This window comes from Pithys albifrons, chromosome 3 (assembly GCF_047495875.1).
Source record: "Pithys albifrons albifrons isolate INPA30051 chromosome 3, PitAlb_v1, whole genome shotgun sequence".
NCBI lineage: Eukaryota > Metazoa > Chordata > Aves > Passeriformes > Thamnophilidae > Pithys > Pithys albifrons.
The window spans coordinates 54070676-54214854 of NC_092460.1; the positions used below are offsets into that span (position 1 = coordinate 54070676).

At 39.2% G+C, this 144179-nt stretch overlaps 4 protein-coding genes and 5 non-coding genes across 15 annotated transcripts; 3 read left to right on the forward strand and 6 right to left on the reverse strand.

The window, feature by feature from the left end:
* Positions 1 to 3063: 3063 nt before the first annotated feature.
* On the reverse strand, positions 3064 to 36681 carry APAF1 (apoptotic peptidase activating factor 1). 3 transcript variants are annotated; one of them, XM_071552027.1, is made up of 28 exons: positions 36433 to 36679; positions 35970 to 36084; positions 35061 to 35207; positions 34596 to 34785; positions 33620 to 33817; positions 32421 to 32604; positions 29603 to 29715; positions 28967 to 29098; positions 28333 to 28571; positions 27631 to 27798; positions 26670 to 26801; positions 24197 to 24310; positions 23443 to 23621; positions 22167 to 22293; positions 20068 to 20193; positions 19417 to 19473; positions 16750 to 16875; positions 15533 to 15694; positions 15134 to 15262; positions 14294 to 14419; positions 13230 to 13349; positions 11468 to 11593; positions 10992 to 11117; positions 9487 to 9606; positions 9033 to 9158; positions 8126 to 8251; positions 7552 to 7698; positions 3064 to 4683 (listed from the first exon to the last, which is right to left on the reverse strand). In XM_071552027.1, the coding sequence occupies exons 3-28, from the start codon at positions 35196 to 35198 to the stop codon at positions 4540 to 4542; spliced, it is 3675 nt and encodes a 1224-aa protein (XP_071408128.1). In that variant the 5' UTR covers positions 35199 to 35207; positions 35970 to 36084; positions 36433 to 36679; the 3' UTR covers positions 3064 to 4539. The 3 variants fall into 3 exon arrangements, with proteins under 3 accessions (XP_071408128.1, XP_071408127.1, XP_071408129.1); XM_071552026.1 differs by having other exon boundaries at positions 19342 to 19473; XM_071552028.1 differs by lacking the exons at positions 3064 to 4683; positions 7552 to 7698; positions 8126 to 8251; ... (10 more) ...; positions 20068 to 20193; positions 22167 to 22293 and having other exon boundaries at positions 24182 to 24310; positions 36433 to 36681.
* IKBIP (IKBKB interacting protein) lies at positions 36531 to 45050 on the forward strand. 2 transcript variants are annotated; one of them, XM_071552029.1, is made up of 4 exons: positions 36531 to 36803; positions 38159 to 38387; positions 39634 to 39751; positions 40650 to 43030. In XM_071552029.1, exons 2-4 carry the CDS (start codon positions 38194 to 38196, stop codon positions 41466 to 41468), a joined length of 1131 nt encoding a protein of 376 aa, XP_071408130.1. In that variant the 5' UTR covers positions 36531 to 36803; positions 38159 to 38193; the 3' UTR covers positions 41469 to 43030. The 2 variants fall into 2 exon arrangements, with proteins under 2 accessions (XP_071408130.1, XP_071408131.1); XM_071552030.1 differs by lacking the exon at positions 40650 to 43030 and adding an exon at positions 43955 to 45050 and having other exon boundaries at positions 36538 to 36803.
* A 5406-nt stretch (positions 45051 to 50456) lies between these two features.
* On the reverse strand, positions 50457 to 60177 carry SLC25A3 (solute carrier family 25 member 3). Its single transcript, XM_071552031.1, has 8 exons — positions 60068 to 60177; positions 59725 to 59881; positions 55432 to 55553; positions 53052 to 53231; positions 52759 to 52940; positions 51836 to 52008; positions 50900 to 51010; positions 50457 to 50789 (listed from the first exon to the last, which is right to left on the reverse strand). The coding sequence occupies exons 2-8, from the start codon at positions 59873 to 59875 to the stop codon at positions 50629 to 50631; spliced, it is 1080 nt and encodes a 359-aa protein (XP_071408132.1). The 5' UTR covers positions 59876 to 59881; positions 60068 to 60177; the 3' UTR covers positions 50457 to 50628.
* On the reverse strand, positions 52365 to 52604 carry LOC139670775 (small nucleolar RNA SNORA53). The gene has a single exon (XR_011697550.1). It is a non-coding gene; the product is annotated as a small nucleolar RNA SNORA53 (small nucleolar RNA).
* Positions 60178 to 65107: 4930 nt separating the features above from the next.
* On the reverse strand, positions 65108 to 87000 carry TMPO (thymopoietin). Of its 4 annotated transcripts, XM_071552032.1 has the most exons (11): positions 86606 to 87000; positions 77792 to 77918; positions 76096 to 76251; positions 74556 to 74656; positions 70124 to 70243; positions 69929 to 70024; positions 69283 to 69393; positions 68355 to 68444; positions 68204 to 68272; positions 67949 to 68043; positions 65108 to 66932 (listed from the first exon to the last, which is right to left on the reverse strand). In XM_071552032.1, the coding sequence occupies exons 1-11, from the start codon at positions 86846 to 86848 to the stop codon at positions 66641 to 66643; spliced, it is 1500 nt and encodes a 499-aa protein (XP_071408133.1). In that variant the 5' UTR covers positions 86849 to 87000; the 3' UTR covers positions 65108 to 66640. The 4 variants fall into 4 exon arrangements, with proteins under 4 accessions (XP_071408133.1, XP_071408135.1, XP_071408134.1 ...); XM_071552034.1 differs by lacking the exons at positions 69929 to 70024; positions 70124 to 70243; XM_071552033.1 differs by lacking the exons at positions 68204 to 68272; positions 68355 to 68444.
* LOC139670772 (U6 spliceosomal RNA) lies at positions 85158 to 85264 on the forward strand. Its single transcript, XR_011697547.1, has one exon. It is a non-coding gene; the product is annotated as a U6 spliceosomal RNA (small nuclear RNA).
* A 6563-nt stretch (positions 87001 to 93563) lies between the features above and the next one.
* On the reverse strand, positions 93564 to 93635 carry TRNAW-CCA (transfer RNA tryptophan (anticodon CCA)). The gene has a single exon. It is a non-coding gene; the product is annotated as a tRNA-Trp (tRNA).
* Positions 93636 to 94066: 431 nt separating this feature from the next.
* Positions 94067 to 94138, forward strand: TRNAD-GUC (transfer RNA aspartic acid (anticodon GUC)). Its single transcript has one exon. It is a non-coding gene; the product is annotated as a tRNA-Asp (tRNA).
* Positions 94139 to 94234: 96 nt separating this feature from the next.
* TRNAD-GUC (transfer RNA aspartic acid (anticodon GUC)) lies at positions 94235 to 94306 on the reverse strand. The gene has a single exon. It is a non-coding gene; the product is annotated as a tRNA-Asp (tRNA).
* Between the last annotated feature and the right edge of the window lie 49873 nt (positions 94307 to 144179).

The following is a 144179-nucleotide window of genomic DNA, read 5'->3' on the forward strand; positions in this document are numbered from 1 at the left end:
CACTACAGCTTTGGAAGTGCTGAAAAACACGGGTCAATCTACTGCAGAGTTCTAGCCACAAACAAGCCTAGTCTCAGCTTAACAACTTACTGTATATTGGCAGAGCCAGTGATTGTGTCCCATTTTGAGCTGGAAGAATAAAGTGAAATCCAGCACAAAAAACTCCAAGCCATATTGTAAGTGTACAGAGTATTCAGCACACTCCCTGTTCTCCAAGCATTAAAGGTCATTTGGCTTCTGCTTTTTTTGAAATTACAACAGATATAAGGCATCCCAAATCCTCAGAGCTCTTGGGCATCATCATCACCATCTGTGAGCTCAAAAAGCTGTGTCTCCATAGTAGACAGAAGAAGGAGGAAAGCACCACATGCACAAATACACCTGTCCTAGTTCAGCGGATGGGACCAGTTTATCACTGTGTGGGGGGTGACCAAAGCTATGTATCCTACACCCTCTATTCATTTCCCAAGAACTGTTAACAATGGACCATTGGCAGCAGCTGCCCAAGGCACACCCAACTCCTCAGGGTGTGAGCTGGGTGTGAAAAACACCTGTGAGATAAGAGCTGTGATAACTCCCCTCCAGGAAGCCATTAGCACCTCCACACCCAGCCTGAGGGGGGGTGTCTGCCAATGGGCCAGCAACAATTCCAAAATACCCCATGACTCACAGAGTCAGATCACCCATTGTGTAACTCCCCTCCCTGGGGGAGGTACTGGGTGCTCCCACCTGGACCTGAGAGTACATAATCTTGGAGCTGGCAGACTTCAAGGAACCACTCCTTGGATCCAGAGGAGGAGCAGAATCTTGATAGGAGACCACCACTCTTCACCAAACTGCAACCATCAGCTGCACCAACAGGTTTTTCACTTCCTTTTACTTTGGACTTTGGGGGAACCATGTGGGGTTCAGCACAGGGGCTAACAAGCCCCTTTGAGTTTGTGACCCAGGGTGCTGGGTTGTACTTCTGGGTTTTGTGGGTTAAAACCAATTTCTCTTTGTGCCACTGGATTTATTGTAGTATTGTTATTAAATTGTAACTCTGACTTATAATCTCTTTTGTGTTGGATTCATTTCTCCTGCCGGTTTACCTTTAAACAAACACAACACCTGAGTGTGCCTCACGGCTGCCTTTTCTACTCCTTGGCATTGCCATGGCATCTGTACTTGCTATGAAGGAGAAAGGGCAACCAACCAGTTCAGTAAGGGATTTATGTTCTACCAGCAACTGCAAGAGCACACCTGAATTCTCTGTGACCTGCTGGTATTCTGGATTTACTGGCTTCCTGATCATGGGTGCAATTGGTCTCCCTCCAAATTCTCTTCCGGGAGGGCAGAAGAAACCACCTGAATCAGAGAGCTTTCTCAGCCTGGCTTTCCCATGAAACCTGCAAAGGCATCAGCTTCTGTAAAGGCCCTCTGGAGAGCAGTGATAAGGACATAGACACTGTCTTATGTAGATACAATGTGGGGAACCAGGTCCCACCCAGAGACTTCACTAAATTTAAAAATGGTAAGAAAAAAAACCAAAACAAGCCAGGAATTTGCACAGTATTTGATAACAGGGAGTTTAACTGCATAATTTTCTAAAGAAAGCAAAATAATTTTGGGTTGGGGGATGCTTCTCTACGGGCAATAGGTTACCAGTTCCAGCTCTAACCCCACACTCCAGCACTACAAGAGATCTAGAAGCCTTTACATGGAAAAAACTCAGACAGGAAGTGCACAGTTTTATATCAAACAACTGCGTAAGGTAAGAGAGGGGGAAGAAGAACACTGTAGCTAAAGGATTGGTAGCTTTAAGGCAATACAAAGTATCCTCTTAAGCAACTGTATCACACATGGTTACTATCCCCAAGGAAAGAGAAAGAAAACATTTGTGAAGGAGCTGTAGGTCTCATTGCTGAAGTCAAGAGACTCAAAACTTGCCACAGAAACTGATGGGTATGGTTAATAGGAAATGTACTTAAAACTTGTTTACATAAAAGCATACTAAAATTTCAGTTTAAGAACAAGATAAAACTGGTAATGCTCATTAGTTAAATTTGAATAAAAACTGATTCAGTTTGATCTGACATTACAAGAGATAATAGAAACACTAATGTTCAATCTACATAAAAAATGCTTCTAGTAAAATTTTCTTTTGTTTCCTTTAAAATACATCTAACATCAAAGACAGCAGCTAACTCTGATGATACAAGAAGACTCATTTTTCATTACAGTAAACTGTCTTCTTCAATATTTTAAATTAAAGATGTTGCTGTCCTGGTCCCTACTTTAATAATTTTTCACTTGATTTTTTTCATCCTCTCCTGCAAATCAGATCTCTTCTTTGGCTCTTCAGATTTTTTATCACTATTTCTCTTCTTCCACCTCAGTTATGAATACAGCCAACTCCATACATTTACATATGTGAATGTAACCATCCCAATTCCATTCACATTACCTTCTATGAAACACAGCTTCCTCAGTTCCAGCAGTAAGTCCAATGCTGCTGCACTGTCATTCTTCCAGAACAATCTAAGAATGCAGTACTCATCTCACATTTCTTTGAGGTTTTGTGCTACTTGCTTCCTACTCACTTCAACATTGCAATTGTCTATGAACTCTGCTTATGCATCATTTCCTTTCTACATTAAACCATGGTCAGTTTTTCCCTATCATCAGCGTTTAATTAGTCTTCTCTCAGAAGACAGCTTTCTGCCCTGGTTGCTCATGCTGACAGGGTCTTGCACAGTAAGGACAGCACAGATCCACATCTTGCATTGAGGGATGTTTGCTGCCGCTTGGGTCTTTAGCTACTGGGTGAGGTACTGATGAGCTTTGTCAAAATTAGATAGTAAAACCAACTCTGGCCTGAACAATGTGGGACATGGTCCAGGACTTCAGTTTCCCTCTGTTCACTTTTTCCTCCACACTCATATTTAATATTGTTGCTCACCTGTTGAAGTATTTTTATGTAGTCTGTAAAGCATCATTATGCTTAGATTGAAAATAAAACCACAATAAAAAAGGCAGCACTCCCCCTCCCCCTTACTATGTAAAAAAACACCCACTCAAGAATTCAAATTCATTTAAAACTTTGGCCAATATTGCCTGGATTATCTTTATTGAGTACTGTACACACTGAGAAAACAAAACACCATGCTCTTTTCTATTGAATTTCTTCTCTTTACCTTTCTGCCAGCAGTACTTTGATTATACTGACCCGTATTCAATAGCACCTCAGAAACAGCAGAATTTCAAGTTAAAAAAGAGGAAAAACTGGTGATTGTCAAAAACAGAGAAATACGAATAATGTATATTAAATCTTCTGAAATGCACACAAAAAAATTAGAATTTCATTATTCAGTATCAGTTGAAACACTTGCTACTGTACTTCTTACAATCAAGCTGTTAGACAGTGTTCTACTGTCAGCTATAAAAATATGAAAATCATATTAATGCTTGTGCAGTTGCTCATAGCAGTTGAAAGGCAATTGAATAGAAAAAGGCTTACCAAGTACCTAAGAAAAAGTTGTTACCTAATTATTCACAAAACTTTTGTCAACTATAATTAGTACAAAACATTGATATTTCTATCCTATATTGAATCTATAAATACACTGTAAATTTTTTTTTTAAAAAGTCACATATTACCAGGCAAGAAATCAACTGGGCACAGACTCCCATGTAAACAAAGCTGACAACAGGAAAGTGTCTCCATAGTATAAACTGAATTCCAAAAAAATGCCCAAACTATTAAATTCAAATCTTCTTATATTTCTCAATACAAAGCTTTAGAGCCATTTCCATTCTCAGTTTAGCTGGTTAGCTGTACTCATCCTTTGACTGGAAATGTGGCACTATCTCTTCTGCTTCAGTTGCAATATCCTTTCAGATTTTGCCTTGTGAAAACAAGACTCAGGACGTTCCCCTTAACAGGAAGAGCTGATATGTCTTACAATGCACTTTATCTCCACAGATTCCAAGCGTGAAGGTTCTTACTGCAAGTGGGAAGCACTGCTGCTGTAAATTGAACAGCTACTTGATTTGGTTTGAATGTCAAGCACCAAGATGGCCAGTTTCATTTTTCAAATGAAGAATGCCCCCGCTTCTTTCCATTCTGTACTAAATGAAAATCCTTGCATTGCAGTAAAAAAAGATTTTGTGCATCTTATACAGATGTGTTGATGGCTAAAAAGCATTTAGCCATCAGCCTTAGCATAAAATATAATTTCCAAGTATTATACTCTTATTATTTCTTCACTGCTATTAATTTCAACTAATTTGAATAAATCTTAATATAATTTCCTTAAAAAATTGGAAGCAACATACTTAAGATGCAAATCAAGATTTAAGGATTATAATAATGCTTATTAAAACAAGATTAAATGCAAATTCATTTGAAAAAACATTAATGTACATAAATACACAGGAAAACATCATGAATACAACATTGCAATATAATTCACAGCTTAATGAGTGTCAGACAAACGTTTAGGAGAATTTTGCTTCCAGCTTAAAAGATAGTTATCTTTGCAGTGTTCAGCACATTGATCAGAACTTCTGTAATACATAAAGAATACCAAGATTATCAACAGTCACATACACTTTGAAATTAGGGGACACATGTATTGACTTGAGGTTTGTTCCATTTGTGTAGAAGGTTTGTAAGGATTCTCCAGTAGTAACATTCCACCACTATAAAAGATAATAACAACATACTTTCAGTTAGGTGAAGGAAGCTTAGAATAAAATCTACAAAAGTTATAGCATTGCAAGCCCAGTTGACTCCTTTCATCAAAGAGGTAGAATTAAAAATAAAAATATAAGCAATCTTAAGTAGAATAAGTTTTGGACAAATTACTAGAGGTATAAGACTTTCAGATGAAAAGAAACTTTAAAAAGACTGAAGCTGTTTAAGTTTGAGAAAACACACAATATAAAAAATTCAAGTACTGCCTCTTACCCAGTCACAAAATGTAGTCAACAGACAAACTGTAAAATGTCCAAACTTTTAAAAATTATGTATTTTTATATAACCAAATGAATACATGAAACACATTGCCAGGCAACTGAAACTACAGCTGCATTAAAAAACTTAGCTAGGCTCACAAGAGGATCAATCATATACACATTTGAAACCATTTACCATCTTGTTAGCAGGACCAGCTTCTTTTTCACTGAGATTTTAATTAATATTGTTTAGAATATGAAGTAATCAGTAATAGCAAACAAACTGAGAAACCTTCAACCATCAGTTTACTGTAGTCTGAAATTTACCATATCTCAGAAAAACTACAGACCAATGGAAAGTTGACCCAAATGCAATCTAGCACAAAGGTGTTACTTGACTGTGCCAATAAGAAGTCCACCCTCTATTCTTGAAGCTTTTGAGTGCAGCAGCAAAATACCATAACAGATTACTTTCAGCTTTGATCATCTACAAAAGCAGATGGTAACTTTTTAGGTTACTCATCTCATGAAATATGTAACATTATAGCTGTGTGCATAATACAGATTTGCAACTACACAGCTATAATGTTCTGATTAACAACACTGTTCCTAAAGTGTCTGTTATTTGAAGACCCCCCAAAAAAGAAAAAACACCCAAACCAAATCCAAAAATGGATCTTAATTAGCTCTTGAACCTTTGGTAGTGAATAAATGATCAGGTGCTCTAGTTCAACAGTACATAGCTGGATACACCTCATCTGACTCTTTTAATGGTATTATCCATGTAACTACAGTCCATTTCAGTCTGGTTTTTAGGGGTCCAAACTTCTTAAATGTTTTAGACTGTCACTGACTAGCCTCTCCCTGCAAAATCACTGTCTATGTTTTCAGGCAAATCAACACATCCATCTGTAGATCTTGAAAGAGAAGTAGAAATACAATACTTCGGGAAGGCATGGTGATTGAATATGACTGGGAAAAGACAAATGCCATACCCACTTTCACAAAGACCAAAGATGGTGCTGGGAACTACAGGTCAGTAGTCTTCACTCTGGTATCTGGGATTATCATGGCACAAGTTTTCTGGAAACCATTTCAAGTCATGTGAAGAACATGGATGTCATTGTGAACAACTAGCACAAATGTACCAAAAGTAAATCCTGCTGAACCACACAACTGACTTCTGCTGACCATATTGGTGGGTCTTCAAACAGCATGGACAGAGAAGTGGATGTGAAGAACCTTGACTTTAGCTAAGCCTACACAGCACAATCTCCCATAGTGTCTTTATAGTCAACAAACTAAGATACAAACTATGGTTTGTAGGTAACAAACTGCCAGGTTCAAAAGGTAGTAGCCAGCAGTTGGGTCACTGCGTGTTGAGCCCCACCTGAGTATAAGAAAAGCACTGACAAACTGGAGCAAGTCCAGCACATGGTCATTGAGACAGCTGGACACCTAGAACAGACGCCACAGAAGACAGATAGAGCACTGACTTTATTTAGGTGGCTAACTGCTGTCTTCAGTGACTGAAAGGAGGGTTAGAGACAACAGAGTCAGACTCTGCTTTCAGGGCCCAGAGTGACCCTGTTGGATTAGGGGACAATATTTGATGGGGCAAGGCCCTAAACAACTTCACGTAACTCTGCAAACTACTTCTAATAAGGGGCTGGACTAGATGAGTTCCAGAAGTCCCTAACATCCTAAACCATTCTACACTCCAAGAAGCATCACATCATCATACTGTGTAATCACAAGAAAAAACATGGAGGAAGCTATCAACAGAAAGTATGTTTTGTTCTGTAATACGAAATGAACATCAGAAGATGTTTTCAAAGCTAAGGCAGACAATTCAACTGTCTTGTTAAATGGTTACTGACTAACTTCAAAGAATCAGTCCGATAGCATGTCCTACAGCTAGACACTGACCAACAAGCAACTAAACTCCATCACTCTGGGATGAGAACTTCACCATCTGCCACTTCACACATACAGTTTCTAATAACTGGTATTGGCTATTGCATGAGGGGGAAAAGAACATCACAAAACCTCACAAGAAATTCACAATTACAAAGAACTCATTCACAGACTGAAAGACAGGCCACCTCTTCCCCTCCCAAAAAACATATCCCTGGTAGATGCCCGAACCCATGACAGACTAATTAAATATGATTTCTTCAGTTTCAACATGCCCTCTCCTTATGACAAAATTTAAACTTCAGTATCTAAAAAAAATTAAAATCCTGATATAGAGCATTTTTCTGCTCATCATAAACACAATTACTGTCAAGATTGAGTGGATATTAATGCAGACAGAAATGACTGCGATCTTTAATATTACAGATGTTAAGGAAGGGCACTGCTAATGGAAATCTGAAATTAATAAAAATTGACTTTATGGAGTTTGAAAACAAACTTCAAGCCTGAATTCTTAAGAGATCTTTTCCGGGAACTTGCAGATATGAGAAGAAAACAGTGAAATTGAAGCAGCTCTGTGTTAAGTACAAAGTTTCAGATTTATTTGTTTGCCTTTGTCTTCATTTTCCTTTACAATTATCAGTGTGTTGGAATTCCATTTGGTATGTTAGGATATTTTATTATTTCCAGGCTTACCTTAAGATAGCCTCCAGATGACACAAGCATTTTACTGTTGGGAGAAAACGAGAGGTCTGTTACCCAACCCCCATGTGTTGGTTCTCCTTCATCTACAGTAACTGGGGAGCAGAAGTGAAGTAATGCACCAGTTAGAATGTCCCAAATCTGAAAGAGAGGAAAGATCATGCATATAAATAAACTTGATGAGGGAAAAAAACCCTCAAATAAGGATACCTGAAATGTATTTTTCTATAGTAAACTCTTCTAAATATACATACTACTTGAAGTGACAAAATAATTTTAAAAAATCTCCTCTTAGAACCGTATCATATGGAGGATTTAATCACATATGCAAGCCACAGTAGAATTATTAGTAAATCATGTGAACCAGATCCTTATCATTGATGGAAGATAAATCTATTGATATGGTTACAAACAACAGCCTCATGTGGCAAATTACTATTTTCAACCCTTCTCTATTCACCACAATACTAACAAATTAGACATGCAGAACACAAACTATAAGAACTCTTCTGTCTCTGAGCTGAATATCAATTGAATTATAAAATAAACATGAAGATCAGAGCAGTACCCTTATTTCTCCTTTGTCATCTCCAGTGGCCAATAATTTGTTGTTAGGAGAGAAAGTACAGCACCGCACACAGGCTTCATGACCTTTCAGCTCGTGAAGAACAGATGAACTTTCAAAGCTCCAGATCTAAACAGAAAACATTAGAGAGGAGTAAAAAAGACAAGTTCAAAACCAATTATGACTTCTTTCTAAAAAGCACTGGCATTCAAATGTACATAAGACTTTTCAGACATATGTGTACATGTGTGTGCATTTATGTAAATGCACTATACTGTAGTGTGGTTTTCTTTTCATTGTCTGAATCACACAAGAATGTGCTTGCTCCAAATTACTAAACTGACTCTGAGCATGCGTATCTTTCCTTGGAATATGCTGCATAATGAAACTGATTCATTCAGGAGAAAGTTTAAAGCTGTTCACAGAAACAGGATTTATCAATCAATTTAAAGATTTATTTTAAAAATGGAATGGAATGCTTTAAAAATATAATGGGGCAGTCCCAATACACTACTTGGTGTACCTGGCTTCTGAACAGGAATACCAGAACCTACGGACAGCACTTTCCTGGAGGTTTCAGAAATTTTTCTTAACTTTCTTAACAAATTAAGAACGTCAGGCTATCAACAAATCAATACAAAGAAATAAACAAGGTGTTCTGCAAAAAATTGTGCATTAAACACACTCTTATCTGTACAGAGACCACCAGGACAGTCTCAAGTTATACCCAAGATCAACTGTGAATGACTGTAACAGCTTTAGAAACATATTGATGGATACAGGAAATTTAATACTAGAAATACAACAGGATAACTTGAATAATCACTAGTTACCTCACAGTAAAAAAATATAGATGACATTTCAGGACAAATGAGGTATAATTTTTATCTTTGTACAGAAGGTAACCAACCTTTGCAGTTTTGTCAGCAGAAGCAGATGAAAATTTACTACCATCAGGTGAAACAGCACAGGAAAGCACAGCACCTCCATGACAAGCAAAATCTTTTTCTAGGTTTCCAGTAGTGATATTCCAAACCTAATCAAATACACAGCAAAAACAGGTTAGTTTTGTAACACGGTAAAAAGGTTAAAATACTTGCATTGTACACAACAACATATAAGAGATAAAATTCAGCTAGTTAGTTCTAATATGGCCAACATTTTATTATACTTACTGGTATTGTTAAATTACAGTGTAAATCTTACTAAAAAGAAGATTCAAAACTTTGTCTAAAAAGTCAGCTTACACTTTATGATCAAACCAATAAAATATGTGTCCACACAAAGCGCAGGAAATACCAAATGTTACAAGAGAAAGCAAAATGTATTTGATGTGATTTGTCAATTCACAGCCCTTTACTTACCTTAACAGTTCCATCAAATGACCAAGAGAGAAGTTTTGAATTTTCCAGAAGTCTAAAATCCTTGATTGCTTCTGTGTGCCCTCTTAGAAACACACATTTGCTGAACTGCCAATTCCATACCTAATTATAAAAATTAAATACTTTTTTTAAAAATACAAAGTTCTTATGGTGGTGGCAATTAATTAAAATGTAAGATATTGAAGAGATACATAGTAAAGATGCTGAAGATTGAGGGTGCCATAGAATTTAATAGTTAACCTATAGTCCCCTATAATACACATATTATCTGATTTTCAAAGTGAATTTGATACTTAAAATTCACTGGTTAATTTAAAAAGAAAAGGCAAACCAATAACTTGAAAGCACCTGAGAAGCTTAGGGTTTTAAACCTTTAATTATTGCAACAAACGGACTTATTTCATCTGGCAGATCTGATATTCTACATACTTTAGTTAACTTTCTTTTATAGGTTTAATGAGCATTTTTAATGAAATGTCATTTTGCTTTGCATTTTTACAGCAAAATGACACTTCTATTTTTAATTCAACTATTCACATAAAAATGAATAAGTGCTATTTTGTTTCACAGATGCTATTAAGCATCAAATTATTTTAAATGACAATGATTTAATAGTTTTCAAATCGGTAGGTTTCCTGCTGCAAAGAGCAAACAGAAAGCAGTGGTGTTCAGGTGACAGTCCTGAAGGTTTAACTGAGGCGCTGCCCACAAGAGGGAGCTGAGGACACAGCAGGAAAGCTTCCCACGTTAAACCTGAGAGACGGGGATCCTACAGCTGATGACCAGTACTCAGGAGTGTTGAGCTTTTACTTCAGACTCAGGGTTGGTTGTGTGGGCTGAATGCCCATCAGTAGTTTCTGTGCTCCAGTTTAGGAATCCTGTGAGCATGCTGCAGCTGCTCTGAAGTGCAAACTAAAGCACAGTAAGCACAAAACGACAAGGTCGTTCCCTTCAAAAGTGCATCCCTGAGGTGAGCTAAATTGCTAACATAGGCACACCAGAACGCATCTGCGGAGCCAATCCATCTTGTTGAGAGGCAGAGGTTACTAATTTGAGGCTACATTAGTGCAGTCGTTCTATTTCTAGCTCGTATCTGTATTCAGCACAGAACTGGACTAGGTGAGCACACAAGAGACAGCCTTTTTACCTCATTGCCTAAGACAGTATAAGCAAGCCCACTGACAGACCTACGACACACAGCCAGCTCTGGGTCACACGCCAAACCCTCACTTCAGAACTGCTGAGTTGTCTTGTTTGACAATTAATATTCCTTTTACTCTTCTCAAAGCAGTTGGTGCCTTTCTATCATCCATAGAAGCAAAAACAGAAAATCATGTAAGGTACAAATAAAGGTTACAGTTTTTGCAGTCCTTTATCCCAATATGGAAAAATACATGATTTAATTTACTGCGTTTACATTATGTGTAGTACAAAAGTTCTTGGCTTTAAGTAAGTTACAACATGATCTTTACAAATATCTTTCAAACCTGTAGAACTGAATCATGAGCACTTGAAATGAGAGTCTGATAATCAGATGTGAATTGACAATGCTGCACGGATGTCCTGTAGGCCTCCAAGGACTTCAGAACTTTCCCATCTGATAACTGTAGTACCTTTAAAATGAAGAATGCAGTAACTGTATTTATTTTACATTCTTGAGGAAAACAAGAACATGCAAATTCTTTTTTAAATAACATGAGATTGTTGATTTGCAGTCGCTGGACTGGAAAAAACAAAATTTTCTATTAGCTTAGTCTCGGTAAAATGAAATTCAGAGCTAGATTGTTAGCACTAACTTTCAGTTATTTTCATTTAGACATCACTCACAAATGTAAAGACATTGAATTACTATGTTGAAGAATATTATTGTACAAAGTCATTCAAATGACATTTATCTAAAAAGAAAAAGCATAAAGAAGAGTGTCTTCCTACTATCCCAAAAATAAAATTTAGGATTTAATACCTTTATTGTTCCGTTCTCCTGTCCAAAAGCTGCAAATTTAAGATCTTCACTTAAGCAACAGCAGGAAATGGAGGATTCTTGGGCTGCTGTCTGAATAATAACATTGTCTGTATTTCCATTGATAAGCTGTAAGATAGGAAGTTATTACAATATTTTAAAATTTAGACTTAAATAAACTACAATATGGACCTAAGAATGCCAAAGGAAACACTGGACAAAGTTACAAATTTAAAATTTTAAGAATTCTTTACTTTGATAAACACTTGACTTGAAGGTTAGTGTAAATATGTTCTCTGAAGGACAAGTTTGCAGAAGGAAACTCAGCTCAGTATTAGGCGGCTTTTTAAAGTTTGTCTGACTACAGGTAACAGTAATTCAAAATGCTACTCCCAGATTTCAAAATCCATACAGCAAGCTTCACTCTCAAATTTACCTTGCCAGTCAGATTAAACAGCCCATGCCAAATGGAGCATAAAACACTTTAAGTGCACCCTGTAAGCATGACTTTGAACTTACTAGCACACACAATACACCAAATCTCCACTCAGTATTGCCCTCAAATTAATTCCCCAGAGGAAAAAAAGAATCTCTAGAATACAGTAATTTAAAAACAGAGTTTAAGCTTAAAAAGATACCAGTGCGAAGTGTTTAAAAATTATCATATTGCACATCAAAGGGTGAGTAGGACACCAGTTCTGAGAGACTATAAATTACAAAAGTTAAAACCTGGTTGCAAGAAAACCTTTGAGAGATGTGACAGCAGGTACTGTTAATCACAGTACACATGCAATTTATCTTTTCAGTGAGGTTTTTTTTTCTGATGTAAGGGTGAAAAATCTGTTGTCTTCCTACACTGCAGTTTTCTCTCATGACTGCATGTCTACAGGTTATCAGAATACTGCATTTAGGGCAGAGAATCTAACCACCATCTTTCTCTAGGAAATGGCTTAAGTAAAGTTACAACAGAAATACACTAATCTTAAATATATAGATAAGGTCTACTAATTTAAATGAGAAGCAGACTACACCATTACTATTTACATTTACAGTTTCTAAAGATGTTACAATTCAGGAAGATTAAAAATTATCAAGTGTCGTAAACTGCTTCTGCACATAAACAGGTCCAACTCCACTTGCTGGGGTTTCTCCCAGCTCTTCACCAAGCAGATGAAAAATCCTATTAACTGACTTTATTTGATATATTAGAGATTCATGATTTAAAAAAAGGGTGATATGCATGCATTTGCTATCATATTTTGGATGTCAGTGTACTTAGCACTGGGTGTGGAGGGTCACAGTCCTAAGAATGTACCCACTGTTACTATTTTATTCAGCACAAGTCTGAGGCTGGAGACATGGCCCCAATTTAAGACCCTTCTTCAGCTATTACACAGAAGTTCTGATGTGTTACATACCTGTGCTGTGTAACACCTGGTCTACAGGTGCTGCATGTGTCTCATATTGCTGTGCACATTAAGCCACCCAGAGGGCCCACAGCCCCCCAGTCCTGAAGGGAGGTGAGTTTTGTTTCTCTGTATCTGGTTTCAGCTTTAACATTAGTGTAGAAATTTCCTCTCAAACTCCATTTTTCACTTACTAAGCTAGGCAGAGTTTCTAGATATTAAATATACATTGAATCATCTGCTACAGATTTGACTGTTGAAATACATAAACAAGCAGTACTTTCAGTGCTTCCTTAGTTTCCCAGTGAGATTTGCAGGTAACATTCAAACGTACTACCATATTGAGAAATACAGCTTACCTGTAAATGCTTCTGATTGTAAATTGCTAAAATCATCACTTCATCATTGTGAAATACAACATCTACTTCACTTTTCAGCACAGCATCAGAAGACTTGCACACCTTCTTTGTTTCCCAGATCTGTTGTAGGACACAGCATTTCATTAGTTTTATTCAAGAACAATATATAAAAGTCATGCTGAGTAAGAGCACCTGTAAACCAAAGGCTTTTAAACTTGCAAGTAATACCGATTTTTTTAAAACAGTGAAAATTACGCTTGTGCTATTTTTGATACTACAGGAGGTTGTGCAATTACGATAATGAATGCAACACATGAAATAGGACTAATTTTTCCAGACTAACTATGAAACTCCCCTGTGTTTAGAATCATAGTTAATAAAGTCCAAAGTTTCCTAATCCAAAGAGCAGCATTAAAACTCAATTACAAAAAAATACCATGAACAGATTTCTATACTTTATTGCTTTCAATATTTCAAGAATGTATATATTAATTTGTAAGAAAAAGAAAGTTTACCTTGGTAAACTATAGTTCTACTTTCACAGTTTTTAATGAGACATAACATTTACTGAAATCCATCCTAAATATCCTAGATATGCAAATATATCTAACAATTAAATTGATATCAAGTGTACTAGGATCCACCAAAAACTTCACAATTCCTGATTCAGATAAAATGTAAAACAAAATAAAATATAAATACTCCTGAAGAGCCACTGGACTTTAAAAAATCATATAGACATAGAGGAAATTTAGACAACAGTAAATAAAGTGAAAAAGTCAGTTCATTTTACTGTGTATGTCCATTATTTTATAACAAATATTTACATTTCTATTGGCTAGAAATATACATAATATGTACGTTTATATACATATGGAGTATGTACATATACACATACACAAAACACATAAGTATATTTTTATTTCTTTTATAAGATATATAATTTTAGAATAAAAATACCTTTAGTGAATAATTATATTGTTATATATTAAATAGTGTGTGTATATATATAATAGAACATATATAAAAATTCACGTATTTCAAAAAGAAAGAAGTCATCTTACGCGTATTGTCTGGTCATCAGATGATGTCAGAAATAAAGATCCATCCGGTGAAAATGTCACACAGTGAACCCAGCTCATGTGACCCCTGCAATATGCCACTTTTGACAGAGATTTAATATTCCATAACTACAACAGAAATATGGAAGAAGAACACAAATGGACTTAGATTGCATTTATACAGAAAACAGTGCAAGTACACCTAAATACTATGTTTTCTAGTATTTTCTAATTCTCATTCTGAAATTAGATGTCAGGGAAACTGAATCAGCAGCCCCTTTGACTGCTATAATTTTAAAGACAAGGGGGGGAAGCAAAACAAAAGAAAAATATCACTTACAGTATAAAAAAATACAAGTTCAACTTGACCATGTAGATTGCAAAACGAAAAAAAACCCAAACCAGTTTCAAACCTGACATTTGTACAAGACTTACTCTAGCCATGCTAGTCTCAAAATTAGTGTAGATGCTTCCTTCCTTTTCATTGCGTTTCCAGTCAGAACCAGCATACAAAAGGAGAGAGGGTTGAGTTTGGTTTGGTTTGAGTCAAACAATACTGCTGAGAGTGACACAGTAACTTTAGATAAATTTAGTAGACTAGTCTTTTTATATAAATATGAGTTCTGCTGTCCAGAAGGAACATGTAACTTTAAGACATTATTCCCCAGCTGATATTTCACATTTCAGAAGTGAATGAAAATTAAAGAGTGGAGCACATCAAAAGCCTGATAAAATAGCTACATTTGTTTTATCTCTGCATGCAAGAAACTATTAAGACAAATATAACATTTTAAAGTTCCAAGAAGGCTTTGCTGGTATACTGCAGCAAAAACAATTGCTTACCTCCACAGAACAGTGAGACAAAGCAACGGCTACTAACTCATCACCAGGACAAAAGTCACAGTATTGGATCGTACTGTGATGACTTACGATGACTTGTGTTAACAAATCACATGTTTCAGTATCAAAAAGCTGTGAACACATAATTAAAATAGTTAGCACCCAGTTTGAATGACTTCACTATTAATGAACAGCTTATATGCTCTACAGTGTACATTCTTGAATTTAGGAGGTTTTTCTCTCACACAAGTTTGTTGATCGCATATTTTTACTTACACACAGTTCATATCATGCACCTTCTATCTGAAAGTCCTTAGTGGCTTGGAATTTTATCTGTAGCTAATTTCTATCTATGCTATAATACACTATCTCAAAAAAAAAATACTGAAGTGCGGTACTTACCAAAAGCTTATTTTTGGCTACTACCAAAATCGCATCACCATTTCTGGACCAAGAGCAACATTTTACTAAAACCTCCACATCATCTGGTTGCTCATCTGCATTTTTGAAGAAATCTTTTACCTCAATACTTTTCAGTTCATTTCCTGAGCAAGCTGTCCAAAGCTGCAATAATCGAGAAATACATGAAACATTTCCACTGATGTAGGTACAGAATACAACAGGGGAGAGCTAATTCACAATCACTTCTAGGAAAAGAGAGGGGCAGGGAACAAAATACAAGAAAAGCCCCTTGTTGCTCTCCTCAGTCAACAGATAGCATTAGAATACTGACAAGTCCAAACAGTTTAGACAAAAAAGAAAAAAAAGAAAAAAGAAACCACAAAGAAATGAGGATTACAATGTAGCACAATCCTCTCCTTGGGTTTTTCCCTCATATCATTTCAGGTACAATTCTGTCTCAACCTGTACTTAGTAAAAGAATAAAACCAAAAACAATACCTGCTCTGCAACTCTATAAACAGTTCATTCACCATGAAGAATCTGGTATATATCTAGCTTTGCCTTGATTTCATTGAAGGACCTGCCAATCTAGTGATTATTTCTGACCCCTTCAACACACTTTTACTTCTTAACAACAGCCACACACAGCAACCCTCCTTTCCAGATTTAGCAACTAGATAGAAATGTAACAGAGTTTGAAGAATGGCAATTCTGAAATAGCATAGTTATGTTGCAATCAAAGGCAATAAAAATAATACTTAAATTATCAGAAAAACACATAAGCCCCTCAGTTTTCTCTACTAATGCATATATGAAAACAGCACATAGAATTTGTTTTTAATTTTTATGTCTCCTGATGGTAATTTTCAGAGATGACAGAAGTTTCAATTAACCTAAAAAGTTAGTACTATTTCTGTTTAAACAATTTTCTCTCCCTGCCTCAAGTTTGCTTAACAAAGTGAAATGGGGGAAAAAAATATCCAAAATAAGGCTAAATAGTATTTATTTGCAAGTACAGGCAGCGAACTTTCTTTTCCTGGTAGTACTGGACAACCATTTCAAAATCTTGCATTACAAATGGGACCAACTTTGTCAGAATTTAATTCATTAAAGCTTATCATGCCAACACAAAGTTTTCTTATACATAGTTTGCACTTTATACAAAAAACCTCATCCATCATAAAAACAAACAGTTGCTTTAAAAATACACTGTGTACCTTTAGTGTTCCATCTGTTGAGCAGCTGGCAACATATTCATCATTTGGAGAAAATCTACAGTGATTGACTGAATTTTTATGACCGATCATCGTATTTCTACAATAATTTTCATCCAAATCCCAAAGCTGCAAGAGAAATAAACATATAAATATCCTCATATCCATGAATTATTTAAAGACAGATTGCTCATGCTATTCTCAAAATTATATCCTGGCAACCAAAACATTATGTTTCTTTTTTTTTTTTCTAAGTTTTACCTATACGCTCATGGATTGGATGCTATGCCCCAGGTTACCCGACAACTTACCTCCATCTGGCAACATGCATGCAAACTATTAACATCAACATTACATAGATTTAGTCAATATTTCTGTACGGTGCAGACAAGGCCCTTGACCAACACAAAGTCCACAGAATAGCAGAATCACAGAATACATGGAAGGGACACACAAGGATCATCGAGTCCAACCATCGCACAGTCTAGCCCTGCAAAGGACCCTCCCTGAAAGTCACACCATTTGCTTGAGAGCAATGTTCAAACACTTGAACTCTGTCAGGCTTGGTGCTGTGATCACTTCCCTGGGGCGCCTGTTCTAGTGTCCAATCACCCTCTGGGTGAAGCACCTTTTTCTAATACCCAATCTAACCCTCCCCTGACACAATTTTAGGCAGCTCCCTCAGGTCATGTCACTGAGGAAAAAGTTTTGTCTTGCCTCTTTTCTTTCCAGCTTTGAAGTTCAGAATTATGTAGCTTACACATATGAACAAAAATGAAACCTCTTGAGTTAGTCTTGAACAGTCTGAATATCATCCTTGATGCATCCGTACTAACAAAGTTAAATGAACATTTCATGTGGGATTTTCATTTAGGCCTTCTCCTCCCCACCTCTCTTACATACACTGATTTCCAAGTCTATAGCCCACATGTCCTTTCTCCTATTTATAACAAAAAAAATTATGCAACCAAGCATTAGAGAGAGCTCAAAACAAGAAGAGTCACTTGTAGTGTTTCTCTAAAAATCATTGTGCATACTTCAATTCTGTTACTCATTACTTATGAAAGTGTCAAACACTATCTAAAATCTTAACACTGACTGTATAAAAATGGTCATTCTAAACTAGTCCTTTCTAAATCTACCTGCTACAAGGTGGCAGACTCAGACAATAAATACATCTCCTGAGACATTGAGGAGATCAGCACAAAAGCCTCTTCATTCCACCTTGACATCAAATCATAACTATTTGAAAAGTCTTGTAAAAACTCTTCAGATGAGACTTCATGTTGTTACAGTAAAATCAAAAGTGAGCAATTCAGATCTATAGAAAGCCCTGTGAGACTGAGCTATCAGCCAGAAGCAGCAAAGAGCTCAGCTGCTGCTGGCTGCTAGGGAGGAGGTTACTCCCCAAGAATTCACATAGTAGGAATTCACAGGACTCTGCAGGGGCACGAAAACAGCCAGGATGAAATAATATAAACATGGGACTTGAGAGAGATAGGCTTTAACCAACTGAAGTATCTGGCATGGTGGTGTGTTAACTCTTTTAGCCAATAAGCTGTAGTCCTAACCCTATATAAACTGTGTGCTTTGTGTAATAAAATGTCTTCACTATAAACTTCATAAGCTTGTTGGTGAAGTCTAGTTCCTCCGCCATTTATAAATTGTTTACTTTAACTTCACAACTGCACATTACAGCTGGAAGTGACAGTTGTGCCCCTCAACAATCTCACTCCTTGCCATCTACTCCCAGCAATTCTCTTGCACTGGGACAGGGTAATAATGCCACTACAGGGAATCAAACGGGCAGAAAACCAACCCCAGCAAATGGTTTTGCAGAACTGGCTCCTTGAATCATACCACTGCAGAATAAGGTAAGTGCCTCAAAGGCAAGATATACAGCCAGGGCTTCTTTGGTGCCAGTTAATGAAATTATTTGCTTATGTGTACTGTGAAATTACACTCCTTGCCAGTGTCTAGGTCTTACTTGATTCTTCTGGTTTCCCCTTTGCCTCACATGCAGATCTAAGTTGTCCAGCTTCTGCTCTATGTATACATACTGCCTCCCCACCTGGTTACTGAAAGCTAGTTAACCTGACACAACTCTGTACTGATTATTATTTTGCTGGCTTCCACGTTCATTTCTTTACTATGCCAAATCAATTTAGTCAAAAAATGCACCTGCTACACTCACATAATGCTTTCTTTTCCCCCCTCTAATCTTCCAGCATCCAGTTTTTTACATTATTCATGTTTTCAAACTTAAATTTCTGACTTCATTTTTTCCCATGCTGTTTTTAATCAGGTATTTCACTCCCATTCCCATCCTACCCTCTATGTCTTGCCAAAGCCCTCACCTTCATATCCTACCAACAGAGGGCTTGCCCATTCTCCTTTGCTGAGTATAAACACTCCTATTCTGCCTTGTTGAAATCAGACTACAGAGCTGTAGCCAATATTCTTAATCTGTTGCCATCTCTCTTCTACCAGGCTCATTTATAACTCCATTAATTTACAGTGTTTAGACATATTTATACATTATAATTATCCTTTATAACAAGCAGCATGAGAACAATCTCAACTTTTTCCACTTACTTTGATGAAAGTGTCATGTGAGCAAGTCACTAGAAGATACTGACCACTTCTGTTATTGAACTGGCAGCAACTGACCTGCTCTGAATGTTCTTCGTATACACGCCTACACTGGCCCGTTCTTGAATTCCAGATCTAGATAGAATTGCAGGAGGAAAAAGACTTTTGAACATATTTAGAGTAATTAATTTTTAAAAATCTGGAAACTATGCTGAAATACAGATAAAGTCTTAACACTTCAAAAATATTTTGAAGATAAAGGGAAAGAATACATATTTTCAAAAAGAAACAAGAAGTTATGAGGGGAAAGGTTATAATTCAGATTAGAGTCTGGTAAATGCTGGAATTTCACTAAGATTTGGCTACAATAATGAGAGATTAAAAATCCCCAATATCTCACAAGTAACAAAAAAAATTAAAAAATGAATGATGGATAGATTCACCTCATGTTACGAATAGGGTTGGACTCAAACACGTTCTAGTTAAAAAGAATTATCTGATAATACCAGTAAAAAAGTGGACCTTGATGTTAACCTATGATGTTAACATTAAGCATCTTCTATGTTACATAACAAGTGGGGCTTTTCTATTTGTCAAGTACTGAATTATCCATGTAAGAATTAAGACAGTTTAAAACAACTTTAGTCTTAAGAATCTGCTCTGCCTGAATTGGTTAAATAGAATTAGAATTATTTGAAAAAAAGAATTGCCGCCTTCTCATTTCCTTACCTTCACTTTTTTATCACTTGAACAAGTTGCTACAAATTCTCCATCTGCAGAGAAAGTGCAACAAAGTATTTCATCATCGTGAGCATTTATCTCCAAGAGTCTCTCTCCACTTTCTGCTTTAAACACCTAAAACAAGAAACAGTAAAACCTTGTAACTTGCATACAATTTTAAAACAGAAATATAAGTTTGTTTTATATCAAACAGTTCTCTTTATGTAAACTCTTCAAAAAACTGGTTTACTTTTGAAAGAATTCAAAATTTCAGGAACAATAACATAATTATAAAAATAATAGCGCAGCAACTTTGCAAGGATGATAGAAATGGTTAGGGAGAGAAATAGTGAAAACTGATACTAAAAAATATTTCTGTTCTACCCTCACTCTTTAAGCACGTCCTTTCACTGTATTTTTTAATAGTAACTGCCGAACACTATCTATAAACAAAATCAAAATTATTCTTAAAGCGAAAAATTCCTGGTTTGTATCTATGGGATGCCCTTCTGTGGAAAGCACGAACTTCATCAGCAATTGACAATTCAAGGAACAAAACCCAAAAATAAATAGGGAAAAACTGTACAGGATGACGCAAGTTTCTGTCTTGAGCTAAACAGAGACAATGAAAGGACAGTTGAGGAAAAGTGTCACACATGAATCAATTTCCCCAAATTCTGGGATTTAACTTCATGTGTGGTGAGAGAGTGGATAAATCAGGTCTCCCTTTCCATCCTAGGTTACACATTCCTAATTATTAAAAAAAAGAAATCACAAGGTGTTCTTTACAGCACTGTTCAGGATACTACAATTGTGAAATCCCTGTTCTTTCCTTTACTTTTTTATTGAACAGGTATATCAATGACAATGAAATGGTTGGTATTTGTTCAAATAAGAACATAAATACTGAAGTAATAGGAAATGTACATTCACATTAAGTTCTGCAGAATATCTGATCTTAATCTAGCAATTTTTTTTAAGTAGCTTTGAAAACTGAAAAGCTTAGGCCACAATTAGACAAAACACGAGTAAGTTCAAAGTTAAAACATGAAAAAAGTATTATTGCTAATTTTCCTATTCTTCAACAAAAGCTTAGTTTAAGTGCAATCACAATCCACAGATTTTTTGGGGTACAAAATTAAGCAATCTGCACTTTCAGTAATGAGGCCATTAAGAACAGAAGCCCAGCACAGTAACTTCAGCACAGCATGAGTACATTCACCAAGCATCCCCTTAAGTGGATGCTATGATCATAACACTATAGAAGCCAGCAAATAAAATAAACAAAAAACTCCAGTAATAACACATTAAATAGCCAAACAAACAGCAGCTAAGCACTAGTGATATTACTGCTTTAGTACTCAGCTTCTCAAGCATCCAAAACAATACCAAAGGTTTGCAGAGAAGTTAATCTTTTCCCTTACCTTTGGCTGTCTGGAATACAGATACTTTACCAAGGTTACTGGCTGGCTGATTGTTAGTTTCTTGAGAGCTGGCTGATTCCCCTCCAGGCAGACTGCTGGCAAATTTGTATTAGTCACTTCCTCTCTGTCTCCTCTAATCTGCGTTCTAAGCACGTTGGGCCCATTTCCAATCTAAAACTGTCCTCTGCTTCAGGATTTTCGCCACATATACGTTTTTTTTTACTTAAGACATTTTACTAATAAACACCAAAATGACATAATGTTCATTATCATCTCACATAAAGAGTACAGCTGTAACTAAAACATCTTACTGCTTCTCAGTACTGTAGAAGGTCTACTATGACTGAAAATAACATTTTTTGCAAGCAAATATTAAGTAAGATGGAGTGTATTACTTAGGATGTGAGGTTTACCGTATAATTAAAAGACATCTCATGTTCACACTTTATAGAATAAACCCTAAAATCACACTGTTTAGCTTTTGAACTAGAAGATAATGCTTACTATTCCAAACATGCAACTCGATTTTTATGTAATAATATATCCTTTTAAACTGTTTGTCTCCAATTACGGTCTAGATCCAAATATATCCGCATAGCATCAAAAGAAAAGTGATAGAACTGTTAAGAAATGTTATCAAAATGGTACACAGCATCTCTTTTTACTCATGCATAGGTATCTTACCTGTAGTGTTTTGTCTGCTCCACATGATGCTATTCTTTGTCTGTCCTTAGAAAAGCAGGCATGGTAAACTGCATCTCTATGTGGACGAACAACCAGACGGTAGAGGTTTTTCAAGGATGTTTTATTTCTATAAGGTAAGAGAATTGATTTAGATGAGCAGGATTTCTAGTGCCCTTGAATTATTCAGAATCCTATCTAAAAAGATTGACAATTTTCCACACATCTTGAGCAGGTAAACTTTATGACGAACAAACACACAACCCACTGTATATTATCTCTCAGCCTTCATGCTGAAGTAATAAGAGAAACACAAATTCCAGCACTCACTCAGAGGTTTTTATCTTAATCATCCTGCTTAGCCAGGTCTTAATACAAAAAGCTGTCACTGTAATAAGACAACTTTTGGTGATGAACAACCAAAACATCTATCTCTGTTCTGTTATTTCTGTCATGTTCTTCAGCGTGTCTCCCACATGCAAGGTGAAAACCTTGAACTAAGTGGGGATTGACTCTTCTGAACTGTGCAACTTCCAAGTAGTTTTTTTAGAATACTGCTAGCTGGGCTAAATGAAATAACCAAACATTCAAAGAGGAGACTAATCTGCCTGGCTATTATTATAATTGCATGACACAGAGTCATTCTGGTTTGTAACCACCAAGTACTACAAATATCAGAAGAGAAACATCAAACAGAAGAATCTAAGAGAGTTACATGGTCAGATGACTATGGAACAATGCTGGGAAAATGTTTAGATATGTAAACTTTTTCCTGACACAACTTCCAAAAACACAGTGACAGCAAAGAATTATTTAAATAGGAAAAATTTCAAGATTGTGTAGAGATTCCATCTCACTACTTTCAAAACCTTTGCAAGTTAGCACAAATGCTCTCCTTTCTAAAGCAGCACATTTTACTATAAAATCTAAAAACATACTGTAACATACCCAATACTTGCACTACAACTCTAAATTTAAAAACAACTATTCCAAGAATTTTTAAAGTATCATATTTTCATCTTAGTATAGTTATCTAAAATAAACAATTGAATCCAGAAGTAAATATATTAATCTACTTTTTTCTAAGTAATTATTAACAATTGGTGGCCTTACATATCCAGCATTTTTGAAAATTATCTCACTTCCTTTCCCCAGAAAAAAACCACAGTAGTTCTTACAAAGGTCCTGTTATTAGCCATACATTGCATTTAGTTGGACATTAAATGATTTCCTTGGATCAAGGGATCAGCATATCAGCAAATGGACTGCATCTACTTACATCCACTCCAAATAAAATCCTCCTGTTTCTCTTTGAGCATGTAGCTTGGCTTGTTGATACACCTCTGACATCTCTGGTTGGCAAAGGCCCAGCTGTATAATGTCAGGAAAGGGCTGACGCCCAAGAAGGTGCCCATTTAAAGAAAGAAATTCCTGGAAGTTCTCACGTACTGTGCTGTCCTAAATACAGAGCAGATAATATATGATAACAGATTTATTTTAGTATTTATTTCCTAAGTGCCCTTTGCTTTTTTTAAATTTCTACACAGCTAATACTCTTACAGAAGCACTTGGCAATATTTTTATTTAGTTCTATTAGCAGTACATACAAGAGACTGAAAGATTTCATTATCCTCCTCAGAAAAGCATAATTTCCTTATTTTTCAAATAAAGGATATTTGCAAGAGTGATTTATTCAATAAGCAGTCAGTGAGAAATATCAGAAGGACTATTCGAAGTGCCTAACATAACTCTACACCTCCTCAAAAGCAGAGTACCTTATGTATCCCCCATTAGGTATTCATCACTTTGATTACTGAGTTCCATGGCCAATCACTTACTCACTGAAGCTAAAACTGAAAACTAAGTTTCCTTCATTTTTTTCTTCTCCAAGTTAAAGTTTAATTATTGGTTTTACATTTCAGTGTTTTAAGCTTTCTATATACTTGCCACATATACATATATCCAACAAAATGCAATGAAAAATAGAAAAATGTATTTGGAACAGACTGATCATTTACCTTTTCGTATCATACCTTTTGATCCAGGATTGAACTATATTCTACATATTCATGAATCAGATGAGCAGGCCCTACCAATTCAGTTTTAGCTTTAATCCAGTCTAAAGAAAACATAAGATCCTGGAGCTCCTACAAGAAATACAAATTTAAGTTCAGAGCATAAGTTTCACAACAGAATCTACTTAGGGAAAAAAGAAAAGCATAGGAAATACATTAGGTATTAAATACACTTTGGTATAATTGTTTCTAATTGAAAACCTAAGCAAATTCCCGGATCTTATTTGATCAGGTAAGAAAATTCTGAGTTACAGAAGGCTATTTTAATGTTGTTATTTTAATGCAAAGGACTGCTCTTTGATACAGCTAGTCAGAGAAGGGATGGAGGTACAAAGCAATTCTTGACTTATAGTACATAAGACCTGGTTTAAGATACAACTCTGAAATAGCTTTGACTAGTCCAGTCTACCAAAGATCACTGCTAGCAGTGATTGCTCATCTTCCTAAGAGAAGCTGAATTTGAATAAAAACAAAAAAAATTTGTTATAGCTGCATTTCACTTAAAAATGAGAAGACTACTTCAAAAGGTGATCTGAAACTGCAAATACAACTATTAGAATAGAATAGAATATTTCAGCTGGTAGAGACTTATCATGACCATCCAGTCCAACTGCCTGACCAATTCAGGGCTGACTAAATCTACAGCATGTTACTAGGGGCATTGTCCAAGTGACTCTTAAACCCTGACACGCTTGGGGCATTGACCATCTCTCTAGGAAGTCTGTTCCAGTGTTTGACCACCCTCTTGGTAAAGAAATGCTTCCTGATGTCCAGTCTAAACGTCACCTGGTACAGCTTTGCCTCATTCCCTCAGTTCCAATCACTGGATACCAGGGAGTAAGAGCTCAGCATCTCCCTCCTCACTTCCTCTGCTCAGGAAGCTGTAGAGAGAAGCAAGGTCACCCCTCAGACTGGGACCTCCCATGACTCCTAAATGACAGTAGATGATCAGGAGGAGTACCCTGACAGAATCCTTTTGTTCCTTCAGTGTTCTGGATTGTATCATATCAGGCACTACAGACCTGTGAACATTCAGCTGACACAGCAGGTCACAATTTCAGAGTCCACAGATGAAAACTCACTGTTCCCAGGCTCATGTTCCTCCAACTCAGGGAGCTGGGCAGCCCAAGATCTGTCAGCATTATTAAAGACTGAGGCAGAAAAAAGCACTGAATGCTTACACTTCTTTACCCCTATTAGTTAGACAACCATCTTCAATAAGTATTGGTCTAACGTTTCCTTTAGACCTTCTCTTGCTACTAATGCACTTTAAAAAGCCTTTCTTGTTAAAAAACCTACTTGCTGGGGTCAGAAAAATTGCCTAGAGACAACACTGCACAGGCTCAAAGTACACTCCAAAGTCAGTAGATAACACCAGGATTAAAAAATTATTGTGGTTAAACAAAGGAAAATAATATCTCCCAGCTTTATTAGCCTCCCAACAAACAGCAATCATGCCGATATAATCAGAAATAAGTGACATATAGAATGTACACTCTAGGAAGCATGCAGTCACAATGAGACAGGCCAAAAACCTCTGAGAAGATAATTCTACAAAATGTAGAAAGGCTGCTAACAAAAACACTTTTACAACACATTGAAGTTGCAGAAACTAAGAGAATTAAATAAAGATTTGTAGCACATGCTACTTATAAAGGTTTTTATAAGATATAAATCCACAAAGTGTACTGTATGAGGTAGATGAAGCATCTCAAAAGAAGTTTAACTGAAAAGGTTTGAGTACATGTGAAATAAAGCAATTAGCAACCAGTATCAAATGCTACTAAATCCATTTAAACTCAAATTCAACTGAAACTACTGAATTATTAATCTTTCTGCATGATTTTCATCTTATTCCAGCTGAATATCTGAAGTACAGTAGGTGGCAAAAAAGACAAAACATTATAAAGGTGTCAAGGCAATTCTGGAAACAACAGATTTGCCCATCTACCTCTTGAATGCATTTTTTAGCTATTGAAATCAGATAATGAATTTTTACATGCAAATCTGTATAAGAGAAAAAAATAACATGACTTCTGAAATAAAAACATAACTAATAACATTCTCTGACAAAAATCAATTTATGTGTATTGTCATACCATAAAGTGAGCCTGGGTTTTCAAAAAGGTTTAGAGAAGATTTCTTATCAAAGCTTCTTAAAAAAGGAAAATAAAAACACAAGCTATTAGGATATAAAGGAATAAATTTTCTCACAAACTGGTTGAAAGACAAGACACAAATGGTAGAAATAAAATAGCTTTTACAACAGACAGTGATTATCAGTGGACCTCCTAAAGACCCTACGATGACTGTTTACCCAGCTGCACAAATGCCCAAGGGAAGAGAGGTTCAAGTGGAAAAAGGCCTGAAGGAAAAAGCGAAGAGATAAGAGTGGGACAAAAAGGAAAAGAGGACATTTGTTAGAACCCACCTTCTGCATGTTGGCACCAGCCATGTGATACGCCAGAAAGTTATACCAGTACATGCAGTCCTCTTGAGATGGAACAGGCGTATTAAGTTTGTAGTATTTTTTGTACTGATTTACTATGTTTTTATGTAGTTCCTGCAAAGTGAAAGAAAACATACTTTCAGTGAAATCTATACCAAGGTATGGGTAGGTTTCAGGATTGAGGAATTATAAGTATTATTAAGATTGTATTTTAAATAGTATTGAGAAGTAATATTATTTTTCAATCTTAAGGGACAACAAGTGAAATAAAAAAAGTTTACCTTTCCAAACTGTACACCTAACCCAATTACTGCTTAAGACCTCCAAAAACATTCTCTGGATATTAAAAGGCATAAAAAACAGTTGTTTAACCTTCCGTCTCAGCCTGAGAAGAGCTACTAAATCTCTCTTCACATTAAATGTGGGTAGGCAACAAAAAAGGACTCTTACATATATCAATCCAAAGCAAGTCTAAAAACTTGCCTTTTCTTCATATCTACTCTTCCTGCCTAGTCCTTCAGGATTGAAATTTATTGGGCCCATCTTACAGGTCTTCTCCCTGCAAGTACTGCCTTAAACTGAAAAACGAGTAAAAAGCACTTCTCTGCATTAAGGAAGAAACCTGCTATTCTGGTAGGGTCTTGATGCCTTTCGATTCAACAGTGGAATATTACATCTCCTGCTGGAAACATTTGATAGAGAAATAATGGATAAAGAGTCTTCTCTAAGCTTAGTGTCTTAGGTCCAAATGGAACCATCATGAAATCATTCCACAGTTTCAAGTTGAAAGTAAGTATTTTTAATTCCTCAGCATTAAGTTAAACTGCATTGTGGACTATTCCATGGAACTACTCAGGATACTCTTTTAACAACACAACATTTTCTGAAGAATGTCCAGCTTTGGAGAATAAAGTTAAAAGTAAGCAGGTTAGTCAATACGTACCGGAAGCTGGTTGCGATTCTTCTCTGTGAGAAAGTCAAGCTGAAGATCATGTAAATAATAATGGAATGACTTCCCATTGCGATCACAGAACAACAGTGATTTGTTAACAAATTCTTGTAGTATGTCTTCAACTTCTTCAGTTTCCATATCCCAAAGAATACAAAGAACCTAAAAAATATTAGCACATTAACAGAGAAACGCTAATCCCAACCCTAACTCATAATACGACTTATATGACTATCATAAAAGGCTACTAATTAACTGACAACAAAATGCATACTAACAAATATAGCCGTGTTACAAATTGTAATCCCTCCAATAAATTACCAATTCTTTCATACATCCGGTCTGTTGCCTATTTTTGCTGATTTATGGTGATCATATCTTTTCCTTAAAAGAGACATAAATTTCACATAACAGTTTTTAAGCCTTCAGTAAATTCAATTACACTCTAATTAAAGAGCTATATATGGAATGCACAGTAAACTTACACATTATGAATACATTTATTCAGATATGATTTTTTTTAGTTTCACTATTAACAGTACAAGTCATAATACAATAATGACCAAATCTACCCAATCTAGCAATTACTACTAAGTTACACACAGCACAAGTTATATACGACAATTATAAATTTTATGAATTCTTTAAAGTTGCTTTTTTGTAACTCACTAAAAATTACTAGCTTCCTGCTATTACCTTAGTAGGTACTTTAACATCTTTAGGGAGGATAGAGAGGTCTTTGTAGTAGTCTTTGTAATTGTCATTCAGTTGCTCAACACTTATGGACATGGCTTCATCAAGAGCTTCATAATCATAAGATGAAGATTTTCTTATTCTTTTAAACTGTTTATTCTGTAGCTGTCTGAGATAGTATTCCCAACGACTAGGGAAGTCTCGTAATAATGCACCTATCAAGGATATCACAAGAGGAGAACCTGAAGGAAAAGATTAAATTAATTTTAGAGGTTTTCAAGGAACATAATCCAATAGTTAATAGTCAAGTCATTGAGTAAGTCAAGTAATTTTCCCAATATATTGATTAAATTCTTAAGGTGTGGAGGACAGACAAACAATAATCCATGCAGACATCTGCAAACTCAACAAATTTATGTGCAATTGCAGCACAGGAAGGAAATATACTGAAGAAAACTATTTGAAAATTCACATGGGTCACTTCTGTATAGCTTAAAAAAACCCAAAACACATTTGACTTGCCTTTTACTTAAGGTATACAATATTAATAGATGTTCCCTCCTCTGTTTGTAAGTCTAAATCCAGAAGAAAAAATATATTCAGTGGTAAATGATATGTTGCAGAGTGACCAGCATACCTTTGCATTCTCTTACAAGGGAGTTAGCTTGTTCTGGCAGTTCTGATATTTTCATATTCACAAACAGGGATAAAATCTCCAGTCCTTTCTCATGTGCTAGTCTATTCTCCACATGAACCTCAAATTTATTGCCTAGACACAGAAACAAGGAAAAAAGTTAAAATAATGTGAAAAATCTTATGGAAATTCAAGGTATTTTTCAAATAAAATCTGGAGCAAAGGGCCTGGTTCATGATTTTTTGCACAGTATTTTATTGGCTTAGCACTAAGAAGAGCAAAAGTTCTATTTCCTAGAATCAGTTTGCCTTAGAGAGACAAAAAAATTACTACAATCTAATAATTACAAATCCATTATTGGCAGTGACTACTTAATAGCATAGAGATAATCAGTTTAACAGCATCGTTGCATCCTGTTGAGTGATACACTGACTACACTCTTCAATGTAAACATATCACTTTCAGGATAACATTTAACAATTACTTCACAAATAGCATAAAGTCCTACAGAGCAGAATTCCAAAACTTTGCCACAAGTTGATAGACATAGCATCTACTATATTCTTTTAAAAGTTCACAAGAACAAATTGCATATACATAGACACAAAATCTCTGGTGCAGAAGAGGAAACTTCCTTACCAGCCACAGCATCTGTTACACTCCTGTCCCTGCTGGTGATAAGAACCTGACATTGATTATCGAATGCTTTTAATACCCAGGAATCCCAAATGTCATCCAGGACCAAAAGAGACCTAGTGCAAGAAGAAAGACTGCAGATTTCAGATCAACTATTGGTGCTAAAATAAAGTATTGCATTTTAATAAGGAAAGAACAGTTTCAGAATTTACAATATATCACTGCATAAATTTTTTTAATATTAATATATAAAGTATCTTAAGAGTGTGTCCAGAGGAGGGTAATGAAGCTGGTAGAGGGTCTAGAAAACAGGTCCTGTGAGGAGTGGCTGAAGGAACCAGGATTGTTTATTCTGGCGAAAAGGAGGCTCAGGCTTGTATTGATCTCTACAATGACCCAAAATGAAGTTTTAGTGAGATGGGGGTTAGTCTCTTCTCCTTGTCTCAAGCCAAAGGACAAGAGGAAATGGCCTAAGTTGCACTGGGGGTGGTTCAGGTAAGATATTAGAAAAAAAAATTCACTGAAAGGGTGGTTAGGTTTTGGAATAAGTTGCCCAGTGAGGTGATGGGAGTCATTGTCTCCAGAAGTGCTGAAGCATCTGCAGCACCTGGGGACAAGGTTTACAGCTAATTATGGTGGTGCTGGGTTGATGGCTGGACTAGGTGATCTTCAAGGTCTCTTCCAACCTTGATGATTCTGTGATTAAATACTGTGCAAGAAGCTGAATGCAGGTATCTCAAAAGAGTAAGTTTTTACCACTTACTATTTTATAGATACAACTGAAGTGGAAACAATAATGTTTTGAGAAATATTTCCATTAGTAGATGCCAGGAAAAACAGAAATATTTACTCTCTTCTTCAAGTCACCAGGTATCATAAATGAAGAAGAGTCGCATAGGCCTAGATAACAACTCTGCTTGACACTGGTTAGTGATAAACTTCCTGGGAGAAAGCATTTTCAGTTTCATTTGACCAAAGAGTTTCCAGTTTTTTCCTTATATCTTTGTAAAAATCCTCTTGTGAAGGAGTTGGATGATGAGGCTATTTTTACATTTTACAGTGATGACACATTCAAATCCTGTGGCTAGCCACATCCGTAAGTTACTGGATAGAATCTGAACAGAGTAATTTACAGAAGACTTCCCTACATTCATCTATATATGATAAAGAAGTTACTGAAAGCTGATTATAAAAGGTTGATTCTACAGGTGCAAAACGTCAGAAGCAGATGTATGAAAAGAAATATTTATTTGCAATCAGTGTGTTTTAGTTATTGAAACCTAACCTTACAAATTGTTTACATTTACTGCCCTTTTTTAAAAGGGATGGAATTTTCAGCTACACTAGTTATTGGTTAAGTTGTCCACTCCCACTGAAGCATGCCACTGTTTCCATAAGATTTTTGTTCAGCTAAATGGTACTTATGCCATCAAAGCTTATAAATAAGGATCTGATCTTATTAGAGAAGTGCGTACACATCATACCACATTTTCAAAGTTACATCTAAGTCTTGGATAGCTTTATCTCATTTTATACAACTCCTCTATTATACCCTTCTGATAAATCAGAGGGTTTACAAGGATACTATCAGAGCCATAAATAACTAATTTTGAGGCACTTTCACACTTGAAAATATGCTGAGTGGCATGAATTTCATGCTGGGCTATTTTATGATTTTAATTAATCTGAACAGTTCAAAGTCCTCCCAATATTACAAAAAAACACCCTAAGCCAAAAAACACTGGATAATAATCACAGAAGATTAAATTTGGTAATTTCTTACTTTAAAGTATTTTATAGTTTCACTTTCTTTATTTGACTAATACTTTAATCCCAAGATACATACTGGATTCACAATTTGAATTCTTTGTCTAATACTTTATTCCCAAGAGATATACTGGGTTAACTTATTTGAATCAATAAATAGCTAGTGACTTTTTGTCACTGAAGAGAATTCCAGTGCAGAGCAAGCTACTCCACAAGGTGCAGAATGAGTGAAGCTTGGTTTCTAATACACTTGGCACCCTACGAACCTCACTCCCCAGTCCATTCCCCTCTACTTCCTCCCACAACCACTTGCCTCCTCCCATGCCCATTGTGATGTTGTGCATAAATTAAACATCAAATTTCTTCTGTATTCAGGAGTTTTGGTTTCTTTGTTAATAAACAAGAAATTACAATGGATATGTGTCAATGGAGACAACCACTTCATCTATTTCCCAGAAAAGTGCACTTTCAGCTGAAAGTGTCTTTTGAACTCTTCATACAAGATAACAAATAACAAAAACTATTGCTCAAAGATGAAAAAAGCTGTGCAGTGACTGAGATGATGCTTAATTAAATCAAGTCACTTTCCCTGAAGTTTAAAAGAAACTGGTTTCTCAGCAGTAATTGATCATATCATGAAAACCTGCTTTCACTTTGGTACTTCTAGACCAAACACTTTTTGGAAAGACATCTGTTTTGGAAGGGAAAAAATTTCTGCAGTGATACACTTTTTCCTGCTGTATGATCTCACTTATCAGTGAAGCATTCTATGCACACAATGAGAACACAAAGTCAGAACACTACTTGTTTCCAATTGTTTCTCCCCAATTTTCATTATTCAACAACTAATAGTTTTTCAAGCAAACATGACTCCTGCACAGCTGGTTAACACATTTTGTTAGCAGAAGTCTTATTAACCTAAGTGAGAAAGTTGGTTTAAAAAACCCCCAAACACCACAGAGACATGTAAGCACAACACACACAGCTTAGATGATTAGATCAAAGTTATTCTGCAAAGTTTTAAGAGAATAGTGTTTGATTTTACTGCCATCACCTGTAATATTTGTGTAACATCAGCAAACGAAGACGATCTTTAGCCTCCTCAATGTTAAGTGGTGGCCTTTGTGAAAGAGTTGAGTCATGTTCTAATCTACTACAGAGATTCTGAAGTTTTATCAGGAGCCCTGCTTTGTCTTGTTTTCCAACAGAGATCCAGTGAACTCCTCCTGGAAAGTAATCTAACAAGAAAAGCAGTATTAATCATACTATACATTTAAAAATCAGAAATATTTAATAGCATCTTACAATAGCAATCAAGAACTCAACATTAATTAAAATATAAACCTGTAAAGTCTATTGCAAGCCATTCTTGCAACTCTACTATTAACACCAAAGGATGGTTCTACAAGACCACTATTGCTCATTTTTAAAGGAACAGGCTCTGTATGGAAAATTCCCACAGAAATTTCACACCACCACTGATGCTGTTGCTCCCCCTTTTTATGTGTCTTCTTGCCTGTCACGTGATGACCCCTTCTGTATCCATCTTTCTGATAGTTTGACTTAGTATTTACATTTTTAACCTTGTATTACTGCAGAAGTTCAGAGTTTGGGATGTAAAAGTGATCCCAAAAGAGTCATCAACAAGACATCAAGAAGAGTCAGCTATAGTGGCAGATGCTGTGGCATCTATCCCTACATCATGTTTATTAATGTCCAAGTCCTACTTTCTCCTCCTAGTGTCCTGTGGAGGGAAAAACAAAATAAAAAAAAACATTAAATGGTCTCATTTATGATCTGCTTTAAGTTAAGGTGATATTCCACAAATGCCTGCCATTGTCAAAATATATGCAAAAGTTAGAGCAAGATTTTTTTAAACTCAAATAGCAAGGAGAAGAGACCAAGGACTTTACCAGCAATGCCCAAGAGGAATATAACTACTTATATTATTTTTCACTGACAGAAATAACAATTTCAGTTTAATGAGGGATGCATCTACTCTCATAAACCAAAGCAGATTCTAAGGTGAAAAGCTATTCAAACCGTTTTCAATAAACTAATAAAATACTTAACAGTGCTAGGGCATTAAATGGTTATGAAGTTGCACGTTGCAACCAAATATTTCACAAGCAACTAAGGAATTTAGAAACGCGAACCACTTTCAAGATGACATATGATATTGTACCATGTATGTCCAATATGTGTATACCTGCTGTAATTTTTAAAAAAATATAGATTTTTTTCTAAGAGTACCTTTCAAGAGCTGATGATCCCTTAAAGCTTCTGCTGTTAAAACAGTCTTCCCACAGCCTGCCATTCCATAAACTGTGACCCAGCCTGGATCGTTTCCCAAGCAGCACAGATTCCTTTTAATAGCATCTACCAGTTCTGGCCGAGTGACAAACACAACTGGCCTCTGTGGTACACCTCCTTCACAGAGAACTCTCTTAACTAAAGATGAAAAGAAGAAACACAAAAATAAAAAGTGAATTCTAAATGTAATGCCTCTTTAAACCCAACAAAACAACTCCCCACTCAAAATAACTAGTGAGGTCCCTCCCCATCTCATCTCCCATAAAAATGCTCCAAAAACTGCTGGACTTACAGCACCAAATACTGAAAAAATACTGCTTTCTAGAAATAAATTACTTAACAGGTAATTGGCCCCCCAACTAAAATAGTGTTCCAAATAATAACTGCATGTGGTAAGCTCAACGTTACCAACAACCAAGTCATTTCTCAGCCAAAAGTTACCGCCCCACAGATGCGGCAGCTAAAAGGGATGCCGTGTAAGGCTTTTACTTGGCAGTTAACAGCATAGCACTTTGGTACTAGCAAGACTTCCATTGATTTAAGCTGAGATAGCATGACTTGAAATAGAAGAGGTAAAGCAGGAAAGAAAATGTACACTTTATGTTTCCATTTTGTGCCCATATGGAGTGACATATACACTGATAAACTTGGACTAGCTGAGTAAAATAATATTTTAAAATAAACGTTACTTAATTTGAACACTTTCAATATGACCTACAAAAGTTATAACTGCTGTAACTCTCCTGCCATATTAAATATATGAAATACAGACAGACTACTACATATCAAAACAACAGAATGCACCAACTGCTCGTTTTTCACTGCAACAGGTATTACAAATAGTAACTTTCAAAGTAATAAAAAAGGCAAACTGGTCTTTATGTTCATGCATAGGGATTGCTGGAGTTACACTGACCACATGAAGTCATTCCATCCATTGAACTCTTTCTGTTACCAGAGGAGATGGAAGGGATGCCATCCTGAAGAAGCGCGGCAAGATCTCTGTACCCTTCGTGAAGCAGTGCGTTATAAAAGGATCTATATGAATTATTATCTTTTGTAAGAATAATGTTTATTAGCATAGCTGCTCGCTCTTTCTGTGTAGTCTAAGAAAGAAAAAAATGAAAAGAGGTATTATACAAAACTAAGAGACCTTAGAAATAATATAACTATCACTCTGTCAATTAGAGACTATTTATAGTTAGAGAAATAGCCTTTAACTTGAACAAGCCCTTACTCAACCTTATGAAGTGCAATAAGAACTGTGTGCTGAATTCATTTGATGAATGCAGGAACTAGATAGACAGAAATTAACCTTTAAAAATATGGTAAAACATCTGAGTACACTAGGGAGATAAGAAACAGTGAAAGATGATTCTACCTGCTGTTTCACTCTCTCTTCCTCCTGTAATGTCAGTACTTCATCAGAAATCATACGATCCATAATATACGAAGTCTTGATGTCTCTTTCCAATGCTTGGCGATTCATAAGTAAACAATTTCTACTCTTGACATCCATGTTCCTTCACTGTGAGAAAGTGGAGCGGGGATGGGAGAAGTCAAGTAAAAATAGGAACATAACTTAAAAGTACAAGGAAAGAAATTTTAAAATAGCTTATGAGTTTTGGTTTTAAAGTCAGAAACAATAGCAAAGCAGCTGCATTAGTGGAAAATATATACAGTACCTGATAAATCTGCTAATTTGGAAAATAAGAAGTCTGAGTCCTTTTCCCCATTTCTATGAATTTATGTTTATGAACACGTGCAGAGCTACAAAACCGCAGACTTTGCAAGCTTCTCCTACACAAGGAACTTGGTAGATGTCTCTATGAAAAGGTCTTCTCCCCATACACACATCAATTTTTTTAAGTCCTTAGATCATGTGACTGGGACAACAGGATGAGAAAGAGGACCAGTCTCATCACATGAGATAAACTAAATGTCTCCAAGCTCAAGCCTCCATACAAGCACACTTGGATTTTGACACATGATGACAGATGGAGGGCCCAACACTGCCAATGACTGTGCTATACCTTCCTTTCTCAGCATCTGACACACAACTCTATAAACTGGCATTCTTCCTCTATGTCATAAAAAGCCACATGTCTGAAGACAACAGAAGGTGAAAACTATTGTCTACAATGCAAAGGTTTTCCAGTACTGATCATCTGACCCCGAGAGTCCCAAAGAATCAAAATTATCTCTTAGTTAATTTCCTGACAGAAATCTCCGTAAGCAAGTTCAAACTCCTTCCTGGAGCAACTACGCAGGTGCCTGCAGAAACACTCACCTTTTCCTTTCGCTCTCTCCTTCAGGAGCTGGGTAGAGGTAGAATAGCAGCTGCCTTTGGATGAGCCCGCAATGGAGTGCCTCTTCCTTTGTACTGACAGAATGTCCTATTTTCACTGAAAATTACATGATTAGCAAAGACTTCCCCTACCTTTATCCCAGCGCATCGCTACGGAACTGGGATGTGAATGACAAGTCCACGTATTGTTGTTGTTGTTATTATTATAATTATTATTATCATTATTCCAACAACAACAATAATGGAGCCACACGTGAAGCAAATACAAAAGAAACGGCCCCACAAACACCCAAACCAAAGAGTTAACCCGCACCCGAGACGCTCTTATCAGCCGCCGGAGCAGTAAACAGACCCCGGAGCGCTCAGACCGCCCTCCCGCCGCCGTCCCCGGCCCGCCCGGGGCAAACCCTTCCCGGTCTGCTGCGGTGCGGCCCGTCTCGCTCACCTGGGGGCAGGCAGAGCCCCGGCAGCGGCAAATCCTCCGCGGCCCCCGGGCCGGCAGCGCCACGCTTCCTCCTTCCGGGCCCGGGGGCGGGGATGGGCCGGCCCGGTCCCCGCGCCCAGCAAAACAAAGCGCCGAGCCGAGCCGAGCCGAGCCGAGCCGAGCCGAGCCGAGCCGAGCCGAGCCGAGCCGAGCCGAGCCCTGGCGGAGCGTGTCAGGATCGCAGCCCTGCCCGCGGCGGGCGCAGGACGTGGCGCTGCGGGACGCGATGCGCCGGCCCCGGCGGAGGGAGGAGCTGCGCGGGCTGTAAACGTGGTGCCCGCGGGCAGGGCGGCCCTCCCCGCCCCACAGCCGAGGCCGGAGCAGCGCCGCGGGTACGGACAGCGCGGGGCGGCCGAGGGAGCGTCGGGGCTGCCCCGAGCGCGGGCGGGGCGGGGTGGGGTATGCGGGGAGCTCCGGGCCGGAGGCAGGCGGAGGCTCCTGAGCGGAGGCGGCGGTCGGTCAGTACGTCCGTCGGTCACCCATCCACTCTCGGGGCTGCCGATCCACGGCGGGCAGGGCTGGGACGGCTGGGCCAGGAGAATCTCTGGGGCTGCGGCTCGTCCCTCTGCACCGCACCGGAGTGCGCTCTGAAGCCGTTCATTAAAGCAGAGCTTTTTATGTCTGTATTAGACTATTTCCCGAACTACCCTTCAGATCTCCTTTATTTGCCTTACTTTCATAATGCGTGCTCTCAATCGGAAAGGTGTCCTAAAAGTTACAAAATAGCATTTTTCTGGGTTGTTTTGGGGGGTTTTTTTGAGGTTATGTTTTTTCCTACATACCTCAAACTTAGAGTGCACTTTCCAGTGCTGTGAGTCAAACATCTCTAAACTGCCTGCTGTCGTGACAGGTTAGATTTTAAACAATACGTTTTCCGCTTGAGTGTGACTGTGTAAGAATCTTTAAATATTTATATTTTGATATGTGACTAAGTCGCAATACTGTGAAAGTGATCCAGAAAGCAGCACAACAGTTGTCTCACGCTGTCCTAAAACGGAATCTGCCAAGGATCAAGTTTATTTCGAGCAGGACGGTTTTAGGCTTAAAAATTCCACTTTATACTTCCACTTGGTTGGTTAAAATATGAGCTGGAGATTCATATTGCCTGTCTCTATTCAGACCTTCATTTTATCAAGAAGTTAGAGCGTTTCTTTGATCTAGATGCATAATTTCATTAATCTTCTCATTTTTTCTTTTATTGACTTACTAAATGATGTTCATGATTTTACAAATGACGTGACATCATTACAACAGAACTATTTCTAAATTAAAGCTTGACTCGCATTTCCATTTTTAAAAATGAAAAAAATAACTTTCCCCTTTTAATGTGGTATAGGTAATAATTTTTTTTTTAATCTACAAGTAAAACACAAGCCCATCAGTGAAATCGCTAATGATCTTGTGACAGTCATCAACTACAAAAAAAGAAATATAGTCCTTTTGATTTTAAATAATCTTTAAAATTACTTGTTCTACAACAGATGAAATATTTCTGGAAAGGTGAAAATTTGCTAAAGTTTGAAAATCAGTTAATTTTGAGAAAATATGAAAGCCAGGCTCTATACTATGGAAGGTAAAACGAAAGTCTTTTGACATTTTGCAACAGTTACATAACCAAGAAACAAAGTAAACACTGGAGGATGTTCATAAGTAAGTAGTCCTTTTTGGTTTTGTTTTTTTATCCTAGCTCTCTCTTTTGCTTCTGCTTTTTAAACCCACAAAATGTCTGAAGTTAAGCAAAGGAAAAAAGGTATTTCCTCATTCAAGACCAATGAAGGTTCACCAAAGGCTGAGAAGCACGGTACTTACGGGAAGCTGGCAAGTCCCAGGACCAGCAATAATCGCAGTTCCTTTTGGATGGACTCACGGACAAGCTTGACCATAATTTCCCTTGCTGTTTGCCTGGTGGTGACCTGGTAGGTAACCCTCTGAAGCAGATTTTAATATTTCCATTCGTATTCCATATGGTATTCAGTCACAGGCTGTATGATTTCCATTTGAATGCCGTGTTTGGGTTAAGTGACTAGAGAAACTTGGTAAAGCCAGAAGAATCAAGAAAAGAATGGGAGCATTCACAGGCATGGAAACACTGGTGTACAGTGAGTTACTGTCGAAGATCGATTTGTTCTAGCACGTTGAAAGTTTAAAAGGTGCCTTGCTTATGAATTTTAAGTACCTGCTTTAGAGACTACATCTACCTGTGAAGAGCAACTTAATCTGACAATAAGTACAACAAGGCTCATTTGGCAGGTGATAAATAATCAGACAGTAGAAGTGAAACAGTTTTCTGTAAATAAATTGCTCTGCTCTGTGGTAAGTTGTTCCTCAGCTGGAGCCTTCAAGTAAAGCTCAAATATCGTTGCTAAAGATGCTTTAAAATATCTTAGCAGCATCAGTACCTTAGTTCCATCAGACACTGAGCTTCATGCAAAAATGATATGATGAAATTCTCAGAAATCTAGTGCAAGAAATTAGTCCAGTTTATTGCACTAGACATCACCCTGAAAATTAAGGTAAAATTTGTTCTTATTGTCACCCAGATTTCATTATCTAAATAAAATTATTTGTGATGCTTCTGCTTAGTGTTTTAGGTATATCTGTTTGTGTCACTTTTGCGTATATCTATCTATAGCTTTTATTGCCTAACTTAATCTTACAGAACATTGTATATGTTTTGAAACTTCTACTTTATTATAAATTATAAATAGCACTTCATGAAAACACAAGCATTTGAAGTAAGCTCTACTGGTCTAGATAAAATTGTTTGTACTACTGAGAGGACCCTTGAATAATCTACAAACCCCTTTTTTGGGGATTAATAAACATCCAGCAAAATTCAGGAGGTTTTGCTTGGTTGTCTCATTGCATTTTTAATTAGAAAAAGTGCTTACATTTTTCCTGTTTGAATGGCAATATAGTGTAAAAATGAAGGCATCTATGCATACTTACTTGTTTTCCTACTTTTTTGGAAGATATGTCCAGTATCTACACAGATCAACTTCATTAAATCCTGATTTTTTTTTTCCCTGTTACGTATTGATCTAGCAAATTCTGCAAACACAGATCCCTCCAGTAACAAATTTCAGTGACTCAGGTCCTGGAACACTTATTATATGCTAATTATATAGTTACACTTTGTGTTTATTTGCTTGCAATTTGTAGGTTTCTATTTCAACACTCAAGTAAATTTGCTGATATGGAAAGAAAGTACAATTTCTTACAACAAGAAGCTGAAAAATTCCTGGATGTGGAAAATAAATTAAACTTAATTTCTGAAAAGGTAATCATTAACCTCTTATTTAGATAATCTCTGGTGAACATTTGCTATTGTTTTACTTTGTTGTTTTTTTGTTAATTTATCTGTTTTAAAATTACCATAATGTGTTCTACTTGCCTGTAGAGAATATTCTACTTGGCTTTTAGAGAATATTTCATGTGACAAAACATGTCAATCTATGCCATTGTTTAAGTATGTAGGTGTAGTGGTTGTATCTCAGTATATTTTAAAAACTATTTTTAAGAACTTATATTTATGCACATACTTCATTCTACCAGTAGTCTTTTGTGTATGATCCTAAAATACATTGATTTGAAGAAAATTCATAGCCATTTTTATGTAGTAGACCTGTTCTAATAATATGAAGACATAATGAAGCTATAGAGAAGAAAATAAAACAGCACTGACAAAAATATTACGATGTTTGACATTATCGAGCAGTAAACTTGTGCTGCCTGCCAAATTATCCCCAATACCTTATAGATATTGATGGGAGCACAGCATGGCTTATACTAGTTATTTTGTTTCAGCACTGATCTCAGAATGATGTCACTTGGACATGATGTAATTCGTATATTTATATACTACACTTCAGATTGTAAAATGTTGCATGGGATTTACTGTATTTTACACACAAAACCAAACATGGAAAATAAGGGACTGACAACAAAGAAAATGGTATATGTTCTATAGAAAAGCAACAATAGACATATCTTTTTTCTGTGAGCTTTTCATGCTAGATTAATCAACATTTTAAACATGAATATGCAAAAAATCATGTAGGAGCTTAACAAGTACAGTAGCTTTTAAGGAACTTCATTCTCTCTTAAATAAATGGAAATAGTTTTGTATTCTGACTCTTGTTAAGTAGGCACAAACATTGTTTTTGTTATAAATGCAGTTTGAGTCTTCTGAAAGTATCCTGCGAGAAGCTGCTTCATCCTTCTCTGTGATGACTGGGTTTGAGCAGGAAATATCTTCTCTTCATAACATCATAAATGACATTCAGAACAATGAACAGACTCTCACTCTAAAAATGCAGAGCATTAATAAGAAGTTCCAAAATGTTACAAATTCCTGGAGAAGAAGCTTGGATGAAATGAACACAAACACTAGTGGCTTAAAATCTGAAGCAAAGTTCATACATACAGAAGTTACTTCCCAAATTAATGAAGTCGACCAAAGAATTAAATCCCTTTCAGAAAGAGTAAAAGATTTGGAAGACAGTACAGCCAGAAATATTAGAACACTAAAAAAGCAAGAAGATGATGAATTCTCTAGAATTGAACATAAGTTGGACTTGCATGCAAAGGCAGTTGAAAAGCTAGAAGAAGAACAGAATAGTCTGGTAGTCAAGGAAACAAACCTGAATCAGAAACTTGCAAACTATGAACCTAAAATTGTGGAGTGCAAGAACCATTTGCCAACAATTGAAAGTGCTATTCACTCTATTCTTAGACTGTCAAGTGAATTGCTGGGTATGGAGAAAAAGATACAGGACTTGACAACACAGCTGTACACTGTGGAAAATGATATGTTGAAAACTGTTTCTGATACAGTGGCAATGCAAAAGGTTCTCGAAGGCATTCACTACAATGGCAGCTTGTTGAAAATGCAACCTGAAATAGCAGTTTTAGAAGAAGTAGTGTCTGACTACAAAGCAAAAGAAATAATTTTAGAAAACTGTAACTTAGAAAATGACCAGAATGGGGATAAGTGAATTTGGACTTATGTTTTGAATTGATGAAAAAGCACTTTATTAGTATAATGTGATTTCAATGTATGTTAAAGATAGCTGAAATAATGTCATTAATTTAAATAGACATTAGATCAGCCTGAAAGGCAAACTTATAATAAAGAGGTTAGAGAGCAAGACATACTGTGTTGAAGAAGGAAAGAAGTATTTTCTTAAATTATTTGCAGCTTATTTATTAAAAGGTCCTTTTCAATAAGAAGGAATTTGAAGCAAAGTATGTAGATTTAAGGAAAAAAACCCTCATATTTTTAGTTTGCATACTTAGTTTTCACTACTTAGTTTCTTTTGTTTTTGTTTTTTGTATTACTTTCCGTGGACTTGTAACACAATGAACAACTCATCACTTAGTGCTCAGTAGAGATACATGTACCTTGCTTTTAATGTATTGTGTACTATAATGGTTTTGTGCTTTCAATACAGACTTCACAATGTCAGAGTTGCTACTGGGATCTACGCATCTTATTTTGTGCAGGAAAGCACAAGGACATTTTTAATGGCTGAAACTTGCATGTAACAGCATTGCAGAAAACATTAGTAAAGTACCTCCTACTGAGAACCTTGTCTTGTATTTATAAGCAGTTGGTATTTACATAGCAGTTGGTGTATATTTCTTTTACTCCATGCAAATAACCTCCTTAGACCTCATTTCCAGCCTTTTCAAATACTGGTAGCAATTAATTCTCCCATTGAAGTCATTGAACTAGACTGAAGTGGTTATTAACAGATACTCCTGTTAGATTCTACTATCATTTAATTCACAAATTTGGTGTGATCATTCACTGTATTAGTTTGGGGGTTGGGGTTTTTTTGTGGGGTTGATTGTTTTGGTGCTGTTTAAAAACAACTTTTAACCTTTGTAGCATGTTCTCTCTCAGGCATTATGTTATATGTCTGGGATTGCACTGCATTTCAAAGGAGAAAAAAATGAATAGTGCCACTGACATTGTTTCCCAAAGTTTGCTGAACCAAGATATGCAGAAGTAATTAATGAAAGGCATGGAGTAATGTACCTGGGGGCAGGGAATATCCAGTTTATCTATAGATCCACTTACATGGGACTCAGTACTACCTAATACATCTGGCAGCTGTTCATTGAAATTTGGATCTCAGGGACATCATGAACTTTTTGTCTACAGACAATTTTGTATTTCTGAACTCAGGATTTTGCTTCATAGAGACACTATCAACCCTCAATATTTATGACTTAATCAGACTTTATTTATTCTGGTTTTGTACATTCATTTCTCTAGAACTCCACTGAAATCTTCACTAACTAGGTAAAACTGCCCATTCAAGAGACTATGAAACCAGCATTTCTCAATGGTATAAATACCATTTCTCAATGATATGAAATAGTATAAAGCTGTATCAGTTTCAATTTTTTGCTTATATATAAATTTGTGTCTGTTTACAGTCATTCAAAATAAAAAACATAGTGTAGTGAATTGCCCTGACCCAGTACATAATCTAATTCAAAATAAATTGCCTCTTCAGAAAAGGTACAGAGTAAATACTTTAGTGTTCTATGTCCCATTAAGAAAAATTACTCTATAAAGAAATGTTTTTAAAATACTTTTCACAAGTGTATTCCAGTTACAGTGTTTCTACTTCATATCTTTTTGGAAAGAGTGGCTAGATTACCTGTGGTATGCTCCCTAATTTAATGTGTTCTGCCAACCTCAACCCCATTGAAAGCTGAATGTAGAAGAGATTGAACAGGAAATCCTCATCTCTAGAGGGCATTAACAAGCACAACTTTCCACAGTTTTGCTCTTTTGCTTTTGAGCAAACAGTACTGAGCTAGTGAGGAATGGCCAACACTACTGAAGAGCTAAAAATATCTGTTTCTTTGATGATATTTTTACAGCTAGTGTCCAGAAAAGGATTAGTATGATACTAATTATAGCCTTTTAGAATGTGTTTCCGCTTGCCCATTTGGTGTGTTTTTTTCTCTGCAAGTTCTACCCTGACAGATTGGGGATTGAACAGGATAGTATCCCTAAGGTAGTTTCCTTTCTTCGTCTCAAATTTGAAAACCAAAACCCAGTCCTTTAAAAAACAAACAACCAAACAACCAAAATAGTTAATCCAGGCAAAAATCCAACAACAGCATGAGTGTTCTCTCATTAAAGTAGCTTTTATGAAGACTTAAGACAAAAAACCTTGTAACTGGAAGATTACACATTTGATGACTTGTGTTTTTGGAATTCATGTAAGAAAGTCATATAGCACCTTCCTATAATTTTTGGTCGTAATAGAAAAAGTAGTGATACTTGTTATGTGTACTGACAGGAAAAAAATACATTGTGGTTGTGTTGCAACAGAAGTTTATTTCCTAGAGACAGGGTTTGCACTCCATTTGAATATCAGAGTAGTAAGGTATTTCATTAGAGCATAGCTTGAATTTTGGTATGAGTTGTTAAGCTAGAAATATTTTTGTATCCTTCTAGTGTGAAAAGACTTGGAACCTCATGGAACAGCTGGAAGATCTTCAAATAATTTCTCACATTAAACATCTGCAGGAAGATATTTATACAATGAAAACATGGTCTAGCAGCATAATTAAAAAACAAGAAGAACTGCAGAAGAATTTAACAAGCCTTTTTCATGCAGTTTCAAGCATTGAACAGAATGGAGCTTCTGTAGCAAAAAACATAACATTGACAATTGTGACAGTAAAAACTGACATAAGGCGTATTTCAGGCCTTGTCTCAGAAATGACTGCACTGACAGATTCTTTGCAAACACTAGAAGATAAAGTAGAAAAAGGTGAAAAGATGACAGTAAAAAATATAGGTGACCTCCTTACCAGTAGCATTGACCGAAGTGCAAAAATACAAAACTTGGCATCCAGTAATGCAAGAAAAATTGAGCAAATTAAGACAGCATTGTCTGAGTTAAGGAATGATTTTAACGAGCATTCAGATAGACTTCTGAATCTTGAAAGTGACAGAGCCAAAGTTCTGAAGACAGTTACATTTGCAAATGATTTAAAACCCAAGATGTACAAAGTTAAAAAGGAGTTTGCTATCTTGGAACCATTAATAAATGATCTAACACTGAGAATAGGAAGATTAGTGGAAGAGGTATTGCGACGGGAGAAGGAAATTGCTTTACTGAATGAGAAATTGGCGAATCTCACTGGAGTTCAAACTGAGATCAAGGATGTGAAAGCTGAAATAACCAAGATTTCAGACATGAATTGATCATTGAAAGGCCACTGCCTAGTGTTTGAGGAGTATTAACTCCATCACACGTAGTACTAAGACAGACAATATTTAAAGGCTTCATTTAGAAGCACAGCAAAACTTGAGGTTTGTCCTATTCCTTTGAAAAGGACAGGAGAGTCCTACTGATTTCAAGGGAGAAGTTATGTGAACAAAAAACATGTATCTCTGCATGTATTTGTCTTTCTGAAGAATGACAGATGTTACATTTAATAAAGTGCTTGTTTTGTACAATAAAGCAGGACCGAAAACTGGCAGTTCTTCAGTTTTCCTTTCCTGCTCCAAAGGAGGGAATAAAATTGTGCTTTCCAGCTAAACAAGAGTGGGACAAGCAACAATAGCAATTTGTCTCAATATGTTCACTCTGTGATTTCTGTAGACTAAAGCATTTTCTTTTTTAATAATATTTAATGATGTAAATGCAGTGCAGCCAGCAATGCCTAGAAATACAGCAGCTGCCTGGAAAAAAGTTTGTCACACAATTAGATAATTTGTGTAAGGTTTTGTGTAAGGCTTTATAATTGTAAATCATAATTACTGTGCAGCACCGTTGTGTCTTTAAAACACAGAACTCTCCATAGGGACAATGCTCTGAAAACCTACTAACCCTGCTGATGCCTTTATTCCAGTGTCATGGTGTAAGTTCAGGAATTCCAACATTATTATTCATTATTTCTTAGTTTGTAAAATACCTTAGTGAGCAGCAGAATTAGCAAAGAGAATCTACTTATGTCCCAAAAGGCTAGACTGATATGAACCACTGGCAGTATTTCTGTGCTGAAGAACAAGAGATCTGAGACATTTGGAAAGGCAGTAGTCTAACAAGTAATAAGATAGTGGGAATGGGTTTAGCAGAGGGTGGGGGGAGGGAGGGAAGTGTATTAAATAAAAATTACTATAAAAACCAATTAGTAGCTATACAGCAGCTCAGAAAATCCCTGTAAATGAAACTATATCAAGAAGTGTAAGTAGACAGTAAGGCCTTTGTAACTCCATTGCTTAGTTGGTCATACCTGAACATCTCACAGCTGCCGGACTCTTGATGGTATGGAACATAGAGCAAATTCTTCTCCCTCACTCCTCGCATCCTCATTCAGCATTCCGTGTCTTTCGGTCTGCTTCATGTTGCAGATCTTCCAAACTCCCTTTGCATTGTTTCCCTCAGTCACCCTCAAATACTTGGTTTAAACTTTTCCTTTTTTGTAGAGGTCCAATTGCTACCTCAAAATTTTTTACCCCTTTTCAGTCCACCTGACAGACCACAGGAATAAACCTGTCAAAATACAAGTTTTCCTGGCAAGCATCCACAGATACTCTTTACCCGACCCCTGTGCCTTTGCTCTTTCACACAACCCTGAGTGAGCTCCTGAAAATAACCAATGGCATTTGAAGAAGAGATAAAAGGGACAGAGCCATACTAAAGTATGTATCATACCTGAAAAAATATATATGCACCTACACATTAAGAGTTTCAGGATTACATAATAAAGATAGCTTATTTGGCTTTTTTAGTGTGCAAGCTTATGTTGCATCAAGGAGAGCACTTGGCACAATAGACAAGGTTACCAAAGGGACACAGATATAGTGGAGTGAGAAATGCACCCTGCACACCACCTTTCACTGTGGCCTGTATGATGCAGTTACTAAAGAATTAACAGCATCATGGGCTACAGTAATTTTATTTTGTTTTCAACGTTATGAATGCATCGCTTGTGTTCAGTAGCCACTAAAAATCTGGAGAGGCAGAACCAGACAACCAGCAGAGCGCTATCTACACAAGGGATGCGGAAAACATGCTCCAGCTGCACAGTTAATCAGAGCAGTCCTGACATAACAGAGGTCTGTCTGCATGAAAGGAGCACTCTCCTTGGAACAGTAACCAGAAAAAAAGCCAGGATAAACAACTGTGGGTTTCACTTCCAACCTCCAAATGAATAATCTCCAAATTCTAGAACACGTCTACCAATGAAAGGCAGAGTATACAGCCCTGTGCATGGTCTCTATGCTAAGTTCAGCATGCAAAAAGTGTTACAGGACCATTAATTTCCCTTTCCCTTTAGATGGATGCAGACCACCCACCCTTCCTTCCCAGGAAGTGCAGGTCTAAAGCATTATAACCCTTTCAGAAACCTTTCTTGCTACAAGCAAGAGAAGCAAGTCACAGTGGTAAAGTTTACTTGAAAGAAACGCTTTTAAAAAATCTCGACCTAAAGTTGACACACCAACCCTTACTGTCCTTGCAAGTAGGGCAATCAATCAGTAATTGTCCCATAATCTGTACAGATATTACCAATCTCCATTTGCCCTTCAAGCACACACCTCCACTGTACTAAAAAAGTTAAAGAGTAGCTTTGTAATTACACTGCTCTATGGACAAAGGCAAAGCTCTCTCTACAGTAGAAATGGCAAGGCAGAGAGTGAGGCATTTTTTAAAAATCTGAAGCAGACTGCTAACCTCACCTCCTGGTTTTAGTACTGTCAATGGTGGGAAGAGTTTACCTGCTCAGGAAAATTACAGCCCCTTACTCAGTTCATTTCTAGGGTCATTCAGTGATAGTCTCTGCAATTTTATCAAATGATTGATTCAGATAATAATGAAAATTACAGTTATAGTACTTAGATATCACATGGAGCCCAGCTTGTAGTGACACTCAGGACATCTTTGCTTTTAATTTAGTTTGTAGGTACAAAATCGGCCAATTAATATCCTTGTCTGCAACTTTCAAGGAAAAAAACAACCCAAAAGCCAGCAACAGTGTTAAATGATCAATGATGAAAAATTACATCAGCAAAGTAATCCCAAAACATTAAAATCTACTTTTAGACACCAGAACACCTGCTCAGCCAAAAATTTCCTGCTAGCAACACCTTTCTCCCCATCACTCAGTTACAAAAATTGTGTTCTGTAACAAAGCCACGTAGCTATTAAGCTCATCTTCCCACGGTACTCATATTTGTTGCAAAAAAGCAGGATATTTATTGTTTTCACTGTGAACTATGTAATTTCTATGTAGAAATGTAAATTAATTACAACTACTTGTATTATTACAGCCCATTTTAAAATGATATGCAACAACATTTCAGCAAGTACCAGCACATTTGATCTGTAGTACAGCCCGATACAAACATTCTGTGAATGGAGTTATTTCAAACTTATGTAATAGTATGCTTTAAACCAGAAAGCTCATCTCAGCTACAAAACCGGCAAAAAAAAATGTCTTCTTCATAAAATATACCCAAGCAGCATATATATAATCCATGTTTTACAAAGCACTTTTGGGTTCAGTGATGGGTCCGGAGTTATCCAAGTTCAAAGTGGAGTGCTTCTTTTCAATACAGGACTTTCCAGCCAATGGAAGAGCAAGTCCATCAAAAGCACCACTGCTCCCATGCCCCAGCTTCCCAGCCTTGGGAAAATGTATGAGGTATTATGCACAAAGCAGTTATTATCAGTGACAAAATTGACCTTATAAATGCATTTTAATACTACATTTTCCCCACTAATGATTATTTAAACCAGCAGGTGACCCCTTCAAGCAAGATTTTATATGTCAAACCCTTTCCGAACACGCATCTGAACAAGCCCATGGCTGGATGTCAATGAAGCCAGCAGCTGCAAGGCAATTCTCTCCCTCTCTTGGGTTTTCCACTGAAACACAACACTGCAATGAACACTAAGTACATTTCCCTTTCTCAGTTACAGAAGAGAAACTGTTGGCAGTGTCAGATCTACCTTGATAAATCTGAGCATCTTTAAAAGGACAGTTTCAGGTCTACCCTTGAGCAGTGAGAAAATGACTTAAGATTCTCTTATTACTGTGCGTAACAACTCTGCAACCCTAACCCAATTCTAGGGAAAAATTGTGCGATTTAGCTCAACACATAGAATGACAAGCAGCAGTCTTCTGAAATTTAGCTCATTATTGGATTGCTTGACAATCAGGCTACTTCACTGCATCAGCCAAGCTTGTCTCACTCTTCTGTCTGCCTTAAAAGTTGACCAACGTGCCTCACTTTCTCCAGGATTAGAAGGAACTTGAGATGTTTTACAAAACAAGAGAAAAATCTACTGAGTTAATACATACCTTTAAAGAAAGTGATACTGTTTTTTCTAAGAAGCTGAACCACACACTCAAGTTAACGTCAAAATCTAATTTAACATCTATGTCTTGATATAAGATCAAATTGTGGTAATGGCTCTCCAAGGAACCTCTCAGAAGCATTTAATGTCTTATTAAATAATTTCAAAGCTTCCCACTCACAATGGGGAAACAAGATTTACTTACTTTTATCATTCAATAATTTTAACTGAACACCCAAGTATTTGCACAAATGTTTTATTTAGACTTAGGGTATTTGAGTTTGCTGTGTAATGCAGTTAAGATACCAGCCACTCTAAGAGCGCCTTTACTGTCATGGTGACAGGGAAATGGAGCAGTTTCAAATTTTACTCCACATTCTGAAAGGCAGAAATTCAAAGTAAGGCTCAGCTTTCTTGTTCAGCATATCCATCCAAAATCTTGGAAGTTGGAGGATTTTCCTAGGGAGTGAGAAGCTCAATGGTATGTAAAACAATAGCAGCCACATTAGACTCCAGCAAGATGCAGCAGTCTGTGTATTTATGCTATTCCAATGGCACCTGCCTTTAATTGTCCTTAGGAACCAACTAAAGAGGAAGGAGCAGTACAACATATGTGAGTGCCAAGTTCAGTATTATCAGCTCACATGCTGGAAGGCAGCATATCCACAGTTTTGCACAGAAGACACTTCAGGTCCAGCTCTACTATGTGAACAAAGTAGTACAGAGAGGGTGAAGTGATGTGTCAACTGTGGGTTACTGAACAAGTGAAATGCAGAAGGCAGCATGATCATCCTTTAGTAAAAGACTAGAAAAAACAAATTCATTTCCTTAACAGAACATTGCATGTCTCCTCTTACATACCCAGAAACCTGGATTTCTTCATATAGGGTCCATAAAAACCCCAAAATTGGTATTGCGCCTTGTGCTGCAGTTGTGCATGGTTCAACCAAACGTCAGCAATAAGCTAGTTCGGAAAAAAAATTAAAAACTACAGCCATAGCAAATACAGGGAAAAGCTGGTAAGTTTTTCAAACTCTAGAAAGACAAGCCATTTTTATCATACTGTAAAGTTGAAAGTAAGCTTTTAGTGGTCAGAATCTTTTTTAACATCAGCTTTTCTTTAGTTAGAGGTAGCAGCTACCATTTAATGCCACAGGACAACCAGAAGGACCAAGTTCTTTGGTGTGGTTCAAAGCCAGGAGAAGCAGAAATTAAGTAAGCGTAAGTTAGTTAAGTTGGGATGACCACCCCAGGGCAGAAACAGCTCTAGGATGCGTAAGGTTCTTTTCATCTCTGTGGAGAACACCAGTATTACTACCAGGATGTCCCATCTGACTGCAGTCTCATCTCAGCCTTTCAGGAGTTCAGCTGTTCTACAGTAACAGCTTATTAGAGGCAAATGATCAGTGGACTCAAAGTGCACAGGACTGCAGTTCTGCAAGGACAGGTTTTGGCACTTCTCTGGAAACAGTGAAAGCCTAGTTTTGTTACAAGTGGAAAAGGAACACTTCTCTGATTCCTAACATGTGGAACAAAGCAATTCTTTTTTAACTGTTTTTAGAGGGGAGGAAAGCAGGCAGAATATATGACATATTTGCTGCTATGAAATGAAGCTTATATATGCAGTAGTAAACAGACACTAAGCACTCTGTTTCTCATTTATTTCAGGCAATGACAGTGGTAGAATTTAAACCCTCATGTGAAATGAGGGCACAACCAATAATGACATCATATAGTTTGTTTTCTACATAGTCAAATATATAAAAGTTTCATGAAACTCATCACTGGGACAGCCAGCAGTCAGTCCATGAGTTGTCTATTCAGTTAGACCAAGCTTCTTCTTCAGAGATTCTGGCATTTCAGGTGGAGGTGGGCGAGGAAGTCTGAAATAAACCTTGACAGAATCGTAGATGAACCACTGTAGTGCAGTCAGGGTACCAATCATGATGATACGAGCAAACAGACCTTTCCATACACCTGCAGAGCAAAATATAAAGCATGAGTAGCGTAAAATGACAGGAAATACAGAAATCATCCCCAAACCACCACAAACACTTGATCCAAAATACATGAAAGTAAGGATGTACCTTTGAATCCAAGCCTCATAAGAACCTGGGAAGCAGAGCTGCCCTTTTCTTTATTCAACACAGACACCACAGAGTCAGCAGGATGGGAAACAATTGCACAGAACACACCAGCTGAAAGAGTAATTTGACATTAGTTCTATGGCCTTTTATCTGTACCATTGCTGTGTACACTAAGTACAACCAACTGAAACCACATCTGCTAATGGATTACACACACATTATGTTCTGGTATCCTTAAAGGGCTCTTAAAGATCTAGAGCACAGGTCTGATGAAGAGCAGCTGAGGGAGCTGGGATTGCTTTGCCTGAAGGGGGCTCAGGGGGTGACCTTACAGCTCTCCACAACTACCTGAAAGGGGGTTGTAGCCAGGTGGACACTGATCTCTTCTGACTAAAAAGCAACAAGACAAGAGGAAACGGCCTCAGGTTGCACTAGGGGATGTTTAGATTGGATATTAGGAAAAGAATTCTTCACCAAAAGGGTTGTCAAGTCCTGGAACAGGCTGCCAAAGGTCTTTTACAACCTAAATGATCCTATGATTCTATAACATGATGTGAATAGAAAATACCTCAGTTCTGCTTTTGCAATAACTCTTCTGAATCTCTGGATATTAAAAAGACTCCTTCCATCCAAATTTCTTTTACCTTCCTTTCAACCTTCCCAACACTAACAAAGATGCAAGTTTTTCCACTTACATCAGCTGCAGTTTCTAAACCTGAACATCAACATTAGTAATATATAGGAAAAATTAAGAGTACTGTCCTACTACAGATCCATTTTTTACTAACAGACTGAATATAGTTTTTTTTCCTGCACATTTTAAAGTTGCAAGTAAGTTCACCCATGCCAGTGACATCTATTTAATATGGAGAAGGGTCAGGTCTCTAGAGTTGCAGTAGTCCATTAATGAAGTGTTAGGACTTAAAGATTCCTTACCAATATAGCCTGCAACAAATGTGACTACCAGCTGTTCTCCTTTTGTACATTCACTTCGTGGCTTGGGAACGACGTACTTGTAGAGAGCTTCAACAGTACGTTCGAAGCAGGCAAATTTCATCATTGTGTATGGAATCTGTCTCATCCATAGTGGGGCAACACCTTTATAGAAACTTAATCAGAGAGGAGACAAACTCGGTTTCATTTTCTTCAGTATTTAAGGTGTATTTCTGACCTGAAATTAGCTTATTGTTGCTATCAAGAATACAACTTCTAGATACTTGCAGATATTGACAGCCTTAGAATAGTATCTAGAGGTACCAAGATACCTAGATACTTCTAGATACTACTGTAAGGCTATCAGTACCTAGAGAACAGAAATTTAAGTTGTATTAGTTCCTGAGTACTACCTTAAAACAGCAACACAAATTAGAATTTTCCTGATCCCCAGGCTGCACAGCAGTTTCTATAGTCACTTTTCAGCTTACAATGCACTGCAGTAATGTAACACTATCAGTGCAGTAAGGCTAATGTCTGCATACCAGCCAAGTCCTGATAGTGAGAAATGACCTGTATATCTACAGCCAAGTCTATCAGAACAGAAAGCTAACATGCAGTTATGTTGCTCTCACATGCCAATGACTCAAGCATCTTTGACTGTACAACCAGAAAGTTGCTGAGTATCTCTGACTGGAACTGCTAGAAACTGAAGCTGTCCAGCAGAACTCAGAACAAAGATACTCACAAAGATGGATCTAAGGAGCATGTGGAATTAACAGCCAGTTCAACAGATTCCCTGAAGTATGTTAAATTGTTATCTTGAAATACAAAGACCCAAGAAGTATTATAAGCTAAAGCCAGAATTTGTTGCAACAGTTCTTTGTTAAGAAAAAATTCTCAACATGAAGAAAACTGACACTTACGCCCAGATGCCTTCTTCTGCAAACATTTTGGGTAGTGCCTGCCGCAGAGTGTTCGCGTACCCAGGCTGCGTCTGAATACGAACTTTAGCAGCTTCCATTGGAGCCAGAGCAATGTCAGCAAAAAACTCTGCGCTGGCAGATGCAGCTAAATATAGTGAAGTACGCCACAAATAGGCATTTTCCTGAAGTGAATGTGAACACACATTTTTATTAATGAACCATGCTTTTCTGATTATTCCATATTACTATTATGTTGCAGATATACAGGCTTACAAAAACTATTTAAGGCTTACCTCTCCCAGCATGTTGCCATAGAGGATTTTGAAAACTTCGTAGAAACCAAATTTACAAAGCCCTTGCATGGAATATCCAATGAAGGTTGGAGCCCATCCCTTAGCCAAGCCACGCACACCGTCTTCATTGATTGTCACTGAAAATCCATTGAAGATGCTCTTGTATTTTTGTGGATCAACCTAAACAGAATAGGCAGTTGAATGCTTGACATAGCTTACTATTTCCTTTCTATGCCCCCATTCAAAATTTAAAATTCTCCAACTCTTCAGACAACTGGCTTTCTAAAATTCTCTGTCACAAGGTTACAGTCATGTAAGTTAATGGTTACTCACTAGTCTCAAACCCTCCCTTATTTTAAGAACCAGTACTGTTATACTCGGAAATCTCCAAATTGTCTGAACTTTGTTTTACATTTATTATTCTCCACATCAACAACTGTAACTAAAAGATTTATTGAAATCACTATTCTAACACTGTCAGAGACGGGCCGGTGCAATTACATATAGATCAAAGTGTTTAAAAATTTCATAGATCCTGCCAGCAGTATCATCTACTCTACATATCATACTTACAAATCAAACCTGATGATTCACCTGATTCTTAACTAGAAAAGGCTGTTTGTCCACTGCTACTTTGATTTCCCCAACACAGTCAAAGACAGATGGAGCAACGTGGATCAGAGTACTAAAGAAATTCTGTATTTGTACTTTGACTTCACAAATTGTGCTCACAAAACTTTTGAGATTTCCTTAACTTATCACAAATTAAGAAATGACTGATTGAATAGTTTTGTTTCATGTGAAAGGAAATAATTTAACAGAAATTCTTAAAAAAGTAATTAAGTCATATCAGACTTTTACTTTTCATATTTGACATCACCGAACAGTTCCTCGGAGGATAAGAAGGAAGATATCAAACTGGAAGCCAGTACAAGCTTTCAGAAAGAGCTATGGGACATGCATGCCAACCTGCATTGACTGATATTTTGTTTTGCAATCTGGTAGCATCTACTCAAGAACTAGTTCACCTAAACAAGTCAATTTTGAAAGGAGACATTATTTCAGAAAACTGGCTGTTTAAACAGGCACACTATAAAATGAGGTTATGTTCAAGTCAGAACCAGGCTCAGTTATCAGCTAGGTAACAGGTGTCCTGGTTTCGGTTAAACCATGGCACAGGTGACCTCTTCTTAAAAAGACATGAGAGGGCAGGCAACACGTTTCTTCCTGGAGAACTTAGGAAGGATTAGTAACATGCTTTGTACTGGATCTGTAAAGAGATAAATGCTGACAGGTTTTACAAGATCACACCTGGAATTCACATGGAACCCCCCTCCTAAATATTCCCCCTAAACGCTGGAGCAGGAAATAGCACCACCCTTATCACATAAGGAACTCAAGACTGGTAGCCCAAGGGGAGCATGACTGAAGTGTTACAGAATTACCAGTCTGCGACCAGAATTTCAAGTGCCCTCAAATATGTGAAAAAGCTTCTCTGGTAAACAATGCTAAATAAAGGTCACCCAGAAGAACAATTCTACAGAATATCATGCAGCACTCCTAGTGTGACCAGTAGGTCTCACCAATTCATAGTTCCTTCCTGATTTCAAGAGTTTTATAATTACAAAATTGCCATTTTTATAATCAGCATCAGCCTATGCTACAGGGAGGTCATTAACTATTACATTTCCAGAAATTTAGAAGTGTGCTTTAATTAGCTTCATTCTTGCAGATTTGCCTGAGTAAATCCATTTGTACGTTTTTAGCCATGGCTGTTCACCAGATGATTTTAATGCATAAGCTGGTATCACAACTTAAGTGTGATGCAATGACACCTTTCAGTTCAACCAAGGACCACTTCAAGGAAACCAGCCGCCAACACCGATGGGCTGACTGATACCAAATCAAGTTTTACCCACCCTACCCACAGTGGCATTGTTAGATAATATCCAATCCATAAGCCATGCACTGATATCCTCAGCATTAATGGATAAAAGTACCCATGCATGTCACTCCAGGCTAAAAAACACACATCTGCAGAACACCAAGGATATTATTTTCTTACTCCAAAAGCACTGGAATAGCACTGGACAGCCAACCCGTCAGCAAAGGGTAACACTGTGGTGGGTGCCTTTTAGCAAACAGAGACAGTCAAACCTGCCTTTACATGTCATCAAAAATAATTCATCCCTATTATCCTAAATACCTTTGCTTCTCTCCAAAGAGGTATTTTGCTAGTCTCACAGGAGTAATTTGATAAAGCAGCATTCAAGTTTACTTGCTTCCTGTCATCCACAAAAGATTGCATCCCTACTGCAAACTGTTAATATGCTGGCAATATAGAAAAAAAAGTTCAAGAAATGTTGAAGCTCATACAAACCTGCATACGACATTTCACTAAATCCAGAGGTACAACACCAGTGTGTGTCAGGCCACAACTTAGGACCCCACCAACGCCACAGAGAGCATAAAACTTGAGCGAGCCATATTCACAACTGTATTCTGCAGCAAAAAATAAAGACACACCATGCTTTTATATAAACTCCATGCACTGCTGGACAACGATGCCCAAGGTACACTTTAGCCTCCAATTCATTAGTAGATTAAACATACCACACAAAACATGCTTTGTCAATGTCATCACATACTGACATGCAGAACAAACCTGCATTCTGCATTTAACCAGGTCTAGAGGAACCAGTGCCGTATGTGTTGTTCCACAGCTAATAATCCCACCAAGGCCACAAAGCATAAAGAATCTGTTTGAGCCATATGCACAGCTGTATTCTAGTTAATTGGAAAAAATTACATATATATGATCAATCACAAATGGTAACAAAGATCAGAAAAGAAACAAAATTGACTGAGTGCTACTTTCTCAGAAGTAATAAACTGAAATAAACTCCCATGCTGTAGTATTCAAATGTACTGTTAAAACAGGAAAACAATTCCCTTGCTTTAAATTACCACCTTTTGGGCTGGCAAGATTTGATTCCAAGCCTTCCAAATTGAATTTGCTCCTTTAATAAACAAGCAATGGAAGAAAGTGCAGTTTTAGCTCACAACACACATAAAGCATATAAATTAACCCCAGATGTTGCTAGTAAAAATTATGACTCAAAGTTGCAATGTCCAGCAATTCCCCTCTAGTATTTCAGGAGACAAAACTTTGCTTAAATATTCTATGACAGTGTCACTTCTGTGTTTAAGTGGAGACTATAAAGATCTACAAGATCAGCACTGGAACTTTGTTTATGCAGATATATTTTCAGGTATTTTTCAGATTCTTTATACAGATTTTCTTTCAAATACAAAATTTCAACTTCATATACAGTGTGTTTAGTCAAGCGTAAAATTAACAGTACAAAATAAACATGAAGTAGCAGCACAATTCTACAACTGTGCTCAACGTTTTAAATACATAAGTAAAAGCAAAACTAATATACTGAATAATCATAGGAAAAACAATGCACTATGTAGAAAATGTTTTCTTCAGTAGAAAGGCATAATTTTTTGCTATTAAATTCACTGGTGTTACTTCAGTTACACCAGCTGAGTGAGAACTATCTCCAGAGAAACACCACTGAAAATGAAAAGACAGCAAAAAAAGCCATCATATGCAGAGCTTCTTCAATCTTGTCCTTTTGATTCTGAAAAAAAATTGCTTTATGAACATCAACCCAAGTTTACAATTACATTCAACAGTATCAACTTAGGAGCAGTTAACACTACCAGGCTTATCCAGCTGACAACTTCGCAAACATAACATTTTATATTCACATTTCTCACCTAACTCTAAAAAATTACCCAGTCAATAAAACAGCATTTTTTTCTTCACTCTAAAATAACAAATCACGGACAGCATATTAACCCTAAGCTTAAAGTCAGAAAGTCAGAATAAAGTACTTCTAATTGAGATACAGCTCAAGATGATAAATATGCTGGTCTGGGTCTTCGACATACCTCCAAAACATTTTGGCTATGCTGGCAGATTTGCAGACAGTAGTAATAGTCGGTTTACAAGAATGACAGGCTAAACACACACAGACCAGGCTTTCTGTGCAGGTGTGATCAGAGAACAGACTCCAGGTCTGTAGTACAGGGCAGCTCTGTCCAGCTGTCTTTGGCCAGCAGCACAACAGCACTGCATTAGTTACCACGCTGCCAAGATACCAGAAGTTCACTGTCCCTTTTTCACAGTAATTCAGTCAGAAGTCACACTCCTGAACTGACAGAGACAGACCTTTGTAGTAGCCACAGAAAAGAAGTGCTTTATGTATGTGCTGTTTCCCAATGCTATTCAGATTCAAACCCGGCAATTAAGAAAAGTAAGGCAGTATCAATTAGGCTTGAGCTCTTTAGAGGTACCTCGCTTCACAGCTGTATAGTACATCTTGGACTTTCTATTTCAGAAGTACAGTTACATCTCCCAAAAACCATTACTTGAGAAGAAACCCAGCTGAACACGTAGTACAGGGGGCAAGAAAGTAAGTCTAACGTGCCTAGGCACTGACTTAAGACAAATATGCCAAAGCTAGTACTAAAACACAAACATACAGCATAAAAATATGCCTACTATTAAGAGAACTACATCATAACTGTTTCTTATCTCTGCTTCTGATCTGACATGTTAAGGACAAATTCCAAGAGCTGATCACAGAACACTCTCTCCGAGCAGCGTTATGGCTGATGCCCTGAGCTGAACTCAAAAGGTCTTGTGGTTTGTACTGACTTTGTGTGACCTTGTGCAAGCTCAGATATCTTCTGCAACACGTTAGTCTCCCAACACAAAGGCCAGAGAGGCAACTGGTACATGAAATAATGAACTCAGCAGAAAAGACTACAAAGACTAAGAATTGCTGGCCACCTTTGACCACGACTGCCTACAAACAGAATGAAGATTAAGCGTAATGCTTTTAAGAAAGAAGTGCATCTGCTGAATATATTTAGCATACCAAAGAGTGATTTAGGGCTTTAGTTAGCTGGCAACAGGATTACTACACTAAAGCCAGTAGTTTCTTGAAAATTTAATAAATATAATGCAACACTGAGTTGTCTTTCAAACATTACTTTCATGCAAGTGCTCTAAAATATTTCAATAATCACCATACTTCAGAAGAGGTAATGTGCTAAAAGCACTTATTTCTTTGAGTAAAATAAAAGCAGACAGGTGCTTTCAAGTTATTAATGGCTTAAAAGAATTTTACTATCTACCTCCACTACTGTGCAGCCCTAGAGATGGGCAGAGAAGAACTGTCTGAAGTTCAACTAAGGCACATGGAGGGTCCTGCACCTGGGGAGGAATAACCCCAGGCACCAGTAGAGGCTGGGGGCTGACCTGCTGGAAAGCAGCTCTGCGGAGAAGAACCTGGGGGTCCTGGTGGATGACGAGCTGTCCATGACCAGCAGTGTGCCCTTGTGGTCAAAGAAGGTCAATGGGCTGCATCAGGAAGAGCACTGCCAGAAGATCGAGGGAGGCAATCCCACCCCTCTACCCAGTCCTAGTGAGGTGCATCTGAAGTGCTGCATTCAGTTCTGGGTTCCTCTGAACCAGACATGGAGATCCTGGAGTAGATCCAGCAGTGGACAGGCATCAAAGATGATTAACAGACTAGAGCATTTCTCTTACAATGAAAGGCTGAGTTGGCCTGTACAGCACCAAAAAGAAATGACTGAGAGGGGATCTGATCAATCTCAACTGACTCACTAGGTGTATGAAGGAAGGGTGTGAAGAGGATACTGCCAGGCTCTTCTCGGTGATGCCAAGCAATAGTACAAAAGGCAATGGGCAGAAAGTGATGCACAGTACTTTCCACCTGAATATAAGGAAGAACCGGTTCAATGTGTGGGTGACTGACCGCTGGAACAGGTTACCCAGAGGTTATAGAGCCTCCCTTGTGAGAGATATTCAAGAACCATTTATAGACAATCTTGTGGAAGTTGGACCAGATGATCCACTGTGGACTCTTGCAGCCTTACCAACTTGGTGATACTAGAAGTATCGTCAAAGTCTGACCTTTAGAAGTCACAAATGGGATTGGGAAATTCGCAGGAAGCAGCTGAATCTAAAATGCATTACTGTAGCTTAAACAGCAGATATCTGGTGTATGCCCCACAAATGCTAAGGAGAAAGAAAAAGAAAACCAAGGAGGAAAAAAAAAGAACATTTACAGGCACCCCTAATGTGTCTGGATGTTCAGCTGTGAATAAACCGGAGAAAAAATAAGAGGAAAGAACAAGGAGAAAGACGGGCTTCTGAATCCACAAATTCACAAGCTCCTATTCCCCAGAGATGAAAAAACTACGGGCCTATACCCTCAGGGGCAGAGGCTGTAGGCCCTGCAGTCAGAGACAGCACTCTGCTCCCCAGGACAGGCTCCGCGGGGATCTCTGTGATTACACTGCACCAGAAGCTTCCCATGTTCTTCCCCGGTAATCTGGGATTCCTGCTGCCCGTCGGCACACCCGGCAGGGAGCGGAAGCGCGTGCCAGCGCCTCCCCCGCCCGTGCCCTTCCTCGTCCTCCAGGCGGGCGTGCAGGCCCAGCGCCGGCCCCTCGCGGTCGCTGAACGGCCCTGAGCCGCCCCGCCGGCCACGGCCGCGCCAGAGGAAGCAGCGCGGGCCCCGCCGCCCCCGGGCCTCGCCCCGCCGCGGCCCCTTCGTCCCGCTCTTACCTTCGTCGGCCGACGCAGCCGCCAGGCCCCGCCGCAAGGTGGGCGCCTCCGCGGGCTCCGCTGGGCGCTTCCTCACGCCATCCTGGACCAGCTGGAAGTGCGGCGCGTAGAAGGGGTTGTGCCGCGCGAGCGGCGCGATGGACGAGAACATGGCGACCTGTGGCGGGGGAGAAGAGCAGAGCGGCGTGGGACCGGGAAGCCCCGCCACGGTGCGGCTGCCGGGCGCGAGCCCCAGCCCCGCACCAGCGAGGCGGCCCCGGCGCGAGCCCGGTGGCGGGCGGGCAGGCGGGCAGGGCAGGCAGGCAGGCAGGCCAGGCAAGGCGGGCGCGCCGGGCCGACTCACCTCCCAAGATGGAGCCGCTGCGGCAGAGGTTGAGCTCGGCGCGCGCCGTCACCGTGTCCTTCGCCGCCGGGGGCGGGGCCCACGCAACCACCCGCGCCGCGATTGGCGGAGGCGCCGCAACGGCCGCGCACGCGTAGCCGCGGCCCGCATCACCCCCGCCCCGCGCCTGCGCCGTGCGCCCCAGGTGGGGCTGGGGACGGGTGGGGGCTGCTGGAGCGCCCCGGGAATGGTGGCCCAGGCCCTGCTGCGGCGGGGGCAGGCTCCTTCTCGGGTAGTCATGAGTGTAGGAGCGCATCCCTGCGGCGCTAAACCCCGCGCCTCAACTTCTGATCCCTGTCGCCGCCCGGCTCTGGGAGGTTCCACCACTCACGTCTTCCCGCAGCCGCGCCCTAGGCAATGTCAAAGCAGGGACACTCCCGAGCGCTGGCACCAGCAGGACGGCCTTGAGCCGTGCTGGGCAGCACTTTGCATCGAATCAGTCAATCACCAAGGCCGGAAGAGACCTTAAAGATAATAAAGTCCTACAGTTCAGCCTGGTAGTAACCATTAACCCCTAGAATCACATGCGCTTTTAAGATTAAAGAAGTCCTCAGTATCACCCCAGACTGCAGGTCTGCAAATCACTAGTCACAGCCTGCTGAAGCCACAGGATGCGACTCCCATAACAAAATGTGCCTCTCAGCAGGCTCTGGCCACAGTGCACTGTGAGACCAAGCACAGTCAGATCGGCCCCCAGACACCCTGAGGGAAAAGCTTGCAGGGCATGTTGACACCGCCTATGCTACAACAGCTGCACCTGCTTACAGAACTGCTTGTTACTCGTTTGTTAAAAGCAGAATGTTACTTACTACAGAACCCATGCTTTGCCTCACCTACCCTAAACTATGCATTTTCCAGTATAGGGTGATTTTGCTCATTTTAGTGATTTACATAGTAAAAAACTGATGCAGCACAGGTCAGCTCTCCAGTTATTGAAGAGGCAAAACCTCCACTTTTTCACCATCTGGCATACCTTTCATTATAGAGCTCTGTAACAACACAGGTGCAGAAGCCAGAAAAGCAAGGCATGCACTGAAACATCCCAGCTACTTCTGGATGAAAGTCATAATGCAAGTAAACAGCACACCTGCACTACCACACTGAAGAAATCCCCCTCAACTCAGCAGCTCCTATTGAACTTCCAAGGAAAGCCTTTAGGCCTTAGCTCTACTCACTGCGTTTCACAACAAAGTTGATCCAGGGAGACTGTCATGCACAGGCAAAAGTGACACACACCTAACAGCACTGTCACAGAAATCAAGGTTGGTTAAGTCCCTCTTGAATAAATTACACTCCAGCTGCCAGGTAGGAAAAGGTCAAATTAAACTTGCATTCTTTAAATACTTTCATTTAGCAACCAGCAGAGCGCCTCAAGTGCTGTTCACTTCCCTGCCAGAAGCAGCAATGAAGAGAAGCCAGAACTGTTCATTTTGCCGTTACTTGTTCTGCTCTATTCACCTGCAATTTAAACAATTGTTGTTAGCAACATTTTATCTAAAAAACAAACACTAAAACTTATTTTCAATTAATAACCTCTAAACACGATTGAGACAGGCTCTTATCCTGAAACAGGACATAAATTATTGCAATTCTTGCACAATTTTCTGATTTTTAACATATAGAAAACCTCTGCTCCTTCCAATTTTGAAGGATGCACAGGTGCCTAAATGCTCAACTAGTACTGACACTTGAGTTACAGTCAGTGAAGTTTGTTTTAGCTGCCAAGTAATTTCTAACAGCTGTACTATTAACAAGAACTATTAAACAGCAGTCTAACATCAAAATATAGGGATATGTTCCTGCTGAAGGCATATAATTTTACACAAAAACTATCTTCAACCTTTCCCAGATGTGAAAAATAACAATACCCTGTAATTCAAACCAGCTCGATCAATCTGATTTCTGACACACAGCAAGGGTAGTAATAGATGGAAGACTTAAAAGATGTTACCACCTTTTGGTGCCCACCTCTTTTGGATTCACAGTAAAAGGAGCTATTGTAAATTAAACCCATCTTTTTAATCAGTAGCTCATCAAGTTTTGTCAGTTTAGGAAAATACCAGTTTGACAACTCCCAAGTTTTTTTAATTTCATCTATCCATCTGTTTATTAACACCCACCATGCACCTCCCCCAAACAGCATACTGTCAATAAATTGTAGGCCATTTCCTGCTTTTCAATAACTTTTCACAGTTCTAACATTTTGGTGAAGGCTGCAAACAAAAACAAAGCTCTTATGAGCTTGTACCCCAGGTGACATTGTTTTCAAAAATATACAATGAGACAGTGAATTCGCCATCTGTACCTTTGATAACCAGGTTAGCACAGCAGCATCTGTTCCTGTTGTGAGCATGTATTTTACATGCACTTTCCTGGTTTCAACACCAGAACTGCTAGACAGAGTCAGTAACAGATCAGGTTTCAAAGCCTAAGGGAGAAGCCCTTAACCCTGGAGCATCTCCTTCACCACTATCCAAGCTTGCTAGGTTGAACGACAACAGTTCACATCCTCTGCAGGAGGTAGTGAAACCTCTCCTATTAGTAATCGCTGCCAGGAGTGTCCTCATCTAATAATCTTTTTTAAAAACCTAAATTCTCCATGGATATTACATGTTCTTCCTTCATAAAACGTAACATTTTTTTCTCCTAAATAACAATTAAGGCAATGTGGTTATCATTTTTTAACCACAGACTAACAATGCTAACGAAGAACTTCAAAGTGAGATGGGACAGAAAACTTGTGGGATTTTTCTTTTTTTGTATCAATAGTACTTAGAGTTGTCTATGCCACCTTAGGACTGCTTTACAAGTTGAATTAACTTGTAGACCCTGAGTTGTATGAACACATGCATACACTATACATCTGTTGTATCTTGCTGTGGCACTGATGCAAACCAGCCTGGTACACTTCCTCAGGAGAAAGAAAAGCAAAGGTCTCAGGACAACTTTAGACATGGATAGGTAGACTTACCAAATGCACAGTAAAAGCCGTATTAACAGACAACAAAGGTTATGCTGAAACATGTGTTTGTAAATGCAAAAGTTATACATCACAACCCACCCCTGTATCTATTCCAGTCAGTCAGATGAAGTTTTATTTTTGAAGCATTTCAGCCCAATATGTAACCACTTCACCCATATCAAAGGAAGCCAAATATACCAACCACAAGACATGCCACACAACTTTAAAAGCTTCACTCCCAATAATGTATATTTTTTGATTCCTGAACAGTCAGTCTCCTTCCAGAGCTCTGTCATTGAAAGGTATTACTTTTGTACTCAGCTTTTCTGCTTTAACTCTATACAAACCAGTTAACAGTTTTTAACAAAAGGTATTTTGTCTATAAAACCATCTCGGAGGGTAATTCGCAGGAAATCTTAACACCATGAAGGGTGTTGTAAATTGTGCCACAAGAAACAAACAAACCAAAACACACATAGACCAAAGACTAGGAGGGATCCAAAATCATTCTGTAGGGCAGTACTAAGCATGCTGTTAGCAAGTAAACTTGGAGAAGAAAAAATTTCTTCACATTGTTTTCTATGTAAATAGAAATCAAAATTCTAAAATACGCACAGACTTTAAATTCAAGATCCTTGAGAGTTTTTTCTCTCAGGTACAACTGAAACTCTCATAGTCTCACCATGAATTAGATGCCATAAAATTAAGTCTCAAAACTGCAAGTGAAATCCTCTAGTGATTTGCAGCCTAATACCAGGTTTCTGAGATCAGATAAAAGTTAAAAGATTACCACACAATTTAAAGGGAAAAATAGAAGCCCTGTGCCAGCTCTAATTCAGACAGGTAAATCAAGACCTGCCATGTTTTCAGCACAGCACTATAACCAATCATGAGAACAAACCCCACCAACCCAAAACACTGGCATGCTCATTAACTTCCACTGGCCTTTCCAGGCTTTTTTGTAGCCCTTGCCCTAAAATGGACTTAAACATTTAATAACTACTACATCAGAACACTCATTTTTGCAACTGGATTTTGGACACTAGTCCATAAAATTGCTCCATTTTGTGATTGGTTCTCAAAGTTTAACCTGCCTCTGTCTAGAAGACAAGATGAGCTAATAAGAACAAAAGTGAGGGGCAGAGCAAGGGCAACACCAGCTCCTATTGCTTCAGTACTTTGATACAAAGACTACAGTATTCTTGTATACTTCAGCATAACTTATACAGCAGCATTTAGAAGGCTTTAAGCACATACAACTACCAGTCAGCAGCTAATACTACATGTGCTACTCTTAAGAGTAAGATGGATAGCCTTAGGAATGCTATAAAAGCCATATGTGGGGCCAGGGGAGGGAGGAAGAGAAAGATACTTGTCTCAGAGCTATCTCAACACCATCAAATGCCTCAAGTATTAAAAGCCCATTCATTTATTGAAGATGCATTGCCTTCCAACTGCAACTGAATGTCATGTAGGTTACTTTAATGACTTATGTAGAAAACTCCTTACCATCTGTGAAGTAACACCGAAGTTGAGAGGATTCTCCAAAACAGTGCAAAAATGAAAGAATGATGAAATTAGTTGCATTGCAGTTCAGTTTGTGGTTTGATTTGTGTGGTTTTGGTTTTTTTAAATGATGCTAGTAGTATCCCTGAAGGAGGTCAACTGAAAGCATTTCACGTAACTAGAAAAGAAAGATGTATTTCATGTTAAAACATGCAGCAAAGTAGTGTGAGAAGTAATTTCAAGTGAAAAGGAAGATCCTTAAGCATTGAAAAGCAAATAAAGGCTAGCTTCTCCCCCCATCCAAATTAACAGCCTAACATAGGCTAAAGGATTACGGTACAAAACCCTCTTAGTGCAAGTATGAGGAATAGTCTTCCTGCTGAGTGGCAGGAACTGACCTTACTATAAGATTTTTAATTTTTTTTTGTTAGTATTGAAGACTGTAGCAGCATAAAATGACACCACTGATACATCAGTTGTTTTGCTTTTGCTGCCTTTCAGCAATTCATTTATTTTGATAAGGAAAATTCACACACATTAAAATCATTTTTATTTTTCTGCATTTTTGACACCACAAGTGAATGTCTGATGTTACAATTTTCTATAGGATGGACACAAGGTTAGCTATTTGGATTACTCAAAAAAGCAGTTTAGAAGAAAAAAAAATTAAACAGGAAAAAACCCCCAAAACTATTGCTTTGCTACAAATTACCATGTTTGTCCCAAAGTTCACAGAAAGTAAAGCTTCCCCATAGCTATAGTCTACACAGTAACTGTACCTAGAGTAAAAAGATATGGACTAACTAATGTTCTCAGCTTTTTATAAGTAGCACTTTAAGAATAAGTAGTATGATTTATTGCAGTTTTGTACCAAGCAGTAAGACTGAACATCTGTATGCTGCAGATTTAAGCACACAAAAAATGTATACATTCACTTTAAAAAAGTTGTTGCTTATCACTCTTCATTGGTAGTAGTGAAGTCAGCTGCCTGCTCAACCAAGTTACACAACAGAGAGTGTTTCAGCATGCTTCCACTGAGAAAAATAGTCAACTGCATGAAAGTAGTAAATCTCACCTCAGAAGATGAAATTGTAGCAGAAAATGCAGCAATGCCCTCTTCATACAAGAATAAAACTTCATATGGAATTTTCACACTTTGAGAATATTTCTCTACATGAATATTCAAAGATAATCACATAAAGCTGTGCTGGAAAGACCTCGCTTTTTTAAAAAAGAAAAAAAGACCACTGCTAAAGTTGGAATTTAGACTACTTCAGATAACCTTGACCCAAAGAAAGTATTTTAGTAGCAAACTATATTGATGCAATTTTTATTTTCCACACAGTACTAATAAATAAGTTCCTCTAAGACGTCTCTTGCCAATTAGATTTGTATTCAGTTTCTACAACACTGTAAGCACTAAAATGAAGGGATACATTTAAATGAAGTTACACTTAAACGGAGTTACTAATAGGATACCAAGACTTTTACAGAAATGCAAACAGGTTTACAGTTACATTTACTAAAAAGTTACAGTAATCTACAGAAAAGGTTGTTGTTGTACTCTCTCTACATCCTAAGAGATCAAATTCAAATGTTACTGAAAAAATGCATATAGGAATGCATTTCCCTTTATCCCATGTTCAAATTCTCCTCCACTGTAATCTAGAGAGAGAAGTACAACTTCTTTTCTGTACAAAGGAAAAGCTTTAAAAACACAGCTTCACATTTTACTACATTTTTGCCCTTCTCAGCTTTCAAGTTCTTGCAAAAACAAATATACATTTTTCTCAAAAGTGAATTTAAAGGATGTCCACATTAAAAAAATAAAGCCTACAAAAAGTTCAAAGATTTAAAAAAATGTAACTCCTATGGCAGTGATCTCCTACTAGTCCAAAGTCCAGAAAGTTACCGATGTCCATTTAATATTATCTTTCTTCATTTATCCAATTTATCAAGTTCCAATCACATTATTTGTAAGAAGTCCTTGAGCCGATGAGAGGGCAGAAGAGTTCTCTACAATTAAAAATAGGAGATCAAATCGGGTGTGCCTTTTGGAAAGATACTCAATTGGCACTGCCCTGAGAGAGAATATTCAGGCGTTTAGAGAAAGGATTTCCTTGATTAGTTTCCATTGACTGATAAACCAAGAACAGGAAGACTGAAACAACAACAAAGAGAAGAACTTTTATCCACAGGGGAACGGAGCGTTCTTTTTTTGTTGGTGGTTTCTCTGACTTGATGTCAGTCGAGGTGCTGTATTTCTGAACATACTTAGAGAAACTTTCATCCATTCTGAAGTCACTGTGCTCTATGGGCCGGCTAGCAGCTCCTTTGATTGGTCTACGGCAGCTAGCACTGTTAATTGAAACAGAACAAATTCAAATATTGCATATTTTAAAGCACAACCTAAACTACACAGGAAAGTTTTAGTATAATTAAAGAACTCAGAATTATTTCCAGTGAATGCAGTGCCTGAAATATCCACCAAAATCCAAAAATAGACAGACATATAAAAGTTAATCACCCAGTGTTCAAACACACCCCGTAGAGAACCCTCAAATGCCACTTTACCCTACCCACATTAGAGGACCCTAACTGGCAATAAAGCTCTAGGAAGTGTCTCTATTTGCTTCTTTAGTGATCCCTTATGCAGCCCTGCTGGAATTTCTAAACATAAGATTATCTCTGGCCAATAAAATACTTACTGAGGGCTAAGCCAATACACAGAGGCAGAAGACAAAGCGGTAAGGATTAAAACCCCCACATACATTGCCAAGTCCTTATATACAAGGAGTACACGTGCATCATTTTTATTTAAAAAGTGGTATAGATTTAACTAGGCCTCAAAAACCAGAGAAAGCAAACCTGAGTGGTCAGCAGATACATCACAGTAGTAGTAACTGGTATCATATTTTCCTTATGGTTAAGACTTTAAGCAACTAGTTTAAATTGAAGCTATAATTGACATGTTAGAAACACAGTAGATGATTTCACATCTTCACATAAGGGGATCTTTCCTTAATTTAACAGCAGGCCTAATGCAGTTTCACCTAGCTAAAAACTTAAATACTGCAAGTCATTACGACAGAAAACTCCTTTACATTTAACTTCCAGCATCCAGAAGTTCCAATAATAATTCATACTACAGTACTCTCCTGTTTTCCCCTCCCCCAGTTTAAACAAAGAGAGGGCTATTTTGGCTAACAAAACTTGTATACAGAACAGAAGAACTAGGTGGTCATCATAACTGGCATTGAGTCAAAGTGCAAAAGCTGTTCCTCAGAAATCTGTCAATATAATCAAAAGATACTTCTCAGCTTAAATTGGTTTATGAGAACTAAGAAGCAAGCCTCCATAAACCTTAGAAATACCTAATTCCTGTAGGTGTTGATACTTCATATGGGAACATTTCTTTCAGAATATCCCTTTCGACTCTTCTTTCTTCTGTAGCAGTTCTCTCTACCACCTAGGAAACCAAAACCAGTTAGAAGCTGAACAGACAACAAAACACAAAGCTTCTGCATAGCTACCTTAGTGACCACAACCATGTGCAATTTGTAGGAATAAATAAGTCACCCAGTGATATTCAAGAAGTTTACTTATTGGGTTTTAGAACTTCATTTAACCTTAATTATTGGCAGCTGTCTGGTCACTTTAGGTGTCTCAAAGCTTTCAGTGATATCATCCTCAGTTTCCTTCAAGATAAAGAATACATTGTATAAATACTATACACCTGCCAGCCAATGATGTAGATGATCAAAAACACTTAACCATCACCTCTATCATGGCTGTGTTGAGCAGATCACAGGACTGGCTGTGGCCAACATGGTTAAAAAAGCCCCGATGTGGGCAATCTGTCTCTTCTTGCTGTAATAAACAATCCCACGGTCAGTAAAATACTGACTGAAAAAAATATCATCAGTTTGGAATAGAACAAAGTTTTTCCACAACCTTCTATTTGACAAATAAGTCTACATTCCAGTCATATTGTAAATGAAGTGTTAATAGAAGTTTTATCTACAGTAACTACATGAAGCAATTAACTCCGTTTAAATTCAGAAAGGCATTATCTTGAAATGTTAAATTCCACAATATTACAGTACTACATTAGTACAATTACATATACTTGCAGGTGCTTTAGACACTTCTCCAAGAGATATAGTTATGACAGTTTGAATAGGTTACCAGTAAAAGAATTATTTTCTCTTTCTTGATAACTAACATGAATCTACAGATGCTTTTTTAATTCACACGTTTGGTCTAAAGTAACACTACTAGTTGATTCCCTAAAATAAAGCACATTGTCTTTTTTCATGATAGGCTGATCTACAAGATCAAAGGTAGATAACCTAATTCTGCTCCATTTTGAGCTAGTCAAAGAATTTAAAAGAAAAAAAAAGCTACATTTTGTTCAGAAAAATAGCAGCACAAGGAGAAAGAACACATCAAAACACATTTGTCTTTGGAAAAAAGGAAGGAAAAAAAAAGGCAGCAGATTTTCACACACACACACCCAGATCTGAAAGGGGAAGATAAAAATAAATTTATACTCTCCCTTAATGTCATGGGACACCACTAGTTTATATTGGCTGTCACCTGGGCAATGACATCCTCCGCCCCCTCTGTACTCAGAAGCAAGCACATACACACAAGAATTTTGTTCACAAGGAGTAAGCAAGAGCAATCTAAGTTTTAATTTATTTACTTCAGCTGTCATCAGTGGTTTCTTTGGTGTTCTTCTGGGCATGTCTGAGAGTTCACTGATTGACAGTGTAGGAGCTGCATGCTTGAAATTCCCAGGCACCCTATTGACAACCTGCCGAGATTCAAAATTGTTCAAACTCAGAAACAGCCAAGATACAAAGTGAAAGTGGGGCAAGGTGTTAAAACCAAACAACAAATATTGAATATTAGGATGTTAGGAGTTATCTCAAGAAGGTTACGTAACAGATACTCCAAAATAAGCACAGGAAACACACTGCTTATCATTCCAAGTAGTTTCTTCTAAGCCATTCAGAAACATAAAAGCTATTTAGTTCACAAGAAAAGCCAAACTTAAAGCAAATATTATGCATGTATTTAAATAAATTAAGAAAAATATCTAAGCCTTTAAAGTGATACTTTTCAATCCTCCCCGCAAAAAAACATCAGATGGGACTTAGGTCGCATCTCATCTACCTAGTCCCATCTCAAAGTGAACTGCATTAGGTACTAAAACAGCTACTGAATATGTGGTTTTAAAGACTACTGAATAGTCTTCTATCTGTGCAAAACAGAATGATTCTGTCAGTGCAGATACAGAAGAAAGCCACTTGCACAACTGGTTAAACATATTCACTAAGCATATTTACTAGGGTCTCGTTGCTTGCAGTCAATACAGTTTCAGCTATGGGAGTACTCTCTGATATTACAGCATCATCTACAGGCAACTGTGCTGTAGCTTCCACCTGTTTGTTTAAAACAAAAGAAAACAATTGAATAAAATAGCCACTGGGACCCTAACAGTGAGAAAAAAAATTGTCTATTAAAAATAAGCCTCTCATCACCCTTTTTCTTGGTGTTCTTCTTGACACTCTTGTAGATTCCCTAGAAAATGCCTGCAGAGGTCCACTTTTTGAAGATCCACTTGTCCAGACAGCCTCAGTAACTTCATCTTGAGAATAGGTCTATTCAAGCATCAAACATATGATCACATACATGAAAACAAGCTCCCAGTATTGGATACTCAGAACCAAAAGCTGAAATAGCATGCATGCTCTAAAAGCAACAAGTCTTACAATCAAAAAAATGAGGATCTTAATATATTCAATAATGAATAGCTAGCTAGATTAGTAGTGTTGACCACAATACTTACATTAGAGCACATTATTGTTCAAATACAGAACTGAGTAGATAATGCCCAACAGTAGCAACTGCTGATTTCCCCACTGCAATAGAGTAAACTAACACTACAAGTAGTTACATCAAGTCACGTACAGAGGACATGAAGCTTTCAGGCCCATTACACACCTACACACACCACCCCCACTCCCCAAAAATCTATGAGCATAAGCAGAAACCATCACCTCGTTCTCTGCACAGATAAAAGACATCACAGATGGGAATGGCTTATGCCTGGCCACCTACATTTCAACAGGAACTAATTTCCAGGGGTCAGGGAGAAACACAATCTTAAACGGTTCCACATACAGAGATTAAACTAGTAACTTTCACGTAACAGTAGGTTTAAAAGATCAGGCCTGACACAAATATTTAGAAATCTAAGTAACAACATGAAGAACATGAAGTGCCAAACTTTTATAATAGCCATTAATAAACGCAGATCATTCCCTATGCTTTATTTCAACTTGTATGCTCAAAGAAAATATCCCACTCAAAACTAATCCCAGGAGTGAAAGGGAGATGAGGGCCAGCTTCTTCTAGATCACATATAAGATTTTCCTTTTTATTTAGTTAAGTTTTAAAACAAAAATTATTACTTTGTTATAACTGAAATCTTTGCACATTAACACCTCATACATTGATATATTTTGGAGTTGCACTCAGTTCTGATGGACGTTATACACGCTGGTGCAACTGTCAGTTACAAGCCCAACAGCAGAAATATCTTCACTAGAACAGTATAGCCCCAAAACAATGTGTTAAGAGAACAGGCTGAAAAGGATTTCTTTAGTTAGAGGGGACAGTGAAACTAGAAGCTGAGCAGCTTTACGATTCTATGAGGAGTTCTATATCACAGCAAGTACATACCCAGCAGAGGGAGCACAAGTGTTTCATTTTATTCCTAAATCACTGAAGTACTTTAAAAAAACAAATGCCAAGACCTCAGGTCCAAACTTCAGGTGTTTTGTACAGAATTATAGATTTTGGCCTAATTATCAAAAATACTTTACTGTTTAAGCAGACTTCTGATGAAACATCTTTCAACCCCTCTTTAGATATTCCCAGACACTGTCTTCTCTTTCTTTTGAAACACTTAACCTGCAACCCACAATTACAGCTCTCCACCTTAACACTTTCTATTTGAGGTGCTCTTTAGAAGGTTTGAGAAAAACACTAATATCAAGTGGTTGTTCTCAAACACAATCCACTCAATAAGGCAGTAAGACAATTCTGTCATCTCCTAATAATGGAGAGCTCCCTGTTCCAGACTGTTTGACTGGGAGTTACTTATCTTCTAACAAAAAGTTAGAAGTACTTCACTAATAACTGCCTCTCCTTTTGTTCTTCAGATGCTTCAGTCATATGTTTTAAGTACCAAGTTTCAATTTTTTTTCTTGCATGAAAAGACTAGGAAAAAAACCCAGAATCTACAGCATAAGACCCAACCATACTTCAGTAGAGCATAGTCAACAGACAAAATAAAATTTAAAAAAAAAGGAATAAAAATTGTTGTCTACAGTTATCATTACCCACACTGTCAACTGAGCAGGCCTCTCACTATTAGAATGTACCTCATGTTTAGGTACACCAACACCCTGTATGTAACCAGAGAACTCCAATGGTGTGGTACACAAGCATTAATTCAGCACTTGCTCTTAACTGTCATAGTACTCACAAGCAGTGAAGCTGCAGATTACGACTTCACCTCAGCCGTCACTTACAAATCTTTTTATTTGGTGTATGCCACATAAAATTTGTGTGTCAGCAGCTGCAATGCTGCATGCTTTATTTTTTAAAAAACAGCTATATGGGTAGTAAAAAAAATACAGGAAGGAGTAGGAGAACACAGCACATGCAGAATGTCATTGTACAAAGTCTCAAGCAGAGAGAGTAGTTCTACATCGCTCTTTAAAATGTATTTTTAAGCCTGTCTCTTTCTGTCCAGTGCCATTTACTCTGAGGCTCAAGCTCAGTTTTGAACTCTAACTCTGTATTCACATACTGGATTAGAAGGGGGCATTCAAATTAGGGGTTTCTGCCAACTTTTCCAGTTCACTATGAGGACGTAAATAAACAAACAAACAACTGAGCTCAAGTTCATCCAACCCTCCAAAGACCCATAAGCCTGCTCAACCTCCCCACCCAATTTCTCTTGGAGCAGGTCTGCTTAGTGACTATTTGCATTTTCTTCTTAAGAGAACAGCAACATCTGTCCTTGGCAAATGACAGACAATCCTGTCAGCAGTGTATGTCTGGACTAAAACTAGTGCTGCACAGGACCGAGAAGTAACTAAAAAGTCTGCTTACACCACACTGTCCACCAGTTCATCTTCACCACTCTTCAGAGCCTCATAATGTCTCAGGCAATGTCACACAGTGCATGACAATTGCAATAATTCTGCAAAGTGAGTATAGTCTCTTGACACTTATTAGCTGAAAACTTAAGAACCAATTCCACAGAAGAAAAAAAGCCCAAACTTCTCCATTTTCAGGTTTCATCCTTATCAAAATATGACTACAGATATTCGCTAGCCAAAAGCATTGAGATATTCTTGGCTTCAAGCAAATTTTTGTTGGGGGGTGAGTGGAGGTGGGGGGGATTTTTTCGATGTTGTTTTTTACTGGGTTTACTTTTTTTTAACACAGCAATCAAAGTTGAAAGGTGAAGGGTTCAACAAGATAGATTTTCTAAAGAATTTGACATAATTTTGGAATTACCCCATTTTTTGATTAATCAAGTGATATTCCTTTGATTAACTACTGGTAATTCAAATATGTAAGTTGCAAAATATTGCATATATACCGCACATGTAAGACTGCAAGACAAAACATGATAATGACCTAATATTAATACAGTAAAATAGGATGACAAAAAAATTGAGTAAACAATAAACAATTGAAAATGCCATAAAAATACCTCATTATATCTCTTGCCTTTTATTCTGTAAACGGGTTCCTGAAGACCAGAATTTTGTTTGTTGACAACAGAATTAAGTATCACTGTTACACTAAAGCTGGCCGGGATTTTGGCTGAACAGCAATTTAGAAAAAAGTAATTCTTAAAACACAAGAACCTAAAGATTCAGATGTCCATTCTAAAGACAACCATAAACAGAAGTGCCTGAATAAATTAAGGCATATGTGGTGCATTAAACTCTGTGTGTGTATTTTGATTTGCAGAAGTGAAATCTGTTCAGCTTGTAACCTAAAAATCCAAATTAAAAAACAAACAAAAGGAGTAGTTATAGAACCCCCTAACTCTCAGCAGTTTGAAAATCTGAGGTGCTCCTGTAAAATCCTTCTTTCACCTAGACAACAGAACTAATATTATTTATAAGGAAAGGATAACTGGTACATACAGCAACATCTAACCTTATTTTTTTTTCTTCTTAGGAGCAGCTTTTTACAAATTCATGTCTACTCTAGTATTATTGCTACAAACATAGTTGAAGAAATAGTATTATATAAATAGCCAGTGTATGTGTACACACACATACACACACCTATATATATGCATGTACTGAAATACATGACTTCATGTATTATAGTTAAATAAGTCATTAAACAGGTTTATTTAAAATGCATAGGTATATCTTTGGGTATCAAACTATATATATTTATGGGGTGTGTGTGTATCTATCTATCTATGTATCTATCTTTAAAAACATTTCTTAAAAATAAAAAACATCCCTTTTTCCAAACTTTTTTTGGGAGGGAAAACTGCTGCGTTTAAGCCCAGTTGATTACAAACATACAGCAGGATGACATCACCCCACGTGACTTAAAAATCTGTCACGTTTCCAAAATTAAAATGTTAAGGTTGCCTACTATTTTTCTCTAGGAGGTGCTACAGCAGCTGGCAAGTCAGACTGGAACGTTAAAGTCAAACTTCGAATGTTATCAGACAGGCTAAAAATGGTAGCTCTAGTTAACTGACAAGATTTTCATGCTTTATTAGAACAGGCCTTCTAAAAGAACTTTTAAAACAGCATAGCTCACTTAGTCAAATGTGGTTATGTTAGAAGTATTAAGGTGTTCAGTGAGCACATCACCTGCAGTTAGTAGCTGTTCCATGTGCCCCTAAATTAAACATACCTGGTTGTGTTCAACACCTTTCTTTTGTTTGAGCACTACTGACGTCTTCGTCTGGGCTTTAAGTGGTTCTCTCTTCTCAAGCCTCAGCTCAGTCTTTGGATCTGCAATCAAGTTTAATACAACTGGTTTCTATAATACTGCTGGTTGTTGTACTAGTTTAAGAGGCAACATAACTCTGAGTAACTATTTCCTTAAAAAGCTGTGAGAAAAAGGTATGTTTCTCCATTAAATGTAGAAGAACAAAGACTTTTGAGGAATACCTTAAAATTATTTTAAAAAATCTACTCAAGCATTTACATTTTACCCTAAAAATTCCACATTTCAGATAAATTTTGCCCAATCCAGAAGTCCCATTTAGAAACTGGTATCAAATTACAATTCCTTTAACCAAAGTACCATTCTATTATTGATTGTAGTGGGTTTTGAAGCTTTTCAACATTGTTAGATTTGTTTCCTTCAAAATGCCGTTTTATATAGAACTCCCTTTTCGATGCAGTAGAAAGGAGAGTGGTTAGCAGCCACCTTACCGATAAGAAGATACATTATTTCCACTGTTTTGTAAAATTCCAATAGCATTACACCAACATATTTAAGGTTTATTTATGGAAAACTTTTTGGCAGGGGGAAGGGCAGCATTTGGGTTTGAGGTTTTTCCCCAGTGTTTGAACAGTTCTGTAATTAGATGAAGTATATGTAACTATAAGGAGGTGGCTGTCAGTTGTGACTTGGCTCTTGACTGCCCAAAAATAAATAAATCAGTCTCTAACATCCCTTGCCCCTTGAAAGTGCAAGAGATAAAAGCTGAAGAACAAGCCCAAATACGCAAGGGAGATAAATTGAATTATTAACTCTATTTCAACCCTTTCTGTCCCACCTCCATGGAGAATCCTGTAAAAAAAAAATAAAAAACCCCACCCCCAAAACCAAACCCCACTAAATAAACATCTTCTAACATTCCATTGAAGTCACTCTTTAAAGTCTACAGTGTTTTCACGTTTTGTAAGATGCACAATGATTTAGGTTCCACTTCCCCCACCACTACACTTTTTTGATACAAATGATATTTAAACCACAAAATCCCCACACCCAGGACCAATCAATCAGTCCATCACAAACTAAGTCCATCAAGAACTGAGCATAAAAGGCAGTGAGCCATGAGATACATTTAAAAAAAGTACAGAAGTTTAATAATCAAACATTCATTCACTATCACATAGTAAATAACTACTGTGACCACTGTAAGACAAAACTGCACCTTAGCACCTAACACACACTTCTCAGTCTCTCAAATTTGCAGCCTCGAGTCTGGGGGAAATGGATAAAAGGGAACAGTTCACTAGCAAAAAGTTTCCTTTCCTGAAACAGGCACCTGGATCACTGTGCTAGTATTGTGTGATGAAGTCCATGACTGACATGGTCCACAGCAGTATCTCACAGCCTCACCTAACAGTAAGACACTACTCTCTTTAGGTATTTCTACTGCAAGTATTACTGATGTATAATTTGAATCGTTACCATGCAAATTCCACTTTAGTCTTACCGTCTTCATTGTCACTGTACTGGTCAGAATCATTGTTTCCATTCTCTCTGGTGTTCTCAGTAGCTGAAATTGCTGGGAGAGGCTCAGGTGCCTTCAGTTCAGGACCTTGCTCCATCAGTTTCAACAGCTTTTTCTCATAAAGTTTCCTAGTGGTAGCTATGACAAAGGAAGGATACAGGCTGAAGGTACAGTTTTCATCATGCTGAAGGTACAGCTTTCATCTTGCCTGACTTGATTGATAGAACTTGGCTGCTACATATTCCCTGGGAATCTTGAACATATTGTTTTATTTATTTTTAATCAGTTTGTATGGCCCAGAGTATATACTTCTAGGTACATAACTCTGCTTCTAAGGCTTCTAACTTTATGATTTAAGAGAATTCTTAGATAATAAACTTATACCTCTTTGTATACTGAAAGTTATGAAAAGGAAGTCTATGGAAATGGAATTTACCTGCTTCTTCCACGTTGGTTTTGTATGCTGCAATACATAAGCTGTTATGCCCTCACAAAAAATTTAGTGAGTCTGAAATTGCAAAGGCAATGGTTTCCATGCAGATTGCACTGTTACTCTCTTAATTCCTTTACCCTAGAATTAATGCCCTTTCAACCTCAGCCTTTGCCTTGTTGGCAAATTCAATCCACTAAGCATCAGAGGTGGTGCAAGCAAGCAGCAACAGAAGTTTGTTTGCTGGATCCAGCCATTAGGTTGGCTCGCTTGATCTAGGACAGCTCTTTAAAAGGTATCAGGTCTAGCACATCCTCCGGCATCAGGCCTGTGCTGGCAAAAATCTGTATGAGTGATTGATGCCTGAAAAAAAACCCAAACCTTAGAATTTTTCAGGTAAGAGAAAACCACCCTTAAAAAGTGTCAGGCTCAAGAAACAAAGGCTTTTAATTAGACCAAATCTGAACAACTTTCCAGTGAACTGCATAGGTTCTTGAGTTTTGCAGACTTGAATACTATCCAAGAGAAAGAAGTTGAACCGGGAAGGCATAAAGAATCAGCTAACTGAAAACATTAGGATTTCAAGGACATTCCACAGAAGGCTCAGCAGGCTACACACAACACTCTTTTTCTGAAGAACTGTGAAATCAAATTCCCTTGCCATTAGGCTGGTGCACAATCTGAAAGGCAAAGTGCTTTGATCCCACATCACAGATGAGTGCCCAAGGCAGAAGATTAGGATGGGGTCAGGACAACTCCTGATGTAGCCAGCATGCAAGACAGAATGCTGGGCTCCAAGGGCCAGGAAAAAGCATTAGTAAAGAAAAACATTACTGCACAACAAAGTGAGTAGGAAATTATCTAGGAAAAGGGAAGTTCCCTGTTCTCATTCTGCTCTCAATGCTATTAGGTTATTACATAAGGTGTATATTCCACTTAAGTGGGCCCAGATCTCAACCTCTGTATCAGAAGACCTAATTACCCCTGCACTGAACTTTAAGTAATAGCTACACAGCTTCAGAACAGAAGTTGGAGCATCTCCAGCTGGCCTAGAAACACCAGATGAGCAAACTGCAGTCTTCAAGTCTTCTCTAAATAGTTCAGTGAAAACATCTTAAGTGGGAAATAGGATTGCATGAGCACTGGTATTAATAAGTAACTGTGTCAGAAGAGCTTAGAGCACTCACAGGTGAGGCTTAGTGAGAAATACATTGAACAGATGAATATTTGCTCGTTCAGTTGACCTACCCACAATCGGGCCAGGATTTATGCCATACTTCACAAGTTGGTCTTGAAGGTCTTCATTGGTCATCTCTGTTATATCTAAGTCATCCTTCTCCTCTGGCCTGGGTTTGTCAGTTTTCTTCGTAGCTTTCTGTGAGTGTGTGAGGGAGAAATGAGAGACAGGGTGTTTCCAGTTAATACAGAGCACATCTTTTTCTTCTAAGGGAACAGGAACACATAACAGTACTAAACATAAATCCAGAAAAAAGTCATTTTATTCTGCCACACCACCACTGTTAAAGCTTATGTGGAACAGTACAAACATTTACACCTTCTAAACAAACATGCACAAGTTTCCTACTTAGGAAGGAAATACCCATTACAAACCTTCTCTATAGTTAAAAAAAAATCTTACTCATCATTCTGAACCTGTGTTTTAGTTTGAAGTCCAAGTATACAATTGGAGGGGACTGCTTTCCCATGACTGGAGAAGTAAGCTTTTAGCTGTTTCACCATCACTACACTAAACTACAAATATTTTATGTTCAATTGGCACTTCTTTGCATCACTTTTCTACCTAGTAGGTCAACATTTCTACTGATATTGAACAAGTTCTTCAGTATCTACATCCTCTCAACCAAGTTTCCCAAACCCCTATTCCTGCTTGTCCTAGCACTGTCTCTGAGATTACATATTACAAAGTGAGTGCAGAAAAGGCAAAATCAGAAACAACCTCATTTTCAAACCCCTGCCCATCTTCTTAGACCTGTGCTAATGTAGCTCTAGCAAATTCTAAACCCAACTCTGGCAACACTACTTTTCACAGCTGGCAATGTACCACAACACATACAGATGGTTATCAAAATAATCTGCTGAGATGCTACTCCTAAATTAACAGTTTCTGCTAGAAAGTGAAAAGGTAAGAAAAAAAATTACACTTAGGATTTGTATGCCCTCAGCTAAGAAAGATCTTGACACCGCTTTGAAATAAGTTGTATTTATATGTCATAGTTGAAGGATATAAACAGAAACAATTTCTACACTTAATATTTTTCTTCACTTGGTTTCCCAGAGGCAAACATATCTGACTTTTCTGGTACTAACCAAAGACTAAAATTCCAAATAAGCTATAACAGTCACAATTAACAGGTCTTTTTCTTGTTGCATTTTATAAGAAGGAACCAAACCACTGTAAAATGACAGACGTGAGTCAGCAGTATGTAGCTACCCATTAATGCCAGTTCAATATTTGTTTGCATGCAAGCTTGGTCTTGCCTCAGGTATCTTGGTATTTTAAAGCTAAGCAGGGACAGCATGAGGATTTCTCGAATATAACTGACTCCAGATTTTCCTTTAACCTCTGGACTGTGACTATCCGAGCATGCAGAAAAGAACAGAATCTCCTGGAGTTCATGCTATTTCTTAATTCTAAGAAATAGACTGCAAGCAGTCTGAAGAAATTATAGGGTCATAAAAGTGGCAGATTTGACTAAAGACAGTTTACATTCACTTTATCAATCAGTCCATTCCTAATTAGTTTTTGAAATAACCAAGTCTACTTACATAGCACACCAAAACCAACCAACATGCAGCTATGTAAGACTTTTATTCACTTCTGAAATTTGTTGGAAATAACACTATTTCAAGTAAAGTATCACATTAACTTGAATTTCATATTCAGTGCATTTTTTCTGGACTACTGAACTGTCTAAACAGTGGGGAGAAAAAAAAGAGTTCCGAAACAAGTGCTGGATTTTCTTGTTGAGATCTGTTTAGTCTATTGACAGCTCTGGTGTTTGCACACATCACCAAGCAGATTAACCAAGATACTATTCTATATTTCAGAAGAAAACTACCATGGTGCAGGAAATCAACATTACAATGACACTTCAAAGAAACTGGAAACTTAATTTAACCTATCTCTACCTTTATACCACTTAGAGACCACAGAAGATACTGTAACAATGTATACTAGAAGAACCACTCAGTATTCTGCTGGACACTTTCCAGAAATAATAACTATTAGAAATCTAACTGCAACTAATGAGTACTATGATGCTCTAACCCAAGGAAATTCACGTATCTCACGGTATCCGTGTTTGGTTTTTTCCCTTCCAAACACTGTTTCACTTTTTCCTGCACTACTGTTACACAGAGACCATCAGAATAACCAGTTTCAGCAGAGAAAAAGGGCAGGGAGGGGATGAAAAAAGTTGAAAGTAATCCATGCTCTTTAATAATTGGGCCAGATGCAGGGATAATCTTGTGAGCTGCAACGTCATGACTTTTGAACACCTATTTTCCTTAGTGCCGAAACAAATGACTTCCCTTGTACAGGTAGAAAGTTGCCATTTAAGCATTCACTGGACCATACGATCAGTCCCCAGAAATGCAAGGTAGGATAGGAGAATTTCTCTCATAGCTTGGCTCTGGTATGACAGCATTAACCTCAGCAGCATTAGCTTTAATCACCACTACTGTTACAGTATAAAGTAACACTACACTTCCTGTGCATCAGGACAACTTGTCCATTGGACTACGCCATGAGACAGATCAGAAGACCCAGCTTTAAAATTTATCACTAAGTTAAAAAACAATCAAACTACAACAAAAACACACACACACACACACATATATATTCCTGGTCTGGTGACCACCAGTAAAATTTGTCTTACTGTGTTGCAGAGGTTAAGTGCTTAAAGTGAAATTGTGGCAATGCCTGGGATTTGCCAAAGTAAGGGGGTACAACTGATCACTTTGCAGGTAATGCAAATATTTTTGCAACAATCTACACAGACCAGTAAATCCTTATCTGAAGATCTTATAATTCCATCCAGAGGCAGCAGCATTACAAAATATTTCTAGTCATTGCTATTTTCTAGAAAACAGAAGATGGAAAAGGATCTGCATAATTAACCTGAAAGAGATTTGCTCACACCAGGGAGATGGCAATTGGTTAGTGGTATCTGTCAGGCTCAGTTTCAGATTACCCAGGAACCAAGTCTTCAAACAAGTACTGTGGTGAATTATAACCATGGGCCTGTCACACAGCATTCTCAGCACTGGGGCCACAGAAAAACAGGAGCACAAGAGAAGTTCATCTTCTCTGAGTGTCGTATCTTGACTGTGTAAAGCTTTTCCCGTTCTTCCAGTAACAGGAGCAGAAAATGCAAGTGAGCAGAATTCATACTTGAAAGCTGCCTACCCCTTACCTCACTCTGACATTCCTGCTGAACAGAAATTAACAGCCACAGACCAGTTTATCAGGCAAACTTCATAAGCACCTGTACTATTGCCAGCATTGCTCCTCAGACAAGAATAAGTAACATCTTGAAGAGATTAAATAGTATAACTGACAACTATGAGACATCATCAAAAGCAGCATTCTCAAATCCCAAGTTAAACAGCACCTACATCAGGATACATAATTACTTTAATCCTAAACAGGTGGAGCTTCATCACTAGAAGCAGAAAAAGTCAGGGCCCATTTACTATTTCTCTGAATAAGGTTAAGATAGGCTAAAGAAAGCCCAAATCACACCAAAAGAATGCTCTCCAATTATCCAGTTTGCACAGAGTTCTCTCTGGCAACAGCTATTTCTCTTAGGAGATGGGAAGATAAGGAACTGCATATGGGAAGTGTTACTAACAGACTTACATTGTAAAATACAGAGGTTTCTATTGCCCTTGTATTTTTTACTCTACCATACACAAACATTTCCTGCAGTAGGATTTTCTTTTTTAAAAACCAATTCCTACTGAACTTTTTAATCTCAAAGGCCTGAAGACAATATTTACCAAAATAAACCGACAAAATAAACAATGGAAAGGAAATTATGCAGCAGCAATTCAAAGATACTGATACACACACAACTTAAAGAACTCACTACCTTTTAACCAGCTAGTAAGTGCCAGACTTAGAATTTCCAAGCCTCTGTGCCATAATAGTCCTAAATTATAAGATTGGGGACTACTTAACTCTTCCACCTCCTCCCCCAAGACAAGGAGTTCCATGTTATATTCAGTGAAGGGAATGTAAACACTCTGAAAGCAGATGAAGGCTTCATAAGGAAGAGTTGTTTGCTGAAAACCTCAGTGAAATAGTAAAAATTCACTATAGAAAACCAAATCAAATTAACAGGTGGGTCTCATGGCTCAGTCAACTGAATGCTGACCTGGCAATCTGGCTTGCATAGATATCCCTGCTAAACAACTGACATGCAATGCTGGACAAAAACTACTTCAGTGGGATTAGTTTATTTAAATATAACTGCCATTATTACATCAGCACTCTGACAAGATGATCTCCTTAGTTCATGAGACTAGAACTGCAGAAAGACTGAAGGTGCAGAACATCATGGCAAGACTTGTCACTGTAGTGGGAATCACTTTGGTCTTCTCACCTCTGCTGCCCACAGCTGTCTCTCAGCCAGCAGATGACTGTCATTTAAAAGATCACAAAGGTTTTAAGCTGTATTCTCAAGATAATACTTTCCGCATGTGCTATAAAACAATGTTCCTTAAGAGGCAAAAATTAAGTTTCATAGTTACTTTTGAGCTATCCATCCTGATATTCAGCCCATAACTAACCCGGACCAGGGGCATCCAGATGCACAGGGTTCCCCCTGCAGCAAAAAGGTGTCTCACATATCCAGTCACTACTCTCATATAACACTATGCTAAACAACCTTTGGAAAAAAAAAGTTGCTCAAAGACATTAGTAGAGCTGGAGAAGCTGGCTCTTCCAGACAATGTTATCAGGATGAGACACAGGCATGGTTTAAAAAGCTCTTCCTCTCCTGATAAGAGTATATAGCTAAAGTGAGGTATATATTCTTGGGTTGGATGCAGCATTCATAGAGCTGTGCTGGAAGAGTGGCGAATTCAAAAAACATCATTTGTAACATAATTAAAACTACGAGGTTTTATCTCTGCACACCTTTTATCAATAGAAATGTGCACCTAAATGCATTATCAAATGCCCAGAACTTAAAAAAAATGACAGCGTACACAGTTTAAAATTACTAATTATTACAGCAATGTCAAAACACTAACTTTCAGTATCAAGAGGCCTGGTTTAGCTTTCAGTGACTGCAGCACAGATATTCAGAGCACTGCTTTGAACTGGTTGCTCATATACATCTTAAAAGAAGCAGTGCCTTCCCTCTCGCGAATCCGTAGGTCACCCGGCTGATCCCGTAAGGTGTCGTGTCGACTCCGCTCTGCCCGCCCCGCCGCGGCCTCACCGCGCCCTCCGCTCCGGAGCGTCCCCTGGCGGCGCGCCCGCCCCCCGAGCAGCCCGACCAAAGGGGATGGACCCGCAGGTGCCCGCGGGGCACACCGGGGGGGTGGGTTACAACGATGTGCTCTTAAGAAAGGGAACGGCGAGCTGGCCTGGAGCGGAATGGGGCAAAGCCCAGTGGCCAATAAACCCATCCAGTGACCACCACCAAGTCAGAGGCCCCTTACTTGGGCCAACACAGTATCTGCACCATAAGAATTTTTGTCCACATCAAAAGCCGTATTAGGCAATATATTGCCCAATGCTCACAAAGTAAGGACAGACCGCTTTTGACCGTAATCCCAATCCTTTCAGGAGCTGAGTAACAGAGAGAATTGCTGTTAAGACCACTGGCATTCAGCAGCAGTACACAGTTAAGTACATGACAACTGTTGTGTTGGTATTACAACTGGAAAAGCACAAACTTCAGAAAAATTAGGTTATATCTCTCACTTGTGTTGCTCTTTGCTATTCAAAATAATACACTTTGCTTCAAGAGGGATTTTGGCCCTTTTCTACTTCTCCCTCTATGCATTTAGCATTAATTTATTCATTCATTCATTCCAACAGTGAGAGCAAATCTTCACTCTCAAATCAGTTTGTTTGGGGTTTTCTGGATTGTTTATTGTTGCTCGGTTTGGGTGGGGTTTTTTAAGGTTTGCAGAATATTAAGCTAGAGCCAAAGAAATACCAAATAAGGAGTAGGAGAAAGCACAGTGGGACAGAACTCTCCAAAATGCAAGGCTATGTAAGTGCTCTTTCAAAGGTTTTTACAAGTTACTACTAGCCTTGACTGAGTCATCTGGATTGAAGAGACTTTTGCAACTTTCAGGTTAAGCAGCAGTAAATTTTTAGAGTGATAGAGAAAACACAGTTCACATTTTTTAATCCCACAGAAGATACCCTTGTAATGAAGTATTTTGGTGTTCTAGAAACATATTTAGTTGATTGCCTAAAAGTTTGAAACAACTGGTTTTAAACTTCCTCCATCAAGTTACACAAACCAATATTACAATTTCTAAGACCTGTAAGATACATAAAAAATGAAGCTATTAAAGCATTACAGTTTTGTTATTCAGTTCTCAACCTAACAACAGAAAAGAGCCACATAAAGTACTTCCAATTTCCTTATACAACCAGTAAAAACTGTTTTCTAACTCTTTTAAATGTAAAACATAATACCAATGCCCTGTATAAAACAGTGAATTTACACAGAGGAGTAAAGGACAGAGGTTTGCTTCCACAGCCTAAGTGACCTACAGGTAATATGGAATTTCTTTATTTTATTCCTCCTTTCCACAGAACCTTGCAGTTCCAGCTTCCTCCCTTTGCCTCTTATTTCTAGTTTCTTCTCTTTCAGGTCTATGTACTTCCCCTCCTGCCCTCTCTTAATCTTATCAAGATATTTTGCTTTTTTTCCTCACCAGAATTCCAGTTCCCTTGGATGTCAGACTTCTTTTGCTCTACCTCTCTCTTCCAAGTGTTCTGTGGGCAAATCACTTTGGAGAAACTTATGTTACTGTTTTTGAAGGAGAGCTGATGAGCAAAGTATCCTTATGCCAGAAGGCATTAACAGGGACAACAGTTACTCAAGCTACAAGCAATTTCAGAACTACTTAAACTGCAAAAAGGAGGCAACAACTATACATCCTCTAAGTTTGTTTTTCTTGGCAGGTACAGTTGTTTGGGATTTTTCTGAGTGATTTGGTTTCGGGTTGGTTGGGGTTTTTGGGGGGGAATGGACCCAAATCTGAGCAGCTATCACTACAATATTCGCTGAAGTTCTGTAAGTTATGATAAAATGTTCTGATATTAACAAAAAAAGATAAGCATAAATAGCACAGAGCCTTTCCAACATTGTTAACAGAAGTGTAGGAGTACCACCCATTCTGTAAACACCAAAAAAGTCACCCATAACTGTTTAAGCTTAAGCACCCTGGAAAGGAAAAATCAAATCCAAGATAGGAACTTCAGCAGTTCTGAGACATTCCTCCTTCAACAAGTGTGAAACAAGTCTCATCCAAGCTCATCCTATTTTACTCAAAAGGACCTTATGAACGCTACGAGCAGACCACTCTAAGCCAGGGAAGTGTCTAGTTCACTGTAAAGGTGCTCGCTTTGGCAGCACATATACTAAAATTGGAACGATACAGAGAAGATTAGCATGGCCCCTGCGCAAGGATAACACACAAATTTGTGAAGCGTTCCATATTTTTTTTTTACACTGTCCAAGCTCGCTCGGCCGTGGCAGATGAACCTCAGGACTTAAACGGTGGGGCCAGTTCTGCGCACGCTGAGCCTCACCTAAAATCCACTGCGCAGGCTGGAAGGACACACCTATGTTGGGAGAGCCCTTCCCAAATCTTCGCTCTCGAAGTTTGACCATACATACACATACTCCAGTGAAGGCCAGTTAACTGTTTCAATTAGAGAGATGTTCAGAACAGGTAAATAACTTGGTCAGAAATCTCTTCGTCTTGAAGTTGCAGTTTTCAATTTCTTAATTGAAGAACTGGTTTTTGTCATTTTTGAAGGCTAAAGCATGAAAGACCTTTAAAGGATTCCATTTCTCTGCACTCAACTCTACTAACAAGCGATGAAAAATAGTATCTCATATACAATTAACTTCTAATATCACGCACACGCTACAACTCCGGAAGCCGGCAATCAGTATCCAAGCCTTTACTCGAGGCAGTTTAGATTTACCAATTACAAGATTCCTTTCTCAATATATGCATATTTACAGATCACTTATCAAAAATTACCAAGGAAATCACATTTTCCCAAAAATTCCAAATAGCATCAGCTTCCCCTCCTCCCTTGCATGATAAAGCACGAACTGAACATGCAGCAGAGGCGCTTTGCTATAAAACACATGCTTAGAGGTACAAGCGAGACAGCTACATTACGCAGACTCTCTTTACACTAAACAGTTCCCTTCATTAAGTGAAACGACCTGTTCCCTCACAGCTTCATCCTTTCATCTAGAGGTCTGTACATCGAGTAGTGTTGCTGCAGTACAACCAAGACAGTTGGCGGGAATCCTCGCCAGACTAAGTTGCAGCCTCGTGCGGTTCTCTTGCTTCGTTCCTCCAACACCGAAATTTTCTACTTAGTAAACCACCCGCCGAACCACAGTAAAACTTTCCCAATGCACGCACAGTCGGGGGCTATCGCACCCCACACGGGATCGCGCTGATCCTGCCCGCCTGGAGGGAACCCTGGCCCGGGCGAGACGCTCCAAGGCGGGACGCGACCTGGAAGCGCAGCCGGCGGCCGCTCGGCACCGACCCGCGGTCCCAGCTCGCTGCCCGACGCGGGGCGGCCGCCCTGCAGCGCCGCTGCCCCTGCACCCGGGTCCCCGCCGGGTACGGTCGCGCCCTCAGCCGAGCCGGAGAGACCCCCGGTCCTGCGCGAGAGGCCGTGCGGGGCCCCCGGTGCCTGTCACGGGTCCCTGCGCCGCGGCAGGCGGGAGCGCCGGCCCCGTTCGGGCGGGAAAGCGGGCCCTAGGCTGCCGGGAAGCGGCGGCGGCGCGGGCGGGAGGCGGCGGCACTTACCCGCCCGGCGGCGGCAGCGCCGCGGCTCCGGGCGCCGAGAGGCGTGGGCTCCCGCTCCTCGTCGCTGGAGAAGTCGGGCTGCGCGATGGCGGGCGGGTTGCGGGCGGTGAGGTGCTGTAGGTACAGCTGCACATACACGTCCTTGCGCTGCTCGCCGCCCGGCAGGCTCACATTGTTAGCGATCAGCTCGCTCTTCAGCTTCTCCTTGGTCAGCACCGACGGGTCCGCCAGGAACTCGGGCATCGCCGCCGGGCACCGCCGCCGCTCTCCCGGGAGAGGCACCAACAAAGCGCGGGGAGAAGGGGCGGGGGAGCAGGAGGAGCAGGAGGAGGACTCGCCTGCCCCGCGCCAGGGACCAGTTCGACAGCGGGCGGGCGCGAGCACCGAGCGCTCCTTTCCAGCCGGCAATAAACTGCGCCCCGATTGGCGGGGAGGAGAAGGAAGCGGCTCCGCTATTGGCTGCCGGGCGGGCAGGGGGCGGGGCGCGCGGGGCGCCGCGGCGTTGGTGCTTTGCGCGAGGCTCAGTAACGCAGTTTAAATTCGGCTCGGGCGGGAGAGGCGCGCGGGGCGGCGCGCGCGGGGTGCGGCCCTTCACGTGGCACCGCCCTCCCCCTTCCCCGGGGATGTCCCGGGCACCGCCGCGCCCTCGGGAAAGGGATTGGGGAGCGGAGCGGGCGGTTAAGGAGATCACAGGAACCTGCCGCGACACCTGCTGCCGGCTCTGCCGCGCTACTGCCCCCCGGCACTGGAGCCCTCCCTCCCTCCCGCCGGGCGGGCACGGGCGTTCCGTCTCCCCCGGGATAACCTCGCTGGCCGCCACCGCCCGAGCGCATGGCTGCGCCTGACCTTTTGGCTCTCGGGCTCCAGAGGAAATTCAGCCGGGAAACCGGGAGCCAATCTCTTACTGTGACTGCTGCCGTTGCGGTGACTTAAACGTATCGCAGAGTTTGAAAGGCACATAGTTGTTTATTTATTTATGAAGCCGACTTCCAAAATGCCACAAGTGTGTCCCTGCTGGGGAAGCAGGACTGAATATAAGACAGTCTTAAGTAACCGGGTTGAATCTTTCTGAGTTTCCATGCTGCTCGCTGGGAACACGCACTGCTTGTGTTTTGTGATGGGAAGGGTTTAATATTTGGAACTGACTACAGATCCTATGCCTTTGAGTATTGCCTTTCACTATCGGATATACAAGTCTAAATGTGGATATTTTGATTTGCTCATCAGTCACAGATCTAAAACAGGATTGTTAGTGTTAGCGCCCACTTCTCTATGTTCCAGAAAGAGTTTTAAGCTGCTGTTGGCATGTGCCTCGTTACGGAGCTGTGTCTTGTTCCTGTTTGCCTCACCTGAGCTGCAGGACAGCTCGATGAAGGTGATGAGGGCTATTTTTGTGGGAGGGAATTTCGAGGCAAATCGAGAATCCACCCACAGGAAGCCTGATGCTTCCCACTGAAAAACTGGTGTGGTGTAACAAAGTAATTAATACAAGGTAGAAGCTTAGCTTGAGGAAAGTAATTTAGTGTAGGTAGTCCTATGAGGTGGCAAACATCTGAAGTTTATTATAATTTATATCTGAGGGTGCTTGGTTCTTGGTTTTGTATATATTTCACCTCTTCAGTTTGTCAAGCGAGGCTGAACAGTGGGTAGAAACATCTTCCATTCATAGCAGACACAGCAAATATTAATGTATCAATGTGGATTGCCTAGTATCACTTACTTTTAAGCCTGAATAGAACAAATTAGATAGTTGTCTATATTTTTCAATTTTACCCACATTTTTCCTTGGAACTTGGGTATTTTATCATAGGTGTTTTGGAAATGCTTAAAGGAAATTTAATTCCTCTCCAAATTTAATTGTACTAATTTAAACTGTAGCTAGTATTCTTCGCTTTGAAAAGCTTTTAGGTGCCTTGGAAAATAATCTTTCCTCAACTTTAAGAATTTGCTTCTTATTTAGATATGAAACCAGTTGCACAGCATGCTTCAGAGAGATTCTTCACTTGTCAAACTAATGTAAAAAATAACAACCTCAACTTATACAAAGTCTAAAATGTTTTAAAGCAGTGTAAGGGGAAACTGAGTCTGGGGAATTTCAGCCAAAATTAACAATGAAACTACAATCTAAAAAGTTGATGCAGTCACCATCACAGACAATGATGGTACGATAGGCCTGAAGCTTGTTTTCTGACAGCTTCTAAGAAGAATGCAGTCACTATTTCCAACTAATCAAACTGTTCAAAACATACAATACAGTTGGTGCTGGCTTTTCTTGTGAGTGATACTTTAGGAGGTGGAAGAAACTAAAATTCTTGAGCTTGAAGTCCAAGTATGTTGATGATAAGTCCCGTTTTAATGCATTAAGTGTAGCACAAAAAAAACTGATAGGAATATGGCATGAAGTAGTACATCACTATAGTTCAGCTTTACAGTCATAACAAATGGATGGGTTGACTGGCCTTATCCTGGATCTGTGTTTTTCGGCTTTTTGCTGTCAGGCAAAACTGGCATAGAAGCAGAAGGGCAGCAGAAACTTGACATAATGTGTTTTGACTATTTGTTCAAACTCCAGAAGCTGTAGAGCCACTGAGTCTGTGGTTCAGACTAACATTAATTAAAGTTCATATTTACAGTCCATTTAAGTTTTGGAAGTTATTTTCCCAACTATAGAAATATGTATTACCTTGTCTGTGAATTATTTTCTCTGTTACATTGTTACACTTCTGTAACGCCCTTGCACAGATACATAACTCTTTTATTGGCTTACCTTTAACTGCTTCTAAAGCCGCAAAACCTAAAAAAGCACCCTACAATAATTTAGTGTCACTCTTTTTCAGAGCAATACACTTCTCTGAAAAGCCAAGGCCCTAAAACAATCCTTGGCACAAACTGTCCTTTATTGGTTCCACACATTCTTCTGGTTCTACTCTTTATTGTTGCACCTTGGGATCAACCAGATGTTCTCCAAGCACCATAAAGACAGGGAAAATAATATAAGAAAGCACCAAAATGTGCACATGCATGACAAGTAGCACTGGAATCTGCAACTGTCACCACAATTAGACCTTTATACAGCTGAGGATCTGCAGCTTTATTGTTTGGTTTGTTTGAAGGAAAGTAAAAGTCACATTTTGTAGCATAAGGCAGTGGTCAAGGGGGGTAAAGGAATGAGACCATTATGAATGAGCTCAAAAGATCTTTCTAATGTTGTTTCAGTGGGGAAAAAACCCCAAACGTGATCCATATGCCTATTTCACAATTTTTTTCATAAAGGTTGGAGTATGGAGCTGTTGTTTTACTTGTACCTTCTGTGAAGCGTTCCAGTATTTGAATGTTTATTCCTAACAGTAAGTTCTGGTTTTCAAAGACCAGAATACCTGCCTCTACCTGAGAAAACAGATGGTCACACTTTAACCTTTTGTCAGGATAAACGCTGACAAAAGGGAAGTTTAGGGAAAATAGTGCAAATGTTGTGAGACTATGACTATTTTAGTGGTTAAAAACCTGCTGTCAGCGTGCCTAAAAATGTGAAATATGCTGAAAGGAGAAGCCAAAAATCTTTCCTTATAGGACCCTCCCAAATGGCTGGAATTTGCTAGCTTTCCTGAGCGTGAGAAAGAGATTTTTCAGTCATACATTCATCTTTCACATGAAAACACTGAATATCTCTTAAACTATCTCAGATTTCTTGCTCTGAGTTTCCCTAGGTTTGTGATTCCTAACCTCTAATGCCACCCATAAAAATGAGACAGATAGTTTATGTTGTTATACACTGAAAAAATGTATTTTCTATATCTATGTTTTAAAAAAGGTAACTTCAGTGAAGAGCTTGGAAAACAATCCATAATGAAGTACAGATGTATAATTTGCATTCATATGTGACATTGTGAAGACTATACATTCATTCATAGCAAAGGCATTTAAGCAAGTGTTACAGACATGCCCTTGTCTTAGAGTGAGCTGATAAGGAAATGTAAAAAAGCTACATGAAGTATTGAGTCATAGCACACAGCGAGTTTCAATATGAAAATGATATTCCCTCTTACAAAGGCAACAGAAACTGGAAATCGTTACTATAAATAAAATAAGCAGTTACCTAATCATTATAGCACAGTTTAAGTGTACTTTCTAGAATCAATAATTTCTTTTCTGCATTCTTGAATAGTTAGGAAAATTAGATGGCCTTCTAATGATTCTAGCTTTCTTACTAGAAACATCTGAAGTAGAAATGGCATAAAGCATGCCTTACTGTACTGGAGCATATTGCTTCTTGGGCAATTCCAGAGCTGGCAGCCCCTGGGGAATGCTGCTCTGCCAGTATCATCTGACATGGTGCACAGACGGGTGAATACAGGGGTGCCCAGCACGGAACAGCTGTCCCCATGCAGAAAGAAATGTGTACAACTGCTTTAAAACTTCTTACTGCTGACACCGTGGTAGTCAAAGGCCGTACCAACAAGAATTGAAAACAGAAGTATCTGCTCCTACTTAAGTACACTGACAGTAATGAAATGGACAATTTTTAGGGTAGTTTCCTATAGTGAATCATTTCCAAACTAGAATTATTTGGATATCTATTTCTATCATATATGGACAGAGATAATGCTGAAGCTATTACCTGAGCTTCACAATTTTTTGAAGCATATGCCCATTTACGTTATTGCCTATCTTTAACTAGTAACAATTTCATAAGAAAAAACATCTGTGTTAAGAGATCAGTCAGGTTACAAAATGAAGTATTTTAAAAAATTAGAAAGAGATAAAAAGCACATAAGCACATGTACTATTGAAATGCTGGTGAGACACAAATACCCAGTGGCACATGTGAGTGCCTGAGAATTAATGGAGTCAGCTTGACAAAACAGCTGTGATTAAAGAGACCTATTATCCTGACTTCACTGATAGGAACTTAAGGGAGAGTTTGCACATAGATAAGGCACATTTAATTCTTTCATTCAGTTTTGAAACATCACTAGATTATTTTGATTTAGGGACAGTGGGCTCTCTCCCCAGAGAACAGCTGACAAAAGCTTTAACTGAACTGCTAGTATTTGTGGTTCTTGCAGAAGGGGATGATCCTGCTCTCTGTCTTGTCCCAGGCCATGTGCTCCTGGTGCTTTTCTTGTGTTGGATATAGTAGTTGTGCCACCAGATCTGCACGCTGAGCCTGCAGCTGCTGCCATGCCATTGCAAGATATGATCCAAGTGGAAGGAGAGGAATGCACAGGCAGGGATGAACAGGGCAGAGCAAGATGGACTGTTTTGTGACAACCTGCACTCATGTTAGGTAAGCTAGTGTGAAATCACACTTAGAAAACTTTGACTTCTGTAAGCAGATCCAGAGGTATTGTCTGGCAACAACCTGGAATGTTTAGAGCAGAGCAACTGCTTTGGCAGAGGTACAGGAATGCAAGCAGATTGCCACCACTTCTTACATCTAGCTCCCGGGTGGATGGTGAGGCAGAGAGACAAGATACTTTATGGGACCATGGAAAAATGTAACAGATTATGTATTTCATAACAGATTATACATTTAATGGATTACACATGAATGAAAAGAAAAAAGGAAAAAAAAAAGACTAACCACATAAATGGAAGTCCTGTTGGCATAGCATGTGAAGCAGTTCTCCTTGTCTGTTCAGCCCTGGTAAAATCTGAGCCAGCTGAAATACTGTGGTCAGTTCTGAGTATTTGAAAATTCAACTTGCTTGGAAAGACTCCAGAGGGCAAGTGATACTAATAATCAGAGTCCCAGCACACACAGTGTGTTACTCTAGAACAGCTATAGAGATGCATAATGAAATTCAAATATATAAGAAATTTCTATAAAAAGGAAGGGACTAAGTGAATAACTGTTCTCCAGCACAATGACTCAAAAGCTGGATTTAACTTACAGCAAAAGAGACATCAGAGTAAAACGACACATAGTCCCTTTGTAATAGTAAGAATAGCAAAGCACTGAATAGGTCGCTTAAGGAAGATGTAGAATTTCTGTATTTGAAAGGTTTTAAGGGTATATGGAACAAACATTAGCCTGTGAAACCCAAAGTATTTAGCTTAAAAAACCTGACATAATTTGATGACTGCTGAATCTGGTTCCTAAGACTTCAGTATTAATTTCTTCTATGGTTTACAACACTAATAACCAGTTCATACAAAGTGAGAATTGTATCTTTGGCATTCTCTCTGTTCATCAAATTCAGGTAATTGACAAACTATTGTTTCCCTTCCAATTAAATTTCATCGAGTGTCAAACTTTCCTGTCCCCTCAATCACTAAAGTATTACTTCTAGGACTTGCTGTCTCTTCTCTAGATCATGGCTAAGTACTCTCTGTGTCTGTCTCTGGCACCTCAGCATGTGGAAATGGCTACTCTGAGAAAATCGTCTGGTCCTCAGCCTAACGCTCTGAGGTGCCCTCCATGGGCACTCTGGTCCCCACTCCCTCCTTTTGAGGGTCTCATTCTTCTTCACGGTTCTTAAGACAAGCATCTGTCTGAGCTCATGGCTCCGTCAGACAGCTTGCTGCCTCTGCCTCTACTTCCAGTCCTTGTTATGTGAATTTCTGTACTGAAAACATTGTATCCCTGCCATTGTTGGGAGCTCTTTCCCTATTAAAATTTAAAGGTACTCTTTCTATATAGCTTTCTGATTTATCATTTCTACGCAGTGGGTTGTCTTTGTAAAAATAAACCTTTAAACACGTTCCTGCCTTTGTGTTTAAGCGTGGTATTAGTCCTATATACACAAAGACCGTAAACAAAGACCTGTCAATTTTATCCAAAGGGATCTTTACAGCAGGAATCCTATGCCATGCCCTCCGCGCCGTGCTGCCCTCTCAGCCTCAAGCAAAAAGAGTAGACCCTAAGCTGTAGGAAACAAAAAGAAAAGAAAGGAAATAACGATAACATTTCTCGGTTTTCTCCTCGAGAAAGGCAGGAAAGCAGACAAAAAGTGCATGACCCCGACGTGATTCGAACACGCAGCCTTCTGATCTGGAGTCAGACGCGCTACCGTTGCGCCACGAGGTCCTGCTGGGCAATCATCCTCACAGTGTTGCAACTGGTCTATTCCGGACCCTCGGCCGCGCGGCCCTCGCGGTCTGGACTCTGGCCGGCGTGGGGGAGGATCCGGCCCATCCCCCATAGCAGCCGCCCCCCTGCGCCGCCCCCTCTGCCCCGCACTATTTCGTCTCCCGCCTTCCCGCGCCAAGTCTGTTAACTCTGCCCACCCCCAGCCCCGCTACCGACCTCCAGCAAGCAAGAGCCTCCCGCCCCGCCTCCCTGGGGATGCCGAGCTCGCCTCCCGCGCCGTTGTCGCCATACGCCAGCTTGTGGGTCCCGCCCCCCCTGCCTGGAGGCCCCCCAGCCAAACATCTTCCGTTATCATTGCCCGCCGACGGGGAGTGGTTGTGTGATTTACCTATAAAGGCAGCTCTACAAGGCGTTGCAGTTACAACAGTTCCTCGTTAGTATAGTGGTGAGTATCCCCGCCTGTCACGCGGGAGACCGGGGTTCGATTCCCCGACGGGGAGGCTCGTAATACTTTTACCGGCGCGGAGGCGGGTTCCGCAAGAAGGGGCTTTGCCGCGAGGTTTCAGCTGCGCGGCGGCAAAATTGTTTTGAAAGTTCTCCCCGTCGGGGAATCGAACCCCGGTCTCCCGCGTGACAGGCGGGGATACTCACCACTATACTAACGAGGAGCTGTAAACCGCTGCGGGCCCCACGCATCCGCTCCCTGCGGAGAGGGGCCGACCTGGCACTGCCCGCACTGCCTGGATTCTGCCGGACCCGGCGTGGGCAGGGAGGGCTGTAACGCGCCCACTGCGGGCCTTGGATGCGCTCCCGCCACACCGCGGAGCCGCCCGCGAGCTGCGGACACGAAAATTGTAGCGTAAGCGACCTGCCCATCTGCGGGAGGGGGGAGCGGAGCAGCACCAGTAGCTCGGGTGTCTAGACGTGCGTTTGTAGCTCTGCAGCTCGTTCTCGCTTGTCTCTTTTTACGGGAACCTGAGAAGCCCTCGAGTCAGCAGTCCTTGAGGTGAAGGAACCCGAGCACCTGCTTCGTACTTACCTAAAAAAGGAACGAGGGAAATGGAAACCAGCTACTTAGAGATTTGAGAGTAAAAGGCAGAAGGACACAAACTGACCATCTGTCTTGATGCTGACCCGGTCAACAGAAACATGGTTGTAAGTTTGTATCGCAGTGACATTCAACAGGAAACTATATTTAATTTGCTGGCTTCTTGATGAAGAGTTAATACCATATAATAAACACACCATTGGAACAAATGGTGTTCTCTTTTGATGGTCTCCGCCACTGCTAGTATTTCTTTGGATAAAAGGACCCCAGATTAGCTTTTTCAGATAATCATAGCTAAAGTGCAAGCAGCAGTCTATATACAGAATTCTAAATATAAATGACCTGTAAACGAAGCATTTCTGAGAATTGGCCTACTCATTTAAACATTTGAGTATAAACATGTATTTCTCAGCAGATGAAACAGATTCAAATTTTGTTCAGACAAGTGAAAAGTATAACTACAATCTCATAATAATTTCATTATTTTAGATGTGGTGTAATTAGATGTATTGTAGTGCTATGATTGGGTGATAGGCTTTAAACCTCCCAGAGCAGGATCAAAACCAGTGTTGCCAAGCTGGTATACACTTACTGTGCAGGATGAAATTTTATTCAAAAGATGTTAATGGTTCACATTAAGTTGGAAGATTTCCTGGTCGTTTAAACCTTTCCTGTTTGCATGTTATGGGACCACTCACACTTAGTTTGGATCATTTTGCCAGGCAGTTCTCAGCTGTTTGTATTTGTTTACCCCTGTGCTCAGGGAGCTGAGCTGCGGCAGCTTGTCTAAGTGGTGGTACTTGCTGCAGCCAGACCTTCCCCTCCTGCTGCTTTTTACCTTAGAGTTGGTTTTGCCTCAAGTTCCTGCAGAGACCTCTTCTTGGTTAGTCTTCTCCTGGAACAGGGCTTCTGCTATCTCCATAACAACTCCTGCAAATTTTTGGCATTTGGTAATCACTTTCAGAATACCAGAGCCAGGCACACAATAAGCTGTGTAGGCATTTTATTGTCTACTTCGCTTTGTCCATGAGGGGGTTGTTCAGCCTGGAAAAGAGGAGGCTCAGGGAAGACCTCATTACTCTCTACAACTACCTGAAAGGAGGCTGTAGCCAGGTGGGGGTTGGTCTCTTCTCCCAGGCAACTATCAGTATGACAAGAGGGCATGGTCATAAGCTCTGCCAGAGGAGGTTTAGGTTGGATATTAGGAAGAAATTCTTTACAGAGAGGGTGATAAGGCATTGGAATAGGCTGTCCAGGGAAGTGGTGGATTCTCCATCCCTGGAGGTTTTTAAGACAAGACTGGATATGGGACTTAGTGCTATGCTCTGGTAACTATGGTGATAGTGGATCAAGGGTTGTACTTGATGATCTCAGAGGTCTACTCCAACCTGTCTGATTCTATGATTCTATGACTATTGTCATGTTGAGGTTCAGCATAGCTGATGTCATCATGGCAATGTGACCTGTTGATGGAACCTTCCGTAGCTGCAGAAATTAATTCTTCTAAATCATGTGAAAAATGGAAAACCACAAACCCTAGATGAGAAGTGGAGCCCTTCACTGGGTGTGGTCTTTAGGATGCCCCAGTCCAAAACAGCTGCTGCAAATTGAACATATTTGTTCTGATTAATCCTCCTAGCTGTTTTGTATGCTTTTATTCCTTCCCATTCACACATATCCAACGCTCCATCTACTATTTGTGTTTTCCTTTTAATTTTCTTTAATTTAAATTTTTCCTTTCATTTTTTTCTGTAGCCTGACCCTGTGAAGTTCACAGCACAGGATTTAATGAGCTTTTCAGTAAGAATGTATGAGTTATCAAATGGTATATTAAGTTACATGGCTTCTTTCTCTGTAGTTTTTGGCCCTATACCATTTTTGTCCAGTGTAATGAATTTGTCACGCAGTCTGTATGATTCAGTGATATCTTTCTGTGATAATGTATTTTGATGAAACTAAAATGAAGTTTCAAAAGTTATTAGAAAAATCAATTTGCATCACTTACAGGCATGAGTGATCAGACATCCCACATGAAATTAACAGCTGAAGAAATTCAAGGTAAAGAGGACTGTGACATTGTGCCTCTGTGCCTGTTGAATTAGTGGGAGGAGGCGTGCCTAGTATAGTTTATGCAGTATTAAAAATGCAGCCACACAGATGGGCAGCTTCCTTTTTGTATTGAGTCATGTGAATTGTCTAATAAATGGAGCCTTTTAAAAATTTGGAGGAATCTCAGGACTTGAAAATTTGTGTCCTAAGAATTGTGAAATAAAATAGAGAACAAGTGCCCATGCAGAACTGCATTTTCTGTTTGGGTAAAACTACTCTGAAGGAACAGTTGAATCTGACTAGTTTTATTTCTATAGCTTGGCTTAAATTCCATAGATACTTCCATTCAGAATAACCCCTTCTCAGAGGGAATCCTCATTCTCATCACTTTTGCCCTCAAAAGGGACTGCCAAATAAATGTACTGAAGAGATATCATAAAAACTGGAAAATTCAAGCCAGGAAAAGTGGATAGTGGCTGGTTTTAACGAATAATTTCAACTTTAGATTAGCAAAAACTGAGAGATGACCTGCTTAGAAATAGGAGGATAGGATACAGTGTGCACCTCTTTTTGTGTATGAGAGATACTGTTTCAGAGTAATCTCAGAAGAGTACTTATGCAGCAAAGCCTTTAGACGTGTATCAAGACACTTCAAAATCCAAATAGATTGTGTACTAATGTAAGTATTCCTATGTAATGCAGTCCTGGATGTTACGAGTATGTCTATCATATGACTACTACAAGACTACAGCTATATGACTATGTTGTACTTTGGAATTATTATGTAATTTTCTCTCCCCTGCCACTAACTGCCCATGCCATTAGTTAACAAAAGAAGTAGTTAACTGCTATCATCTTTTTCTTGATCGGTTGGGGGCAGGGGGCAGGCTGTCTCTTTTGGTTTTGGGGACATTTATCCAGTTTTTTAGCTGCAGGAGCAGGGTGTGTGTGCTGCTGAGGAGGGAAGCCGGTTTTTTCTCCTGCTCCTCGTTGCTGCTGCTGCTGCTGCTTCTTGGTGAGCTGGTTCCTTTCTCCTTGCCACGGCTGTTCTGGTTTCTGCATTTTGGGGTCCCAATCTCTGCTCCAGTCTCACCGCCACTTGCAGTGTCACAGCCTGCCCAGCTGGGGCAGCGACCCGGGAGAGAGAAGTAGCAGCTGCTTTCCAGGACACGCTGTGGTTCCCTGCTTCCAGTTTTCCTCCTTCATTTGGGACAAGAGACACAGAGGGAGAGACAGAATTCATCTGAGTGCTCACTATTTGTCTGTCTCGCTGGAGAGGGACTGGGAGCTCACCCTGCAGCCAGCCAGGGTGTGACACAGACACTGCCCATAAGTATAACTTTTCTCCAGGAGGAAACCTGCTGGTTTGGGGGGTTGTTGTTGTTTTGTTTTTTTTTTTTTTTTCTCTTGTGGTGTTGGGGAAGCAGTTTGCTCTGGTCTGTTTACAGTTATATCTATATCTACATATATATCTATATATATCTATATCAGTTAAGAACAGTTATCCTTCTTGTATCCGTTTTCTGATTAAAGTTCCTTTTCTTAAATTTGATAAAGTGGCGTAATTATTGTGGAGGAAACCCCCTCCTCTGCTTGTGGGATAAATATTTTGTTTTTTTCCCCTCAAACCTAGACAGACTATAACTTTCTACATGTGAGGAAAGACTGCAGTGGACCCAAGCAATTTCACCATTGGTCTGACTTAGTCTGAAACAGCATTGTCATTTTTTAGAATCTTGAAATTGTCAATAATAAGTTTCAAAATTGACCTATCATGTAATGCCTAAGAAGGAAAATTTTAGGGACAAATGTGAAAAAAATCAAATACTCTAGTATACAGCTACAATATAACAATCAGGACTGACTCTCACATCAGTTCCAGTACAAACAACTGTCACTAAAAAAAAAATAATAAACTAATAAAGTATAGTCCATGTCTTTTCTGAGTCATGGGAGTGCAAAAGAGCCACCTGAAGCCTGGAAGAAACTGCTGCTCCACGCCAATACTAGGACTGGCTTCTTTGGCTATTGACACAATTTTTGGTGTGTGCACAGGCAGTAGAAGGGAAGTGGATAGGTTTTTACATTTAGCAGATGGAAGAAGGAAGATGGTCTAAAAAAGCCCTTACAGAAATTAATTCCTATTTCCAATGTTATTCGTGATAGAGAAAAGCAAATGTGCACATTCACCAGAGATTGCTCAGGATGTGATGGATGGTTAACCATCTTGCTCAGTTGTAAAAGCCTGACATGTAAAAAAAGATGCAGAAATGAATCACAGTACACTTCAAATTTGAAACAAGAGATGAATATTTAAAGTCAGTTGGATAGCAAAAACATCAAATGAGGAATTGTTGGGAATTATGTGCTTAGAGCACAAGTAATTGAAGTAAGAGCTTAATGCTACTATGTATCTGGAATATATTGTCTGACAATCACCAAACTACTCTTAGTTCTAGTAAAATCAAAGAAAAAGCATTAAGAGGAAAGATATCAGATGCATTGCTAGGTAGAGTCACAAAACATTTTACAGCTTTGTCACATCTTACAGGGATGGGAGGTGTTAATCTGCAACCACTGGTGTGGAGATGTCAGCTTTAAGAGATGAGAAAAGGGATGAGGAATTGGTGTGGGGCAAAATATGGAAGGAGACATTGTAAAGGTGACAATAAGCAATGAAAATAATAATAATTAAATAATAATTATTAAAGTGCAATGCAATGTAGAATATTGCATCTATTCCTGGGGAAAAAAAATATGAGCAGGATTGTTTTTCACTTGCATTATTGTGTAATTTTGAATGTGAGGATTCTTGTTTCAAGAGGCACAAATGCTGTGCTTTGGAACAATGGTATGTCTTCATTTCTTTGCTATCTGCTATTTTGCAAGATAATGATCTTCATCTAGGTCGGTTTTGGGTTGGTTTTTTGGAACTTAAAATTTTAAGTTTGGAATTACACTGGCACCCTCTGGTGGCATTCCGAAGTGCTCTCAAGTGCTCTACTTTAAATCCAGTAAAATTACTGATTCACACTTGCTTTAATAGAGGAAACGTGAGATTGCTATTTTACAGAATTGTCATATTAAAAACAGGAGAAACAAAGAATAATATCTCATAAATTGAATTCAGCTTACACAAAATGAGCTCATAAAATGAAATTCTAGCAATTTGGGTCAAAAATGGCTGAGGAAAATCTCTTTCATTTCCCTTCCCTCACATTCTCTTAATTGAATTCATGGATAGCATTTTGCTAGTATTGGACAGGAAAGGAGTTACAAGAATGACCTAACTATGGGACTGGCCTGTTTCACTTGGCAGCAAAAATTAATCAGTCTCTTACAGAAAGTGTTCACAGAAGAATTTCCTTTTGAAATTAAGACACTTAGCAGCTGTTGGCACTTTCATCCTGAGACTTTTTGCCAGAGCCGAACCAGATGTGCAGTCCATTTGTCCATTTGTTATTAATTATGAATATAGAAAAGAATAAAGAAAGGATAAAAAAGAGCACACAATGTGAAAACAGACTATTTCCCCTGTTTATGCATGTGGGAAGGACTCACATTTTGGGGGATTTTGCAAAAAAATGAAACTAACCCTTTCACCTAGAGTTGGGTAACTGTACAGCTGCCCTTCCTCAGGGTAGCAAGACTCACTCAGAGGAAAAAAATATTATTAAATTGCATCATCATTCCATCCCAGTCCCCTGTCCTCAGTGTAAGTCCTCATTACTGAACATGGTAGGTTTCCCAAATGAATGTGTGCTCTTGCCCCTTCTTTTCCTTAATAGTAACTGAGAGTTCAAGAAATATTGCCTGAAGCCAGAGAAGGGGAGTACTTTTTTTTCAATTTGACTCTGCTTAACAGACATTCTCAGACTGGTAAAATGATATAATTTTAATTACAGTTTTTTAGAAACTGTAAAAAGCAAGACAGGAAAGTAGATTAACTGCTCATATTGGAAGAAATTGTGTCGTTTCTTCTGTTTACATGGATGAGGGGGCCATGGTCTTTTTTGGCATAATTTAAGTAAAAAGGGAAATGCTAATGATATTTTTAGAACCATTGTTCTCTAGGTGGCATGAAGACTAAGCTATATGAAAGGACTTCAATGCTAAATACCAATACTATTTTGTAATTTTGACAAAAATCAGCTGAAGATATCAAGTTTTTCTCAACCTGATGTGATTAAAATCCTGATCCTACATACTCTTCTGTTTAAAGAAAAGAATTTAAACAAACTCATTAGATAACATTATTTCATGAACTTTGGTCCACTGACTCTGAAACTTCAGATTTTAAGAATTATTTCAGACAGGTTATTTCAGGTTTTCACAAAAACTTCACAACCAACAGTACTATGAGTAGGAGCTGTACATGTTTGACTAGTATGTACATGATTATAATTTGTCTACCACAAAATTATTCTATGATTCACTTACTGTCATATTTAAGCATAATAGTTTGGCATTCTTCAGGCCTATTTCCACAATTCTGTACACCTGAAAGTTCTTGAAACATCACCTGGTACAACTCCCTACAACATTTAGAAGTTTAAGGGATGCAACTTCATGAGATTACTTAGATCAGTCTGTGAATCTGACCAAAAGATATATATGTGGGGCAGAAGTCATACCAGAAGACAGATCAGTGGGTTAGTCAATGTTCTGATTATCAATCTTATTCAGAAAAAAAATCCTTTGTATGCATAGGAGAGAGTTCCTAAAGTTTGACTCTCTTCGTGAATAACATTGAATTTATGTTGGAAGAAAGACTAAAATACAAAATGCTTCAGTTTGGGTTTTTTTTCAGAAAATGAATTGTGGACATCCTATGACAATATTCATTCTTATCTTACACTGCCTCCTGTAACTGTGGTGTAGCAATCTGTTTTCCCTATATTTGGAAGTGAAAGGACAACTGTACTGAAAAATGGGCACTACAGGGCCCATAATATTCCTGTTCCCTTAACAAGAGGCATGCTTGTGTGTCAAGTTTAGATCTAGATCTGAGTTTGCCTACAATTTAGGGAGTAACAGGAGAGCAGTACTGTTCTGCAGACCGGATGCAGAACTTCAGCTGAGATATCTGGGAGAAGGATGTTGTGGATAGATACAGATCTCAGATTCTAATACCTTTGTGTTTCAGGACGCATTCAGAATTTGGGTGTTGCCTTGTGCTAGTTCCATATTTAAACTTCCTCTGTAGTAAAACAATTACTTGGTTTGAGATTTTGGTGAGTGAAATAAAAAGAATTCTTGCTTTTGAAAAGACAAGGTAGTGAAAGCTATAGAGAGGAAAATATGCGCAAAAGTCATGGAAAGAGGATATGAAATTTGGAAGGCTGCAATGACAGTTTCTGCGGCCCATAAGCTGTATTTCCTTCATATGTTCAGATGATACAGCCAAGAAAGGGCTGTTGTGCAGTGTGCTCTCTCCCTTTGTCAGGTCACTTTCTGAAAGGGAAAACAGTGTAGAGTTAGGCATGAAGAATGACAGTTTCATGGCTAGTCCTAAATGGTGAGATATGGTACAAAGAAAGGATGAGGATGTGTGATGGTGTCAGGGCAGTCCAACAAGAGTAGGCGGGACATGCACACTCTCACAAAGTCAGAGATCTAAGCAGGTGCTTGGGCCTACATTCATATTTTTCTCTCTGCATGCACATAGTGGTGATGCCCAAATTGCAGTCACTTATCTCCTAGCTCCCACCTGCAATACTTAATGAAAACACTGTGATCACTCCCTCCCTGTATAGCAAGTTGTACTGGTTTTGTCTGGGATAGAGTTAATTTTCTTCATAGTAGATGCTATGGGGCAGTATTTTGGATTTATGCTAAATGAAGTGTTGAAAATGCAGGGATGTTTTTGCTCCTGCTGGGCAGTGCTTACGCTTCATCAAAGACTTTTCTGCTTCTTACACTGCCCCACCAGTGAGAAGGCTGAAGGTGCATAAGTAACTGAAAGGGAACACAACTGGGACATCTGACCCCACTGACTAAAGGGATATTCCACACCATATGGCATCATGCTCAGCATATAAAGCTGGGGAAATAATAAGGAAGTGGAGGCATTTGGAGTAATGGTGTTTGTCTTCCCAAGTAACCCTTGCATGTGATGAAGGCCTGCTTTCCTGGAGATGGCTGAAAACCTGCCTCCCTATGGAAAGCAGTGAAGGAATTCATTGTATGGCTTTGCTTGTGTGTGCAGCTTTTGGTCTATTAAACTGTCTTTATCTCAACCCATGAGTATTCCACTTTTACTCTTCTAGTTCTCTCCCCCATCCCACCGTGAGGAATTGAGTGAACAGCTGACTGATGCGTAGCTGCTGCCTGCAGTTAAACCACAAGACAGTAGAGAGACAGAGGCAGCATTTCAGTGAGAGGCTAGCAGAGTGTTATTCTGGTCTGTCTACAGTGTCCAAAGTCAAGTGGGATAAAGGCAAGCTTGTTTGACAAGGAAACTCTTATTGCTTCACGTTTCATATCTTCCTTCTTGTCCCAAGTTAGTTTCTAAAGTTTTTCATTATTTCAGCAACACAGAAATATTATCTACCTTGACCCTTTTTTTTTTCCACTGAGTTCTGCCCACAGGAAGATTGTCATATACAAAAGCTTTAATTTATATTCTTGTTATATTATTACAAATGAGATGGTTACACTGGGAATGAGGATTGTTTTATATTGAAATGTGCTTCATTAGGTGATTTAATTGATGTGTTTGGTGCTACCACAAGGCAACTTCCAAGAAAAGGGAAGCTTAATATACTATGTATGAACACCTTCCAGGCCTGTATGGTAATTGTTCATCATTATGTCTGAAGTAATGGTCTTTTGGCAGAACTTAATGACTGTTATTGCATTGGGCAACCTAAGGCTCTATTATTCAATTAAAGTTATTGTCTTAATTCTTTGGGCCTGGATGATCACAGAGAATGATATTAATAATAGATTGGAAATGAAAGAGAAGAGGTTCTATTCATCAGAGCCTTTATCCAAAGGACATACGAACTCTGGCTGGCTGGACTGATTGTTTTGTGCAAATGATTGTGCCATTTGTACAGCCAATGCCTAATAGCAGCTGCTGAAGAGTCACTGAACTGCATTGTTCTCAGAAAGATGTGTCTTGCCATCTTTGGAAATTGCAAAAACACTTTTTCATAGATGAGACTTCTTTTCATAGAGAAGACTGCTTTCGAGCAACTGAAGATGTCATATGACTTAACTTCCTTGCACGACTCTAATCCAAATGCAGATAAACTGCAAGAAAAAGTTTGTATCAGAAGGCAGCATGAGAAGAAAGACTCTACAAGGTCTTAGTAGTATTTGTGTTATGAAGAGTTCTGTCATACATCTGGATTCATCTGAAAGGAAGAGGTTTTTCATCAACTTTTGAAGTGCTTTAAAATACTTCACCTTTTACATACCCACTATTTGCTTTTCTATGGTCTGTGGTGGGAGAGGATTTTTTTCTTGTTCTGCAAACAGCATAATTTTCTCCTACACACAATCATTAATGATGAACTCATGGGAGGAGTACATCTTAGAGGAAGAGCAGTTTGGGGAAGGCATAGGAGTCAGACAGCTGGTATGCTGCGAGATTACCCCATTTATAACATTTCTTTAAGTAATCCCATAAACCATTCCTTATTTTCCTGGAGGCCCAATGTGTTAAACTATGTTGGTGTGGACTGGGATACAGAAGCTTACATGTAATGGAGAGCTCAGGAATGTAAACATGTGACAGGCACATGTGCTGGATGTATTGGTCATTTTGAAGGGGAAGAGCTGAGGTGCTGCATTTGCTTGTCAAGGCCTAATTTCAATGCAGGGACAGGGAAGGTAAGAGTTACAATATAATATTGTTGCATTTTTTCTTTTCAGGACTCCAGCTCATGTGGAGCTCACCAAGGAACTGCATTTACTTAAATGAAGACCAAAGGTGAGAGAGGCTGTCACACTATATTGACAGTGAAATTCAGGCAATAAGGTAAAATGTACCAAATAAGCAAGCCTCACATTAGTATTTAACAATTCTATAGTTCAGTTTTAAGAGCCTTTATGTTTAAGGGCACCTCATGTAAATAACTTTCATAGACTGCATCCACCCATGGGATAGAACTCAGTTTTGTGAAGGCAGCAACAAGAAGGAGAACTGTAAAGCAGTATTTGCTAACACCAGAGCAGAGCAGTGTAATGGGACTGAGATAACCAGCAGCATTGGATTTACAGCAGTTTGTGGCATGAACAGCAGTTGACTTTGCACTTGGAGATGGTCATGGAGAATTAAGATGAGAAGATAGCAGTAAATACATTTTACTGCCATTCATGATATTTGCAGTGACTGAGGGCATGTATGTTTGCATTGAAGCTGAAACTTCCCTTAAATGTGAAATTTGTATCCAAAGACTTGATGTGCAGAAGAACAGGACTCAATCATTCAATCAGATTGCAGATTCCAAGGAAAAGCCATCCCTGCAATTTAGATCATCAGCTCTATTTGACTGAATATATTTATATAGATAATATATATAAGCTGTATTTGATTGGGTATTGTCCTTGCTCCACTAGGACAGGTCACAGGGTGCTGGAGTCTCCCCATGGGGGCTGGGGATGTGGCAGGACAGGGCTTGGCAGCTGATGCCTGTCCCACCACCCCAGCCAGGAGAAGGTTAGCTGGTGGGCACTGGGGCAGTCTCAGACCCAGGCATGGGGTACTGTCTGTGGGGAGGGGTCCAGGCTGTGCTGGTCAGTCAGCCAATGGATGTGGGGTCATTCCTTGTGAGATGCTCTGGGGTTAGACACAGCCCTGGAATGGCTGGCCAGGGCCTCACTGTGGCACTGTCTGTCAGGAAGGGCCGCACTGGCTCTATCTTGGCCCTGGGCGCCACTGCCAGATCCCTGGTTGGGAGGAGGATGCACTTAGAACCCTTAGAGATGTATTCAGTGAAGGCACTACAAAACAAGTGGGGAAACATAGTGTTGTCAGTAAACACAGAGTTTATCACAGGATTTATAATAATTGTCAGTTAGGGACCATACCCTGTGGCAGGATCATGAAGACCGTGTAAGAACTTCAAAGCAGGTCAAGAAACATTGTCTGCAGGACCATTGCCCTCAGACAAGGTAAAGATGTGCTTCCAAGTCATGAACATGTCCCTTTAACTCATCCCTCCCTCTATGCAGCTAAGATATCTGAAATGGAGAGTTTCTGCTAGCCCAGTTTAGTCCACAGAAGGAGGAAACACCAAGACTGTAAAGAAGCAGCATCATTATTTCTGCTGAAACTAGCACAGGGTTAGTCAACAGCTAATAGTGGTCAAAATATTCGGAGAAACCAAGGATGTCAGGAGTGCAGGGACATACACAGCTAGTCAAACTATCCAGCCACTCCCCTTGGGTGAATAGTGCTAGATCTGAATAATAATGTCATTTTGTGATGTGGATTCCTGGTCTTCGAATATAAGTGATGATATTCTTTTCATAGGAGAGAGACAGATTAAGAGAGGAGTGATTTAAGAACGTGATGGTAAACTTTAATTATTTCTACACAGCATTATTGCAGAATATTAACTTGGAACAGAGACTGAGAATATCTGAAGTCTGAAAGTCAGAAGTCAAAGATGCAATTGAAATGCACTCACCTTGTCATTAAATATGAGCATCTCCATCAGGTAACAATAGGAGTCTTCTGCCAACATGATTTCTGACCAAGAGAAAGGTTTGTTTTGTCTGAAAATGTCTCATTTTTTCCCAGTTATATGGATTGCAAAAATAAAAGATGTTTCCTCTCATTATAAACCATGATGACTTGAAGATTCATAAGAAAATTTTTCATTATGAAATATTGGTTATGTACATTTTGGGAAATTTATTCTGTTGCCAGTCATTGATTTTTAATTGTTTTGTTACAGTACTTCTGAAATAAAAGCATTACAGAGACAGCTTTACACATACATGAATTTCAGCTACGCAAATCTTCTGCATCATCTTCCTGACATACTTGGGAGAGGTAAAGCTGATGGTTAAGGAGAAGAAAATGGTAGGTAAACCATAGTGTTGAGAAAAATCACTGACAAATGACCTCTAGTCAGAGTTCCCAAGGGTACATGACAAAGTTGAAGTGTTTACAATATTGAAGGTGTTTACTACACTGATATAAATGAAGTAATCCGAAATTGCAGAGTCTTGTTTCTTTTCCTCAAGAACGATGAGCTCAGTGTTTCCTCAAGAGATTATACCGATTTCCTGAGATTAACCAGTTCTTGGTGCATAACTCTATCTACCTACAGTGATATAAATCTGCAGAAAAACATAGCAAAATATGTCAATCCTCAGAAAAACAGCTGCATCATTCTACTGTGGCCTTGTATATTTAGCCCTTAGGAATCACAAATTTCATAATTAGGTATGAGTCAGGTCTAAAATCTTCTCTTTGTCCCATGGCTTTTCTTTTCACCTTTTTCCTACTCATTTCCAGCCATGTACTCAGGTTGCATTTCTGGAGTTATAGAGGGGACAGACTATATCTCTTATCAAGGTCACAGATCACATCACATTGAGGGGGCTGTTCGAAACCATTGAGCACTGGGCTGGAGGCTGGAGGGATGGACCAGCAGGAACCTTATGAAACTCAACAAGGACAAATGCAAAGTCCTACGCTTGGGAAGGACAAACCACTGGCAATGATACAAGCTGGGGACTGACAGACTGCGAAGTGCTCAGTGCGGAAGGACCTACATGTACTGGCTGTCAGAAAACTGCACATGAGCTAGTGGTGTGCCCTAGCACAGCAGAGAAAGCATTCTGAGCTGTATTAAGAGCAGCACAACTTGCAGACTGGAAAAAGCATTCATCTTACTCTACCAGCATTCATTAGAAAACAAGAGACAGTGATAAACTCAAGGAAGTTCAGCAAAATATCACCATGGCAGTCAGGCTGGAGCACCTGCCCTGTGCGTGCAAGCTAAAGGAAAGGGCAGGTCTTTGTTCAGCCTGGAGAAGAGATGGCTTTGGGGAACTTTGCACAGTCTTCCTATACTTACAAGGAAGTGATTGAGAAGGTGGAGACAGAATCTTCATGGCAGTGGTTGGTGGGAAGCCAGGAGAAAATGGTTATCATCTGAAACAAAGAGGGGTTCAGACGGGGTATAAGAAAAGCCATTTTCCTCATGAAGACAGCCAAAATGTGGGATAGGAGCCCAGAGAGGCTGTGCAATGATCCCTGAAAGTTTACAAGATCTAACTGAATAAACTCTTCATCAACCTGATCTGATCTCATAGCTGACCTTTGTTTGATCAGCAGGTTTGACTATAGAGAGTTTCTGAAGGTCCCTTCCAACCTGCATTATCCTCTGACTCTGCAATTATTCCTGAAAACTCTCCTCTTCCCTCTTTTGGTGACTTGAAGAGGATTTAAGAAAGTGGAGAAGAGAGTTACGGCATAGGAAGAAACAAATGTTTTATTTCAGTTAATTACACAGAAATCTTATGATGAGGAAAAAGAAGGTGGAAGTAGCAGAAACTACAGAAAAAGAGAGCATGGGGCAAAGTGTTCAGGAAAAGGGTCTGTAAACAGTTACTCATGTGAGCAAGGACTGATAGACAGACCTGATCAGTGCAAATGTAATGGGATTTCATGCGCTACAAGATAAAAGTAGCAAAGTTTCCCATTAGGGCAATTATCTCTCAACTGGTGAAAACACAACAGATGAAGCTGCTGAAATATTTCTATATTCATCCAACTCATTATGTGGCAAATGTGTTATAAGACAATTTATGCTATTGCTTTACCTGAAAACCAGAAAATGTTAATGAAAATGGTAGAAAGACAAACCCATGTTCAGCCCTTATAAATCCAACTACATGTCCAGCCTACAAGTATTGGTTGAGTCTGGTCAGCATCCAAAATCCTTTCTTGTAATCCAAGTTATGAGGGGATTGAAGTCAGGCAACATGATAAATCAATAATATTCTACTTGGAACCAAGACTAAACCATTTTGTTCTTTAACTTAGGGAAACAGATAGCTCTTAATTTGGCCTTGAAGAACACTGGAAGGCAAATAAATGATTTAACATTGTCAAGCATATTTCAGGGAAAAGCTATTTGTAATCAAGATTTTCAAAATGAAAGACCTCAATATCTTGAATTGAACTCAACTGCATCTTTTTAACAAGAAAACATAATTTCACCTATGACATGTGGGTCCTTGCTTTTTGTCATAAATGCATCTTAAGGTGCTGCATTTGATTATTTTACATATATTATGTTTTTAATGTAACATTTTATTAAAGTAATTACTTTTTGTTCTGGTCACAAGAAAGCCTTTAGCTCATCGGGCACCAGGGGAGTCAGACATATCTTAATTTCATCATTCCTCTGTGTGGCTGAGTCAGGATTTTAATATTCACTCAAGTGTCTTGTGAAAACACAAGGTAAATATAGATCTTTACCAATATGGAATACATTCCCGCCATAATGGGACTAGTTAACAAGCTATAGAGAGGTAGGACTGTTCTCCAGATCTTTCTGAAATCCTTCCCGGCAACCCTTTCCAAAGCTCTAAAGAGTCCTTCAACACTTACATTCAGAAGATCTAAGGTTTCTAATTATAACCAGTTCTTCACCACTGACGTAGATGATGATGAGGAGAAAATGAGACCTCAGTCTGTTCCTTGTGTTTTTTATTAACCTACAGTGAATATCAGAGAGATAACTGGCTCCTATTGATTTGCATATGCCACCACAGGATACTATGATACTCAGGATATCAGAAAAAAAATTATATAAACAGCAGATTTGTGTAACTAATTTGATCTGCATTTGGTGCCCATTTCTACTCTAAAGCCTCAGAATACATTTATACCTGTACAAACTCTTTGTGGTTATTACATTTATCTCAAGATTCAAGCTTATGTAATGTTGGTGCTTGTAGCAATGCATTCTCAATACATGGCTTGGAGAATGTCTTGTCAGAAATGGGCTGATGAAGAAAATACACCAGCCACTGAGAATGCTTTAACAACTGATGTTTTTAATGTGCCAGGCCAGGGAGCTGGGGAAAGGACAGTGACCTCATGTTATCTGAAACCCTCTCCCATTGAATGTAAATCCCCTTACTCCTATTGGCACAAATTCAGACTTCCCCCCCTTGTCCCTTATTGGTGAGTTTGTAACCCTCCAAAGTCCATATAAACTTGTACCCCTGATTAAACTCCTCTTTGTTCCTGCCTTCGCCGTGGTCCCTGTGTGTCCTTTCTGGGGGGCTCTCAGAGACCACATGGTCAGGGTGAGCATAGAGCACACACTTCTCCCAGGTTAATGGACTGATAATCCAGGACCAGGAGATTCCATATCGTTGCAGATTCCTTCAGCACACAGCATAACGAGGCTACAAGAAACCAACCTCAGGAAAAAGTATACAGTAGCTGGAGAAAAATAAAAATACAATAGGAGAAAAGTGCATAATAACAGGAAAACAAGGAAGACTTAAAAAGAAATGGGTTATTTTTGAGGTTAGCAGATGGGCCTCCATGGCTAAACCCAGCTTTGCTGGAGGAAGAGAAAAATAGAGTAAATAAAAATATGTAAAAAAGAAGCCCTGCTAATAAAGTTTTAATATGACTTGGGCAAGAAAGTAGCAATGTTTAATAAAATGTAATTAAACTTGAGTGTATTAACTGGCAGGGACAAAGATATGTAAGTGGAGAGTTCTTAAATAACCAGCACATATATTTGCTGTTCTCAGCAATGTCTTTCCTCAAAGGAGAATTTCAAAATATGATGCCTTAATTTCAACAGTCCTTCCACATTCTGGGCCAGATTTTCTTCCCTTTTTTGAATGTTTGCATGCTTCAATAGCTTAAAAAATGTTGCAGAGGGATACTTAAATTGCTTGGTATTTAGCACTTGTAGATAGTAGTTAGGAGAGATTTGCAATCTGCGAGAAAGAAAAAGAAATTTCTGAATAAAGAGGGAGTAGTAACAGAGACCAAAGAATGTTTTGGGGCACACTGTACTTTATGATTGCAGGAGGGACAGCAAGTGATGTAGTTTTGCTGTGCAACAAGGGTAAGATAGGCTACTGTGCACAGTCCTAACGGGCCTTGGCATACGAGTGCCACTTAAGCAGCACATACTGCCTTGCTGTAGCTTGCAGTAATTGAAAGATCTTCTGACAACCTTGAAGATGATGGGGGCCAGAGAGGCTTTGCCAATTTCTTGTATTTTTTTTTCTAAATAAATAAAGTCACCAAAATGCCTACTCCAGCCTTTAGACCAGCACAGCTCCTACGAGTAGGCTGAGCTACAGGATGGGACTGAAAATTTCTCCTTGTATGTATGTAATAGGTGTTGCATATGATTAAGAAACCCTCATGTGATATTGCCAAATTCAATTATAAGAAATTAAAACAATTTTAAAATGTTGGGTGATTAGGATACACTTTGATGAGTAGACATTTGCATATTATCCAAACAGAAAATGCCAGCAATTAGACATGTAGCCAGTGAGCTGCACAACTGCAGTTATGGGATAAGAGCAGTTGACAGAAATGTTTCAGTTTTTAACTCTATGTTTAAACCACTGCCCTGGTAGCACTCTCTCTGTGTTCACACAGGATCATATATGCCTAACCTACACTTTTGAGTCATTAAAAGCCAGTGAATTTTCACATACATTCATCATTGGTGTCTGTTGGAGCAAAGGGCTGCAGGGCTTTTGACCATGCTCCATCTTTTGTGCAGGGCTGCATAAAACTGAGGGGAATCAGAGTCAGATATTCAGCTGCTTTTGATGCATTTTTCCCTGCCTTAAAATCACAATGTTAAGAATATAATCCACATGCTGTCTGAGTGGCATGAAGTTTAAATCTTCCAGGTATTACCTATAACTTTTTTAAAGACAAATAGCTTGTCACTGTTTCCAATAAAAGGGTAGAAAAAGAAAGCACATTAGTTGAAACAGGAGAAGAAGATAGCTATGAATTTTAGAGTTCACTTTTAGGGGTCAATATAGTGTGGTAAAAACACCTAGAATGTAATTTTTGAGGGGAACCCAAGCAGAAGCACATTCTTTGTGAAACGACGTAACATTGCTCTGACTTATTACTCAGGAAAGATTGCAAAAGGATTTAGTGTGACTGTAACAGATTCTTTGCCATTAGCAGACATGTGTAGAGTATGAGCACCTTGATCTAGGAGATAATTAACAGGAACAGAAAATAACATAATGAAAAACTGATGCCTCTCCACCCTGTTGTATTGTCCTTTCTGGGAGTCATAGGATGTATTATCAACCAGCATTAAGCTAGGGTTTAATTTTAAGCCTCAGGCTCTGGCAGCTTCTGCATTGCTCTATAAATCATCCTTTGTTCTTAGCAGAGCTTGGTTGGGTATTAAGAAGGTGTTTAAGCTTCAAAGTCAGTACTCGGTGATACAATTAACTAATCTACAGTTCTCAAAGCTGAAGCAAGTTGTTTATTTTTACGTAGAACTATTTTTCATCTGAAAGTGCTGATTTATCAAAATTGGAGTGTTTTGTGGGAAGATGTTTTAGCAAAAATTAAATACAACTACTGTCTGCTGAGAAGGCATGAGAAGAATCTGCCAGCGGGACTGAGCAAGGGACAATGGCAAGTTGAGAGAACAGAGCTCTGGAGCCAGGCCTGTAGTTCCTTGCAAACTTGGTTTTTCTGTTCTAAGTTTTTAAAAATCTCACCTCAGGAATGCCAGGAAATCTTCAGAGTTCAGCCCTGAGCTGCCCAACAACCCCAAACATTGGTGTAGCAAGGTTTGGGGAACATGAGGGAACTTTGTGGAAAGGTAAAAACACAAAGAGATCTGGACTTTTGAAAACCGTGATTTTGAAATTTCTTTGCTGTGATAATTTGAGAGGTTTTCCTATTCTCTTATGAGAAAAATTCCTGTCTCTAAACAATAGTATCTTCAAATGTATGTGTACAGCAATAATTTTCCATTTCCTAAGCTGTCTCCATAGGGCTTCTTAAACTCTACCTGTTTCAAACATGAGAGTAGAGGTTATGAGAAACACAGCAGCAGTCTCCAAGGGAACGTGCTAACAGAAGTGTGGGATGAACTAACCAAACAGAAATCTCACATTGCAGTTACACCCCTTTATGAAAGAAGTCTAAGAATGTGTGCATTTGTAGATGCCATTCACAGGAATTTTGGGATACATACCTCTTTTCTTTATCTCTTGGTTGCTGCATTTAAGACTTGCGGTTTCACCCTGTTGGGTTTGCCTTTGGATGAAGCACAAACATAGCATCTGGTCTGTTCCTCTGAACAGTGACTCAATAGATCTAGGGGCAGAAGCTGTGAAATAAGTATACTCAAGATCCTGAACAAGCTTGCTGTTAAACTGTTTCCTGTGTTCCTATCCAGGGAGTGTATTCATCTCTTTGATTTGTTTGGCAGCTGAAACACAATCTCGTACTATTAAACATATTCTGAAACTACAAAGCACTGGTTTGAATATTGTTTTATAGTGAGGAGTTATGTAAGAGAAATGAGACACTCACAAAAGCAACCTAAATAGTTGGCTACACAATTGGAGTAGCATAATTACACTGCTAAGATAATACTTATATAACTTTTCCAGGATGAGCATCTTCTTTTTTTTCCCTCTGAAGCTCTGTATCTCTTTTAAAGTGACATTATGATGGAAGTCTTGGTTAGACTACAGTACTGTGTTTACCAGGACTTGAAACTTCCAGTATTTAGGTACTCTGATCAGTAAAGAAAGAAAATGTGACTGATACAGGATGGATCAGTGCCTCCTTTCAGACTTGGCCTCCTGTCTCTACAAGCACTTTCCTTAGTGTTCAGAGCAGTCTGCTGTTTTGATGTCTGTATTCAAGATGGTTCAGGTCCTGGTCTTAATTATCTAAAAAATTCTATAAACTACCAGGAGGAAGACAATAGTGGGTAACCTCAGGAGAGGAGCAAAAATTATCAAAAGCGGGGTGCTCACTTTCTTAAGGATGCTTGTCAGTGTTTTATTCTAACCTCATATTGCTTTCCCAGTCATCACACAATCATCCTGATAAGTCTGCTGTGACTACAAACCAATTCATTGAAGTATGCTGGGAAATAACATAAGAATTTTCCTTCTTCAACGGCCAAAGTATGCTGGTTTGTACAGTGGGAAATTGGGAAGGAACATGAGAAAAGTGCATGTGAAGAATTATAGTTCCCAGTACATGCTCCTGGCTTCTGATAATACAAAGTTTATGAATGTCTAAAGATAGGGGTTTTATTATGGTAGTGTTTTAAATGAGCAGCATTCCTATCGTTTTACAAACCTAGAAGCCTATTTGGAGAAGTGGAAGAGTATATAGGAGTTCATCACTTTTGATCTAGATTTTGCTTCTTTCATAGGACTCAAAATTTCCATAGTCCATGTCAATCTATGAGGTTCTTCTCTTAACCAGGATTTTAGAAAGGACTTGTTCAGGAAATATCTTATGGCCCTTAAAGGTTACTTATATGTGGATATTAATACTGGCATACCAGGAACTAGAATGAACCCCTTTAAAGTTCAAAAGTGAGCTTTTTATAACTTTTATAACTTCCCCTTCAATCTCTCTAGTAATTAAATGGTTCATTTTCCTATTGCCCAGAATAGTCTTTTTACTCTTACTCTGTGTAAGTGTCGTTACTACTGGGCTTTTATGGCTAAAATAGTGTGAGTTGTATTCAAAATTTAGTTAAATTTGGGATAATTAAACCAGTTGTTTCTTCATTTTCCTCAATAGTGAAAGATATTTGACTCCCAAATTGTAAGACAGTTGAACATATTTATAGTATCACTTATATTCCCTTTTTTAATCTTTGAATGCAAAAAAGTTTTTAAAGAAAGACAACCCTGTAAATATCATATAATGACATTAGAGCTAAATAGAATGTGGTGACATTTCGACAGCTGTGGGAGAATCACCTGGAAAGGTTAGGCAGGACTACCCCTTTTTTTTTTTTGTTGTTTTTGTTTTTGTTTTTGTTTTAATACATGTAGTTGATCAGTTCAGTCAGTGAAGTTCACCCATTTTGGGCTTGGGCTCACTGGACCATATCCAAAACAAACTGATGTGTTTTCCTCCACTACTTTTATCTGCCTGCAGGAACAGAAAAGTCTGGTTGCTGAGTACGGAGGCCAAGCAGTGTTAACTTAAAACTGGAATTTAAAACAGATGGCGTCCCATGCTGACACTGACCTTCAGCAAGCTCTCACTACTTTTCTCATCACCCTTATGTGCTGACTGTGATATGACCCCACGTACAGAACAGTTGTATTTCTTTGTTTTGTTCTGTACCCCCTCCTGTCACATGTTGCCCCTGGTTTTGTACAAGGGCAGAGTGAAGGAATGGGAAGGAAAGTGGTGCCTGCCAGACTCATCAGTGAAATCTGGGAATGAATAGACATCAGAGCCAATTAATAATACGATTAACATTTTGCCAAATACAGTATTTGCTCTCTACCTGTTTATTATTTTTAGTATAAGGGTTTCTACCTCATTAGATGTCCAAAGCCATGCAGCATCGTTCGAGAGACTCTCGCGATACCCCGGAGGTCGTGCAGAGCCGGGCCACCCCGGCGGACAGACCCTGCACGTGTGTCAGCGCACGGGAGCCCAAATCGGACCTCAGCGGGAAGCAGAGATCGTCACTAACGCTGAACTCGAGAGTTAATCGGCCTTCATGGCTCGGCACAAAAGCCGCTTTCAGGCGGGCGCTGCAGGGCTTGTGTTAGTGCAGGGAGGACATCTCGTGGTCGGCGTGGGAAGCTCGCCCGCTCCCAGCCGCGGTCAGCTCGCACCGCAGCCCGCACAGCGCCTCGCACCGTATTCCACTGGGGGCCGCTCGGTTACTTGGGATGCCCCAGATGTACCCAGCCTCAATGGAGAGAGAGGAGCGGCCTTCCTGTTCCCAGCTGAGGTGGGAGAGGTGCGGGAGCCCAGAACTTAGGAAAAAAACCGTATTTCTGCAATGGGTGTTCTTTGATGGAAATTTAGTCTCTCCTTGAGGCACACCTGGGAGCCAGAGGCCTCAGCCTGAGCAAAGTTCAGGCATGAAGCTGAGTCAGGGAGGTTTAGTTTAGATATCAGGAGGATTGGTTGAGCACTAGAACAGGCTTCTCAGGGAAGTGGCCACAGCACCAAGACTGTCTGAGTTCAAGAAGTGTTTGGACAATGCTCTCAGGCATATGGTGTAATCTTGGAGTGTCCTGCATGGGGACAGGAATTGGACTTGATTCTGATGTGTCCTTTCCAACTTAGTATATTCTATGATTCTCTGATTCTATCAAAGTTGCTCCATGTGGAGAGTGTTTTGTGTCAGCAGAGGAAGTGTCCAGTCCTGCAGCTTACATCAGGATGCAGGTATGAAAACCTGCCTTGGAAATGTAATCAAGGCAGGGGAGTGCAACCAAGCCCCTGAACCTGGACACTTAGCATTCAACGTTTTGAATGCTGTTCATCAAATGCCACGTTCTGTTTGGGGCTCTGCACTAGAAGACAGACACTGAAGTGCTGGCATGTGTTCAGAAAAAGGGCAACGCAGCTGGTGAAGGATCTGGAGCACAAGACTGATGAGGACCAGCTCGGGGAGCTGGAGTTGTTTAGCCTGGAGAAAAAGAGGCTTGAGGTGGGACCTTATCACCCTCTACAACTACCTGAAAGGAGGGTAGCCAGGTGGGGCTTGGTCTTCTCTCCCAAGTTACAAGTGATAGGATAAGAGGAAATGGCCTCCAGTTGTAGGGGGGAGGTTTAGATTGGACATTAGGAAAATTTTTTCACTGAAAGGGTGGTTAGATGTTAGAAGAGGCTGCCCAGAAAAGTGGTATAATTACCATCCCTGAAAGTGTTCAAAAATATATATAGATGTGGCACTTGGAGACATGGTTTAGTGATAAATATGGCAGTACTGGGTTAGGAGTTAGACTTGATGACCTTAAAGGTCTTTTCCAACCTTAATGATTCTGTGATTTTATGAATATTACTGTGAACCGAGAGTGCAGCCGGCAGAGCAATCACATAGGCCTTACCCAAGCTGGCCTTGTGGGGCACTGAGCTGAATGGACCCAGGCTGAGAGGGAGTGAGGCTGAGTGGGCTCCTTCACATGCTGCAGAAGGAACTGGGCCAGAAGGCAACTGGGATGCACTGGAAGAGTGCCGTGTGGTGGCCTGGTTAAGGAGGGCTGAGTCCCCAGGGCTGCCTCCCTGCCTGCAAAGGCTGATCCGAACTAGTGGTGTCACTGGTTGGCAGCATTGGCCCTGCTGTCCTCACACTGACATGTGTCAGGCACTCAGCAGCATCAGGAACAGGAACACAAAAGCAGTAATTTATCAGGGATGGGACTGTTTGCCTGCCTGAGATGCCCTCTGCAGAGAAAGATTTACCAAGTACTGTTGCTACTCATGTCAAACACTGAAATATGGACATTTCACAGGAACTGGCATGGCGGACTTAAACTAGGTAAATCACCAACATTTCTACTCACAGCCTGTATGGTGTGCCACCAGCTCTGTCTATCCAGACATACAGAAATTCCTGAACAAACACAGCAAATCCTCAAAATTGACCAGGGACATGTATGCAAGGGGAAAAGGAGAATCTGGGAAAACACAGTTGACTGTCGTTTTAGTTAGGGTCACAGAAGAATGGAGAAGAGCAAAATGATGCAACAGGAGTGAAAAATGTGCTGGGCTTTTCTGGGAGCTGGTAGTAGAAAGCCTTGCTCTGCGCTTTAAAATGTATTAGCTTTCTATACGCTTTCTCCCCATTCTTCATATGCCCTTTAGGTCAAGGAGTGTCTACATTGTGTTTGTGCAGTCTACCACAGTAAGGCTGATTTTTCTCATTTTATATCTATTTCTAAAAATAGACAATATGATCAACTGCCGCATTTTGACACTCTACTGTAGAAAGGTGAGATCAGTCACATGAAAAACATGCTGAATGAACTTGGTAAAGTCTGCTTCTTATGGATCTGACAAAAACAAACATGAAAAAGGTGTAGACCCCTTGTGTTTTATCTCAATTTAATTCTGTAGATGAAATAAGCAGATGCACAGTTGACTGTTAATCACTGCAATGAAACATTTATTTTGTTATATCTTCTCTCTATAATAGAGATAAATCTTTGCTACATTAGGATGCATGTTGTCCAAAGATATTTTGTTTAAACTTCTACCCTATAATCCTGTTTTAAATTCTTTTCTGCAAATCCCAAGATTGGGATGATAGCCACTGTTCTGTGCACACCTTTTATTTCACTGAGTAGTACCATCTAACCATTTCCTTGCACCCTGTGCCACTGTCTCTATTAAGATGATATAAACACCTGACCACCCAACTTTGATATTCTTATACAATACCTGATGTAATGAGGTTCGGAGGCAACAGGCAGTACCACAGTAGGGCAGAAGTAGTTACAGTAACACAATAATTAACACAGTAACACAATAACTAGTGGCTATTGTTGGAGAACATATACTTCCAAGCTGGTGAACCAAGGACAAATTTGCAGGTGCCAGCTTCTGAGATAAGAATGGAATCTATTTAGAGACCTTGAGCTCATGCAGAAGAGAAAAAAGAAACTTGCTAAAACTCTGCAGAAGAATACATCTAAAGAGCTCTTTTATAAAGCTCAAATAATTTATATAAAGACTACTTGGATCCAACAATTTTGTGAAATATATATTACTTAATATTCAGCTATAGCTGTGTGATGTCAGATAGTTTAGATGGTGTGTGTAAGTTTTAGAATTGTGTGTAACTGTGTAGAAATATAGTCCTGTGTAAAGTTCCTCCTGTAGTTGCAATATCTCTACACAGAAGTAGATTAAAAGTGTTAATGTAAACATAGTTGGACCTCTTCTTTCCACGATTCCCCAAGTAACTGTAACCCATGACGCAGAGGACCTCAAAATAAACTACCAAAAAAGAAAAACCTAAAATAAGATGCAGTCAGAGTATTTTATTCAGCAACTAGAGGTTGTAGCCTCTCAGGCCCACTGAAAACTGTGATTGTGGAGAACAGGCGTTGCGTCAGGACATGAATTTTCCTGGCATGATGTACCTTTAGCAGCATGTCCAGCTCCTACAGCACTGTACAGTTGTCAGTTGTGGACAGAAATTGTAAGACAGTTTTCTGATAGAGATTGCTGCTGCCTGAGAGACCACCTTCATCCTTGCAGCTTAAAATAACTTGAACTTTTCTTCAGGATTCTCTACAGATGTAGCTAGGCTGCTGAAGAAGTAGCAGCTGTTATTAATCTGTCTGGAAAAAATACACAATAATACCAATGAAAAAATTCTGCTTCATCTACTTCCATCTAGGATTCAGTTTCTGTATATAGCTTAAAGGAGACAAACAACATTTGTCTCTGGTACTGGTATGGATACAGGAACATAAGCAATTTTGTTTTATGACTGCATTTTCTTCTATTTGCTGTTCCAGTTTTTAAAAATATATATTTTAGCCTTTTTCTACTACTTATAGAAATCCTCATATGACACTGAAATAAAACATTTTCTTGGTTTGTCTTTGATCTTTGAATATTAATTTTTGAGTTGGGTTTTTAAAGTTAGATTTTTCTGGTTTATTTTTCAGTGGAAAGACTATCCCACTAACAAGCTCTTGTTTACTGTCCTCTACATTTATTATTGAGCAGGCTCCCCAAAACCATGTGTTTTTTTCTCCATGATCAGAAACAATTTAAATTCCAAGACAGCTTTTAATTTCTTCTTCCAGTGATTGTATTTTAAACCATTTTCTTTTGGTCTGTTCAGTTCGCTTCTAGAGTAGGTTGTATACATTTCTTTCCTTAAAATGAGATATTGGATATTTCACAACAAGACAAAATAAGAGTAATCTGTAGCTGATCTCTTGCCAAGGCAAGGAGGGCAACCTTAGGAACTAGAAAAGCAAAGGAGAAACTAGACCACACTGCAATGAAAGAAAAGTTCTTCCTGTTGCAGAGAATAGCAGTGTCTCTGCTAGTCTATTATTGCCTGACTTATTAACATACAGAACATATATAACAATATTCACATATTTAACATATATTTAATCACATTTACAACAGAAAATAGACTTATTTTTCACAGTCATGGCCCAAATGTATCTTTGGGTTTATCTCATATTCCAGCAAGTTTGGGAATGGCTTTCTTTTTGTCTCGCACATTTACACTGAAATGAATGTGTGAAATTTGACAGTTCTGTTGCAGGTTTTGTATAACAGATTCTGTGTGTTATGTAATACATTTGACCAATATCAAAACTAGATATCATTCTAATGTCTGCAGTGCACAATTGTAGGTAGTTTGAATCTATGTGCTCACAGAACAAAAACAGTGTTTCATGCTAAACTGTTGATTCCTACAGGTAGGGAAATAACTATTCCAATTTAGCTCACCTTCAGCCTGACTTCTGTTACATCCATCCTGTATTCTTTGTTACCACTGTAATAATAATAGCATAAGAATGTAAGTCATGAAGTGGTATTGGGGCTATAGCAGATGAAGCTGTTGCAGTTGTTCCAGAAGCGTTACCTGGGGCTGTCTGCCTTGCCCATCTGATGAGGGAGCTGCTGTAGCCATTGGATTGTTGGGCACAGTGTAGCTCAGCACTGACTAAATGGGTCCTCATGGCTGGAGAGGGCCACTGACCATGCTTGTCTATTGGGGCTGTTAATGACATGTCATCAGAACTGTTTCAGACTGTTTTGTAACAGGTCACTGCACTTTAATACATTTGTTTTATTTTTCTGTATTGAAAAAATATTGATTTTTGAAATCAAAGCCTGTATTCCCCCTTAATACAAATTAATCACTTTGGTATTCCTTTTTAGATTAATTCAGCAGTTGTGATAATGACATTTTTGAAGGTGGCTGCAGCCTAATGCTGTGTAATTATTTTTATTAACAATTGATCCATAAAATAAAATTCATACCATTCTTAATACACACTCTAACTGGAAGCAGTGATGGTGTGTGTGCAGAGCATGCATATCAAGAAGTGTCTGAGTCCTTGTTTCATGAGACATATTAAGGTCTTGGCTGGGGCAAAAGTAGGTATTCTCATTTGACTGGGCTGAATTTCAGTTGCTATAGGCTGCAGAGAGTTCAATCCGTCAACTGAGAGTTCAGTCTATGACAGTAAACAGGAGTGTGACACCAAAGCATGCTAGAGAAAATTAAAAGTAGAATGGTATTAAGTGTGAATATGTTACTGTCTTTCCTAGACAGTGAATGAAAAGAAGTCAAGAGAAACAGAGAGAGTGTGGGAAATCCCCTGCCTATGCCAGGAGTATTCTTTGTGATGAAGTAAAATTCAGTTCTGGAGAGACTTCCACTTGTGGGATCTTAGGCCCATGTCAAAAAGTTTAAAAAATCCTGAATTGTGGCACATTTTATAAATTAAAAGAAACATATGCATAAATTTTTCTTTATAAATTATCTGCATAAAATGAATACTTTACCCACTTGGTCAAACACACTTGACTCAAGTTCTCATATAGAGGACATTCATGAAGGGAGCTGTTTTAAAAGAAATTACAAGGGGGTTAGAATGAGTCAGAGGAGGTAAAAGGCTTCTCTTCAGTCTTGAGTTGTACTTGAGTGTACTTCAAATGTTTTAAGTAGTTTAGTAAGCAGAGGGGGTTTTTTTGTTTTGTTTTTTTGCTGGAGGGTGGAGAAACTGAACATGCCTTTCAGCACTTGGATATATTCATGTCATCTGCTATGACATGGTATCTATGCAGGCATTTTACTAACAGCACCCCTTGGCCTCTGGGCGGCAATCTAGGCTGATTCCTGCCTATTACAGTAATATTATTCAACCTGTCTTTTCAAAAAGTTCAAGAATATCTTTTCTCTGTTGTTGCTCCTTGATGGAAGCTCCATTCTCCTAGAATCCAAAGATCTGGTGAATACAGGCAAGTCATTGTACCTCAGCTCTAATTTGGTATCTACAGATCTTAACAACAGTTGTATATTAAAAGCAAGCTGTTCTACTCAGTACAATAAAGTGTGCTTTCGAGAGCAGATAGGTCCAGCGAGATACAAAGACTTTCCTGGACTATGACATTCTCTTTCATTAGCATGTGAACTGCTTTCAGAAGGCTGCCAGTTAAAAGGAACAGTTCAGCTGAGACCTGCTGAGCATGCATGGGACCCAGTCCTTTGTTTGCAGGCAGATAGAAGTATCTGAAAGACCAAAACACTTGAGGGACATTAACAACAGAAGAATGAAGGTAGTTTTTTTTTCTTAGTGCTATAAAGAAAGAAAACCAATGCAGTGATTGCATGTCTAACATTACTGCTACTCCTCCTCTACATGCTCCTGAGGGGCCTTCCTTAATAAGGAACCGCAGTCCTGGAGAATGGTCCACTCCAGCCTTGGTTCTGCTTTGCTGGGACACTTGCTGAGCAGTAGAATCTCTGCAGGTAAAAATAGTGCCTGTAACTGTAATTGTCAGCTTTGCACCAAATGCAGAATCAGCCTGGATGGAGAAACTGATGATCTAAAGTCTGCAAAGTGAAGCTTAGTAGAATTAAATGCAGAAGATGGTAATAAGATGAAATCAAGCACAAAATGGCCAATGCCTGGTAGGGTAGCAGACCTGCAGAACAAGGCTTAGGGCTTGGGGCACAAACAGTAAAAAATGCCAGTCAGTGAGAAACTATGACATAGAGAATCAGTCTCCCTGTGGGATGTATTAGCAGGAGTGTCACTGAACTGAGCAGAATTTACTCTTTGCAGCACTAGTGTGACATCACCTGGAGAGGTCAAAGCACCAGACATTAAAAGGAAGACCTTCCCAAAAAGAGCAATGAGAATAGTCAGGGGCATTCAAAAACATTATCTGTGAGAAACGAAAGAGGAAAGGATTTGTTACTGTTAGAAAAGAGATGACTGTGACTGGGGAGAGATAATGCTCATAACCTTTCAACTTAGTAAAATTTAAAAGATTATTATAAGGAAAGAGGACAATGATCAATTGTTCTCTCTGTTCATCACCACAAACCAAGAGGAATAGCAGCTGAATTTTCAGCAAACACTACCTTGGTTAAACATTAGGGGAAAAATCAAGCTATAAATGTGTTAATGTTTTGGAACAGGCTATCAAAGGATGTCATGTGTTCTACCAAAATTTTTACAGTAGGCTATATGAATGCAAGCCTCTTCATGGGAGGAGGCTGTGCTGAATGTCATCAGACCCTTTCTAAGCTTTCAGTAGGAATGTTAGTAAGACCTGCAGTGTTACCTCTGCAACAAAAGCCTCTTCAAACTGTGAAACTGCATCCATGTGTGGTGTTACCAAGTCCTCATCTTGATATAGGTCACTGCACTGTGTGCAGGATTACCTTCATGTTAGGAAGTTTTCAAATTCTTTGGGCTTGTGAACGTTTTTTGAGCTACCAGGTCAGATCCCATGACAAAAACAACCTACAAAAACTGCTTGTATGACATGCCATTTCTCTCTGAGACACAGCGGTACTCACCTGTATCCTCTTTCATAGGATCAGGACATAGACTTGCAGCACCTGGAACAAACCTGTGAAAACTGGGATTGCCACTGAATGTAACCATTCTTTCCCCAGTTTGTCTGTGGCCTGACTTCTTTTTGAAAGCCTGCATCTTTTTTTCCTGCCTCCTGGGCTGTGTCTGAAGTAAACAAAGATGAGCTGAAGGACTTAATGTTGGCAGCCTGGAAAGCAAATAATTCTGTGCCGGGGACTGTAACCAGGCAGCTTAGTCAATACCAACTTTAGTAAATCAGTAACACTCACTGCTCTCAGCTAAAACCACTTCTTTCTCTAAAAGAGCACATTCTTGGAAATCTATACTTGAAACCCCACTTAGAAACATTCCAGAAAATTAATTTACATCTTTCTGGCTTTTAATTTCCTCCCCCCACTCCAATAGATTACAAAATTTGGGCAGCTTAAAAACCACAGTAGCAATTGCAGGAGCAAACCTCAAGATTATTAGAAATCTATTCATAGTTCTTTTTGAATTATAAACTCCTATTTTTTATGAGCTGGAGACTGAAGAATATGTGGTACTGTTTTGATGGTGCATAAAAATGTAAGAATAATTTGTATGAAATGATAAACAGGCTCTCAGATCTGTTAATGCTGCTGTTTCTTTGACAGGCATAAAAGCATATGGGATGCTGTACTAGAAAGGAGGAGATTCAGGTGCATCATATTCTAAATGGTGTGTTGGAAATGGTGGGAAAGTCTTGGTGCTGCTTGGGATCTGTACAGCTGGAAGATGACTTTTTACAAGTCATTGTCCTCACTTGTGCTTTCAGCTGGGGATCCCAGGGCAAGTAAACTTTATAATCTTTGACTGACCCTTTAAAAGATATTGCTAGAAACTGAAACACACTATTTCATGCAAGAAAGGTTTCCTACATTTTGGATTTAGAGAGTCTGACTGATGAAATGTTGCTTTCATACAGCCTTCTCTTCTAGAAATTGGTTTTCCTAAAATGATTCCAAACTTTCTGAAATAACCTGACAAATCCTAATTCCTGCAGAACTTTTTTTCTCATTTTTGGTGTTATCATTGGTAAACATAACTCTAGTCTGCTATTAAGTGGCAAACTTTTGACGTAGTTCTAATAACTTTAACACCTGCCCTTTTTTCACAGCAGAGTAAATCCTACTGAAAAATATTTATAGCGATCATCATTTCTGATGCCTTTACAATAAGTCCAGAGGACTTAAGAAAAAGTGTTGATCTTTTCTGTGGGCCTCCATAACTGCAGTGAGATGGACTGCAGTAAGCCACAGCTCCCAAAGGGACTTCGATTTTATAGAGTCAAATACAGAGAGAGCAATGATAAGCCTAGAAGCTAAAAAGCACTGAATCCTGCCTCAAAATTAACAATCACAAAAGCTGTGTCTATTTAGAGCTTTGATTTGACTAAGTCTCTCAAAGCACAGATCAATTACAGGCACAATAATGAAGCCAATCACCATAATGCCTAAGTGAGAATGGTTATTCCAGTCTTATTCTTCTCCGCATTAGACTAGACATACAGTGGGTTCAAGCTTTCTTGTTAGACACTCAGCCATTCCTCCCTTTGTATCTACAAACGACAGACAAGGGACAGAAACAGATATGTCTTGCAGTCCACAACAGCATATCAATATTCCAATCTGCATAACACACAACAGGGGTCACCTTGCAGATAGATTAGTGTGCCAGCTCCCTGTTGCTGCTAGGTAATACAATGAGTTACATAAAAGTTAATTAGCAAAGCAAAGAAAGCAGAGAGCCTGAAAGGCTCTGATGTTTTGTTTAAAAACTATAATCCTCTGATATTCTGCAGATTTAAAGCAAGACTCATGAATTCCTTTTCTTTAGGGAAGTGGATGGGTTACTGCTTGGTGAATTTGACCCTTTAGATTCATAGATGAATAATCGGTAAGGCATATTTATAAAACAGGGTAATGCTTCATGAGTCAATCCCAGAGCTATAGGTTATGTAGTGTCCTTTTCACTTAATCCATGAAGAGATTGTTTAGGACAATTATTGGACTGCTCCTGAGTTTGGCTAGCCAGGGTTAGATTTCCAAAAGGAAAAACTTGAAACAGTTTGAGAGTATAGGCCTATTTCAAAGCTTCTAATTTCTTTGGTGTACTTACCTGAGTGTTGCAATCCTGTAGTTACTTTTATTTTTAACAAAACCCCTTACATTTTTGTACTGACCCTTTTATCTTTAGAAAAAGTGGGACCTTTAATTTAGCTGCCATAAAAAGTCCAACCTAGTACTACAGACAGCAAATATTTACCCTCAAAGGTCCTGTGTCCTTTTGTAGTATCCTGTCTGAATGCTGCAATTCTACAGAGCTGAGGAGCAAGCTCTAATCTTATGCTACAAGGAGTGCTTTTCAGCTTAGTGAGATGGTGGATGTACATATGGGCATCAGTTTTCTTTAATGGGGATCCAGGACTTCATTTTTATGGGATTTCAGATGTAGAAACAGGCATAGGATGAGAAAACAGATTTAAACAACCTGGTAGAAATCAGGTGAATGTGGTGATAAGAAGGAAGTAGAACCAGGTGGTTTATGGACCTGGAATAGGAACAGAGCTTCTTAATTTCCACCCAGTGTGGGCCATGACTCAGACAACCTGAGTCATAGCAATAACTAATACAGCTATTCTCAATCTCATTTCCTTTGGGTTAGCTCTCCCATTGCAAAAATGTGACTACTGCTGTGGATTCTTTTATTAATAACCAGCAGTCTTCTCTACAGAAATTAAGCCCTTGGCTGAATTTTTGCAGCTGTGTCTTACTCTGGCCATCTGAAAACCCCAGGATAGCTCCACAGACGGACAGAGGAAATAACAGAGACAAACATCAGAAATGTTCCCTCCAGATCAGTGCTGAATGTGGGTGACAAGGTGGCACTATCTGCCCTTGTTCTAGCTGTCCTTTGGTAAAGCAGAAGAGATAGTTCACAGGGGCAGCATGTGGAGCTGTCAAAAGTTTCAAATCCCTATAAGAGGAAAAAATCAGCAGTGGCTCTTTCAGGAAGTAGGGAACACTGGGACACCTGAGGCACAGGATGGCATAAAGGGGAGTAAGCAATGACATTCAGCTAGACAAATGATATTTTATTGTTAGTTCAGGATCTGGGCTGTATGGCCTTTGACTAATCATTTCACTCCTTTGGGTTTTCATCCCTCAGTTGCAAACTCCTCTTTTAAGGAATACATTGTAGATGCAGTAGTGAAATTGTTCCGTGAGATCTAAATGTCAATAAGATGCATTTATAAGAAACAAATGTTTACTTAAAAAGAAAAAATGAAAAAACTTCAGATCATCAATGTTTGAACTTTCTGTCTACAAATGCAGTGTTAATACAGAGACCACTCTTTCATAAAGGAGAAGAGGAATGACATAATCTGCAAGATTTTTCTCTTCCACAAATGTTTCCGTAGCAGGTTGGTAATGGTACAAGCAGCCACTAGATGGCAATGTTTCACACACAATTTCAGCATCAACGGTTTAGTAAGAACTCGGAGTGCGGGTGCTCACCTGATTAAAACTTTCCTCCAAGTCCTAGTCTAACACTTATTTCAATTCCATGTTTATATCGCTGACAGAAATTGAACTGACAGTTGTATTATGGAGAGGCTACTGGCTCTGCATAGCTAAGGTTGAAACTCGTTTTTCATTATAAACTCAATCTTGAGCCTCATGTCTCAAAATTTCAGTAAAGACTAAAATCCTCTTTCACATATTGGGACCACAATAAATAGCAAAGAGAGACGTTTTGTTCACATTTCAGATAAGTTAAGCAGGGTGTCCATTTGGTTCAGGTCTGTAGACACTCTGGTGTTAAAATATGTTTTAACTTTTTTTCCACACTTGGCAGTGCCTCTTCTGTGAAACTTGCTATCAAATTCAAGATCCCCAGGACATCATGTGCTGGGTCTGAAAGGCTCACTGGGTAAAATGGGAAGTGAAGTTCCTCCAGCTGAATTCACCCTTCTTTATATTTGCCTGCAGTGGAAATTCACCTAACATTTCTGAATGTTTTCAGAAAATGAAAATCTAGTGACAAGTAATACAGTGACAGGTGCAGGTGTTCTCAGGAAGCAATTTTTTACAGTCATCTGTCAGTATGCATGATGAGAGCACTCACACCTGGATTCAGCAAGGAAACAAGCACAGCACAAATCAGGTGACCTGGCTGGCAAATTAAAGCTGACCAACATGGCTTGAAAAGAAAATGGTGAATGCTTAGAGAAATAAGGTGGACTATCCATCCACTTTTTAAAAAACTCTTAAAAAAGAAAAAGGGAAGACAATATGATATGAGAAAATTAAAGAATCCTGATCATTAGAAGTATTTATTGTGAAAGAGCAAAACACTAAAAATCACCAATGATATTATTTACTTCGCTTCTCTCACCACATTGTAAAAAACCTCCTTTCTTTTCATATACCTGCTCTTGTTATCTGTTGCTGACCAGCATATACCAGACAGGTATGCCATATGCCAGGCCAGCAAAGAGAAAATCACTGTGCAAAAGAAATTATCCACAAATCTTTGTTTCCTGTGTCAGTGTAGGTTTCAGTAGTAATTGTAGGAATCATATTCACAGTATGCTCCTTCCTGTCTGGGTCAATTTAGCATGGTATTTACTGGGTCTGAGGAAACTGGCTCATTTGGAATAGGATTGTCTCTTGAGATATTTCCTGATGCTGCAGTCATCCAGGAATGCATACACTTTCTACTCTGTCACTGGTTCTGAGCAACAAGCTTTTCATACCTGCCTTCAGAGAATTCAGAATAACTCTATATGGGAAAAATCCAATCTGATTCCTATACTGGCACAACCTCTGAATCCTCTGCTTTACTTGTACAGATCATAGAGAATACTCCTAGCAGTTTTTGTGTAACAGATAAAAAGGTACACAGAGAGGAGAACTGAAAGCCTGGTATTACTGTGGAAGAGAGCCAAGATTGGAACTACACCTGAAGATCATTTCTACTTTCAAGCATTCTCAGTTTAGTCTTGCAATGTGTTCCCTAACATTGTAATGTCTCTCTTAGAGAACTAAAGTGCTCTTATATTTCACTTCTCTGATACTGACAGGCACTTTCACACTGTACATAAGCTTCTGTGTGGGAAGTACAGCACTTCTTAGCTGTATGCTGCTGCATACAGCTGAATTCAGAGGGTGAATCTGTATTTGATCAAACCATTTCAAACTTGGTGCTTTCATGTTTTTTGATCTTGAAGAGTGACATGCCACAAAAGTACATAAACTGTTATAACACAAAACTGAGGTATGGCCAGGCAGTAAAGCAGAAAATAAATTAGACTTTCATTGCCTAGACTGTTGTGAGAAAATGATGTAACCTAATCCTAGCAGTAGCATAATGATACCATTTGTGTCACTGAAATAAATTAATAAGGTCATCATTTCTCTAAGGAACTGTTGCTTCAGATGTTAGTAATCTGAGTGTGAATATTTGTTTTGACAGGGCTCTCATCAGTTTGGATATATTTAAGTCAATTATTTTAAAACGGAAGTGTTTTAAAAATAGTTATGTGCATGTGCAATTAGAGCAGATTGTTAAAACCCTGAACACTTTACCAAAATATGTTTTACAGGGTGTATCAAAAAGGAGCCTTTGTTAACAAGCATCTGTTGATGACCTGGGCGCTCAGGTTCTTGGCTGATGCAGTAGGTCAGCCACACAGAAAGGGTCAGTCTCAACAGCACTCAACTGCCTGCATAACCTGCTCAGAATACCCAAGGCCCAACTTTTCTAAGGTTATGTTTTTATTGAAATGAGTGAGTTCAAGCCATGGGTCTAATAGACAGCTGCAGCTATGCATGCAAATCTGGCTCCAGGAATTCCCATTACAGATTTTCTGTATGTGGAACAGGGAAAGAGTGATGACCTATAAGCATTTTAGTCTAAATGCCCTGCCCAAAATCAGATAGGACCCTTTTGACGGGGTCACAGGAACACTCTGTGTAACTGAAAGAACAAAAGATTCAAGGAACTTCTTTTTTTTCCTCTTTTAAAAACATGAATGTTTACCTCTCTGGATCAAAATGGAGCATTTTATTTGGGATCTTGAATGAGGACAGACTGCATATTGACCTTCTTGGATACAAATCACAATTAGAATTGTCCCAGTGTATCCCTTCAGGTATCGAATAGTTACTGAATGAGCTGTGCATATGCTTGAAGCTAATCATGCAGACTTAAGTCTACAGCATCAAGCTTATATGCCAAGTATATTGTGGTGGGCTCAGATTAGGTGAACTTCCAGAATATGGTACCTTTAATTTAACATTTTAGCAACCCTCTTACAGAATTCATCAGGACTTTCCCTGAATAAAAAGTGTAAATTTTCCCTCATTATCCTCTTTAATGCAAGACTAGTGTTTCCCTTCCTAAAGGCTCCTTTAGGAAAGTGGTGGTTCTCTCCTCAAAGTGTCATACTACAGAGGGGTGTCACAGATGTTGACACTGTCTTCTACAAAAAAACTAGTAATTTTCACCTGTCGCCAAAGAAGATAGTTCTAAAATACCATCTCTGCAGAAACACATAGTCAGCTCTCAGCAAGAAAATGAAATTAAGGAAATGCAGAAAACATTGAAGAGCAGTACTTCCATAGGTAACATTTGGGGATTACTTTAGGACAGAAAGAAGGAGAGCACTTAAAATTTATGAGAAGCTTCTGTACATGAGCACTGTATTTCCTGTGGAATTAAAAAAAACCCCATTAAATTGGCTTTGAGATGTTAATGTCCCAGTATAAATATTCTAAGAGACAGTAGGCAGATTTTCTTAGAGGAAAACCCTCTGTAGTACATCATCACCAAACACAGGAGTGGTCTAGAGACACTGCAAAACAGAATATAAAAAGAGATAGGAATTTTTCAGTGTGGTAACTTTTATTATGCTATGAAGTCAACTTGATGAGAGTGTGATAGTCTGACTTGAAAATGTCATGAAATATTCATATAAATTTTCATTATTAACATTTTTGCCAATATTAATAACATCAAAGTGACTTGAGAGATTGCATTTATTTCAGATTGAATATGACAATATCCTGATACTTTCTCCACATCAGATTTGTGTGTATTGACATCTATTTAGGGATAATAGTTGTCTAATCCAAGAGCTCATTAAGTGATGAGAAAAGGCAAAAAAAGAAACAGGCTGCATGGCAGGACACATAAGATCTAGGATACTGTTAGTGATGTGTGCTTGTAGGAGCTTAGTGGACAGAAGGACTGTCAGGATGGAGATTCAGCTATTCCAGGAACTGACAGCTACTCCATGCCTGAGGCTTTGAGGGCAGCTTAAGGAAATGTGATAATCAGGGAACGATTGAACTTTTAGACAAATGTCTTCCTTTGCTTCATCAACTGTTGGCTCCTCAGCTCTGCACAAGGAGTGTGATTAGAAGACAGTTACCCTTTTTAATGCAGGACTAGTGTTTCCCCTCCAGGCGGCTTTGGGAAAATGGTACTTCTCTCCTCAAAGTGTGACACCCCGGGGGGGTGCCAGGGATGTTGACACTGCCTTCTACAAAGTCCTTTTAAGGGAAGAGATGCATATAAGGAAGGGTCACTGGCAAATGCCAGCCCAGCCGGCTGGCTTTGAGGCTGAGCAAGGGCTGGAAGGTGTCAGCAGGACACTTTCAGGTTGGGCAGTAGTGGCTCCTGGGCACTGGCCTCCCTGACCTGCCTCACACCTTTGTTCCATGTGCAATGCCACCCACCACGAGGCTCTTTGTCCCACCCACCATTCAGTGTCAGAGGGATGCAGGCAGACAAGTCTTCCTGCAACTTTGCTTTGCTTTGCTTGGACCAGAAAGGGAGGCTACAGGCAATGATGGTATTTCAGAAATAGGCCCTTTCCTTGCCTTGTGACAGTTGCGAGATGAATATGAACAGCTCACAAGCAGATAGTGAGGACAAAAATCCTTGTGAATAGAGAAGCAAAAGATGTGGAATATGAAACCTTGTGAACACCGAGGTTGGAGACAAGTCTCCCAGGAAATCCCATAAGACCAGTCTTGCAGTAAGATTGGGAGGTAGAGAGACCCAGAAGACTGGAAGGGTTCACAAACAAACTGGCTTTTTGTTTTCTTAGTTACACTGCAAATTAAATGTGGGAAATATAAAAATTTCAGGCCTTGGCAGATGTGTTTTTCCTTATAGGAAAGAATATAGAGAATAATTTCTTAGAAAACTTGTAAAACTCAGGATTTTTTGGGTTTGATGAGCTAAAGACCAAATCTCTTGAAGACTGAAAGGGAATATTTTTGGATTTTGTTATTTTGTCAGCTGCAACTGTGTGTTCTACTAGAAAAGAAAAGCCTTCAACAGCTATTTTATGCACCTTTATTTCCTAGTAAAATGTTTTCATCCATTTCTTTTCATATCCTTATAACAGTCTCCACTAAACTCAGTTTTATTTAGCCATTTTGTGTTTTCATTATTTTATTTTACACTCAATTTTGCCTACAGATATGGTCATTTTTTGACAGAGAATCTCTGTGAGGTTTATAAAGATGGAAGCAATTTCTTTCTAAAGTTTCAGAGAATCAAACACTAAAGGGTTGTGTTCCCTCTCTCACTGCTGCTCCTCTGCCTATGGCTGTGACTTTGGATTCACATCCAGTTTTCAGAGTAGACAGTATTTCTTGTTGCAATTTGCTATGGTATATCAATCTGAAACTGTGATACCACTTAGCACTTTATACTTTCTAAAACAACCCCTTCAAGTTTAATCCAATAAATGGCTTCTTGTAAACATCTAGTGGGTTTGTACTGTTTTTCTAGCTTTATTTGACAATATCTTGAAAAAACCTTTACCTGTAAATCTCTAAAGAAGGCTTAATTTTCACCTTAATTTCAGAGACAAGAAAATAAAGAGAAGACTACATACCTGTTTACTGATATAGGGGAAAGACTTGAAGGGAACCATTGCTGAGATTGATTTTGCAGCCTCAGCAACTTTGAGAGTAAGTAGAGGGTTTAAAATCACCAGCTTCTGCATTGTCAGAAACTAAAAAATAGCGAAAGTGAAAAACATCATTCAGTCTGGAGCTACAGAGGACAGCATCTGTTACATTATGGCTTATGAATAAGTGTAGAAAGAATAAGCAAAAATGTTCATATATTTAGGAAGGCTTTATTTTGGATCTGAGGAATTATTTCTCATATGCAAGAAAGAGGATATACCCCTTGGACAGCCTAGTGCTAGACATATGTAGTGTGCAGAATCACAGCCAGGTTTTGGATGTTTTAAGAGGCAACATAATTTGAAATAATCCCCTGGGAGAGCTAGAAGGTAGTGCTCCAGTGGTTTTCAAAAGCTTCATCAGCAAGAATCTTGATCTTTTGATTACATTTTTCTTTTCTGTGAGGTGCAAGATGCCTGTTGTGCTGCATAAACAAACAAAATACCTTCACTGAACAGGACAGTGAGAGGTAAAAATACATATTGATAACATTGAAATTCTTCTGCAGTTCTACCATTAGCCTGTAGCAAAGCAATGACAGACTGATAAGTCCTGCTCTGTGAAAGGCATTTGCATCTTGGCTCTTGTTAGCAATTCAAACTTTTTGTACACAATTATGCTGATGATAGATTTGTCAAGAAGTCTGGTGAAGACAGTGGCAAGGATCTGGGTAACTTTCTAGGGCAGCTCTGACAATCATCCTTGTGGAGTTATGGGATTGTGAGAGAAATATAATTAAAAATATAGTTTTAAAAATGAGATTATTCTATATAGGAAAAAGAAAACCTTGTTCAGTGAGTCCATATCTCTCCTACATCTTGCTTTTTCTTTTGCAAGGATTCTGAGTTTTTCATTCGAATGACATTTTTTTGTATCGCCACATTACTTTTTATATTTGATTAATTTGTTTGCTGGAACTTTTTGCATTTGATTAATTTCTTTGCTGGAATCTGAGAAGAAGGATCAGTGAGTAACTTATTTCCCAACTAAAATGTTGCCTTGTATTGGTTTAAAGGTAAACTGGCAGGGGAAATGAACCCTACTCTAAAGAGGTTACAAGTTAGAATGAATTACTAAAATGGTCACAATAAATACAATGATAAAGACAAAAAATTGGTTTTAACCCACAAAACCCAGAAGTATAACCCAGCACCCTGCGGCACAAACAGAATGCTGTTTGTTAGCTCCTGTGCTGAGCCCCACGTGGTCCCCCTGAGTCCAAACTAAAAGGAAAGGAAAACCTGTTGATGAGGATGATGGTCACAGTCTTGTTGAGAGTGGCAGCTGCAGTCCTGTTGAGGTTCTGGTCCTCCTCTGAATCTGACAAGTGGTACCAGACACCCCGAACCCTGAAGATTGTATATGTTCAGGTGGGAATGCCCAGTACCTCCTCCAGGGTGAGTAGTTTCACAATGGGTGATTTAACTCTGTGAGTAGTGGGATATTTTTGGAATCCTTGATGGCTCATTAGCAGGCACGGCCCCCTCAGGCTGAGTGTGAAGGTGCTAATGACTCCCCAAAGGCAACTTATCACATCTGAAACTTTGTTGTGAAAACAGGAACACTCCCCTCTCTAACAGGGTCCTTTGACACCCAGCTTGTAGCCTGAGGTGTCAGGTGTGCCCTGGGCAGCTGCTGCAAACAATCCATTATTAAGGGCTCATGAGAAATTATATAGCGGGTGTAGAACACGCACGTTTGGTTACACCCACCAGGGATAAACTGGTTCTGGCCACTGTAAGTAGGCCATGCCTTCAGCTTGTCTGGAGTTAAGTGGGTGAGTTTAGTGGGAAGGATGATCATCGCACATTTGTGCTTGTTAGCTGTTCTGTAAGAGCTCTCACAGAGAGAGAAATGGTTTTAAAATCTTTCTCACAAGAAAATTAACAGATCACTGTGCCTATAGCCACAGCTAAGGCTCTCCAAAGACAGTTCACTCCTCAGACCAGCATGTGGTCCATGCTGGCTTTGCAGGACCATCCTTTGATGCTTGTAATTAATAACTCCCTTTTCCACAAAAAGGTTGGAGCGATAGTCATGTGCCAACACTGGAGAGAGGACAGGTGAAAAGTATTTCTACACAGCACCTTATCCATTCACCAACTTTTTGTTTTCATTCAAAGCTACTAGCTGAAATACAGCTCTACACTCTGGAGCTTGTTGGATTGCTTTGCCAGGGCACCCTCTTGTTTGCATAATGGGATCAGCTGGTCATGGTAGGCTATGTGATACCTCTTTTCAAACGGCTTTAGTCAGTGGCTCCTCGTCCCTGCCAATTGCAAGGCTGAGACACAGAGTCCTTTGGGAGCTCAGTATTTGTTAAACAACATGGAGAAACCCTGTTGTTTTAAAAATCTGAAGCAAATTTGAAGGATGATTGACTACTTCATGGCTAGCTCTACCAGCAATTGTGTTAATCCAGAGAGATATAAATGAACAAAAGGGAGTAAAGAGGGGTCTACTTTTCATATTCTTTTCATGCTTAAGATTTTTTTCCCCAATATGTTTTCATCATTGGACTAGCTCACAAAGAGGTGCCACAAACATTTACTACTTCCCAGCCTGGTGTTAATTATTTAGTTGCATGCATTGTTTCTGCTCTCTGGTTGAGTGATTTAGGTAACCATCCATCTCAATGAAAATTATAACAATAGAACTTAATTGTGTTTTTCTTGGTTTGTTTTCTGAATATCTCAGAATTCAAAGGTAAAAATCAATGTTTTGAACATCAGTGGAAGTGAAGCTTGACTGCATGAATATTTACTGACATCAAAGACATCAGATTGGCAAATCATATGAATCAAATTTGGGTTTGCTTGTTACTGTTGTTAACAATAACTGGTTTTTTGACAGTATTGCTTGCTTATTAGTTTTTCTCTGTTCAGAATATAGTGAAAGCATACAACTGAGAGAGAGTCTGAACTTCAAATAAGTTATGTGGTAAGCAGGGGGAGCTACTGTTTTTGGAAGTTGTTTGCAAAATTTCCCTCTTTTCTTCCTATCTCTTGTCTCTCACACAAATAGACTCTCTTGCCAATGTTAAGAGCAACTTGTGAAAAAATGATTTAAAGTTACCACTTTATATTCCCCAGGATAGGGCTGCATAAAGCTTTTTGTTTGTCTGACATCTACAAGTGTTTTGTTTTAGAGAGGAGAGAGGAATCAAATCACACTGATCATATTTCTGTAATGTCAAAAGATTCACTTTTATTTCTGACGCACTTTTATAATTCCTTCTTCAGAGGGATCTGCTACAAACAAAGTCTTCTCTCTTAGGGCCGGCATAGAAATCAATCATCTCTAACAGTGGTTTGGGTACTTCATGTAAGTAAGAGGGTTGGATAAACATCCCTAAACCTTTTCTTTGTGTGTTATTAGCATTACTATTTAACTCTTTAGATTGTGTTTTAAAACTTGCAGTAGGAAAAATTATTCAGAACTGAAACTCTGGCCACTGAACTTTCTGACAAGATTGCTTATTGAAAGCTCGTATTTAAGTAAATTTTCATAAACTGACTAGTAAATTCATAAGTAAAAAAAAAATCCAAACAATTGGATTTTTTAAAAATGTAGGCTTCTAAAATAGAAATATTAGTCTAAAAGTTATGATATGTAATCAGGGTATAGAAACATGCCAAGAAAACTATACGCTCAATCCAAAGAATTAGAACATGACATTTCAAACAGTGAATACCTTCTATGGATTACTCAAGCATAAAATGCAGATGGGGAATTTTTTTAGAGTAAGCAGTCAATATAAGTGTTTGAAATAATGCTTACATTCAAGAAATCCATGGTCAAATAATAACACTGAAAAAATTAATATATCTTCTCCACTTGCAAGAATAATTTGTCACTCAAGGCAGGATCAACCACAGAATTACCTGCAAAGTGAAAGAAAGCTTCAGCAGCCTTCGCTAGCAGTGACTGGCAAAATGCACACTCCTACAGTACCTGATGTGGTTGCAGTACCCTCCATTTAAACCAGGGTTGTTTCCATCTGTATAAGATCAGTTCCAATTTTATTTATTTATTTATTATTTTTTACCAGGTAGTTGAAGACAGAAGCATACACTAACTGCAATGTTAGAAAAGAGTGAAGTTCATAACCCCTAGCAAGATTACAGTAATGCCCTGTATGAAATCAGAGTGAGAACAGACAGATGATACAGAGCCTGGTCAAAAGTCAAAGGAAATCAATTGCAGATCATCTGCAGGATGGGATTGAAACCAGGGCATCTAATCTCAAGTCTGATCCTCACTTTGTAAATTTGGGCAAGTTATTTCTACTTTATACCCTTCATTTCTTTCTGGAATGGTTGTGAGGCTTCAGTTAGGGTGTCAGAAGAGTGTCAAAACCTTACATGAAAATACAAACAATTCCAGAAATATGAATAAATATCAGCAAATCAAAAGCATGAGCTTTTTATCTTAATTGAAAACAAGTAGCAGTACAATGATGATACGTATAAAGTGTATTATAAAGGCACTTAAAACCTTTGACTTACAAATTCAATTAAAGTGATATTGCAGTATAGATGAAATACATGGGTACTGAAAAAAAGCAATAAAACATCTAAACCACCCAAATGTCTGTCATATGAAAACCTTCTCCCACATACACAGAAAACCCACAGGAACTGAATATATTGGTAAAACAAAGGGAGAAGTGTATTTCAAAGCAAATAGGTGCTTGCAAAAATAAAACCATTCAGGGAATCTTAATGAATAATAATATGACTACATATCACTTACAAAATGAAGGAAACACTTTTGCCAAGGGCTCACTAGTAGTGCAATTTAGCAAAACTGTGGGTGGAGAAAAAAGGAATATTGTCAACATGCATATCAAAAGGTTATTTGATTTCATATTAGGATATTAAAAATGTCCCTTTCTGAATCTGAATCACCCATATTTCTGGCTCAACAGGAGCCAGCTAATTAATGCTTCCAGTTGTTCAAATATGTATACATATATAACTGCACCTTTTTGCACAATTTCAGATTTAACCATTTTTTGCAAATTAGAAATCATTTACTCAGACAGCTTAAGCCAAAAGGACATTTTATTTGAATTGGGATGATTCTTACAATTGTATTCTATAATCCTACTGATCTTCGGCAAAGCATTGCTCTGTACTTAGAGAAAATTTTATGTTATCTAGCACAGATTTCACATCCTGAAATGAGAGTTTTCTACAAATTTTGCTGTGTTCCTGATCCAACTCTTTTCAGGCATGCTTTTAAGTGCTCTCACAAAGGTTTTTAGGTGCTACATACAAACTATCCTTGGGCCAATAAGCAGTTATTTCATAAGTGTATTTTTGTCAAGTATTTTCATGCAGGCAAAAGTACATGTCCTTATGTCCACTAACTGCAGTATGGAAAAATTCAAAGCTATTTTTATACAGATCAAATTTCCCTATGTATTAATAATATATATTTTAAAAATCAATTAAAAAAGATAACTTGAACATATAGTTTTAATATGTATAATGAAGTATATGTGAAATAGGTCTATAAAGCTACACTGATGTGAGGTAAAGACACTGTGGTACTTTCTTAACATTCTCCGAGAGCTATATAATGGAAAGTATGTATGACAATAATATTTATTTTTTTAACGGGGTTAAATTCTCTGTATTAATGAAATCCTGGAAAATGTGACTGATGTATTTGAATTTCACAAGAAGAGAGACTGGTTTATCCATGATAACGTTATGTAACCCAAAAGGATTCCATCTGACAGCTGTTGAATAGCATACGTAAAAGATGGGCTGTGGGAGCAGTTGAGTCTGTTATAACCTATCTTGATGCCCCCCTTTGGCAATTTGACCATAGAAATCAAAAATTAGTGTGCCTGAAAATAATTACCTTCTCCTCACTAGAGATAGTCCTTCTGTACTGGGATAATGCTCTGTGGACAATGGCTGCAAGACTGCTTTTGTCATGCTCCTCATGCAATCTGTATTTGACTGACAAACAAAGAATTTCAAGGGCAAAAGTTCAGGATTTTACAAGTGCTAGTTGTAAACCCACAAGGTAAAATCCTCTTCTCATAAGTGTCAAGATCCTCTGTTCTCCCTCGTGTATGAGCCATCTCAGAAGGTGGGTAGCAGAGAATAATGACTATGAGAGCACTGATGTAGTTTTGAGATGAGACTTTTGCTGTGAGAACACTCAGTTAATTGAAACAGAAAAGGACTCATTATCCTGCCTTCTGTGACAAAACTTTAAAGGCTAATTTCATTTCAGTCCTTTTGTCTGCCTATGGAAAACTAACCATTCTAATTTCTGTTTGCTCTCATTTGCCTGAACAGGATAATTTCAGGATCTCTGTTTCCTGATTTTAACAACAATTAGACCTTTGGGCATTGCTAGAGCAGCTTGGATTTATAGAGCTAAACCTTCAAACTTGAAGAAGTAGGGAAGCCTAGAAAAATAAAAACTACCCAGCATCTTCCCCCACATTGGGGACTGCTGAGCTCACTGCTGTTACAACACTCCCTGCCCTGATGCATGTGTTCTAGACCTACTTTTTCTCATTCTGAAAGGAAAGGGTGTGAAAGGGAGATTTGTAAGGAAAACATAGGACCCAAAAGCCCAGTATAGGTTCAGAAGTTGCCGACAGGCACACATAACTCAGGCTCTTTGCCTTGCCTGGGCTCCATAAACTTTCTCCAATACTCAATAGCAAATTTCAGTAGAAAGAGCAGAAGGCTCAGAAGCTGCTCTTTACACCAGGAAGGGAGCAGGCACATAGGTACTGCCTTACATTTTTCCAAACCCAAGGAGTTTGTCAGTTGAGAATGTCTTAATGGTTCTGAAAGAGGTCTCTCCCCAGCAGTACCAAGGGAAATGAAAAATAAAATGTCATGTTTTATCTCTCTCCCACTTTGTCTCTTCCTGACTTCAGACTGACACACTTCCCTGATCTTTTCAAATGCTGAAATATTTTGGTAATCTCTTCTGGCTCCCAATAGACATAACAACGGCATGTCTTAAAATACAGACTGAGCAACCGAAGATGGTGAACAAAGCTCTCATTGGAGAGAGGTGCAGGTGTTGAAGCTGCTGTCATATTCTTACTGGGGTGTGGGAGACAGATCAGGTACAAGTTATGCTTAGACTCTTTCTGGCCTCAAGTCCTATTCACTTGCATCATTTTTGGAAATGCTTAGCACCTGTTCCTGGGCTCTGTTTTTTAAATGTGCTTTCAGTTGCGCATGAAAATAAGCAGGTAGATTTAAAAAAACCCTCCAACTCCTGGACTGGATTCTTCTGAAATTCTCTTTGCTTTTGTGGGTGATGAGTATTTGCAGATCTTGCTCTGAGAGCCTTTGAAAAATGACTCTGACTTTTGCAGTAGAATAACAGCTGAGTTTCATTTATGCATATATAAGGAATAGTACAGGCAGGTGCTGCCTGAAATCTCTCCTTTCTCATCCTGTCAATGTCTTGACTCAAAAGTAAAACCCAGATCTAAGATGGCCTGCTCACATAGGATCTGAGCTGTCAGGTCAAAGCCTCTTGGGAACTTAAGTTCCATTTTTATTCTGCTCTGTAAACACATGCACGAGAAAGCTCCCGAAAGAGTAACTCATTAGCTACCCATGAATTGTCATTTTGGTCTTGTCTGGGTCAATAAAAAAGCTTCTGAGAGGTCTGCTAATATGCTGCAAAGCCTGTTAGTTGAAGATAGTAATTCTAGAGTGTCCCCTCTGGGTACTCTTCTGGTTCTTTGAAAGAAGGGAATCATTCATACAGGAAGATATTAACAAAAATGAGAGACCAATAAATGCACCTGTCAGTATTCAGCAACAGCTAAAATTAATTCACAAATCCAAACAATCTGTAGAAAACTGAGCACAATTACATAAGAAATTAAGTTATACAGTTGCCATGACCTTTAATCAATCATTCCAGCTGTTAATGTTAATTTTGTGATCTGAAAATCATAGTTCTATTTGCATTTTAATGGCTGTTAAATGAGAGTCATCAGGAAGAAATAGTGACAGCTTGGCCTTTTGATACCAAGTTCTTCCTTCCTAATGTGATTTGGATGATTTGGAATTTCTGTTCAGAAGGGATTTTTTTCAAACTGCAGCAGGCACAGGGAGCCAATTTTGCAGAGGGAAAACCGGCAATTCAAAGTGAAATCCCTTTTTAATCCATCAGTAGCTATGAAAAGATCATTAAAAATACAGGTGAAAAAGCTGTAATGGCAACTTCATTACCCTCATACTAACAAAACCTCTAGTGTCTTTTAAAGTCCTTTTCACAGATATATGTTGTATTAATATTTTTCCATCAGTGGGAAACTTGTACTTAACTGACAGAAATTTTTATCAAGTGGTCAATGAAGTAAAACCCAGCAATGCTATAAAACTACTAAATAGCCATTACTTTTAGAATTAGTTAACTTAGTTTATTTTGCATTTGCATGACTAAAGTATTGAGTACAGGACTGTCTTGCAATATAAATACTACTCATTGGCTTATTTTCCAGGTTAGTTAGTGGTATCTGTCCTAGTTCAGCTGGAGGGACCAGCTAACCCTGTGTGGTGGTGATCAAACCTGTGTATTCCACCCCCTCTATTCATTCCCCAAGGACAATGGGCCATTAGCAGCAGCTGCCCAGGGAGCCATTATCACTTCACACCCAGCCTGAGGGGGGCGGAGCTGCTAATGGGCCATCAACAGCTCAACAACCCCTGGCTCCCAGAGTTAATCACCCATTGTGTGAGTCCCCGCCCAGGGGGAGGGACTGAGTGCTCCCTGAGGGTACATAAGTGGTGGGTAAGAAGACCTCAGGACCTTCTCGTCGGATCCAGAGCAGCAGCAGGACCTCGACAGCAGGAGATCACCGCTCTCGCCCAGACCACAGCCCTCGCCTGCACCAACAGGTTTTTCTTTTCCTTTTGCTCTGGACTTGGGGGAGCCACAGGGGTCTCAGCACAAGGGCAAACAAACCCCCTTGGGTTTGTGCCCCAGGACACTGGGTTATACTGCTGGGGTATTGTGAGTTGAAAGCAATTTCCCTTGTGTATCAGTGTTGTTATTGTAATATTATTATTAAATTTTAGCTCTGACTTATAATCTCTCTCGTGGTGAGTTCATTTCCCCTGCTGGTTCACCTTCTAACCAGCACATCTTTTGGCGCCCAACGTGGGGCACGAGAGAGAAGTCAGAACTACAATTTCATTTTGTGTATTTGGGTACAGAAACTCCCTGACTACCATGTTGCTTGATGTATTCATGTGGATGGTGTATCTGGGCCTGTTCATATTTCGACACATGGGGAACCATGTGCCTGTTTTGATGCTCTCTTTAATACCAGGGAGAAGGATCAAAATTGCTTTATTAATATACTATGTTTATGTTGTCATAACATCAGAAGCAATGAATTTCATTGTGAATGTATATTCAGTCTGGTCTGCCTGTCCTGGTTTGGGTTGTTACCTCTGGGGTCTCATTAAAAATAGCACCCAGACTATGGGGAAAACAGGCGGAGATGGTTACTTCCACCTTTTCACCTCTGCTACAACAATCATTGAAAATATTGAGCTTCCTTTTGATGTTAGGGACAGCATAATCCTGCTGTTAGTGTTGCTTTGTCTCCTCTGTACTGTATACACCATGTTTAGGGTCAGAACTGGGCTCTCTAAGGAGACTTGCTGGAGGCCTGCCCTGGGAGTGGATGATGTTGAGTGGCACGGGAAGTGGGAAGATATGGGCCAGTATTTGGAGACCTTCTCTCCTCAAATGATCTGGAAATTCACCCCGGAACAACTGCAGGACCCTGCCAAAATGCTAAGCTATGTGAAAGGAAGATGCTCTGGTAGTCCCAGAGATGTGCAGCTCACAGCAACCTGCTGGGCCCTGGCCACTGCCTACCGCACACTGCTTGGTGTGGTACAGCATCATCAGGAGGAGGAGAAAAGGAGCAAATCCACAGGCGCCATGTCCACCCAGACCATGACTGAGCCAGAGAGGAAGAGAGATACATCAACTAGCGCCATGTCCACCCAGACCATGACTGAGCCAGAGAGGAAGAGAGATACATCAACTAGCGCCATGTCCACCCAGACCATGACTGAGCCAGAGAGGAAGAGAGATACATCAACTAGCGCCATGTCCACCCAGACCATGACTGAGCCAGAGAGGAAGAGAGATACATCAACCAGCACCATGTCCACACAAACCATGGAGGAGCCAGAAGGACAACAGAAACCGATAGCAGTTGCCCCTGTCCAGAAAAGAAAATCAAAGACCAAATCAGTTCGTATAGTGCATGACGAGGAAGAGTCAGGACCTTCATCTCAAGCAGAAGAAATGGAGCCAGAAATAATCACCCGGTCCCTATCCCTGGGAGAGCTGCGTGAGCTCCGGAGAGAGTTCACACGACAGGCAAACGAGTCCATCTTGACCTGGCTACTTCGAATCTGGGATGCTGCAGCCAATGATACAATTCTAGATGGGAGTGAGGCAAGGCAGCTGGGATCCCTGTCTCGAGATGTTGTCATTGATCAGGGCATTGGAAAGAGACAGGAAACTCTCAGCCTCTGGCGGCGACTGTTGTCAAGCGTGAGGGAGAGATATCTTTGTAAGGAGGACCTCCACGTACAGCAAGGACAGTGGAACACGATGGAACAAGGTATCCGGTGCTTAAGGGAATTAGCCGTACTGGAGATAATCTTTTCAGAGGATGAGAGATTCCCTAAAAGTCCAGATGGTGTCCAGTGCACATCCCAGATGTGGTTAAAATTTGCACGACTTGGGCCAGAAATGTATTCTCGCTACCTTGCAACATTGCAGTGGAGAGAGGGAGAAGACAAGGTGGGTGCACTGGTCAGCAAACTCAGGATTTATGAAGACACTGTCACTGCTCCATTACGAGCCCATGTCTCAGCTGTGGAAACAAAACTGGCTGAACTGGAAGAGAAGATTAAGGAAGGACTCTTCCATATCTCTCCAGAACAAACAAGAGTCTCCGCCATCAGAAGCAGGCGTCTTCCAGCTAAGGAGAAAGGGTACACTCCACGCGGCAATCTGTGGTTTTACCTCCATGAGCATGGAGAAGATATGAGGAAGTGGGATGGGAAACCCACCTCTTCCTTAGCAGCTCGGGTACGTGAATTGCAAAGAGGCACAACTAACACAGGGAATTCTTTAAGGTTGAAGGCTGCTCCGGTCTCTCGTGGGCAAGGCTCCAGACAGTATAGGAATGATGATGTTATGCCCGATCCTCTTGAAGGAACCTCCCGGTCATATTCACAGGGAGAGCGCAGTGAATACCATGACCAGAACTAGGGGGGCCCTGCCTCTAGCCAGGTAGAGGAGAGGGACAATCGGGTTTATTGGACTGTGTGGATTCGGTGGCCTGGCTCATCAGACCCACAGAAATACAAAGCTTTAGTGGACACTGGCGCACAATGCACGTTGATGCCATCAGGATACGTCGGGGCAGAATCCATCTCTATTTCTGGGGTAACAGGGGGATCCCAACAGCTGACTGTACTGGAAGCTGAAGTCAGCTTGACTGGCAAGGAATGGCATAGACACCCCATTGTGACTGGTCCAGAAGCCCCATGTATCCTTGGCATAGACTACCTGAGGAATGGATATTTCAAAGACCCAAAGGGACTGCGTTGGGCCTTTGGCATAGCTGCTGTGGAGACAGAGGAAATCAGACAGCTGAGCACCTTGCCTGGCCTCTCAGAGGACCCTTCTGCTGTAGGACTGCTGAAAGTTGAAGAACAATTGGTACCGCTGGCCACAGCCACAGTGCACCGTCGGCAATACCGCACTGACCGAGACTCTGTGACCCCCATACACAAGATGATTCGTGAGCTGGAGAGCCAAGGGGTGGTCAGCAAGACT

Excerpts from the sequence above, each read along its gene's own strand:
- APAF1 (XM_071552026.1), bottom strand. The coding sequence starts at position 35,198 with ATGGATGTCAAGAGTAGAAATTGTTTACTTATGAATCGCCAAGCATTG. Across the intron at positions 15,263-15,532 it reads TAGCCAAAAATAAGCTTTTG|CTTTTTGATACTGAAACATG; the intron begins GTAAGTACCGCA and ends ATGTGTTCACAG. Across the intron at positions 13,350-14,293 it reads CTGATGACCAGACAATACGC|ATCTGGGAAACAAAGAAGGT; the intron begins GTAAGATGACTT and ends GTCCTACAACAG.
- SLC25A3 (XM_071552031.1), bottom strand. The coding sequence starts at position 59,875 with ATGTTCTCGTCCATCGCGCCGCTCGCGCGGCACAACCCCTTCTACGCG. Across the intron at positions 53,232-55,431 it reads TAGTGAAATGTCGTATGCAG|GTTGATCCACAAAAATACAA; the intron begins GTTTGTATGAGC and ends TATTCTGTTTAG. Across the intron at positions 51,011-51,835 it reads ATTTGTTGCAGGCTATATTG|CTGGTGTGTTCTGTGCAATT; the intron begins GTAAGGAATCTT and ends TTACTCTTTCAG.
- TMPO (XM_071552032.1), bottom strand. The coding sequence starts at position 86,848 with ATGCCCGAGTTCCTGGCGGACCCGTCGGTGCTGACCAAGGAGAAGCTG. Across the intron at positions 70,244-74,555 it reads AAGGTGTTGAACACAACCAG|ACCTATTCTCAAGATGAAGT; the intron begins GTATGTTTAATT and ends ATGCTTGAATAG. Across the intron at positions 70,025-70,123 it reads GAAGAACACCAAGAAAAAGG|GTGGAAGCTACAGCACAGTT; the intron begins GTGATGAGAGGC and ends TTAAACAAACAG.
- IKBIP (XM_071552029.1), top strand. The coding sequence starts at position 38,194 with ATGTCTGAAGTTAAGCAAAGGAAAAAAGGTATTTCCTCATTCAAGACC. Across the intron at positions 38,388-39,633 it reads GTTTGCCTGGTGGTGACCTG|GTTTCTATTTCAACACTCAA; the intron begins GTAGGTAACCCT and ends TGCAATTTGTAG. Across the intron at positions 39,752-40,649 it reads TAAACTTAATTTCTGAAAAG|TTTGAGTCTTCTGAAAGTAT; the intron begins GTAATCATTAAC and ends TTATAAATGCAG.